The sequence below is a fragment of the Schistocerca nitens genome, unplaced genomic scaffold, assembly GCF_023898315.1.
Source record: "Schistocerca nitens isolate TAMUIC-IGC-003100 unplaced genomic scaffold, iqSchNite1.1 HiC_scaffold_327, whole genome shotgun sequence".
Taxonomy (NCBI): domain Eukaryota; kingdom Metazoa; phylum Arthropoda; class Insecta; order Orthoptera; family Acrididae; genus Schistocerca; species Schistocerca nitens.
In genome coordinates, this window is record NW_026045861.1 from 75,916 (window position 1) to 220,094 (window position 144,179).

Here is a 144,179-nt window from a genome sequence, read left to right on the forward strand (position 1 = left end):
TGGTGGACAATGCTTATGTATTCCTCAGCAATAGCGAGGACGAAGTGTACAGTGGGACTAACTGGTGTCGCAAGATCTGTGTGGAGCACATGACATGTGGATCCAGATATTTAACACATTTTTCAAATTACTAGTCAATTAGGTACAGTCCTTCATCAATGGTACAAAATCTTCATATGTTACTCTTTCATCTACAGCATATTGCTGGGTGCTTTCATATAACGGGGAGGCTTCAACATGTATGTGAAAGCATTTTACATGGAAGTTACTGACCGCTTGTTAGCAGTACTCAGCTAATCAGTGAACAGCAGCTAGCCGGAGCACAAGTAGCCACAGGGAAGTAACAGATTCTGCGATATTTTACGAGTTCCTAACCAGGAGCGAACTGTATGGTTCCATCTGTGTGCTACGGTAATTTAGGTTCTTGAGTTTTTGCGCCTTAATAGACACAGTTCTTGCGTATTCCTTTGCGTCGGAATGCAAGCAGATTTTGTGTCGCATCAAAAGTTCCTAATTAGGACCGAATTACTTAGACTCACCTGCGTGCTTTCGTAGTTTAGTTTTTGAATCTTTGCGTGTTAATCTAATTCATTGAACACAATTCTTGAATTTTCCTCCATCTCCACAGTAGAGTTCTGTAGCGTGTGTAGACAGGCCACGTTTGACTGCATAGTGCAGTTTCCTATGGCCTTTAGTTGTACAGATAGGGACTATGACAGCTGTGTGCGGATGTGAGCAGAGTTGGTGACACTTAGCTCTCAGCTCCAGGTTGTGATGGCTTCGGTTACACAGCTTGAAGCTACAGTGGGTGGGCACCACTGTTGTGAGCGAGCTGTGCAGATCAAACGGACATTCACCCTGTCTGATCACTTCGATCGGTCCTCACAGGTGGCCAGCCCAGTTACTGCTCTCACTGGGATTGACAACTTACCTGAAGTCGAGTGGGAGTTCACTTCGGGGCGTGGCAGGTGGTGAAAGTCTTCCCAGGCCTGGTTAGTCTGATAAATAGATTCCAGGTGCTGTCTGTTGCTGATAATGTCCCTCAGCCAGTTGCAGTGGCTTGTCCTGTTTCAGGAGGGACCTCTCAGCCTGAAAAATCCATGAAACTGCAGAGGGTGGGATTATTGGTAGTTGGGAGCTGCAATCATTGTGGAGCCCCTTAGGGACATGCCTGCCAAGTAGTGGAAGAAAACCAATTTGCACTCCACGTGGATACAGGGTAGTAATTCCAGACATAGAATGGGTTGTTGTGGATCCCATGAAGAGCAGAGGGTGCAGCCAGCTGCAGGTGGTGGCCCATGTCAGTACCACTGATGCCACTTTGGATTGGAAGAGATCCCCTCTGGTTTCGAGCGTCTATAAGTGGCAAAGTCTGCCAGTCTTGCTTGAGGGATAAAAGCAGAGATCATCTTTTGCAACATTGTCGACAGGAGCAGATTGCAGACACTCTGGTACAGAACCGAGTGGATGGTTCTGCGACCGTGTAGGCTGCATATTCCTCGACTTGCAGAATAGGGTGGTTGGTGAGCTGTAGTTGTCCGGCTCTTCGAAAAGCGCGCCAGGAGTGCTTTCGCTTCGCGTCCAGTGTTTGCGGTGGCGCTTTCGGTTTGGCGCCCTGTTTGGATCGCTACCGCCCTCTGGCGGGAGGTGGAGCAAGTGTAGGGTCGCTTGACGATCGGGGAGGAGGTACAGCCGGCCGCGATGGTCTAGCGGTTCTAGGCGCTCAGTCCGGAGCCGCGCGACCGCTACGGTCGCAGGTTCGAATCCTGCCTCGGGCATGGATGTGTGTGATGTCCTTAGGTTAGTTAGGTTTAAGTAGTTCTAAGTTCTAGGGGACTGATGACCACAGATGTTAAGTCCCATAGTGCTCAGAGCCATTTTTGAGGAGGTACAGGGCGGTGACCGAGAGAGGTGGTGGCGCAAGCGGGGCCCTGCTGGTGGGGGTCGCCACGTGCTTTGGCCGACCTCTCGGCTCTCGGGGGCCGAGTCTGCCTCACCCGCATGCACGTGGCTGGCTTATGAAGCTTAGAAGCCGTGGTGCAGGAAATCAGCACGTGGGACCGTATGTCTTCTTATCGGCCGCTGAAACCACTGGCAGCGGTTGGCTCTGACGAGCATAAGGAAGTGCGGCGTGTTCGCGGCGCTGTGGTGGAGTGTGAGAAGTTGAGTACTGTTTTTATGTAACAGAGTTTATTAAAGGCGTTTTTCAAGTTCAAGTGAAGTGTATGAGCTTCTTCACCAGTGGTTTTGTTGGGGTCTTCCCACCACAGTTTTCGTTTGCCTCTCCGCAGGAATGTGGTAATTGCTTCTTGGTCGGGCCGTTTTATTCACACCTTGATCGGGTGATATACGGTCGGTGTCGCGAGTCTCTGTGGTTCGGAGTCTGAGCAGGCACCGCCCTCGCCACATCTTCTGGTTTTGGGTAACTCGGGGAGGGGGTGGCTTGTAATGCAAGTTTTGGGGCTGATCTGCTGTGGCCCTGCAGACCACCAATAATTATTCCGACTACTGTGATTTGGGCCCCTTTACACGTGCTACTGCCTCACCGAGCCAAGGAAAATTTTTCTGGGAACTGCCATTAATGTGAAGGTTTGTGTGCTGGCTTATTCACATTTATCTTGTAACAAATGACAGGTGTAATCTTACTATTGGGAAGTTGTTAACGTCATACCTTGCAATATCCTTTGCATAGAGAAAATTTGCCAGCTATTTAAAAGTCTTTCTCGCATATCTCCTTTTCATAAAGAAAATTTGTCACCTATTCGAAATTGTTTTGAAATGTTTTTAAATGCCAGACTTAAAAATGTATTATTGAGAAAGTCTTTTAAAATAAAAAGATAACCTTAGCAGTGTGTGTTATTTCACGAGCAGCTCCTGGCCCCTACTTCCACGACAACGTTTTTGGAATAACACGTGTACCTGAGGTGTTGTTTGTGAACCGCCCCAATCGACAGTTCAGTTGGGTTTCGGGTTCAAGTGTCCACTACACGCAGGAGGCGGCTGCACGGGTGACAGGGGCTGTGCGGCGTGGACTGGGGGGTTTTCTTAGGTTAGAGGGTATCGGGAAAACACAAAAAGGGCTTCAGTCACAATGGGTGCAGGCCGAACACAGGAAGTACGTAGATACAGGAACCACCGGTATAACAGGTGTAAATTGTCGTAGCTGTGATGGGAAAGTACCAGAGCTCAAAGAGCTAATAGAGAACAATGATACTCAAATCGTCATAGGTACCGAAAGCCTGCTAAGACTGGCGATAAGTGCAGCCGAAATTTTTGCAAAGAACCTAACGGTCTTCCGAAACGATAGGCTGTGGAATGTTTGTGGGTGTATTTTGCAGCGAAATTGAAGCTCAAATTTACTGTGAGTTAATATGGGCAGAGATCATTCTTCGCAACTGAAATAAAGTAACTGTATCCTTTTACGGACCTCCCAACTCAGATGATACAATTGTCGAAAGGTTCATTGAAAACTGGAGTTTAATTTCAAACACGTACCTGACTCACGCAGTTATATTCGGTGGTGACTTTAATACACCCTCGATAAGTTGGCGAAAATATATCGTTAAATCCGGAGGTACGCATAAAAGATCATTCGAAATTGTGCTAAACGCATTCTCTGAAAATGATTTCGAGCAGTTAGTTCATGAGCCCGCTTGAATAGTAAACAGTTGTGAAAACACGCTTGACCTCATAGCAACAAACAATCCTGAGGCAATAAAGAGCATCGAAACGGATACAGGGATTAGTGAACACAAGATTTTCGTAGCGAGATTGAGTGTTGTAACCCCCCAAACCCGCCAAAAATAAACAAAAAATATACCTATTCAGAAAAAAAGAAAAAAAATTCACTTGACACCTTCCTTAGAGACAATCGCAGTTCCTTCCAAATTAACAATGTAAATGTAGACTAGATGTGGCTTGGATTCAAAGTAATAGTATCGACAGCAATTGAGAGATGTATACCAAATAAATTAACAAACGACGAAGCTGAACCCCTTGCGACATAAAACGCGTTGGAACAATGTTGCAGTAACCACGAAGAAAGCATGCCAAATTTAAACGAATTCAAAATCTCCAAGATTGGCCATCTTTTGCAGAAGCTCGATATTTAGCGCGGACATCGATGCGAGAGGCTCATAGTATTTGTCACAACGAAACTTTTCGAAACCTCGCAGAAAGTCCAAAGAGATTCTCCTCGTATATGAAGTATGCTATGGGCAAGACACAATCAATGCCTTCTCTCCGCGACAGAAGTGTAAATACTATGGACGAAGTGCTGCCAAAGCAGAGTTAATAAACACAGCCTTTCGAAATTGCTTTACCAAAAAAGACGAAGTAAATATTCCAGAATGCGAATCAAGAACAGCTGCCCACATGAACTTAGTAGATATCATCGGAGTAGTGAAGGAACTTAAATCACTTAATAAAAGCAAGTCTTCGGGTCCAGACAGTATAGCAATTATTCCTTTCAGAACATGCTGATGCAGTAGCTGCATATTTATCACATGCAATCGCTCGTTCAATGAAAGATCCGTACCCAGAGACTGGAAAGTTGCACAGGTCACACCAATATTCATGAAAGGTGGGAGCAATCCACTAAATTACAGGCCCATATCAACGACTATACGCAGCAGGATTTTGGAACATATTGTTCGAACATTATGCATTACCTCGAAGAGAAGGGTCAATTGACACACAGTCAACACGGATTTACAAAACGTCGTTCTTGTGAAACACAACTAGCTAACATGAAGTGTCGAGCGCTATTAGCAAGGTATGTCAAATTGATTCCGCATTTCTAAATTTCCGAAGTACTTTTCACACTGTACCACGCAAGAGGCTTCTGAAATTGCATGCTTACTGAAATTAGTGTGTTATGTGACTGGATTCGTGATTTTCTGTGAGAGGTCGCAGTTCGCAGTAATTGACGGAAAGTCAAACGGAAGCGATTTCTGGCGTTCCCCAACGTAGTGTTAAAGGTCTTCTGCTGTTCCTTATCTATGTAACCGATTTGGGAGACAATCTGAGCAGCCGTCTTAGGTTGTTTGCAGATTACGCTGTCGTTTATCGCCTAGTAAACTGATCAGAAGATCATAGCAAATTACAAAAAGATTTAGAGAAGATATGTATGATGCGAAAATTGGCAGTTGAGCCTAAATAATGAAAAGTGTGATCATCCAGACGAGTGCTAAAAGAAATCCGTTAAACTTCGGTTACACGATAAATTAGTATTATCTGATGGCTGTAAATTCGACAAAATACCCAGGAATTAAAATTACGAACAAATCAATTTGGAAAGAAACGACAGAAAATGTTGTGGGGGAAGGCAAACTAAAGACGGCGTTTAATTCGCAGAAGACTCAGAAAATGTAACAGACCTACTACGCTACGCTTGTCCGTCCTCTTTTGGAGTACTTCTGCGTAGTGTGGGATCCTCACCAGATCGGATTAACGCAATACGTCGACAAAGTTCAAAAAAGAGAAGCACGTTTCGTACTATAGAGAAATAGGAGAGTGTGTGTGTGTCACGGTTGGTAGGACATGTTCTGAGGGATCAGGGGATCACAAATGTAGCATTGGAGGGCAGTGTGGAGGGTAAAAATCGTAGAGTTGGGTTGGGTTGTTTTGGGGGAAGGAGACCAGACAGCAAGGTCATCGGTCTCATCGGATTAGGGAAGGACGGGGAAGGAAGTCGGCCGTGCCCCTTGAAAGGAACCATCCCGTCATTTGCCTGGAGCGATTTAGGGAAATCACGGAAAACCTAAATCAGGATGGCCGGACGCGGGATTGAACCGTCGTCCTCCCGAATGCGAGTCCAGTGTCTAACCACTGCGCCACCTCGCTCGGTTCCGGCCGCGGTGGTCTCGCGGTTCTAGGCGCGCAGTCCGGAACCGCGCGACTGCAACGGTCGCAGGTTCGAATCCTGCCTCGGGCATGGATGTGTGTGATGCCCTTAGGTTAGTTAGGTTTAATTAGTTCTAAGTTCTAGGGGACTGATGACCACAGCTGTTAAGTCCCATAGTGCTCGGAGCCATTTGAACCATTTGAGCCTCGCTCGGTCTAAAAATCGTAGACCAAGAGATGAATACAGTAAGCAGATTCAGAAGGATGTAGGTTGCAGTAGGTACTGGGAGATGAAGCTTGCACAGTATAGAGTAGCACGGAGAGCTGCATCAAACCAGTCTCTGGACTGAAGACAACAACAACATGAATCGTTGATACATTCGTATTAGGAAAGCCTATGCAGTCATTACAAGTGACGTCGGGTCAACACCAACCGATATTTAACACTTCAAGTACTCCAGCATTTAAGCACAGACGGTGGTCGGTGAGAAGGATCAATGGCGTACAGGACGCGGATTCTCGATTCCCTGGCACGGTAGTAACGCTGGGTATAAGCCTGTTGTTGCTCCCCTGCTCCTACTCACCACCGCCAACAGCCGCAGGAGGGATGCCTCCCTCTGTGTACGCACCAGTCACGGTGCCGCTGACGGCTTACAAGGCATGTGGGGAGGGCCGGGCGTCTCCCGTGTCGCCAGCGCTGCTGACACCTCAGCAGAGCCACGGGTCCCGCCTGCACGGCAGGCCAGGGTCGGCGCACCTCTCGACCACACGACGACCGACATCGCGCTTCAGAGAGCAGAGACGAGCCACAGTTGCGGGAGGGGATCGGGGACCTCGTGGGCCCGCGTGTGTCAGCCACGTACGCACGCGCAGCCCCCGCTTCCTGAGTAGCTGCCGGGCGCTCGCGTCGCAGCCGGGTGAGCAGCAGCAGAGGAGTGCCGTACCATCGCTAAAAGAGAGAAGTACTGGCGGAGATAAATGTCACTCCACTCTTACTGCGCCCACCTGCGTACACAGGTCACTACCACCTCCTCTTCCCTGAGGAAATGGCAAGTGGCGAACTGGGACAGTGCCTCCTAACACACCGTCCATCTGCCACACCTCCCAGCAGCCGCGCGGGATTAGCCGAGCGGTGTAGGGCGCTGCAGTCAGGGACTGTGCGGCTGGTCCCGGCGGAGGTTCGAGTCCTCCCCCGGGCATGGGTGTGTGTGTTTATCTTTAGGATGATTTAGGTTAAGTAGTGTGTAATCTTAGGGACTGATGACCTTAGCAGTTAAGTCCCATAATGTTTCACACACATTTGAACACCTCCCAACAGTCGCCACCTGCATTATGATGAATTCTTCAACCGTCAGTCAAAATAATTTACACAATAGTTTTGCAATTAGCTTTCACAGTAGATAAGCCTTAACCATTGCAAATTACAACGAAATTTTTGTTAACAAGATTCTTTACAAGGGAAAGCTGTTACAGTCGTAGGTTCGAATCCTGCCTCGGGCATGGATGTGTGTGATGTCCTTTGGTTAGTTAGGTTTAAGCAGTTCTGAGTTCTAGGGCACTGATGACCTGAGAAGTTAAGTCCCATAGTGCTCAGAGCCATTTGAACCATTTGCAAAACTGTATATGTTACAAATAGCAAACATTCGTGCTGTGGTAAAAATTGCTGTTTTGAAGAGCGCGCCGCAGCGCGTAGTGTGAACCAGTCGCCCTCCGTATCTGGCGGTGGCGCCGCTGTGGCAATCGCAGCTTTGGTGTCTCCCTCTGGTGGGAAAGGGGAAAGGTTGGCTGTTCACGTGCATTTAAGGGACGCTATGAGCTCGCCAGTCGGTCAGTCTGGGTCAGTCTCTCGTCCCCTGCTTGCTAGTCTGCCTCTCGTTCACATTTGTTAGGCAGTTAGTGTCTGTCTGTCGTTCGGAGTGCTAGTATGTCTGTCGTTCGGATCAACCTTTAAAGCCGGCAAAATGAGAGTCTTCCCACTCCTCCAGTAAGAGAACTCAGCGAGTGGTCGCCCGGTCGGGGCTGAGTTCCTGCGTCTGAGTCTGCGCGTTAGGCCGCCAGTCTGCTCGAGTTTGCTCGGGCTACGGTCGTTGGCGGTTGGATCCATCGGGTGGTCGGTCGCGCACTGAGACACGAGATCACTTGTCCGCCTTGAGCGTCGGCGCGTGTGAGGTCGCCACGCGAGTCCAGTGGGCCGCGCCGTATAGCGAGGGGTAGTGGCTTCGCGGCCGACACGAGAGCAACAGGAGTCAAACCACGAGATCGGTCTGGCCGGTGCGAGCTGCGACGCCGTGAGACGGGAGATCGGCGCACCTTCCTGCGTCCGCTGGAGCGGCTGGCAGCGGACGGTTCGGGAGAGCGATTTGGGGGTGCTGCGCCACGTCTCACGGAGTTTATTAGAAGTTAAGTGATTGGTGATATGTTGTTTGATTTACTGTTGTTAAATTCTACTTGTTTTCTTGGTGAGGTCACCAGCCGTTTTGCTTCGGGGTCGTCCCACCATTCTTCTCCGTTTGCCCACCCGTGGGAAGGTGGTTGTTTATAACTTGGGTGATCCATTTTTCCCTTGTGGAGTAGGGGCGGGTTAGAACAACCTGCAGTCGGGGTTGTTCGGTAATCTCCCTATCGATCTACCGTACGTTAGTAACTGCCTCTGTCATGTTTGTCGGATTTGGTGTGGTAACAAATTTATTGCTTGGACTGTAACGGCCTAATGCCTGAAATACGTTTTGATCTTGTCTATCATCTTGAGAGGCGGTATCTATGTACTATAGAGCATCTTAACTTGTTTGGCCAACCTTGTAGAATTTTATGTAAAATTGCATTTCAGGGGCTTTTATTTAAATGATCATTTTAGTATTTAAAGTTGCCACCCTTTCACCCTAAGACTTTTCTTAGAAGTTAAAATCAAGTTGCACCTTCGGTGGCAAGGTTAATATTTTAATTGTTAGTGTTTTGTATCATTTCCATCCATCCTGCGGGGGGTGCGTAGTTTGTGTGCTTGTGTAAATTGTTAAAACTCTTAGTTTAAAGTAATCTGGTGTGTTGCAGATTTGCACCAGTGTAGTCTTTCAGAGGCTGTTGTGAGCGGTCGTAACTACGGCCGTGTCAAAAGGGAGCGGCTAGGTTCTCTGCCCGAAAGCTCATACACTCAAAACATGTTTCTTTCTGCCTCTGAATAAATCGTAACTTGATATTTAGAGGGTGCTTTCTGATTATAATTTCAAATCTGTTTCTTTTCATAAATGCTTTTAGGCACTATTAAAGTGAATAAAATTCCCATTTGTGTAAAGGAATTTGGTTATGATTTCATCAGTTACTCCCTGGCGACAACTTCCACGCTTACATAGTGTGTTAATGTTCTTGATGAATCACTAGTAAATAAAATAAATTCTTGAGAATATTGTTTGAAAATAAATCGCGGTTCATAGGCTAACGCTGAGCCGAAGCAGAAACAGGTTCAGTGACACCACAGTCTTGCAAATGAGTAAGTTCGGCAGCTGCGGCGTCATGGAGTGCGTGCAGTACCGCTCGTGTGCGAAGGGAAAACAGGTATGGCATTGTCTTTAACTACAACATGCGCTGCAAAGTCTGCGGCACAACCACATCGCGTAGTGCGGCAACACTGTCTGCATGGGTACTACCGCTGATGCAAAGTACATTGTCCCGAACTGCGAGGCCAAAAAGTTCAAATGCGTCCGTGCCAAAAATGTTCTTAGCATCACTAGAGCGGAGCACACGGAAGAACACTGTGCGGGTCGTTGCACCACACGTGCCTTGCAAACTACACACGCCGAGCACCGAGATTTCCTGTCCAGCAAATGCAGTCGGCGTGGAATGCGAACGACGAATTGGGGGCGACCCAAGCAAGTCATACATTGATTTGTTCAGCGAGGAAACTGACGCACCAGTGTCCAGCTGCAGGCAAACAGAACGTCCAAAAATGTTCAGAGTCACAAAAAGTTTCCTGAATGCGAGAGGAAGTGTCTGGCAAAACTTTATTCACACGACGAGCTGTAGAAGCACGTTAAGCAGAGGGCACTGTATCAATGGCATTAACGTCCATAGGCTGATGGGAGTCGTGATAACGGCGGTTGCCGCTGCGGTGACGCCCACGCGAACTGGAGACAAGTTGTGAATTAGAGTTTTTCTTACTACACGCAGCTCGCATCTGTCGCTTGTTATTACCAAAATGCCTGACGGGATGGGCGACTGTCCCGTGGGTGGGCACGAAAGCAGTTCGGACACGATTTCAGTTTCTGAGAGGCTGCCTGGTTTGAACCGTGTTTACGTGCGCGGGAGCGGCGCGGCGCGGCGTGGCTGGCTTGGAGGGCACGTGTAACAGCTCAGAGAGCCGGGGTCAGGTCGGACGCGGAAGCAGCCGTGTCCAGTGTATCTCGTCTGTCTAGCAGGTCCAGCACTTCCTGCCGAGACGGGCTTTTAAACCTGAGGGTTTGCTCGCGGATGCGGCGGTCCGCCACATTTCTGCGCAATAGCGTCTCTGATCATTATATCCGCATATGAGCAATTAAAGTCGCAGTCAGAAGTTAGTCCCTGAAGGTCCGCTAACCAAGATTTATTCGATTGAGTAGGGCCACGACGGACGGGAAAGAATTTGTAGCGTGCAGCCACCACATTCACACTGTCACGGAAGTGGGAGTTCAAAGCGTCAATCACTTCGTCGTAAGTTTCAGTTTCTGGGCGGGTGGTGGGAAACAATTTCACGAGCACACGGTACAACACGACGCGTTGGCAATGAAAAAGGCAAGCCGCTCTGTAGCTGGTACGTTGTAAGCTGCGAAGTGTGCCTCGAGGTGGGCGATGTATTCTGGCCAGCGTTCGACGTCAGCTTTGAAGGCACGAAATGGCGGCGCCGTCGGTACAGGCGGTGGCGTCGGAGGCGCCGAAGCAGCTGCAGTTGGTAGCGTGACCAGTCCACTTGTGGCAGCCAGCAGCTGCGTCATTTGCTCAGCCTGAAACCCGACAAGATCGGACAGCGAAGCCCGTTCCTGTGGCGAAGCGACGGGTTACACAAATGAGCGTCTTACACTGAGGCTAGCACGAAAAGAAAGCAGTAGCGAGCAACAAAGGAAAAGATGGGGGAAACCTCATCGCCAACTTTTGCATCCCGCCTGGAAAGGTGGCGCGTGAGCAGGAGCAGGAGAAGGCGAAAATCTGTCGGTACTGCAGTGTGAATTAAAATCACCTTCACTTTAGAAACAACAGTAATACATAACTTTGCCGTGAGGTGCGCAGTTAAAGCGAAGTGTCCCGGCCGTCTGCCCTTCGTCAAATGGGCAGAAACCTGTAGCGGAGCTGGTAGACCTCTCCCACTCCGGCTAGAGTGCGCTCTCGTCGGTGTCTGCCGTAGTGCCAACTTTACAACTTGTATTTATGCCGTGGCACTGTTGCTATCGATACCACAGTTTTCTCGTGTGTACAATTAAGCTTTGTGTGAAATGCTACTCACACACAAAATGGAAGCGGTAAAGATATAGTGAAAACCATTCCCATGAAATTTAATGGCAAAATGTCCCTGCAAATAAAAAAAAAAATATTTCAAAAAGTTTGATGTCAGATATGGCTTTCAGGTTAACAACACCCTAAAACTGCGAATAAAACATAAACTGAAAGGGAAGTATGACAAATTTGGTGGCTCTGGAGTATACAGCATTGCCCACAGTAACTGTGACAAATATTATATCGGTCAAATAGGCTGCTCTTTTAAATTAAGGTATAATGAACACTCACAGCCATGTGACAAAACTGTTTCGAGACAGCATTTAACTCAAACTGGTCATTTCATAGGGAGTATTGAGAATTGTATGCGTATTTTCCACAGAGTCGAGAAAGGCCGTGCTCTTAATTTGTTAGAGGAGCTCGAAATTTGTAAATCAAAAAAGAAAGAACCAACAAAACCGCTTAACTGGCAGAGCAACTTTAGGCCCAATGCCTACTTTGCTTTGTCTGACAATGTTTCACCTTAATCACTGCAAGCCTCTCTTATGTATAGTTTGTTGATAGTTTCACTTACTATTGAGCGCCTCACATATTTACTCCATTTTTCGTATGTTTTACGCATGACTCTAGTATTTTCTTGTTCCTTCTCCGTTCATTTCGTATACTGCATCAACTAGATAGTGTTGGTCATGCACTGTTACGGAATTTTATCATTCTTCGCTTGCAACAGAGTGCCGCAGGGTAGGAGGGCTCCTCTGGCTGTCACTTTCCTCCAACTACAGAGGGGTTGCTGATTATGTGCAGCACTATGTTTTCTTTCATTGTGGCTTCTTTAGCGATTTGTTTTATAGTTTTTTTTATATTATTCCATGCACAATCAAACGTGTTTATTACTTATGTCATTATCTAGAATATTTACGCCAACTACTATCTCTTAACTGTTCCTCTTTTTAACAATCTGACTTTTGTCGTGTTCTATTTCATTGCTTTTATTACTGTATTGCCTCTTATACATTATAAGCTCGTTACAGACTTCAACTATTGTATCCCCCTTTATTTCACGCTGTTCAATTAATCATTGAAAACTAGTGTAGGCCTACATTAGCGACATCTGGTGAACTTACAACACAAACATCTGGAGGCTACTGTACGTACCTTGTTTTTAACAGTACAGCTACTGACAACATGACTCGTGCGTGTGATGTTATTTATATATATCAGACGATGCTGGTGCTGATTTTGCATTTAACATTTGACGATCCTACTATGGCTGCAGTACCTACATTAGGACTTTGTTTTTATGAAACAGGTATGCCTCTTCGTACTTAAAGTGCACAAACCCATATATATATATATATATATATATATATATATATATATGTCAGTGGTACTTTTCATTGTGGTCTATTTGTTGTTTTTAAGCTGCAGACAATCTGCGAGTGTATTCATGTTTCTTTCCCGTTTTTTGCTGCAGATCTGATGATGGTCATTATAAAGCGAAACCAGTAATCTCTTAACAAAAAGTTTGTTACCATAGACGGAAATTAAAGGAAACTTATTGTAAAAGAATAATTGCAAGTAAAAGGCCTAAATACATTAATCAGTTTTTATTCTAATTTAAAGTGTTGCTTAGTACTGAAGTAACTGACTAGAATGGTGGTGATTAGAAGTATTTATAGGTCATTACAGTCTAAAGGCCATCGCAACTATTATGTACTTTACAGGTTTGTAGTATTGCTCTTATTCTAATATTTCCATTTGTGCATGCATCTTTACTATGCCTGGTCAGAAGAGTTTGTGATAACCTCAGTTGACAGGCAGTACTGTTTCTGGAACCCACTTAATGTTGACCCGGTAGATCAACAATTAGTATAGTGAAAGTATTTATGAAGTGTAGTCGTCATTCTAAATATATTTGTGTTCTTGTAAACATAACTGGCTACAACTTGACAAGACTTTGACAGATTCAACATAATGCAAATACTTATATTTTCCACTCGAAAACATTTAGTAATCATACATGTTAGCACAACAATTTGATTATTTCTCTGTTACCATCTTGCAACTGTGAAGTGTTAGAGCCACCTCATGTCCAATTTAACTGTGATTTTCCCTTAGTAAGTAGCACCGTGTAATGAAAATTATCGTACAAACAATGGAAACTCCAGGTTGGAATATCAGCAATACAAGGAAAAGGATAGGTTGGTACTCACCGTGAGAATGACATGCTGAGTTGCAGATAGGCACAACAAAAACACTGTTATGATGTAGCTCTCAGCCAAAGCCTTCTTCAGAAAAGAAAACAACACACACACACACATTCATCGACACGAGCAAGCACACCTTGTCACACACACATGACTGCCATCCCCAGTAGCTCAGACTAGAATGTATTCTGGCCCAAGCTGTGAGAAATGGCACTTGTGTGTGTGTGAAGAGGTGTCCTTACTTGCCTTCAAAATTCATTGTGCCAACTTTTTGGTGAGTGGCAATCTATTTTTTTCCTTATATTGTTGAACATTATCTTTCTTTCTTTAGAACAGACAATGTGTGCTAATGAGAGATAGTATGTTGTCAAGACATTTTAGTTACGTTTTTTTTTTTGTTGCTCATGAATAATGGCTTATTTGTTTGGAAACTATTTTGATTGATGCAGCTACCGTTTCTTTTTACAGCTTGAATAACATTGGTTTGACCCCCATTGACTTAACTCCTGCCCCCCGGCCAAAACTTAATCTTTCAGGTAACGAAACAGTCCAATTCCTTCCCATTAATACATGCCACAGTCAAATTCTTAATTCCTTTCAAGGAAATAACATTAATAAGGATTTACTGGTGTGGTAATAACCAGTAGTTTTATAGTATCTCAGGACCATTGACCGCCTGGTCTCTCCATCTAAATTTTGGTCTGCCTAAAGGTCTTTGACCTCTGGGTTCCTTCTGTGATACTTACCCCACTTTTAACCCCCCCTCTCTTCTCCTTGTCTAAGGTTCTGCAGCAGTACGTGGTTCATTATATCCACCTCCTTGCCTGACTCCTGTTTTTATGTTGGCAGCCCTAAAATATTATTTCTTTTTCACTGTCCCTTTCGAGCCTTCGAGTGTATCTTCTACAAGACGTAATCTTCTTTGATATTTCAAATTTCTGCATTTGTTCCCACAGCTGCTCTCTATTCTTGCTATCACTGACTTTCCTAATATCAGCAAACAATATTGCCATTGTTCCTAATACTTTCACATGGATTCTTTCGCTATAAATACCCCATCAGCAGAGGGATTGCCTCTCTGTAAGTCCCACTTGTTTCTCGTGTGTTACCTCCTTTAAATATGGTTGCAGTCTTTTCTGGAGAATCTTGAGGGACACTTTTTAAGCTGTGGTTACTGATGAGATGCATCTATAAGGTGTTCATTCTTGTTTATTGCCCTTCTTGTGGACTGGTACTACGACCCCTTCTTTCAGCTGCGCCCGCACTCCTTCTTCGTTTCAAACATTGGTCACATGTTTGTGTATTTGTTTCACAAGTGGATCTCCTCCCTTGTAAAGCAGTAAACCTGGTATCTGACCTCTCTGTGGAGCTTTGTTGTTTCTAATATTTTCACTGCATCTGCTTTCTCTTCCATTGAAGCTGTGGATCCAAGGGATCTACATTCTGCTGTTTATGTTGTTGATCCATTCCTATAGTTCCAGCTTTGGCATTTAAAATGTCCTCAAAGTAGGACTACTTCTTCCAAAGTTCCATGTCTGTAGCACTTGGAAATACTGTACTGCCATTTTTATCTTTAATGCCATACATTCATGGTATATATCTATTTCTGCCCCCATGAACCTACCCTAGTGATACAGATAGTCATATCGTAGTTGCAACTGCAATTGGGGGGGGGGGGGGGGTATATGTTGAGCGGTCAGACAAATATGCGGTTCCTAAAGAGGGGCAGCAGCCTTTTCAGTTGTTGCAGGGGCAGCAGTCTGGATGATTGACTGATATGGCCTTGTAACATAAACAAAAACAGCCTTGCTGTGCTGGTACTGCAAATGGCTGAAAGCAAGGGGAAACTACAGCCATAATTTCTCCCTAGGGCATGCTGCTATACTGTATGGTTAAATGATGATGGCATCCTCTTCGGTAAAATGGCTTCGTCACTTGACAAACTTTCATCGAATTTGACTAGAGAACAGCTGAAAAACATCAGAAAATTCTTCCCAGGAGAACTGAGCAATCAGAAATTGTGTATATCCATACGATTACATGTACTCTTGGAAGAAATTTGAAGAGACACAATTACCACCAAAAGAAGAATTTTACAACAAATTGAACGACTGTGAAATAAGTGATGAAGATTACAAACATGCAGAAATGATCTGGGAAAAATTTGCCATCAAAGATCTTGGCAAGATCTTGGCGAATATCATGATCTGTATGTGAAAACTGATGTGCTGTTACTGGCTGATGTCTTGTAGAATTTCAGGAAAGCTTGTATGACAGCCTGTGATTTGGATCCATCTTCGTATTTTACAGCTCCTGGTGTGTCATGGGACGCTATGCTGGAAACGAGCCAGCAGCCGCTTGACTTGCTACATGACTATGACATGATTTTGATGGCCGAAAAGGGCATAAGAGGAGGAACATCACAGTGTTGCAAAAGATATGTCGAGGCGAACGACAAGTATATGAAGGACTTTGATGCTGACATCAAATTATCTGACATATTTGGATGCAAACAGTCTATATGGTTGGGCTATGAGTCAATATCTGCCTTATGGGGAATTCGAGTGGGATGATCCAGAAAACTTTGATTCTGCAAAATAAGCGAGATGTCAAACACTTCTCAAGAGGGAAACATATTCCAAGTAGATCTTGAATATCCGAGGGAGCTGCACGATTTACATAAAGATTTGCCACTCGCCCCTGAAAATAAAATTGTTCGTGGAACTAAAGAAAGCAAATTGTTGACTACACTGAATGACAAACAGAAATATGTGGTTCACTATAGAAATCTCAAACAGTGCCTCTCTCTGGGAATGAAATTCACAAAAATACGCAGAGTATGAAAATCTGAGCAGTCTGACTAGTTGAAGTAATATATAAATCTGAATACACAGATGAGGACCGAGGCTACAAACGACTCCGAGAAAGACTTCTGTAAGTTGATGAATAAATCGGTCTTTGCCAAGACGATGGAAAACATAAGAAACAGAGTATACATAAAATTAGTACCAGGTGGAGAAAAATGTGATAAACTTATAGCAAAGCCTATGTTGCAATGACCATACTCGATCTGTCTAAAGAACTGATGTATGACTTTCATTACAGTACAATGAAGCCAAAGTGTGGGGAAAATATTGAGCTGTGCAACCAAGACATGGACAGCTACCTATACAACATTCAGACTGGAGACTTGTACGAGGACATGAAATCGATGATTGACTACTTTGATACGAGTGATTATCCAGCAGATAATATTTATGGTATTCCACAAGTAAACAAAGTTTTAGTAAAAGTGAAGGATGAGTGCAATGGAAAAGTAATGGAAGAGTTCTGTGGCATAAGGGCGAAGATGTACGCTTATGAAGATGATTATAAAATAGAGAAAAAGTCTAAATGATTCAAGAAATGTGCAGTCAAAAATAGAATCAGCTTGGAAGAGAAGGATTAACATGATTCGAAGTGGAAGACACGAAATCTACTCAGTTGAAATGAACAAGAAGGCGCTGAGCCCACATGACAACAGAAGACATGTCCTGGAAAATGGAGCAGATACACTGACGTACGGACACTACACAGTCTGAGACTGGACGCATAACTGTCACCTTCTCCATAATCTGTATAGTCAACATATTCATTATCATCGAATTCATCTTCTGATCCAAAAAATGACCATAATTCAGGTCTGTTGCATATCATTTCTGCTAGCTCTTCAACAGTAAAAATATTGTCATCTTCATGATCGACCTCTTCTTCAGGTCTATTTGTAGCTCTTCAAAAGCCTCGTTGTTGTTGTTGTCTGAGTCCATTTATAGCATACAAAAATATTCTATATTGAAAAATTTTCTGCGTAAAATGGAGACTCTCATCAAGAAGCTCAACAACGCAGGCAGCACGAAAGAGATTAAAAAACTAAGTGAGCTACAGGTAGGCGTTCTGTATAACGTTATTGGATGTGAACGTTTTAAACAATAGGTACAGAGAACGACGTTGCATAGAGCTTAATAATGACTTTAAAATTATTTTGCCAGGCAGATATGCTAAATTAATTACCAAGTCGGATGTTCATTTTTTTGCAGCTGGACAGATGAAAATGAGATATAAGGGGATGAAGAGGCTGTCAATTTATCATCCGCAATGGGAAGCATTTTAACCTCAATGATTGCCGTCGTCGCCGTTAAGGCCGCCTCCATTTCACGTCTACCCTCCCACGTCTGGCGTGCTTTTTGGACGTCGTCACAATCTGGTGCACACTCCACATTATGCTATTGTGTTAGCTGATGTCAACTTAACACTATTAGAAGAGGAAGACCGTGCTTTATATGATACAGCTCAGCAATTGTCAAAATATGAAACCTTCTTAACGCAGACGAAGGAACATGAGTTTCTCCGATCTTTGTGGGAAGTGACTAGAATTATTTCAACCCTTCGAAGTCAGTTGAACAGTATTAGGGACGCAGTACCACGGCCTCGTTTCAGACGAGCCTGGTTGCCCGTTGGAGGTACATTATTAAAATCTGTCTTTGGGACTCCTGACGAAACAGACGCAAAACGCTGGGATTTGGACACACAGCAAGCGCTTTCGGAAACACAAGTCGATCACGAAGTGTTGGTACACCAACAGGTGCGCCTGACACACCTTGAGAATAACCTGTTAGCCGCAACTAGACAAATACAAGTTGTAGCCGACAGATTAACACGACACTATGGTACACTTGAACAATCCTTTAACCTAGAGTGGACTCATCTTTGCTCGGAATTACGTAATCTGACTGTCACACTGGACATTGTGAAGACCACGCAGATCCTTTTATTTAATATACACACAGCACAGTTACACGTGCACATGTTACACTCGGCCATTCAACTCGGACTGCAAGGAAAGCTCAGTCCACACCTGTTACCCTCAGAGCCCTTCTTGCACATCCTACACAATGCGTCGTCGCAAATTCTGGCCCCTAAACAAATGCTTTATGCCGTGCGGGAAAGCAACCTCCCCTTTCACTTTGCTGCGTTGGAGGTCCGACTTACCCGTAATTCGGACGGTATTCGGATGCGAATGAGGTTGCCAATCACGTGTGCAAATTGCGAACACGAGTGCTATCAGATACACACTTTTGCAGTCTCTTGGGTCACCCTTCACCACCATGTTGTTTGGCAGACTCAAGAATTTTTAATAGTCGGGATCGACAAACCCACGCCACTCTCTCTCGCGCTGAACTATCCAATTGCTTCCATACAACACATTACTTATGCTCCACACTAACACTACTCAGTGCGAGATGTCACTGTTTGTAGCTGAAACTACTACACCTCCATGTCCTCGTGTTCTAGTCTCACTTTGTCGAGCAATAATTCAGCCCGTTGGCAACAGTTTTCTGTTCGCTGTTCCACAGACTGTCACCGCCACCCTGGTGTGCCACCGTTCAATGTCAGAGACTAAATCGTACCGGGTAACACTGAATAATAGTGGCCTAGTGTATAATAGTTCAAGATGTGACGTATACGCTGCTTCTATGAGGATATCAGCTCAATTGCACTCCACCTTTAATGTCACCATTCCCACATTTACCTTATACCTCCCTGAACTCTCTTTTAAACTCCATCACCATGAGAAGCTAAAGAATTTACCGAATACCAATGATTCAGATCTACTCCAATCGACCAATCATCTCCTTACCCAGGAACACAACCAAGTTGCTCTTGACCGAGTGGCCTCACATTTCGCTGATTGGCAGCAAACCGAGCGATGAACCACCGTTGTATTACCCAGCGCTGGTTCGGTAATCATCATTGTAATGATTCTGATTGTAGTATCCTGGATACTCTGTAAAAGAGGGTTTCGCAAATGTTTCACTTCCTTCCGAGAAGTAGTACCACCCCCACAACCTGAAGGTGAGTATCACACCTGAAACTACCTGCCAACCTTGGTGGATGCGATCAGGTATGACCCCCCCCCCCCTTAGAATTAAGTTGTAGTCTAGGTGTCAGGTCAATGAACTAATTTTGTAATGGTTTTGTAATTCTATGTAAAGTCTATGGAATCACAATTTAACTGTCGAGTCTTAACCCTCACGTAAGTAATTTTGTTTTCTCTTTAAATTTTTGTCATTTTGTAATGTTCTCATTCACCCACTTGGGCAATTACCATTGTAATCCTAGATTTAAGAACTCTAGGTAATATTACGGGGAAAACCGCCACGACTCGCGGGAGACTTCAAACTGCCAACGTTCCGCGGCGCTATACTCTGTTCGTCATAAGAATAAACCTGACGTAAACATTACGCCACGTATTCTTCCGCGTTTGCTCGAATCTCATTGGATTTCGTTTTACGTGAAGCGGAAGCTAAGCTGTGTCCAGTACAGTCGAGTCCGATCACAAGGACACGTTTTATGCTGTGCTGCACACACACACATACAGACTGAGCTATGACGCGGTACAACAGCTTCACCGGCGCATTAAACTTGGACAGCAGTGGCCAGCTAGAGGTCCAACTAACCTGCACTGCTGAGACCAGCTGCAGTTGAGACGCAGAAAGAGACGGCCAAAGAAACAATATAGCTCCAAATGTCACTTAATTTTTAAAACGAATGAAATAATATTCGGCAAAAGTCCGCCACTGCCGCGCGCTTCTTAGGCGGCGAGACGCAAAGCATAAAATGCTCTCGTTCTTACCTTACGTAGGTTTCCGATTACAAACTAGTGTGATGAAAATTCCCAACTTATACACAGGGTAATTTTTCTGAGCGAGCTGTGTGTGACGCAAAAGCGTACTACAGAGATTTCACCGTAATGTTGAATACTGAAGCTAATGAAGGTATTGATTGCAGTCAGTCGTCAGGTAGACTCTTAGCTCCTTCCTCACCCGTATCCGAGAAATTCACTACTCTGACGACGAGTCGATCAACAACAGAATCCACGAAGCCAACCAGGCGCCGCATTTCTCCTCTTCTTTTCTGCCGTCCTGGATCCCTCCAGCGTTCGGCCCTGACATGTGAAAAAGCTGCGTTTGTTAGTTCCAGTACGTCTGGAAGACTAACAGTGTTTTGTTATTTCTCGGGACAAATCCCTTAACTTGGCTCCAAATCATCTCATACCGTAATGGCACAGTGGAAAATGTGAAAAGGCAGCATTTGTATGGTGTGCTCGATGCTGTGAAAATGATTGTTTTCCTTTTTCCTACGATACTCACCTACATTTGTGGCATAAAAGAATGCGAATAGTCCAAATAAAGAGTATTTGGCGTTTAATTTTTGCCTTAAAAATTACATTGTTATGATTTATTAACATTTATTAACAATGCTTCATAGAATATCGATAATTAATAATTTGTATTTGAAATGAAAACAGGAATTTCGTGTGTAATAATGTAATTAGAAAGAATAAGGCGTGCATTATTCACAAAAAAAATGACGATGAATTTTACAATTACCAGATGTAGGTATTTCAACTTGAACTAGCAAAATAAAAAGTGACTTGGACGAGGCCTCAACACGTGGACCATGATATACAGAGAATTATGAATCTGCTAGGTTAGCGATTATTTTTAATCTCATTTTGTTTGTTGTATTTGTTCGTGGCGGACGTTCCACGGCTCTTGTTCAAGTTCATCGTTTGTCCACTGACTCAGTTAATTTTATTACAGACGGCAGATACGACGCTGACCGAACACACTTTTTTTTAATCTCATTTTGTTCGTTGTATATGCTGGGGGCGTACGTCGCAAGACCGCCTTTTCAGTTCGTCGTTGATCCATTGACTCAGTTTTTTTATTACAGGGGGCAGCTAACCCTTTGACCGAACACGGCGAGTTACCGTGCCGGCAACACACTGAGCTACCATTCCGACATAGACGTCGACAAGGAGTGTGACTTTGAAACTGAACTGTATGTATCTAATAGAGACCCTTGGAAAGCTTAGAAGCCGATTGTTTCTGTAAATTCACGAAGATCATTGAGTACAGCCTATTTCTCGGCACTTTTTAACTGTGTCCCACACGCGTGTTTCACCACGGAACAGAAAGCAGCCTCAGCCATTAACAGCGCGGCAGTCAGGGCTCACCAGTACAGAGGCAGTGACTGTACACGGCTTGTGGAGTAAAAACTACGTAGCTAAAGCGTGAGTAACAAACACGTTGATGGCCGGTTAATACATCTGAATATCTTGAAAGTTTCATTTAACGTAACTTGGTAATAAGATACCTGATACATAAGTAGGAGCCACTTCCAAGAGCGTAACAACACCAGTGTATGCGTGCTGCGGCTTCTGACCAGTCATCGCGTTTGTGTTTGTTTACATCAGGTTTATTCTTATGATGGGGTACACCAGCAACAAAGCTCTGTGGGCTGCAGGAGAAGGAAAATTAACTGAAAGGAGTTCAGCTTCTACAACTATGTGCATATGTGGTCAACGTCTAAATGTCCTCAAAATTAGTACAGTGTAATTATGCGAGTATGACGCTGGTTTCGTGATTTTGAGTGTCGCGTGCTGGCGTTCCTGTGACGTGGCAGAATATAGTCGGCCGACCGGGTTGGGAGCCATTCACTCACATACAGGATGAGTCAGGAGCAAAGGTACCTGCTTTGAGGGGTCATAGTATTAGTGATACTGAATACTACTCCGAATGGTTTCCGAGGTAGAACACACTGTTATTTACTTTCTGTAATACCATACATTGTCACTGTTCACAATGTACCACAGTAGTGTGGAGCAAGCTGAGACGAACAGTTTGGTACGGGACACTTGTGGCCTGTCAAGTCGGGAAACGGCCTCAAATTCGTCTACAAAAACTACATAAACTACAGCTAGCTTAATTTTGTACTGCGACACGTTTTCGCTGGAGGGTGCGGTTTTCGCGTTATTCAGGAAAAACGTACAAAAGTGATATTATACGTGTTCTATCTCGGAAACCATTCGGAATAGAGAGAATTCAGAATCACTAATACTGTCACACCTCAAAGCATGAACCTTTCCTCCTGACTCACTCTGTCTGTGTAGCGTACGTAAAAAATGAGTAATTTAAGCACCGCTGGTTGAGCGAGGTTTGCAATCCAGCTTCGTTATACAGGTTGCGGAAAAGCAATTTAACCAATTTTTAAGTGTGCGGCGAAAAGGCAGCGTGAAACATAGGAATTTGAGTACAGCAACTAGGGGGTCGCAACTGCGTATTTTCGGCGCTACGGGGACGTAATTCAAATCTCACACACGGACGTCTTTGCTCTAAATGATTGGTAATTTACAGAAAATGTGTGCGTAAACAGGCTGTTTGGACTGACCAACCGTCACGATGACAACAATATAAACTTACGGCATTATTTACACGTGTATCGTACTAAGCTGACGTAACATGCAGCACTTCTTTAGAGACGAAGAGAATCAAATGTCCACGTTTCATGTTGGAACATGTCTTTGAAAGGTCAAAATGAGTGAAAAACGAGTCAACACTTAATTAACAAATGTTCAGTATGACCACCGTTCTCATGTTGGCATAGCGCCGTAAATATTCAGCCGCCACCTCAACTCGCAATGCCGAAACCCCTTTACTTGATGCTCTCTTTCTGCTCTCCACTTTTGGTCGAGTTCTTTTTCCTCGCCCTTTATCTACCACACGTGACACGACAGACTAATTGTCGAATTCTCAGAGGTGTAATACACTTCGTCTGTGGTAGAAAGTGTCAAAAACAGCAAAATGACAGAATGTGCTGGTAGAGATTTATAACGTTAAAGTTCAGTAGACGGTAACTATGTAAAAGGAAATGCGATACATTTAACCAAGCCGCCACGAAGTAAGTTGTAAAATACGTTTGTTGTTTACAAAAAGTCCTCTAGTAAAGAAGTGAGTGTCGTGCCAAGGGTGTGGGTCACGCTACGATGCGGCGACATCTGAGAGCCTCCAGCATCGGTGTTAATGAGAGGACAGACTGCGCGCCTTTGGTCAACTGTCTAAGCACTGAAAATGAAGCGAAACTTTAATTGGGTTGATCACATCGCTCCTATAATCCGGAGTAAATGTGAAATAATTTTATAGCGTCTGCGATGTGGAAGTGATGTCTGAGAGATTGATGACTAGGCTGATATTAGCTGCTCTTTGTATCTCGTCATATGCCTACGACACAGTAACCTATGGAACCAAGTAACCCTCATTCCTCTCTTGACCAGAACCAAACCATAGTCCACTTATTTACCTTTTGGCTGTAATGAAATAGTAACGCAAATTCCGGAAACCGTTTTTCTCTGAGTGACCTTGTTACATTAGTCGATTCCACTAGGGTCAACAGATGTCCCGATCTTCATGATTTTTACATGCATGGTCTCATTAAGCGACCAGGAGAACGTTCGTTGCGGAAAGAAGTGCTGGAAGCATATTTCACAGAAAAACTTTAGGAGTTTAGGGGTGGCGACCAACCTTCTCATCGAGTAAAGACACATTCCCACCTGAGTGCAGAATTGCCACTGGCAGATCGGTTTGCAGAGACTGCCCCCTGTAGTCACACTACTTGACCTTCACAGAAACTGACTGAGGACCAGATACGCTTCCCTACGTACGTGTATCACTGTAATCAGAAATTCGAATACTAGAGAACAATTGAATCATAGCAAATGTCTCGCAGACTTACACTGAGGAATGATTTCGAAACAGTATGTAGACACATTTATCGCGCCGAATTGTGGTACATCTTTGCGACGTAAAGCACACTTTATAAGATGAAATAGAAATGGTTACTATCGTTTTCCGTGGTCATCAAACAAATTGCGGGACTGTTTTAATATATAGCAAGAATGTGAAACACACTACTGTAGAATTTCGAGATGGAAGACGCTACAGAAATATTATTAGTATGTTGTCAAAAGAGGACACGTGACCCGTTTATAGAGGAGAAAACAAAGCCATAAAAATTCCAAGTTTCTCGTCTGATGCCCGGTCAGCTACACACGATCGGAGAGATATCGGCCATTTACACGTTTTCAAAGTGGATGAATAAGTATACTAGAAAAAAATGAGACGTATTAAATGGGAAAAATTCTTCTCTTCAGAGAAGCACGGATTTTTTAGGGTACTTATATTCTAGTAAGAAGAATGTAAGGCCAGGCTTTCTCGATTTGCGGCAGTGCAGAGCCGTTCGTGATGAATGAGATGCGAGTGTCGATGTTACGACGTCATCATAGTGTAGCAGCAAGAGACGCCTGCCGTGATCTTTAGTTAATCAGGAACTGTCGCAAAGAAACTGCAGACATTCTAAGGTCGTGATAATACGAGATAAAATAACAACTTTTTCATTTCCATTATCAGCACGACAATTATAACAACCTATTAATATGTGGACGGAATATGTAAAGGGTGACAGAACCACTTGGCAATGGAAGAAGCCGCAATAAGGAAAACATGCCAAGCAATCAGCTTGTAAAACACAAATAAAGCGACAAAAATTATATGTAAGCCGCAGAGTTGCAAACGGTTATATATACACCACCGAGATGTTTTCACAGTGTGTTGATGCTAGAGCCACACAAAAGTGCGCCCTTGAAATTCCTTAACTTCCTGAAATGACGAAACTTTTCGAGCGCTAAATCTATTTTCTTAGTGAGGCCAATAACAGACCAAGCTCTGTCGGTTCTAAAATATATGTAAACTTTCATAAGTAGCTTTCTACGTAAGCAAATTCGTCTCCGATGTTGGTTTGACGGCTATTGTCTTAGCGTTAACAGTGTACGGTCATTTCCAAGACTTGTTTACATTTCAAGCATGGTGGAAGCAGTGTCGCAGACGTCGACACCCTCTTTGGCAGCACGGCTGCAGTCAGCTGGTCCAGAAAGAGACGGCTGAGAGTTTCGTCCGAATCTTGATTCGTTATTCACGTTTAACGCGGCAAGAACGCCGAAAGCGTGCGTCACAAGAATGTCGCTGCGAAATATTCCTTTTGCAGTTGTAACGGAATTTTGCGGCACAGTGCTGTTTTCACGGCTTTTTATAAATTGCACGTCATATTAATTGTTCGTTTATGCATTGCTAAAGAACTGAAAACCCTTGAACTGAGGAAAAATGTAATTGCAATGAAGATCTGACGAAACATTTAACTTTGCAGAGAGAAAAATTATTATCCCTTACATCAGTAAGTATCATTTTCTAGTGACGAATAAGGCAGGTAGTTTCTGCTGGAATGAAGGACGACTTTTGCGATACGCTTTCCACGTCTGCATACGAGCTCTAGCCGCAGTTTCACAATAGTAAATCATTATCACGGCATGTGAACAAACCGCTGGTCGACGCTCACATAACACGTGTGAATGCCGGTGTGATAATTAAGAAGCGAGGAGATGACAAGTTTTTATATCCCGTCCACGACTACTGCGAAAATAGTGAACTGTTTTTATATGCCGACAGATTGCGCAATAGAGCACACAACTCTTTGCTGTAGGAAGGTGGGAGTGTTATGCAAACATGACGCCACAAGTGGTTAGTGGAAGTCAGTGTCGTTTTTCAGTAAAGAATACAATACGTAACCTCATTTGGGAAGAAAGATAACTTTTGCGAATTTGTCTGTGGAGCCATACCTCTAAATGTGACCTTACGCAGCGAAATTATAATTTTCTGTGCCCCACCGACGTAATTTATCGTTTACAAGTTTACATGCTTATTACCGTGCAATATGTAATGTCTCAATGGTGTTTGTACATATATTAACATTTTTTCACGTGTTCGTTTACTTCATAAAACGGCCATTGATCGCGAGGAAGTTAAACTGCCGACATTCCGGAGCGCTAGCAGCAACAGTCAGTCGCTTGAGGCAGCGACAAAGCTCTGTGGGCTGCAGGGCAAGGAGAATTCACGCAAAAATAAATTCGTCTTCTTCGTTACTGCGATCTGCTACTTCAGTTAAATGTGCTGGAATTCAAAACAATGTCATTACGTTTGTAAGTCGTTCAGTGACGTACCTGCAGCTTATATAACTTGAGCAGTGCTGGTTGAGCGAGGCTTTGTCATCGAGCACCGTTTACACATGCCAGACGTGACGTGACAAAGGTGCTGACCGCATTCTCAGGAGTTACATACTTAATCTCTGATAAAATGAATGTGCTTAAAACGGTAAAATGATGGAATGCCGTCGTATTGATTTTTACCTTAAAAACACAGTAGGGAATTCGGCATCGATAACCGCATTTCCAGAACCGATTTGATGCTGTTTACAGGACGATCCGGAAGGGGTTCTGGCAGATGGGTTTAAGAAGAGTGTGTTTATCAGCCGTATGTAGGACTGTTAAAAGTAGGTTTTATATTTTCTTTGGAGCAGTTAAAGTGAATATTAACATATCGTTCGTTTCCCACAACGGGATGACAGACAAAAAATATTTTTACACTTCACATTTCTTTTCTCTTCTATATTTGTAAGCTATCAGAAGTCCTATCGCCGTTATAATGTACTTCATCGTTGTGTGACACAATGGAGACGTATTACTCTGTTTATTCTTTTTAGCGTCTCACTGTTACAGAAATTCCAGAGCCAGTACTGCGTGAGCAGACCACAGCCCTGTGAGAGGCTGGCTGCAGTTGGTACCTGCCGCCCTCTCAGCAGTTGGCAGCACTGGCAGCGTGGCTGTCCCTGCGCCTTCTGTTGTCTGCCGCATTTGTAGCGAGCTGTTTCTAGTGTGAAGACGTGACTCCGCATTTTGTGCTGCAGCTTCCGAGTTGATATCTACTTCTCCGTTAATAAGGTAAAGGTGACCATTTCCATTCGTTCCCGCTGTTTTGAATTATTTACTTTTTAGTATTTGAAAGGCCGTGGTAATTGTGCGGTTTCTGTGTTCTCCGTCGAGGCTATTGCGTATAAAGCAAACTATGAAGGTTACTATGTTCTCAAAATGCTAGCGAATTACGTATTAAAAATCTTGGTATTTTTAAGCGGTATCGAAATTCCAGTTAAATCTGCTGTTTTACTGACTATAGGCAAGAATGAAAAGCACAGTCACGGACTAAATATTTTTGTCGTTTTCGCGCCATTTTGTTGAATTGTTTTCACGAAATATTGGGTTGTACTGGTTACTTCTGATGTATAAAAGAACTACCCTGCTTGTAGATGGGGAATAACGTAACGGAATGGAGCTTGTTTCTCCCTGTCCTGTATTTGCAAACAGCAAGTTGATATTTTTACTTTTGTGGAGCAATGTTTTCGGCGAGAATTCCGACTCTTGGGTAGTCAGTCAGATAAGGTTGTGCCCCATTTCGTCTTTATTGTATTTGTGTAATCGCAGAAATCAATGAATTCTTACGTTGACCTCAAAATGTTCGCCTTAATGGGTTTAGTACTGTATTCACGTAGATTAATAATCGTGTTTCTTCAGACACTGTGGTTTATACTTATCAAACAGCACTCCTTTTTCTAACAATGTAAGTATTTGAATGAGGAAAACAATACCGTACATTAAGCGCCTATATTGAAACATTTTTTTGCTAAAACCAGTCGTCCTCAATGTATTTTCTGGAAAGTCTTCATCATTGGTCAGAACGACATAGAAATACGTGGTGTGACGATTACAGATGTTACTGCAGTAAACTATCATCCATATTCGTGATGGAGCAGTGTACAGGTGAACTTTTGGTTCACAGTATGTCCGTTGGACTCACGTACTGGCATTCGCTCGTGGAGTGATCGACAACAAAAGGTTGTGAAGTGTCTCTTCGGGAGGAGATATTTATTTATTTATTTACATTTTTCTCATTTGTTCGGAGTCCTCAAATAGACGCGCGAGTGTAATTGTGTGGTCCAAGATGCAAAAATTGTTGAATGCATTATTAGCCTCGGCGTATTTGTACTTTTAAGAGCATGGACTCAAATATTGAAATCATTCTGGACCCACGCAACATGTTCAGGCTGTGGTAGTCTAATCCTGGCTCTCGGCGTAAGCTGGAAAGTAAAATCTCAAAACTAGTCTTGCTCTCGTCTGCAGGTGACCGCTGTGAAAAAATGTCTGTTAAATGTTAAAGCGGGCGATCTGAGCTTCCGCTATCATTTTGCATTATAGGGCGACGCGTAATGGCGTCTGTTGAAGCAGAGGCCGCGAAAATAGTGGAGCTGTAAGCGTCTTAAGAACATAATTCGAGGGAAGGAACATGAGGGCTCACTATACATCGAAATAACGCACATTTGGACTTTAACGTACAATATTAGCAACACCTAACTTACGTGGTACAGTATGTCTTCTACCTATTACAACAATAATCAAGGAGCTTTATTCTCCCGTATGAATTGCATAGAAGTTTACATTTAAGGAGTTTACTCCTTGATACGAAGATTAAATTTAATATTTAGTATAAAATTTTACGCCGTCTTTGCGGTCGGTGATAAACGAGGTTCCTGTACATTTACTTCGACGCGAGATACATTTCTCGTTCCAAGTTTTTTAAATGTCTTTACGACTCAATTGTCTCTTGATAGAAACTGATGATTCACATACATATATTCTTGTTAAACAAAGCCACAGGAGTTGTTAACACTTTATTAGCTTAAATAAAGGATTAATCAACTGCTAGTGCGGTTTTAACGAGAATACATTCTTATTGTTGTCGCCTACAATGTAAAGTGTATTGCTATTACGTAGAGCAAGCAATATAGTTTATATCACAGCAAGCGGATCTCTTGATACTAATACGCAAAGAGTAATTTCAACGTCTTTTGTGGAAGTAAACGAAAAAATAGGAATGCGAACAGTAGACAAACGTTCAGGATCAAGGTCTGATATAACCACCTCTCTACGTCCATGAAACCCTGGTTACGCTGATACACAGATCTGTAGCATAAGGAGTAGGTCTAGGTTAGGTTGGAATAAGACGGTATGGTTGGAGACGGGTAATCCATTGGATGTGAATGGGCAACGGATTGCTGTGCAGCAACGCCTGATGTCCACATTTGCACTGTAATTAAGGCACTTTGCCATATACAGGGCGAGTGAGGAGGAAAGGTACATGCTTTCAGATGCGATGGTATAAGTGATACTGAACAAACATGTGGACATATGCCATATTGCGAATGGTTTCCGAGATAGAATGTTTGTTACTTCTGTACGTTCTCCTTTAATAACTAGAAAACCGCATACTCCAACGAAAACGTCTTTTCGTACACAATTAAACTGAATTAAATTTGCTACAAAAAGGTCCTATTTATTTTTTGTCTAGGACTAACAGTTTGAGCGGAGACAACGCGAGAATATTGAAAATCTCGCGCGTGCGCTGTAGCTTTTTGTAGGCCAGTTTGAGGCAGTTTTCCTACCTGATAGACCGAAAGCGTCCTGTATCAAACTGCTCGTCCCAACTTCATCTGTGTAAATGTGGTACGTTGTAAAAACACAGTAATACAGAACGTAAATCGAAATGTACATTAAAAGTGTTGTATCTCGGAAACCATTAGGAATAGGCCACATATCCACATGAAGTTTTTTGTTCAGGATCACTAACGCCATCACCCGTCAAAACACGTACCTTTCCTCCTGACTCACCCTGTGTATCGCACATTCCAAATTAAAACCTAAAATGCAAGGTAACTTCAGCAAACGTTAGAACGATAAAGGAATTCTCCCATGAGTGCCCTGCCGATGTCAGATATTTACTTTGACCTGTGTCGTAATTTCACGGGACTTCCTGTGTGCACAGACAGAACACATTTATTTTCCTCCTACATTATTGCTTGAAAGGCACAGTGTGCTGATACTTTTAAGTACCTGAGACTGAAAGGGAAGCTTACTTGGCGAAGCATGTGAATGTCTTGTAAGGGGACTAAATTAGTTTTTGTTGCTATAGGCATTTCACGCATACTGCATTTCGGGAGTGACTTATCCGGCGTTTTGGTGATCGGTCAAACTAGATTGGTAGTGGTATTAACAAGTACCATATTTCTGAATTGCTAGTATCGACACACGCTGTAGAGTACTACTGGTACATTTTATTTCACGAAATTCGTGCATCAATAATCATGTGCAGTTTAATGTGTTTTCTGCTAAGCCGGAGAACAATATCTTTACTAGTCGTTCCGTTGGTGTTTCTGACCGTAGGATCTTCAGCTGTAAATGTGTAGTGTTATATGGAGGCCAGAATTCAGATGAGAACGTTCACTGATCAGTGTGTAAATGAATAGACGGTAATAAATTTGTCGTCGGGATGGAAGTTTCATTGTTACCCACATACCGCACAGGAAGCTGTACGGAGAATTTTCCCGTCATTAACAAATAGTGTGACGTCAGTGCCTCTTCTCATGGCAACAGTTGCCCTGTGCTGTGATTGGCGGAAAACAACAGTCGGAACTGAAGCCAGATTAGGCCTATATTCAGTTTTAGCGAAGTTTAGGTGGCTTGTTTCGGAGTCATTGCTTATTAAATTGTGATCCACGAAATCAAGTTCGTGGTACGTTTTAATGGACATAGATACTGGAAAACGGTAACCACCTTCGCTTCCATGCACTCCAGGCACGCGATACGAGCATAAGACAGGGTTTCCAGTACGTGGAGCTGGAACAACGGTTCTGCTCACGTGGTCCGCTGTGTTGTGCAGACAAAAATAGATAAATAAATAAATAAATGAAGGAAACCGCAGGAGAGAAGACTTGTTGTGACGTCAGGACTGTTTAATAGAACGACTCAGTGGCGAACCAACCATTCCTTTGGGGGGAGGGGGGTTCAAGCAAACCCATTTGCTGATTTCGTCTTTCAGCAAAACCGTTAAGAATACATAAATACCGACCGTCTGGGAAGGTGTTGGCTACGCTGCGCTCGTCTACAGAAACAACTCGTTAATAATAATATGGACCCAGGTTTAAGGTTCGTCCTCTGTAAAATTGTTCCGTTGCTTTAATTTTTAAAAAAACGTTGGTCCTACTTTCTTTTTAGACCATTTACGAAAAGGAATACCTATTTACTATAGACTGTGGATAACAATCGGGTAGAGAATCCTTTTATTATTGTTACTATTTGATAAATACTGTGCATCACATCATAATGGAAAAAGAAAAACGTAATTTGAAATGAAGGCATTTATTTATTTTTTATTGTCCGCAGCTCGTGGTCTTTCAGTAGCGTTCTCGCTTCCCGCGCATGGGACTAAAAAAATTTAGTTACAATTTCCAAATGTAGTTTTCCTTTCTACGCTTCGGTAAACAGAATTTTTCGTGACATCCACAAGATTAATTTTTCCAGTTGTTTCTTGATGAATATGGAAGAGGAGTAAAGGGGTGAGTCTCGATTGAGTCAGCGTTCATCTGAGGCAAGTTTTAAATCGTATCAAAGCGCCGAATGACCTCTGATGATGGTGACGGTCAGAACCAGGATGATGAGGCAGATAATTTTCTGGAGGAGTTCTTTAACGCTAACAGGTTCAGCGATAAGTTTTCTTCCAATACAGGGTACGTTACATGGTTGTATACCAGTCGTAAATGTTCACATCATTTCGAGCTGTGCATCAAGCCTGTCCAGGTTGAAGTCTGTTGTATTTTCTCAAAGCAATTCTTCCAAACGTCTTGTAGATGTAGGACATATTTGGGAGAACGTAATAACTTTCGCTTCAAGATGGGATAGTCTTTTTAAATCCTCTTGGTTGCCCTTCGATAATTTTTTCAGAATGAGATCAAGAATTTCGAACAAATCCTTTCTAAATTTTCGTTCTGAAGACAATTTTTTGGGAACAGATGGTGTTTGTGTTGCAATTTCACTGGAATTTTTCTTGGCTGTGAGATGTCTGTGTGTTTCATATTTAGGTTTTTAGAATAATTTTTGGATTTCGCTAAGAGCATGTCAAATGGTTCTGTAGTTGTAGAACCTCTAAAAATGTTTTTTGTACGTTAGCTTCAGTTGGTACGTACGTTAGCTTAAGTTGGTACGCTGCAATATACTGTATGAAGTAAACTGCACAAAGTGTGAAATAGAGTGGGGTCATTCACCATTGCAAATTCTTCAAATTACGTTCAGTGAGTGATGGTACTTCATTTATAAACATTGTAAAAACTGAGTGATAACTAAAAGGTAGCGACTTCACTGCCAAGCACGAATGTTCGGCTATAATATGTCAATTGTTTTATGAAATGACATCAGAAACGTCGTTTTGCAAAAAACCCCACGCAAATCCAAAAGCAGTAGTTCTTTAATTTTTGTGCGCATATAGTATAGCGTTTTACAACAAACTAATATCGGAAAAGGATGTAGCTTTGTCTCATTCATATAAAACAATGATCCATTGAACCGAAAATTCGGTTTGCGCCAGCGTTCTTACATGTTAAAGGGTGAAAAAATATTTTCTGCAAACAGTCCGCAACAATAATACCTCGTCTATGATCCAGGGATAACGAACTGATACTGAGGCTGGATAATTAATCAGTGCTTACTGGAACTCAGGATAAAGTTGCCTATAACGCCTTAATAAACTGAAGGCTGTTTTTTTGGCACAAGACGTTATCTAAGCAATAATTGCCACGACTGAGTACATTGCTTAACTACTATCGCAGGGTGACTGTGAGGAATGTGGCCGCTACACAAAGCAGCCTGTGTCAGATCGTGAGCGCATTACGTATTCGTGTGAGACATAATTGGGGATGTTTGTAACTAGGCAAAGTAATAAAATTTTCACACTGAAATGTGAATGCAGTGCGTGCCGTGAACCATGAACTTCATAACAACCTGGTGTATATTAACATTTCGGATCACACGTCTCACTTTTATGATCCTGCAACAGCAGTGGACTCTCTAGCCGTGGAATAAAAGGATGGTCCGTTCACACAGTCATGATGCCTAATTTCAGGACGAGAGAGATTTGTGTGCAATATTACACCTGGCTCAAACGCGTGCGTCCAAATGCTAGTTATCTTGCAACTTAGAAGAATTATTACATTGTAGTTCTCGATACTGTTACATGCATATAGTTTGACTTTCTTATATTGTTACATAGAGGTTATCGACATCTTTACCTCTGCTTGCTTCGTTGTAGTGGCAGGGAATGCTTATTCACCGACCGTTGTTAATTTTTTCTGGAACGTTTATTCGCTTTTTCCTGCTTGAATCCTTGGGCCTGACCTGTTTGCCGCTGATACGGATGGTCAAGAGGGTTCTGATTACCCCAGCGTAGTTCCAACCACGATTTCTCCCTTTTGGATTGAGATTTGGGCCCCCCCCTCCCATACAACTCAAGTATTTCCGCTGCATCGGAAATGACGCCTTTTTGTAAAAACTTTCGTGTACGTCGTAGCTCCACCCCCCCCCCCCCCTTCCCATAAAGGTCTCTTTGAGAAATTGGAGAATATAACTACAAAACATGGTCGCAGGTTCGAATCCTGCCTCGGGCATGGATGTGTGTGATGTCCTTAGGTTAGTTAGGTTTAAGTAGTTCTAAGTTCTAGGGGACTGATGACCTCAGATGTTAAGTCCCATAGTGCTCAGAGCCAGCTACAAAACATGGTTCAAATGGCTCTGAGCACTATGGGACTGAACATCTGAGGTGATCAGTCCCCTAGAACTTAGTACTACTTAAACCTAACTAACACATCCATGGCCGAGGCAGGATTCGAACCTGCGACCGTAGCAGCAGCGCGGTACCGGACTGAAGGGCCTAGAACCGCTCGGTCACAACGGCCGGCGCAGATTTCTTGACGCGGCTTATTTAATTCACTGGCTGTGTCCACATATGAAATGAGTCTTCCAGCGAATCCCCCCTCCCCTTAGTTGAAAGTGGGAGGGGGAGCGACTGCCCCTCTTTGCCGCTACCCCCCCCCCCCCCCACCGCCCTCCCCCTGTTGGTCGATACGTCACTGCATGTGCTATCGGTGCAGTGGTAAATGTAAAAATGCAACATTTGTATGGCATGCTCGATGCTGTGAAAATGGTTTCAGATGTTTCTAATACAGTTACCTGGTTCGTGAGAGACTACATCTGTATCATAAAGAATATTTGATTTTTATTTTTGTCTTAAAAATCAGCTTGTTTCCTTAATTTAAGCAGCCCTCATTAACGATCTTTATAATATCGACAGTTGAAAATATATATGTGAAATGAACACAGGACTTTTGCGTGGTGTGTGTAATTAGAAGCAAGGATACGTGCATTATTCATGAAAATGATTAATTTTAGAGTTATCAGATGTAGGTATTTCAAATTGGATGAAGAAGAGGATGAGCAATACGGGACTTGAACCAGCGATCCATGAGCTGCACTAAACTAACCATCCGATATACATTCAGTGTGTATTTGTATGTCAACTGCGTCAAATACAGTTCCTGGCAAAACTTAAAATCCGATTTTTTTTCTGGAAATAAACGAAAAACATTAAGAGCGACCTATTTCTCGGCACTTTTGTGACATCAGAGGACACCAGTACAGAGACCGTGGCTGTACACGATATCTGAAATAAAATCTACATAGCCCCCTAAGAAAAATGTCAATGGCTGGTAGTACGTTAGAATATCTTAGTTTCGTTCAACATAACTTAGTAATAAGATATGCAGTACGGAAGTAGGACCTACTTCAAAAAGCGTAAGAACACGTGTGCTACGTCTCTCGACCAGTCATCGCGTGTGTGTTTGCTTACATCAGGTCTGTTCTTACGATGAACAGAGCAGAGCAGTGGGGTCCCAACGCCAGCCGACCGCCAACGCTTCGACGCTATCGCCAGCTGACCGAACCCCAGCCGAGGCAAAACGCTTCGTCGCCTGCGATTTGCCGCCTACACACGATAACCAAGTTTCTGCCAACGAAGCAGGGGACACTATTGTTGTTGTGGTCTTCAGTCCAGAGACTGGTTTGATGCAGCTCTCCATGCTACTCTATCCTGTGCAAGCTTCTTCATCTCCCAGTACCTACTGCAGCCTACATCCTTCTGAATCTGCTTAGTGTATTCATCTCTTGGTCTCCCTCTACGATTTGTACCCTCCACGCTGTCCTCTTGTCTTGAATCTGGACACGAACTTGAAAGATCTGTTAGTAGTTCTGTTCACAACAACTGTTCTAGTCACAACTGTTTCAAGAAGGCAGGGATCATTTTTAATGACTGAGCTTCAGCGAATAACTATGGTGTCGCAGAAAACAACATCAAGCAATATGAGCATGAAGTTCTCAGTTTAGTAGAGGAATTTGGTGGAACTGACGGATACACCAATTAGTCGATGATGCCCTATTCACAGAAAGTACGTCATCTAGAGTAGGTGAACTCAAAAAAGAAGGGTGTCGGGACAATGTCGAGAATGGACAACAAAATGAAAGTGAAGATACCGTAATTTAACAGGACTTCACTCCACTTTCAAGTAAGCAGGCGGGAGAAGAGGTAAAATTAAACTGAAACACTGTTTTTAATGATAAGTGACGAAGAGAATTCAAGTTAAGGTTTTATGTTGAAACACACATGAAGACAATTAAAAATAACAGTCTGGCTCAGAAAGAAAGATGTGTTTATTTCCAACAGACGTTCCAGAATGCATGTAGGGAATACTAATACTGTATTGTACTGTAATCCGTCCATCATACGAATAAACCCGATGTAAACATTGCACTGTGTATTATTCCGCGTTTGCTGGAACCTCGTTGGATTTCCGTTTCACGTGGGACTGCAGCCAAGCTTTCTCGAGTACTGCCAACTACGATAATAAGGACACACGTTGTGCTGTGCGTTACGCGCACATCGACTGGCCGGTAATACGGGACAGCAGCTTTAGCGGCGCATTTAACTTGGACAGCGCTGGCCGGCCAGCTGGTACAGCTGCAGGTCACACGTAAAACAAGACGAGCAGAGGAGCAATACAGCTTCGTATGTCATTTGAATGTTAAGCAGGCTGAAACAATACACTGCAAATCTCCCACAACATGCTCCTTAGACGGCTAGACGAAAACTGCACAACGTTATCGTTTTGAGCTAACGTAATATTGTAATTGAAAACAAGAATGATGAAAGGTAATTTTCCTGCATAAGCTGTGTGTAACGTAAGAGTATTGAAGGGTTTCACCGTATAGTTAAATATTGAAGCCACTGAAGATATTATTTAGGCAGTCGTCTGGTAATCTCTTAGCTCCTTCCTTATCCGAATCCGAGAAATACATTTCAGTTCTGGAAGTGTCACCTGCTAAATTCATAAAGAGCCTATCGACAACAGAATCCACGAAGCCAACCATGCGCAGCATTTTCTCATTTTCTTTTATATCCCGCCAGCGTTCGGCAGTGACGTGTGAAGAAGCTGCGTGCGTTATTTCCAGTAAGTCTGGCAGCTTGACAGTCTTGTTACTTGTCGGGTCAAATCCCGCAGCTTGGCTCCAGATCGGTTCTGTTGGGTTCATTTCGTAATGGTACAGTAGCAAATGTAAAGATGCAGCGTGTGTGTGAAGTGCTCGATGCTGTGGAAATGATTGTTTTTCATGTTTCTACGATACTTGTCTACTTCTGTGGCATAAAACGATGGACATAGCCCAAATCAGGCAACCGACTGCAGTAATCGTTTGTGTGTCTGGTTATCAACTGACTATTATTGAACGCTGGGAAAACTCCAAAGCCGATTTTCTCCGTAAATTTACGAAGAACATTGACAGCCTATTTCTCGGCACTTTTAACTGTGCTCTACGCGCGCGTTTCACTACGGAACAGAAAGTAGCCTCAGCCATTTTCGTACTGCGCATTACCAAGGCGATAATCAGAGCACAACGCTGTGACTACACGACTTTTTAAGTGAAAACTACGTAGCTAAGGCGTGATAAAGAAAAACGTTGATGGCTGTTGATACATTTGAATATCCTTCAGTTCCGTTTAACGTAACTTAGTAATAAGATATCTAACACATAAGTAGGAGCTACTTCCAAGAGCGTAACACCGATGTAAGAGTGCTACGGCTTCTGACCAATCATAGCGTTTGTGTTTGTTTACATCAGGTTTATTCTTACGATGAGCGTATTGTAGTTGTACGGCTACCGCCCAGATCCGGACACCGTCTCAAGTATACTCAACGAATGTGATGAAAAGAGAGTAAGAAAAATTCAACGCCTAACTTGATTGCTACTTAACGCTCGACAAGAGTGTGAAAAGGGCACTTCTTTGGCGGGGCGGACACAAGAAAGAATGATAATATGGGGCACCGGAATATATACTTCCGTAAAATAGTTCTCTTGAGCACTAATTATTTAACAGCACGCGACTCGCCGCCTTGTTAATATAGGGTTGCGTGAGCCGCATTTTAGAATCCGTTAAAATATGTCCGCGTGGAGCGTTCATGGAGACAAAAACGGAAACGTAATCTCAGGGATTATATTTCGTGTCACCGCATTAAAATATCGCTGCAGGATACCTTTACCGTGGAGAAATTTAATTAAAGGAAACCTTTGAATTAAAGTGTTTCCATTTTTAGAGGAATAATCTTTGTTTTGCCGAGAAGCGGTCAATGTACTGAATTGAATGTTGTTTAGTTTTTCTTTAATATGAAATAAATTAATTTATGCGCTTTCTTGTCTTTACTAATTATGATGAGAGTACTGTAAAGCGTGCGTTGATGACGGCGATGAAGTTAACAATGAAATTATTTCTATGCAAGATGTGTACCAAGAATGGTCCATTATTTGACCGGTCTTGCTTATCCAGCGTACTGAAAACCCAACAAATAATATGTTTACTTCTGCACATGAAAGAAAAATGCTCAGTCAGCATAAATCACCATATATTATTTAAAATTCACAACTCGCAATGCGAGGCGGGCGCATTAGCGTGCGTTTCCTTTTTGGTTTCTTGGGGCAGCGAGTAAAAGAACAATTACGTTGCTACATACATTCTATAGGGTCTTTTGCTTCATTGTTATTTCGTTTCGTTACGAATTACCGATCACAGTTAATTAAACACGTATTTTGAGTGTGTTACACTTCTTATTTTACTTTGTTTTGTGTCCCACTTGTCGCACGAATTAATATTTTGTGCCCCGTATCGGTACAAGGGCCCCCTGCTATGAATGGGCCAAACACACCCGCGGTTAGCGAACAGTCATACCACCATCATAACAACACACGTAACTTCTCACACGTATGTTTTTATACACGTGTCACTTTACGTCTCTTTTGTTTTTTACACATGTAAATGCACGCATAAGCTGACAAAATGTTTTGATTAGTTCACAATCACTCCTCAGCCGTGTCACCTGGTTGTCGTTTGTGTATGTAGTTTGTTTTGAACGTCACTAGTGCAGCACTGCACAACATTTAGGATTACGCTTGTACTGTCTCACTCTTTAATAAAATGCAAAGCTCATAGCTTGTCAACACCTCCCGTCACACTGCATTCATACAGTCGTCGTGTTCCGTTAGGGTTTTCTGTTGTATGTTTGTCCACCTGTCACTTCCGTGTTTACACGTTACTCGCTGCTGTCTGACACTACATCCAACACTTTTATGCACGTGATATTTCAACAGCTTCGTACATTGCATACGTGAAACTTCACACTAATGCTTCGATATTTCTACAGGCTAGGGACTTTGGCCACAAATTGACGTGCTATTTACAGGTTCAGTCTTTTCCGTGTATCACAGTTGTTATTCCTTGCTGTGGCTGCCCACACCGCTGTTTGCACCTACACAGTTCGTGGATTTGTCGTTTGTTGAAAGGTTTTGGCCTTTTTACTGTCGATAATTTAGCGTCCAGATTGTTCGATACTTAAAATGCACATTCCGTACGCAGTTTGTATTTTGTACGTGCGAAGAGTCCATTATGTAGCACCTTAACTTTTACATTATGTAGCACACATGGTACATATTTTACAATAAGAGTCTTTATATTTCGGTGGGATTCATGTAGCCAGTGTCGCCTCATGCAGAAAGTTCAATCAATTGGTCACCGGGACTATTCAGTTCAGTATATTTAACCATCATAGTTGCTCTCAACACTGATTCATTCTCTAGTGTTTACTTTGCTTTCTGACAACAGGCTCTGAGCACATTACTGCCAAGTATCTAACGTGTGAAGGATTTATACCTTCCACTGTGATAATTTAATATCGAAACTTCTTTTTGAGAGTTCTGTCATTATGGTTATTCTAAAATTCTTTGATACTGGTATATGATTTAGAGGCGCACATTAGTCACCTAGGGACCATGCAAATTGCCCACATTTCCTTAGTCACACACACAGTGTAAATGTGAATATATTGAAAAATGTAATTCACTACTGTTTCTGTGTCAAAGGGAAGAAAGTGTGCACGTGTTTCAGCTTCACTGTGTACCACGTGGGATGCACGACCGATGCTTTCAAAGTTCGTCTTGAGAACACTGTCCAGTTGTTCCTGCCCTCTTGCGAGAACCAAAGTTGGTATTAGTTATATGTGCACAAAATGTGCCGATCTTGTCACCTATATTTTTCTTTTTAAAAATATCCAGACTACAGCTAACCAGTCTTCTAAAGACAGGTTATTTTGCACCGAACACCTTTTGCAGGAGTGAAACAACTAGCTAGAATCGCCACCAGCTTTAACCTTTCGTGATTTGATTTTGTCCTTGAACATGCGAATTTGTTCTGGAATAGGTTTCTGGTGAGAAGAGTCGTGCAGTTCATTGAATGGAAAGGAGGATTGTATGGAACCCAAACAGCACTTGTTCCGCGTTAGTCTTCGTCTGTTTGTAGTTCATTCGTTCTTACAGAGGAAGTGACGCAGCTACAAGTCCTCTCAGAAACTGCCAGCAGGTGCTTCATTTTCTTTGTGCTTCGTTGTATCGGTAAGTCCTCAACGTTCAGTGGAAAACACTGAATGACACAGCGTAGATACCACCTTCGTACTCGCGGTTTGCATCAGGTAAAGGAATCCTCTTTTCAAGAAACAAACTTTATTTTCCCCATATTAACGGGCAGGAATTACTTTCACACACAGCGGACTGAGGCAAGCTCGCCAAACCGAGTGTTGAAACTGCCGCCAACTTCTCACTGTTGTAACAGTGCGAAGACATCGTGTCCGTTGCATCCACTGCAAATTTGTCATTTAGCAGGGAATAGCTAATTTGTAAACACGAATACAACTTGATAGTCGTATAACGTTCTTTAACGAAAACTTGTTACATCCGCTCGTCATTTCTGCGGTAGCCGATAATCGATACGAATCGCGAAACTCACGCGTAGGTGACTGGCAGAAAACACGATGACGGAAAATGTTCTGTTCTCACCTCACCTCATCCCGTGATCAAAATAAACCTTGTTTATTCCATCTTTGCCTTCAAGACAAAGCAACACTCCAGAAAATGTTAAGAAACTGTCTATGACACTAAATTAAGGTAAAAGTAAATAAAACGAAAGTGAAGCATCAAAGATACGGTTACTTCTGATACGAAAAACGGGAACATTTGGCAACCCGTTGACTATTCTGCGGGACAACGGGACACGGAACGAAATAAAAGGAGTCCCTTTAAAGATAGGACTCCTGTACACGCTAGCATAGGCCCTAGTGTGAACGCCCTTTAAAATGGCTCCTGTTACTAGTTTACATGCTACACGTCTTCCGAAAGACGAAAACCGAATTTCGGAAACGGTTTTCCGCTGCCGTTTTTACATGTTAAGGTCTGAGGCAGACTCGCCATCCCAGTTAAATATGTCGCCTGGAAAACAGCTGTTGCAGTTTCTCATTTAGTCAGCACAGTAGCTATTCCCTTCAGTTAGACGAGGTATAAATAGCTCATGTCTAATATTTCTACTTGTCCTTCACTGTACAGAAAGCCACTCTGGCCACACTAGCCGAAAATTTTTGAAAAAGAGACTAAGCCTATCAGCCCAAGGATTTTTCAAAACCGGTTGCGTTTACGTGGGACTGAAAATTGATTGCGCAGTTCGGAAAATTGGCAACTGGACGTGGATTTCCAGAATAGATTTACATTACTACCTAGAAGCGGTACTCGGAAATGTGATTACGAAATCCTGTGTTGGGAGTCCCATGTAAACGGGAACGGGGTTTGTGTTGCCAGCTGTATACGGCAGTACGAGGCAAACCGGTGTGGGTGGAGGCAGGCGGTCCGGTCCGGCAGTGCGGACACCGACGTAGACGCCTCGCCGGCTCTGCCGCAGCCGCTCCCTCGCCTGCCGGGGGCCGACCTGGCAACGCCGCAGTCGTGTCAAGTTAGCACCCCTCTCACGAGAAATACACATTTCTTTCATAGTTCTCGATAGATGTGCCATAGTTCTAGAGTTCTTTGTACAAAATTTCAATAGTCCTGCAGAATTTAGCGAAGAAAACAAGAATACTCGAAAAACATTTCGTATCGAAAACATTCTTTGTCAATTTTAGCTAAATATATATTCGTACAACAGTTCTGAACAGAACACCAAGACCTCTATCGAAAATCCTAATAACATCTTTTTGTGGCGATGATAGTTTAAGATAATTGATTAATTGTGGGGCTCACCTACTCTACAAAAAATTGTCTATTCGTACGTTCTGATGACAGCTCTGGATAGCATTGTAAGAGTTCTGTCGAAAATACTAGTAACATATTCTGTGCAGATAATTGTTTACGTAGTAACGGCATTTATTAAGGTTCGCTTATGAGCATTTCCCGTGACGTTTGCACCCCATTTACGAGAAATATACATTTTTTCATAGTTTTTGATATGTATGCAATAGTTCTAGAGTTCCCTGCTCAAAACGCGAATAGTCCTGCAGAATTTCGGGAAGAAAACAATAACTCGGCAAAATTTTGGTATAGTAAAAAATTAGTCAATGTAGAAAAAAAATAAATTTGTGGAATAGTTCTGTTGGCAGTTCTGGATAGCACCGGAAGAGTTGTATTGAAAGTGAGAAGAACATTTTTGTGGCGATAATAGTTTATGCGATAATTGTTTTAATCTGATACTCACTTTCTCTACGAAAACATAATTCGTAGAATAGTTCTGATGACAGTTCTGAATAGCAACCACAGAGCTCTACTGAAAACTATACCATTTTTTGTGACGATGACATTATATGAGATAATTAATATGGGACTCACTTTTGTCACGTGAAAGTAATAAATTCGTACAAAAGGTGTGATGGCATTTCTTAATAGGACCCTAAGAGTTCTCCCGAAAACTGTAATAACATGTTTTGTGTGGATAACAGTTAATGAGATAATATCTTTTACGAGAGACCCATATATCATTTACGAGAGACCCACTTGGTCTACATTATAATAAATTGGCACAACCCTTTTTCTGACAGTTTTGGATAGCACCGAAAGAGTTCTTTTAAAAACCGTCACAACATTTTTGTGGTGCCAATAGATAATGAAATAGATAGTGTGTTCAGTCTGCAGTGGGTGTGCGCCGATGTGAAACTTGGTGGCAGATAAAAACTGTGTGCCGGACCGGGTCCCGAACCCCAGGCTGTGACGAAGCAATATCGTCACAATATCCTCTCTTCCAGGATTGGTACTCCTGCAATTTTCGTAGGATGTCTGCGAATTTTGGAACGCAGGAGATGAGGTAGTGCTGGAAGTACAGCTGTGAGGACGGATCGTAAATTCTCAATTTTATTTTGGAATTATGTGAGACATAAACAGTTTGCAGTGACTACAACGAATAAGGTCATCAGCGTAGGCGACAATTCCGTCTGACCTGTCATCCCCATCCAGAAGTTGTAGGAGGGGTTCGATTGTTATGTCCCAGAAGATGGGGCCGCAGATCGACCCTTGAGGAGAGCCTTCGGTAATTCTTTTAATTACTTTCCGGCTGTCCGTCTGCCATTCGACTGCTCGGTCTTTACAGTAGTCTGCAGTGATAGCGGTACCTCCAGATGTCTTAGCCTCTGAAACAGTGCGGGCCTCCAAAGATTATCAAATGCTCCGGCAATGACAATCATTATTGCCGTGGCGTATTTCTGTTTTGTGGTGTTAACTATGTGCAGGGCTGGTTGATGGCATCATCTATTGATCTGCCAGATCTGAAGCCGAACTGGTGTTGGCTCATACCCCTGGGAGCTCTGTGTGTTTGCAGGCGCTTACACGGTAGCTTCTCCTGAATCTCTGCTAGGGTGTTTGTTAGGCATATTGGTCTGTAAGTCTTTGGATTTCTTAATAGTGACTGCTTTGGAGGTTTTCCATACTGTAGGTACCCTGCCCAGCCGTAAGGCACCGTTCGGTACCGTTGTTAAGGTAGGTGGTGATCTGCGGTGCTAGTTTTTTCAGTGTTTCCGAGTGGATACCATCTGGTCCAGGTGCTTTTTTGTTTTTGAGCTCTGAGCTCTGAGATTGCTAGCGCAACCTCTTCTTGCACAAAAGGACGGGTGACCGTTGCAGCGTTGTATGGTGTGTGTAGGTTTTCTCTTAGTGTTTCATGGTATTGTGTCTGTATCGACAACGTCGTCAGGGAGCAGTTTATACAGCAGAAACTCCGCTGTATTCCTCCATCCCCTCGTCATCGTGCCGTCATCCTGCCTTAGCATTCCCAGAACTAGTGGCGTTTTATCTTCTGTCAGTGTTTTGTATGGCCCCCCCCCCCCCCCCATATATTTTGCTCTGTGTTGTTTCAAATAGCTCCCATTGTCAACGCGTGTTGTATAGTGTCTGTCTTGTGCATGCTTATATGCTTAGTCTTATTCGTCTGTCCCTATCTGCTATCGCTTTTTTACTAATTTTCGTTTGCGTCTTGCGTGAGTCTCGTGAGTTCTTTGGTCCATGGTACTGGTGAGCAATTTGTGTTGTTTGCTGTCGGTATTGAAGTGTTTTGTGCATGTTGTATCACCTGTGTTAACTTGTGTGCTCTATAATCGATACTTCCATTGATGTTTTCTAGATCGTGTCGTTGGATAATTTCCGTTAATTTGTTCCAGTCTGCTTTGTGCAACAAGTGTCTGGTGTGTGATTTGGTCACTATGTTCTTAGTGTGAGTTAGTGTGTATGTTATGACATTATGGTCTCTACTGGTTATGTTGTCGTGCACAGTCCAGTTTGTTACGTATGCCATTGCTGCATTATTTGCTAGCGTGAAGTCGATATTGCTGCTCGTACCATCGAACCCTGCATATGTTGGTATAGGTCCTCCCGTATTCATTACATGTAATTGTGTTTCTTGTATTAGATCAGTGATTATGCGTCCTCTGTCATCTGTTCTGAGTTCCAGAGGGTCGATCTGGAATTATGTCAGCACTTATCTCTAATTTTTTGCCTCTGGCATACATTACTGGTTCTCTGATGTAGTCTGCGTACGGCTTTATTTGATGGCTGTATTGGGCGTACATGGATGCAGTAACCCATGTGACGTTCCCGTTAGTTATCTCTATGGTAACCAACTGTTGATTGCATAACTGTTACCTTAATTATAAGTTCTATTTAGAATTACTATTGCAGCCTTACAGTCATTGCTGCATGTTATTCTGGTAGCATGTTTTGGTAGACATATCAGTTGCCCGTTTCTATTACAAGGTTCTTGTAAGCACATGATGTCTGTCTGCAAGTCTTGTGCTATTTTAGGGATTTCCGCGCTGACTGTCGTACTGTTTTTTTGTTTTATGTTGTAAGATATTCATTTTTTGTCTATGTCCACTCAACGCAACAACCTAAAGTGAGCGCAAAGCACTTTCAGTATCACGAAAATCTGTCATGTAAATATGGGCCAAAACTCGAAGGTAAAGCTGTTTGACTTGCGGTTTACCTCTTGAGAAGCATTTCCACCTCGAAATCATGACCATAAAATGGTTTAAATCTATTCTCGAACAACACGAGGGCAAAATTACTCTTTCATGCAAAACAATATGACTATAAAACCTTTTCAAATAATCTGTTAAGTCCGAGCAATTGGCTATTCCTTTAGAAATGGCAACCAACAAAGCCTTACCGAAATCAGTTACCATGATTTTTGGTTTGGGAGTTTCAGATCTAACGATTTCCATAAAGAAAAATGACAAGAATGATGCGTCATTCCTAGAGGATATCATCTGATAACTTGGGCAACTGATTGATGATATTTGGATCTTTACTAGTGACGTTTACTTCGCGGATGCGTATGTACTCGTACAGGTGTATGTACTTTGACTTAATTTCCACACAGTCAGCTCTGTTTGACAGATCCCCAAATCGTGAAATAACTCGAAATACGTCACCTGTAGCATCTACTGAATCGTATACACTGCTATTGATTTGATGACAATATTTGTGCAACTGACTTTGATCTTTCAGCCAATATATACAGAAGAATGGGTCCAATCCGATTGCGTGAATTTCATCGTGATGGGTTGTATGTTTTGCGGTTTGCAGGTTTTCAACAGGCTTACTAGTTGTTATACCAAATCGTTTGCCCCTTTACTCTTCTTTGGCCTTTCTCAAGACATCAGCATTGGGTAAATTTGGAGGAATCATGTCTCCGAAAGACATATTTTTCACTTAATCGTTTCGCCAAAGAGCTGCAGGAATCCTGTTATCAACTAATTTAGCAGCTACCTGTTGTCTTCTCGTGCCACGAAGTTGTCTTCTTTTCAGGTGAATACTATCGTCTGAAAGTCTTCAGTTTAGAATAATATCGTTGTCCTTTTTTCTCATCTTCAGAGCAATCCCTTCGAAAGTGGCTCCGCGTTCTGTACATCTTCCTTTAATCTTCAAGAAGTACTTTGAACTTCCACACACTTTCGCGTATTTGAAAGAAAAGGCACATGGAATTTTGTGATGTTCATAAATTTGATCAGCCATCAAATCGGTCCATGTCCCTATTTCCAGTCTTGAAAGCTTTCCAAGTTACCTCTTTGTTGGTTTTACGGTAGACCATTTTTTCTGCTGACAGTAGTAGGTCAAATTGCTTTGTCATGTCCTTGTTGCACGAAGAACCAAAAACATTCCACGACTCGTCTTTGCTGTCGTCGTCTTTTTCTTCAACGAAACATTCCAGCCTGAAGGTGTTTCTAACAAAAGTAAGCAGATCATGACGATCATCTTTAATTGTTGTGTAAATATGCTTTGAAGACATTTTCGGACAGTTTTTGGAAGACCGGATGAGACGGAGTGAATTGAATGCCTGTATCATCGACTACTTTAAATTCCTCCATGCTGAGAAGACGTTTCAATTCTGGTATATTGTATATTTTTATGGGTATTTCGGTTCATAAGTATCACACAACAGGCAGCGACTGCACGAGAGCTCTGACTGAACGAGCATAATGATTATTCGCATGAGTGTGAGTAGTTTTGTTACGTTTAGTCATTAGGGGCAGATCAAGGAGCGAAATGCAGCAGTGGCGGGCGCCTTCACACGACGCGGCGCGCGTTACCCAGAAAGTGCAGCTGTTGCTGTCATTAGCTCTGATGCTACCTCTATTGTAACTGCTACGCTGACGTCACTTGCCGATGGTTTAAAAGACGCAGTTCACGTGTTCATTGTTTCCAGATGTAGTGCCACGACGTTTGCATGGTTGCCGTGCTTTGTTTATTGGTTTTTGGTCTTGGGAGGTCTCAGGGACGTGTCATACTTTTTATTATCCTTCCATCGAGCGCAGCTGTTCAGATTGATACATGTCGAAATTTTCTGTAAATTACTTGTCAACAATTGGCAGCACTGGCGCCTTCTCGTTATAGCTTCCTTTCTCTGTACGCCTTTCATTGTTGTGTGATTCAGTATGGACGCTAATGCTCTCCTGATGATATGAGCCGATTGCTCGTTTTTATCCACTGTGCCATTTCGTATTTCATTTCAGCAATTAATTTATCAACGTAGTAAGTAGTACAAAGCTGACCCAGAATCTAAAATGCACTTAAATTCTGTCTGAACTGTCTAATGGTCAGTGTCCGCTGTGTGAACGTCAAATATCAAATTAATACACTGCGCCTGGTTGCGTTATTTTATAGGAATTTTATTATTTTAAGTTGGATGTAGTAGATCATGTTGAAGAAATGCAAAGCATATTGTTCGAAGAGGATAATATTATTCGAAATTTTCCTGGACCAATAGGCGCAGCCAAAGCAACCTTTGTGATGCTGCAATTGCCTCATAGATGGCGATATTTGTCTATTGTTTTGTATTCCAATCAGCAATTTGAGAGCGTTAAAGCTTCATTTCAGCGTGAGAGAGGCGTAAAATCAATAGATGTTATTGAATTGGAAGCCTTCATCAGTCTCATGTTTTTATTAATTTTTGTTGACAAAAGTAGCAGGTGAATCCTGGAAGATCTCTGTGGAGGTGATTGGGATGGCATTGAAAAATTTCACCTCGCAAATGAACATAAAAAGGTTTCAAATTTATTGTGGGGTGTCTCAGATTTTACAGTCGCGCTATTCGTGATGAAAGGAGACAATTGGAGAAGCTAACAGCAATTCGGGAAATATTTACTGTTTGTAGGCAACTACCAAAAATCTTATACAGAGAAAATGTTACAGTAGACAAGAAGCTGGAAGGATTCTGTGGAAGGTGCAGTTTTCACCAATATGTACCTATCAAAACAAACAAGTATGGATTTAAAATCTATGCTTTTGTGGATTCTTAAGTATTTTACCTGTAAAATTTGGAAATATACGCTGTGTTGCAACCAAAAGGATTTACCAACTGAGCAATAAACATTTTGATGTTGTTCTGTGACTGTGTAAACCTATATATGTCAGGTCGAAATGTGAAAGCGGACAACTGGTTTACTAGTATTGGAATGATGATAGAGCTATGAAGGGAGAATTTTTCTTTTGTTGGCACGATGAAGAAAAACAAGCGTGAGATTTCTCTAGAGTTTCCTGTCAGTAAAAGGACTGTCAAGAGTTCCTGTTTTGGCTTCCACAAGACTGAACTCTGGTTTCCTCCGTCCCTAAAAAGGGGAAGCGTGTGATCCTGGAATCACGTTTGCGTGAAGATAATTCGATAGATGCTGACTCTGTAGTTGAACGGAAGCCATCCATCGTAAATTTTACAATAGCGTCAAGTATGGTTTCATTTCACAGCGCATAAGCTGAATACTTTGCGCAACGCCGCAAGAAATGTGCGTCGTGGGTCAATGGTTATATTTTTGTAATGATCAATACGGTTGGAATCTATGCACAAGTGATTTATGGTGGCAACAGTTAGAATTGTATCATAAGGAAAGGGTCCTGAATCAGCTATGTTATACGTTGTTTTCGTGGCTATATTCTGCAGAAGTATTGAAATTTTGTACAACGAACTCTGGAACTATGGCATATCTATCAAGAACTCTGAAAAAAAATGCATTTCTGAAGAAAAGGGTGCCAACTTCACAGTAAGTGAAAAGATTTTCTCCTTAAATTGCAATTATCTCGCAAACTATTACCTGGACAAAAAAGTAGTACTAGGATTTTAGATTGAACTCTTGGAGTTCTGTTCACAACTATCATAAGAACTGTCGTACGAATATATTTATATTTTCTGTAGAAAGTGTGTCCCACATTAAATAAATTTCTCATATACTATTATCACCATAGAAAAATGTTATTGGGATTTTCGATAGAGCTCTTGGGGTTCTGTTCAGAACAGTCTTCAGAACTGTTGTAAGAGTTAAATTTTTGCGAAAATTGACAACGAATGTTTTCGATACGAAAATGTTTTTCAGTATTGTTGCTTTCTTCGTTACATTCTGCAGAACTATTGAAATTTTGTGCATAGAACTCTAGAACTATGGCACATCTAACAAGAAGCGTGAAAAAGATGTACATTTCTCGAAAAGAAGAAGGTTCGCTAACTTCCCACGACTCAACGCGGTGCGCCCCGGCGGTTTGCGCGGGTCAGCCGTGGAGTGGGGTGGGGGGGGGGGGGGCAGGCGGCCAGTGTCAGCAGCTCCTCAGGGGGAGGCGGGCAGCTGGCCCCGACTGCAGTTTGCGGGAGCCGCGGCTGTTCCCTTGTTTTGGTCGCTTTTGAGTCGTCCGTCGCGTTAGCTCACGACAGAGCAACGTCAGAAAACTTCTCCTCTCTAATACATTGTCTTACGAATGAGGAATAGTGTGTTCAATTACTGAGTCGAGTGTTTCATTGCTCGTTATTTATCGCCGTTCTAGTCATTGAAGCGCTGAAAACCTGAGAGGGAATAACGTTGAACGAGCGGAAAATAACGCCACATTCAGTCGGACATTGTTTCGATGTGCGAGTCGAGATTCCTTCAGAATTCTCTCACGACACATATTTAAAATGAATACAACACGTTATTTATTATGCCACTGCATGGAAATAACCTATCTCCATAGGACACAACTTTTCGAACGCCATCAACTCCAGCACTTTGGCCTAAATGAGTGTTGGAGCGACACGGCGTCTTCAGATTCCGTCAGCCGTAGTCATCTCCATTACGAAACCTCCAGCAGAAATGTTTCGCGTAAACTGACCGAATTTAAACATCCAAAATGCTTTGGTAATGCACTCGTAAAGTAGTGTAATCCTAGGGTACGGTTTTCAAGCAGTAAGAGAAGTATGTTTGAAGCTTAGCTTGTCTCGAGGAAACGGAACTGAAGGCGTTGAAATACCCGGACATTATTCAGATGGCTCCAAGCACCATGGGACTTGACATCTGAGGTCATCAGTCCCCTAGACCTAGGAATACTTAAACCTAACCAACCTGAGGATATCATACATCCATGCCCGAGGCAGGAGTCGAAGCTGCTACCTTATCAGCAGCGCGGTTCCGGACTGAAGCGCCTAGAACCGCTCGGCCACAGCGGCCGGCGGACATTATTCACCCAGTAATTGAGAATGAGGCAGCTTAGCCATTTGCGGTACTCAACTTGCTTTCAGAGACTCAGATATTTTTCTCGCTAACGTCTTTCCCCCAATCCTAAAAACAATCCACAACGTCAACTACCACACTTTCGCGGCTCACCGTGTCAACTTCGGCATCAGACGTGGAGTTTTATTTCTTCACAGTACCGACACTATTCGCAACACAGTTTGCAGGCAGTACGCACACGCACGATTGCAAGTACCGGCCAAGTTATATCATCGTAGGGCACACGCGTCAGGCGATATGACGTCATAAACATGGAGACGCTCTAGAAACGTGGCTTTGTTGAAAACGGAGTGCAAATTAACCAGACTGTACTCCAGTGCTTCATGGAAGTTGTTGCAATCGTGCTTGCGCATCAGTCGTATTTGTTGTTGCGAAAGAACGTTACCGGTTCTATCACTTACCGACTTCTTCACTTGACGTTCAAATGACGCGATGAAAGCGAAGTGCAAATTTTTATGTGCAGCCTACGACGGTAGAATTGAAATTTGCCACTTGCAGTGCAGTAATTGTGAGAATCGAGGCAGGTTTGTCATCATCGCGGCTGTGACAAAGTACGCGGAACGTTGCCACAGCGCGGTTAAAGTGAAACGTTAAAAGCGGGCTTCTTCAAGTGTGCGCTGATATAAAGTGAACACTGTACGTAAAGTTCGAAGCTCAATTTCTGGCGCTGTTCACGTATTGCATAAAGTGTAGAGCCCTGTAATACAACACAGAAATAATACGTAACGTGGCGGATTCGTTTACTGCAGTACAAGATAGTCTTATCTGAGGGAAGTATATACGCTGATCGAGTTTTATGTGAGATCTGGAAAACTGCCAGAGTTTCGGTGGGGGAGTGACGGACCATCACGTTTCTGCAAGCCTTCAGTTAGTCGTGTATGCCGTTCGTTTGGCACGCACGATTCCAGTGGATGGTGGGTTGTGTTAACCTTGTAACAGATTTAAACTCATTTCTAATCTATTGACGTATTTCTTGTTTGGATATCCAGATTGTGCGAGACCGAATTAATAGTATTGATGTGCGGAATACGAAGTTGCGGTAAGTTCTCGATAAGTTTCCTGCCGTGAGGAACACATCTGTCGCTTCCGTGTATTGCCTTTCACTTAGATGTAATCTACAGATTCTGTCAGATTGAGGCAACAATACTGAAACTTTCCGATATACTTTATCTGCCTGCCTGCTTTGACTCTTTCTTTTCTTTACTTTTACGATTTAATATCGTAACGAGCCAACGATTTTAAATGCGTCGTGAATGAGGCAGATGGCGACTCAAAATAAGTTTCGCATGTAGCAAAACTTCAGCACGGTAGTAATTGGACATGGCAGAGATTTATCAGTGTTAGCTCACATAAACGCCTACTGAACTAACGTCAGCTCTTTGAAAACAAAACGCATCTGTTACTGGAATACGATCGTGTAGTGCGTACAAGCACGAGAAGGCCTGATGCAGGCGTATCTGTGCTTTCACTGGAAGAATACCTCTCGGCAAGTTGAGCAGCGGGCTTCGTCGCCTGCAGTCGTGACTTCGGCACAGAGTAAGAACAGATACTCTAACAAAGGATATTACTGTATCCCGCTAGTGCAGAATAATACTTCAACAATAAAACATAAACGACAGAAGAAAACAAAAATAACTTAAATTGCAAAGGAAATGTGCCATCTACAACGACGACACACAGTGCTCATGCAAGCGTCTGCCAATTGAAAATGTGTCAAAGGCTTTAGGAAGACTATGCAGTGCTTCATAACAACAAATTGCCTCCAATGAGCGTGAAGTCGCAACTGTTTACATTCGATTTGTTCTAGCAGTTACGCGCGGGCTCATGCGCATGCGCAGTTTGAGTAGTAGATTCTCCCGCTTCTGGCTACAGGAATGTGGCTGTTGGCTGTGTAGGCAGTCGCAGCAAGCAGCTAGATGCTACCGGGAAAAGGGGGCGCCAAATTCATACTCTTCACCAAGAAAAACTTTTCACAAGACGCCTATCATCCAGCTCCCGTTGGTCTCTAAGATTATTCATATGATTTTGAAACGCGTCCCTGTTGTTCTTTGAACATTTTTGAACACATTTTAAATTAATTTCTGAATGAGTCGTAAGTTGATTTTTGAATGTGTGCATAGTGTACGTGATGTGTCTGCCAGGAGAATCCTCGTCGCATCTAGAAATAAACTTTCCGCAGACAACAGGCGATGGGGCTGTACGAGCTGAACGGAGTAAAGCCGAACGGATGGATGCCAATCTCTGTCTGATTATGTGGTTGATTGGCTTTGCGAAAGATCAGCGTTGTCACAATTACTAGCGAAATCCTTAGATTCAGAGTACCAGAATGGAAATAAACGACTGACAGGAATAACAGATGAGAAATATTACGTATTATCTTCTCGGTGTATCCAAGAAAACGAAATTTTGACAGATCGCTACACTAGTAAGGACCAGTAGTACAGTCCCCGGCTAGCAGCCGCCTAAGTTCTATTCTCGAAGTAACGCGGAAAAAGTGTTGTTCGAAACGTAATAACGTCTAACCGGAAAATAATCGCTGGATAAATAAACCTGTGATTCTGGCAGGGTTGGTGAAGTTAATCGGCGAACAAATTTTGACAGTGGCAGGAATAGCTACAGAATTGGTGATGACAAGATTGTTTTTTAGAACGAGGAAGGAGAAGATACGGGGACACCACACAAATTATGGAAGTATAAGACGATTCCAAATTTATATAAAAATTTCGTAATACTACTTTTCGATCTCATGCTTGAGAAGCTGGTGCGTATGAATGAAATGTGAAACTATTTCCTAATATAAGGCTTTTTGCTTGTAGTAGGCCTAATAGGCATTTGATATTGTTACTTATTGGATTATATTCTGTCGTGTTATAAAAATGGCCATTTGTTCCAAAAGTGTCTCCTATACTTGGTGCATTGCAAAATTGCTACCATATTAGAAAGGCTTATTTTGTTTTATCCAGCAGACAGTGACAAACTAGATGTAATCAGATCGAGAAACCACACCAGCCTTGGGTATTGTTTGTATTAACAACTTTTTTAGTATTGGATAACGACATTTCGATTTTTCATGTAGCAAAACGTTTGACGAACTTTGAGGTAATAGACTATTTCGCAGAAAGGAAAGCACGCCATGTAAAGCTGTAGAAAGATTAGAGAGAAAATTCTAGGAGCTAAGGTTTGAAGAAATGTGTAATTTCTTGCTTATCTCTTGTCAGTATTGGCATTACATATCCTATATTTAATTTTGTCATACAAAACAAAATTATAAGCTATTAGGCAATAAAGAGTTCAGATTTTCTGAAGAGTCCGTGTTCTATCGATTACAAACAAGCCCATCCGCTATTAATCGTGAGATTTTTTTTTTAAGGAGGGGCAGGCTGTCAAACCGGCCGACTGGGAGCAGAAGAGGCACCAGAGGACATTTAAATTTCCACTCTTCGGGGTAGTTTGGACGCCCGGTAGAAAAAGGCTTTCTGAAGAGGCGCAGCACTGCACTTTGGCATACTTATGACCAAATAATATGTCTTACATTTCCTCGAATACATATGTTTTATGTTTCAGACTTTTCAGAAAGATGTGCGCTACAAGATGAACATATTTTGAAAATTCGATTTTTTTGAAATATTGACCCGGTTCGCAAGTATCGTAGATCCGGGGCTGATGCGCAGAGCGGTCTGAGCTACAGTGGGTAGTCTCCACGTGACCCGTGTTTACATTCAGTGGTTCTGCTGTTTCCCCTTCGTTTACTCTCACGTCAGATGAAAACAAAACGGATATCTGTGACCGGGAGCTGTCAAGTGAATTAAAACACATTCACATAATTACGGGAGGCCGAAATATGTCATTAGTTTCAGATTTTATTTTATCTCCACCTTTCTGACAGTCAAGCATTAATCGCCTTGCGGAACAATGAAGTTATTTTTGTCTGTTTGCTAAAGAAATTGGGCTTTTGTTAAGTTTTCCCGCAGAGGCAGTCAATGTATTTGAAACGAAATGTTTAATTCCACACTACTGGCTCGTTTCAACTGTTCGCTGCATTTCAAGTGCACGTTTTCATTTTCTAGCACGGATGCCATTATGCCATAATAAAGACCCAAGCATGATACAATACAGTACTGGTGCTCCAAGAAAATTTACACTCCGAAAACCACACTGAAAAGCTTAAATCAGGTCGAGGTCTATTTCATTGGGAATCTGGACACACGAATGTGCCCTTTAAGTATGCACTTTAAATGTGCACATTTTAATATGGTTCACGAAATTCCGATGCTCTTGGAGTATCCTCTGATGTCTTGTTTCTTTGATGACATAATGTATGATCCTTCAGTGTTTTACACGTACGTACATACAGGGGCTTCCTACGTCATGGTAGCTAGGCAAGCGCGGTATCGCCTGTTATCTGCGCTCTCTGTCAGCTGCTGAAACGAACCTATTTCTAACAGGTCGCGGGAAAATATTGCGAATGGTGGTTTGAAAAGCGTTACTTTCAAAGTAAATATCCTTTTACGTAATTTGAGCTTTGTGCAGGAATGTACCATGAATTTATCAAATCACGGAGCATTTGACTCTGATTTAAAAATCAACTCTTTGATGACGAGCCAGACAGAAGAATTTCGAACCTTGAGGATCGGACATTTATGTCATTATTAAAAATATTACTGGCACATTTGTGTGATACATCGTAAAGTCTAACACGCGCAAAAAAGATCAACAGTATGTGCGAAAGCTTAGCCTCTCTTGCAGCTTGAGACCAATATTATATGTGAAAGCTTTTCTTTTCTTGTAGCAACACTATGTATATTAAACTGTTAACTTTCCCTGTCTGTGTTCGTGCTACTTAACTGTGGTGTTGCTGTTGGCTGACTACATCACCCGTCCTATGGTCTGAATATCTGCTGTCATCGGCTGGCGAGATCACGTGACATGAGCTATGACTGGCTTTCAATAGCGCATCGCAATCTCGATTTCAATGATTCGGAAAGTAACATGCGGTGTTTGGTGGAATTCCAATGTGTGCTGTCGTAATACGAAAATAAGCAGCGTACATGTTGCTGCACATCAAAGATGTTTCCAAATCGTGTCGTTTTCCATGAGTTTCGATTTCTAAAGTGCCTGGAAATTGTATGCCCATGTATAAAACTATAACCATTCAAACGATTGATAAGGGAAAATATACTGTCACCTGGGAGAAAGTTTATTTTTAACCGGGAAATCCGGGAATTTTTTTCCTTGTCCATGTATACACACTGATTAAATTCGTTTTGAAGACAAATAAAGTTTAGTGCGTAGCCTCGCCTTGAAATGAAACGTACTTTCTTTAAAAGGGATAAAAAGTAGCACGATGGTCGGGTTAGGAACTACAGAGCGGTCACACACACCCACACCAGCGGGTGGGTGCAGGTTGCCTCCCTAGTCTACATGTGTGTATTGTGTGCGATGGTGGCTTGATGCGCTTAGTGTTCAATTAATGTGCTTCAAAACTTTGAACACGACGAAAAATTTGAGATGACTACATTGCAATACATTCCTGGCAAAAGACTGAAGAAAATATTCATGATGCAGGAGCAGAGAAATAAACGTCTCAATAATTTTCCCAGCTTTTTCGCTGCGATAATACAGTACTGTTTTGAGGAGAAAATCTGGAGTTAGGTCGAGTTCCCCTACCGCCTTTCAGCTTGCAAAGTGTTGGGCAGTTTCATCGATTCTCGCGTTACGCTGGCAGTGTGGAGACTCGGCCACAGCCGGGGGACTTGGCACACGCACGGTGTGACGTTTCCGTGATTGATTTCCTAGGCAAATTAGCCTCGTAGACTTGTGTGTGCTCCGATGTAAATCTCCACGAGTGTGCAATGTGTCGATGTTTACACTTACTCGCTGCTCTTTTGCTCTACGGAGAGGACGAAATCCGCCCACACAAGCTCACTGGCAGGCTTCAACTCCGAATCAGCATTACTCGAAAACAAATGGTACCTGGCGTCCATCCTGTAGCGGAAAGCAGGACAAGTAATATTCTCTGACATTCTGTGTTTTTCTTCTTCTTTCGATTTCGGCCATCTTTGGACCACGTTCAACAATTCACTTGCCCGGCTTTTTGATCTTTTTTCTCTCTTCCCAATATTTCCTCATCATTTTCGAATGGTTCCTCCTCCGCTCTTCCGACCATTTCCTGTTATTATTCTTTAGTTTCGTTTCTTCTGGAAAACACTTAATTTCGTTCACTATTTGTCTAAACTTTTTCCTGTCCCTGATTGACTCACGGGTGACATTAAAATAGGCCAAATCCTTTTTCACCATCTGTATCCATTTATTGTTGGTTTTTTCGTTCCTGTTACTATGTTCAAACACTTTTCTTGTTTGTCTGATTCCATCCATCCTCGACAGGTGACCATAAAACGTTAGTCTGCGTTTACGCATTGCATCACTCACTTTCTCAATAGTTTTGTATATTTCCTTATTACTCTTTAGCTTGTACTCTTCTCCAATCTTTCTCGGTCCTAATATTTTTCTCAAAATTTTCCTTTCTTTCCTTTCCATGTTTTCTATTTCCCCCTTTTTGTTAAGAGTTAGGCACTCCGATGCATACAGGCATTCTGGTCTAATGACAGTTTTATACTGTCTTAATTTAGCTTGAATCGAAATGTTTTTTTTGTTATATATGTCTTTGGTTTTTTGAAAAGCAAATTCCATTTTCCTTGCTCTCGCCTGGTTTGCACTCTTGTCTAAACCATTCACTTGAATTATTTCACCTAAATACTTAAATTTTTCTACTCTCTTAATATTGCCGTATTTAGTAATAAGATTTTTCTTGTTATTTCTATGATTAGACATATACACGGTTTTTTCAAATGAAATCTGCAGTCCAGCTCTGGCCAAAACTTCTTGTAGTTTCTCCAAGTAATTCTGAGCTATTTCTTCGTTTTCTGTAATTATTGCCAGATCGTCTGCAAAAGCTAAACAGTCCACTTCTATTTTTTTCTTTTTTTGTTCCAATTCTGATGTCATTCTTGGTGCCTTTGAGTTCTTCTTTCCATATTCTCAATATCTTTTCCAGTACGCAGTTGAAGAGGATTGGGGATAAACCATCACCTTGTCTAACACCTGTTTTAATTTCGAACTTCCTTGAAATTTCACCCATAAATTTAACTTTGGCCTTACTGTTTGTTAGTGTCTGTTTGATAATTTGAATTGTTTTCTTATCGACCCCAAATTCTTCCAATACTTTCAGTAATGTTTCTCTATCTACCGAGTCGTATGCTTTTTTGAAATCTACAAATACTATTGCAAATCTCTGGCCTCTTGAGATTCTGTAACGAATTAGTGTTTTCAGGTTAAATATTTGTTCAACACAGGATCTACCTTGTCTAAAACCTGCTTGATATTCACCTATTTTTTTTATCCAGAACTGGCTCCACGATTTGAAGTAATTTCCTTGACAAAATTTTGTATCCTACTGGTAGTAGCGAGATCCCTCTATAATTATTAACATTCATCTTATCCCCCTTTTTGTGTAGTGGGTGTATCAGGGCACACTGCCAGTCTTCAGGAATTCTTTCTTCGTCCCAGATCTTCTTAAACATATGTTCCAAAACTTGTGGGAGGTTGGTATCCATTATTTTTAGGATTTCTGGTACTATGGAGTCTTCACCTCGGGCTTTATTGTTTTTTAGACTGTGTATTATATGTTTTATTTCTTCAGCGTCTGGAGGTTTTGACTCGGTATTAGTATTTCGGTGGTTTTCAAAACTCATTTTATCTTTGGGGGGGTTCACAATTTAGTAGATTCTCGAAATATTTTGCTAATATTTCACAATTAGTCTTGTTTGTCAAACCTAGCTTGTTCTCTTCATCTTTAAAACATAAATTTGGGGATTGGTATTTGGTTAGCTGTTTTCTAAAAGTTTTGTAGAAATCTCTAGAATTATTTCTTTTAAAGTCTTCCTCAATCTGTTCTAGGTTATCCTGAAATTGTCTTCTTTTTTTTATTACGGAAAAGCTTAGCTGTTTCTCTTCTCTGGATTTTAAAATTGTCAAGATCTTGAGGATCTTTTGTGGAGTTCCATTTTTGCCACAATTTCTGTCTCTTCTCCAGGTTCTCATCACATTCATTGTCCCACCATGGATGTCTTCTTACTCTTTTCACGAGACAATTTTCTTTTGCTATTTCAACTATTTCGTTTTTGATCTCCTCCCATCCCGCTTCCTTATTTATTGTGGATATGCCATCGCTATCTTTGTGCAATGCTCTTTGAAACCGTTGTTTAATTTCTTCATTTTTTAAAGTTTGTGTTATATTTTGGAATTTTGTAAAAGGTTTTTTTCTCTTTTCGAAATGGGAGTGGTCTGAATTTAATCGTAGTCAAATAGTGGTCTGAATCAACATCAAGGCTTTTCAGCACTTTAGTGTTTTGAATTTCTTCTTGACAATGAAGTGAGATAGCCAAATGGTCAATTTGGAATTCTCCGAGAAGTGGATTTGGTGATCTCCATGTTTTAGTTTTTCGGCTCAGCTTTTTGAAATGTGTTGTCATTATTTTCAAGTTGAAATGCCTACATACCTCTATAAGCCTTTCTCCATTTTTTGAAGTTCTTTTGTGACCTGGGAAGAGGCCTACTGTTCCATGGTATTTTTTCTCCCTTCCTATTTGTGCGTTAAAATCGCCTACTAACATTTTGATGTTCTTCTTTGAGCACCTATCCAGTTCCATTTCAAGTATCTCCCAAAATTCGTCAACTTTCTCCGGGTTATTTTTGTTGTCCTGGTTTATGGGTGCATGGCAGTTGATTATAGAGTATCCTTTGTTTTTACATTTAATCTCAAGAATGGATAGTCTCTCAGAACTCGAGTAGAAGTTAGTAACTGAATCTAAAATTGAGTGATGTACCAGAAATGCTGTTCCCAGGTATGGCATTTGTTTCATTAAGATTTTACCTGGTTTTCCTTTAAATAAACGATAATTTTCAAAATCTAAAGCAGTTTCATCTAAAAACCTTGTTTCTTGCAATGCACATATTAAAATTTCTTTCTGGTTCAGCTTTTCAATCAATAATTTCAATTTTCCTACTTTAATTAGAGAGTTTACATTTAGGGTTGCAAACATAGTTGCTTTCTTAAATTTCAGTGTTGAGGGCTGCATACATGTTGGTTGGGGTCCTCCAAAATCATTTGACCCCTTTGCATTGTTTCTACGAACAACGGAGGATTTGCCATTCGGTCTACCTCTTGGAGTAGTGTCTATCTTTGACGACGTTCCCATCATGCTTTGCAGTAATTGTTGGATAATAAATTGGGGGATCGGGTTGCCCCGAATCCGAAATTAAAACCAAGGTAGTAAGCCCTGGAGTTAGCTCTTCCGCTCTCTCTGCCGTTGGGAAATTGTTCCTCTTCCGCCATTGAGACCGTTGGCTGGGTTTCACCTAGTAACCCTAGGCAGGGGCCCTATGACAGGGTGCTACCATCTGGAGCCGGACGGACCCTGGTTTTTTTTACGAGGTTGTTACTCCTCCCCCTCCACACTTCCCCATCCTCTTGTTTTTAGATGGGCCCGGGCTTGGGACCGGCTTGCGGCGGTGTTTTTATCTTTAACGTTTCAATAAAATGGTAACGAAATAGAAATTCGTCTCTCTACATTTCGTTCTAAAACAGCAGTTGACGTAAGGCTGTAATACTGCTAGGAAATAACAATGTTTCCTACCACCACCCCACCCCCCCCCACCCCCCTCCTCCCCACGATTTTTTTTTGTACGATAAAGTATTGCGAGATGTTGAATTTTACTGTCGCTTCTCAGTAATGTGGTAGCAGGGTGTATACGACCCGGGACAACCGGGAAATGCGGGAAAAACCCGGGAATTTTTTCATCCGGGAGAAAACCGGGAAAACCCGGGAACCTTTCGGAATTCCGGGAATTTTTCATTGTTTTAGCTTTCAGTTAAATTTTTGTAATTTTCACTGCAGAATTGATTCTCTAGCAAAGAATGTTGTTGTATCCTGCTACTGGAGAATGATACTGCAGTAAGAAAATATAAACGAGGGGAAAAAAATAAAACTTTAGTGGCAAAGGAAGTGTGCAATTTACAACAAAACAGCGTGCACGCACAAGCGTCTGCAAATAGCAGAAACATGTCGAAGGCCGCAGGGGGCAGCCTGTACTTCTTCGTAACAATAAACTGCTTGCTATGAGCATGACGTCACGACTGTTCACGTTAGGTTCGTTTGACCAGTTGCCGGCAGGCTAATGCGCATGCGCATTTGACTCTCGTATGACGCAGTACCTTCTCCCGCTACATGAAGTTTGGCTGTTAGCTGTACCGGCAGTAGCAGCAAGCAGCCAGATGCAAACGAGAAACATTTTTCTCCCGCGCCGCAGCTGCCAGATTCACGCTTGCACAGAGTTGTCTTGAGTTGTCGAGGGGAGGGGGTTAGTCTCCACGTGACGCGTGTTTACGTTAAGTGATTTCGCTGCTTCTCTTCGTGTACAGCTCCCACGTCAAATGAAAACAAAACGGATTTCTGTGGCCGGGAGCTATCAAGTGAATTAAAATACATTCACATAATTATGTGAGGGCAAAAATATATTATTAAATTCAGTTTTCTGATTTTATTTCCAAGTTTGTAGCAGTCAAGCGTTAATCGCCTTGCAGAACAGTGAAGTTAATTTCGCAAGTTTGCTAAAGAAGTTTGCCCGTATTAACCTTTCCGCTGAGGCAGCCATTTTATTTGAAACGAAGTGTTTCATTCTACAGTATTGCCTAGTTCCAACTGTTCGCTGAATTTCAAGTGCACGTTATCTTCTTCTGCCATATATGGCATTATGCCGTAATAAAGAACCAAAAATGAGATGGCAGAGTACTGGTACTCCAAGAAAATTTACATCCTAAAAACCACACTGAAAAGCTTAATATCAGATGGGACCTACTTCTTTGTGAATCTGGAAAAAACCAGTTTGCACTCTAGCCGAATTATGCATTTTAGTATGGTTTACGAAATTCCGATGCTCTTTGGAGTACCCCCTGATGCCCTGTTTCTTTTATGGTGTAATGTAAGCTCTTTTAGTGCTTTATACACACGAACATGCGGGCTTCCTACACCATTGCAGTTGCACACGCACAATAATGCCTGTTTTCCTGGCGCTCTCTGGCAACTGGTAAATCGAACCTGTTTCTAACAGTCTCCGGATAGTATTGCGAACGGTGGTTAGAAAACTGTTACTCTCAAAGTAAATTTCTTTTTACGCAAGATGAATTATGTTACGTGTGAGAAAGTGGGATGGATATCTAAATCACAGAGCGTTCGAAACTGAACAGTTTGAGGACCAGGCACTTACAGGAATTTCGAGCCGAGACATTTATGTCAGAATTTTAAATTTACTGGCACATTTGTGTGATGTATCTTAAAGTATAACACACTAAAAAAAATCAATATTACATGTGAAAGCCTAGCTTCTGTTGTAGCGTGTTAATCTTAGAGACTAACATTATATGTGAAAACTTAGTTTTTCTTGTAGATATACGGAACTGTGTACATTAATGTAAACCGTTAGCTTTTCCTCTTGCGTGTTCGCGCTATCTAACCAGTGACCTTGCTATTGGCTGACTATAACACGTGTCCTATGCTCTGAATAGCGGCTGCCATCGGCTGGCGAGATCTCGTGGCTTGAGACATGACTCGCTTACAAAAGGACATCGCAACCTCGGTTTCAACGCTCCGGAAACTAACGCGCTGTTTGGCGCAATTCGAATTTATACTTTCGTAATACGAAAATATGCAGCGTATATGTTGCTCCAAATCAAAGGTCTCTCCAAAACTTCTCTCCTTTTTTTTATTAAAAGCCTCCAAAAATTCTCTGCCCCGTCTTTTCTTTTTTTTTCCGGGAAGTTCTGCGCGATTGTATAAAACGTTAACCATTCAAAGGATTGATAAGTTTTGCAGTTCCGAGGGAAAATCTACGGAAAACCTATTGTCACTTAGCACAGAAAAAGTGTATTTCCGCCCGGGAAAAAGCATTTTTTAAACGGGATATCCGGGAGAAACCCGGGAATTTTTTTTCCTTGTCCCCGTATACACGCTGGGTAGTCTTGAAAAATAAATTCGCCGCGAAACGCGCCGTGCTGCTGGACTGCAGTGTTACGGTGTTGTTGCACATTAAAGCACTTTTCTGCACTAACTTTAACCTCACGCAGTTTACAAAATAATATTTTCCCATCAGTACTAAATAACTTCTCTCCAAATTCTCGAACACATCCTCACAACTTCACTGTCGGAGCACTTTGCTTTAGGCATGTTGAACAAGGCGAAGGCCGCAATGCAAACTGGTTACTGGGAACACCTGTGCGACTGCGATGATAATTACGGCAGAGGCCGCCTTTGTTGGCTCTGAGAGCGTGTTGTCGACTCTGCGCAACAATGTTTTATGTTCGGGAAACGACTGTTGTGGTAGACAGATTTTCTGCTACAGTCCTGAGAAATAAAGCTGTGTACTGATTTGTCTGTTTAGCTTTCATAATAGCACGTTAAATATAGTCTCGGGAGCAAGATACGAGAAAAACGGTATAGGCATTTTTGGCCAAAGGTGACGTAAATATGACCTAGTATATTAAAAGTTAGCCGCAAATTTGTTGAAATATGACTTTATGTGCACCATCAAAATAAATTTTTCGACACTAAAATGCCTAGATTTGTGTATAAATTGTTCTAAAATTCACCCTATAGTTCAGAAAAAATAGGACTTGCCATTAAAATCCGGGCCCTACTTATGAATATGCACTGCAATGCTGTGAAAGCAGACAGCATGTAAATACAGGTGTGTGTTTTGATTGTCAAGCCACCATACAAACAAAGAAACTTTGCACTCGATGGGTTGTGCTTGTGGTATATTCCGTTGTGCAGGGGCTGGTGTCCTTGAAGGAACAAGCTCCGCTAATCGACCACAACGTGGCCAACCGACATACGACTGATATTTGTGCTTCTGCAGAGGCAGAAGTGACGCAGGGCATTAGCACTGCGTCAGTGCTTTGTGTTTTCGAATCAGTTCACTCATTAACATGTACAACTGAAAACACTTGTCGCCGGCACGGTAGCTCAGCGTTTTCGGTCAGAAAGGCGGTGGCTCTCTGTAATAACGTAAAATAAAACACCGCCGAACAAAAATAAAGAAACGAAAAAAAGTGGTGAGCGTGACGGATTACCGCCCTACAGGCCCGGATTCGATTCCCTGCCCTGCCCTGCCTCATGACTCGTGTTTTTAGTTGCGTCCAGCAGAGACAGGTCTGTCTCTCTCTCTCTATCTCTCTATCTCTCTCTGTCTCTCTCTGTCTCTCTCTATCTCTGTCTCTCTCTATCTCTGTGTGTCTCTGTCTCTCTCTCTCTCTCTCTCTCTCTCTCTCTCTCTCTCTCTCTCTCTCTGTGTGTGTGTAACGCTAAACACTTCCAGCCCAAAGTTACACAGCCACATGATACCACAACTTCATTAATAGAAACAAAGATCTTAAAGCTTAGTAAAACTGAGCTTGCCACATAAAGGTCCACAGTGAACATGCTTTTAGTAAAAATGCAAAGTGGGCCAACCAAGGTTGCAAACTGGCACACAGGAACAATGAGTTGCACATACGCAAATGATTAACACAAGTGTTGAATGAGAATGGCTAGTAATAACTTGTAAGATGACTTACAGAAACGCTAATATTGACAAAGTGGCCTCACTCAACTTTAGAGAACTGCGTTAAGGCCCACAGCAGTATTTGGAAGCAATAGCGCTGCGGCAGGCAGGCAGTCCGAGCCTTCACTCCCCACGGCTTCTGCAAGGGCCCACTAGCAGGCGATATATATATATATATATATATATAACCCCACCGACGCCACGAAGCGAGCAGACTTAACAAATGGCCTGCAGCACAAATAGACTGCAACGAAAACAAGGTCAAATCACAGCCACACTCGAATATGTAGTAAGCGTGCCCCCAAGTTCTTGTGGAGCAATACTCTAAAGGACCCGTCTCCCACTAAATTAGCTGGAAACCTTGCCTTGTGGCACTTTCAACATCAAGTAAACATAGCAAATCCTGCTGTGACTAATGATTAAACTATTAAATGTACGGCTGCCGGGCGCCTACACAACGGCATCCAGTCCCCAAGTGGCCAGTATGTCCCTAAACAGCCGGCCAGGGTGGCCGAGCGGTTCTAGGCGCTTCAGTGTGGAACCGCTACGGTCGCAGGTTCGAATCCTGCCTCGGGCATGGATGTGTGTGATGTCCTTATGTTAGTTAGGTTAAAGTAGTTCTGTTCTAGGGGACTGATGAACTCAGATGTTAAGTCCCATAGTGCTCAGAGCCATTTGAACCATTTGTCCTAAAACAGATTAAAACTTGCATGACAACCACTGAAGACACACTCCACAGACGATGAGAAGCGAAATGAGGAACATCAGCCTCCTTAAAACAGCCACTGTGGAACCAAGTTGAGAACCATCTCCGGCAGCTACCCATGCCACAGTAAGTTTCAACAACCGTCCCAGTTAAAGACAGAATAACTTGGAGCTTGCAGGTTACGAGCTGGGAAGCTGTTCGGCGTGAGACGACGAATCCACAAAAAATCCGCACGCCGAGGCGCCCACTGGTCGCCACCGTACATCCGGCGCGACAAAAGACGAGCGCGGCGAGGTCCGTGCACCACGGTTAATCCGTCCGCACACGGAGCGTGCTGTCGAACGTGAACGTTGAGCGTGCCGAGTTCAACGCGCTGCTGAACGCTCAGGAACGATGCGACTTGTGCACACGGTACGTGGGCCCCAACGTGGTGTACGCGAACGCAACGCACTCCAGCGGAAGTCGAGGGATGTTTCTAGTTCGTAAATCACACTGTTTACTCAGTGGGCGCGCGTAAAATTCCCACGTTAGCTCTATTAAAACGCACGTTTCCTCCATGGTCCACGAAAAGGGAAGTACCGTGTCCAATCAATAAGGACACAGGCTTACGAAAGTTGCATTACAAACAGTGCGGTACAAATTTGGGATCCTTCTCCGCATAAGATAAACATTCCCACATTTTAGTACAACCGCAAGGTCGGTCTTACTTAATCACCGTTCCTACCCGGTAGCAGAATCTTTCCAACATGTGAATGACGAAGCGTAAAAGAAAAAGGAGCAAAATAGCTTTACACAAGTAGCGCAAGCTGTCTTGTAGATTAAGCCAATTGAACAGTCACCCCTCAGAAAAAGGTGAACTTATATTTACATAACATCACATATTATAGTATATACTTACATGAAACTAATAATAAAATATCAGAAGCTAATAAAAACGCGAATGTTAGGAAATAAAATTTAGAAATGTCAAGACGCGGCCCAACCAACAAACAATACTAGACAATGACGCTGCTCGTTGCGCTAGACCAACAACAGATCCATAGTAGGCAATGATAGTATGTTACCCCTTGCAGAAAACCTTATCGTAGATATGTTACTAATTAAAATTTAATTATAACAAATTTAACCAAGAATAATGCGTTCTGGGTGGATCTTGAGTGTGTCGCTGCCTTCAAATAGTCTACTCTCATAAGACGCAAGTTACAACAGTTCTTTTGCCACGAATATGTTTCTCATTATTTTATTGCAACGAACCACACAGTCAACAACGGGTTTTCCAGTGATTCTCAATTTGCTGGTGCTCAGAAACGGCATATATACATATAAGCTTGAAATGAATGCCAATATGGCGCCTCACAACTCTCTAATGAATGGACACGGCGTGCGTGAGACGTAGGTGGCGTTGTGACATCTCATTGGTCAACGCTCAGAATATCTGACATGCCAGATACTGCTCTGCACGTTCGGAAAGACTCCAGAACGTGCTATTCCACGCTATGACGTCAGAAACTCGGCACGCCCAACGTTGGGATGCACGGTCCGTGTGCCGACGGCTTTAGGGACGCCGGCTGGCTTTCAACGCGAGCTGGCTCGACCAGCGCCGACCGGAGACTCTTCCGTCACACGGGATATCGATATCGGCGATGCAAGACCACCACGGCTCACAAACAGTAGATGGGTAGGATTGACAGCAGCGACATGAGGCGTGAAGTGCAGCAGTCTCTGGGAAACGTTCTGCAGATGGCCTCAGACTCCAACGGACTCACCGTGTGTCGTCGTCGTTTCTGTTCCCCTAGCGCTGTGATTTGATCGGGATCGCCACAAAATTGTCGTTTGTCGCCCTGTTGATTTTTCTTGTCGATTGTGATTACGTGAATTGAATCGTTGTGATTACGATGTTGCTTCACAACGAATTGAAAAATCTTGTACAGAAAACTAGTGCAATATTTTTTAATGAAATATACCAAACATTTGCAATTAATGAAAAATGATTTCGTCTTTCGAAAGGAAATGAAAGAACCAGCCCACTCCCTGCGTGAATACTACCTGTCCCATAATACGAAAACATAAGGCTAATAAAAGTTGAATTTATTTTTTTATTAAAAATTACGTAATTTCTTGTTTAAAATAAATTCTGGATTGATTGTTTTATCACAAATACTCTGTGTTAACGATGAATAAAAACAAAATCTGCAAACTCTTTTCAGGGAACCGTTGGATAACTCAGTGAACAAAATCGTGTGAGAAACTCGGATAAATTCGAATGAATACCTACTTACTTACCAACTGAAGATGAAGTGGCACCTCGGTAAAGCTAACAAAATTCACTTCTGAGTCTCGCGTGCAGTAAGTTACGCGAAGCATGTTCTGCTGTAGGAATACACCTATAAATAGTATAATTCGCTTCATTCCGTAAAAAATACTAAAACAATTTATTAAATAGTAATGTAAAGTATAGCAGCGTACATCATTTTTCACAAGAAAGGTGTTTGTCCTTCCCTACTTTCAAACATGAGGTCTGAACACTGAAGACGGCTTGTTGACTGGAACTGCTATCTGAAGATTCGTCGAATTCGTGTCAGTTAATGACGACGAATCTAAAATGAAATTCATAAATTGCGACGTAAAGGCTTGAGTGTGCGACGTGAGGAGAGTCGGCGAGGCCCTGGAGTCCAGCAGGAGGAGGGAGGGAGGGACTCGTCCTGCGGGCCACCCTCTGTGTACGGGGGGCGTCTCACGAGTCTGCTAAACTCCGACGAGAGAGCGCAACACTTTTTGTGGCGCTTTCGGAAGTGTGATTATTCCAAAGGTGGCGTGAAGAATTTCAACGGTGCACATCGTACAGTTGACAGAATTGGTCAGTGTACCGAATGCGACTGAAAATGGAGAGAAAGTTTCGTGCTGTTGTTAAACTTTTTCTTTCATTAGGAGGGTTGGGCTGCCGCAAAAATCAAAACAGAATTGGATCGAGTTCCCGCGGAGTGTGCAGCATCACTGAACACACGGTAATGCAGGGGCGCCGAATAAAAGTTGGACTGCCGAGACGGTATGCATTTCAAGTGTGCGTGTGCGTGCTCGCGCGCATAATGTCCTACACGGGTAATGGGGTATTTTAACGTTTTCGGGAATTTGTATTGAATGATGGTCATTTTACGCGCTTAACATGCTTCTTTTCCTCTTTAGTATCAGCATTGTTCTATAGAAATGGAAATAAAATTTGAACAATCTGAAAGTCCTACTGTCGTAATGCTAATTGACCTCTTGTTTTGGAGTTTCCGGTTTGGAAAATGGGTTACAAATGATGTAGTACCATACTGTACAAATACATCTATAAAAACTCCTGAAAAGTTGTTTACGAGTGTTCCAGAGAATGAGAAGATGAGTAAAATGGACTTTTCACTGTACCGGCAAATTGCCACCACATTGACGCACGAGTTCCCTAATTTAATGAAAAACGTTTTGCACTGTAAAGTTAACATCGATATACCGCAGAGATAAACTTTACCACTTTTGCGAGCAAGAACAGCGTCATTCCACGAAATTAAACTCCTAGAGAAAATTGTCGTTTTTCCGACTACACCTCAGTTAGTTGGTAGCTCAGATCTTAGACCGGTAGACCATCAAATTTTACGAGTTGTATACCATAGGTCGCCGGTTCGAATTTAACCCGAAAGAATATTTTAACTTAGGTGTGAAACGATTCGACAGGCCTCTCGCATGGCGGCCAAATCACGATTAGGAAACTTCACCACACCGATCAGACACAGAATGTGGTTGCTTTCTCCTTGCTGTTTACATGTGCCTTCAGTTGCAATCTCTCTTCACACACATACGTCACGTACAAAAAGATACTTTGCAGATTGTGGCCACACGCTTTTCACTTCATTAGAAAGAATGCTTTTATCTTGGTACTGTCTAGCTATGATCCTTACTGTTTAAGCGTTTGAGGTTTCATCATCTTATATGAAAGATGAAGTAAGTTTGCTTCAGACACTGACGTTACCTTACACTCACAAACATCACACCCCAAACGTTTGTGTTACCTGCATCTTGTACACGCTTCATATCTCTCCGTATGACCTCATCGCCGTACGCCTCTTTGTACTGTGGGCGTATGGTGATTTCTTAACTACTAGCAGTTAATTCCAAAAACCTGAGTTCTGGGTTCGCGAAGTAAATGCATTTAGCCTTTGTTGTCCGTTTCTCAAACTAAGCTGTAAATAATACATCTCACCACCCAAGCAACTACTGCAATCAGTTCGTGCTAGCGGTATTTTCGTGTTTGGTGTAAAACTTTCAGGAGTACGTGACCGTTACAGGGTTCGAAGCTGCGACCTCTTTGCCGTCTGTCCGTTGCCCACCGAGCGCGTGCTGGCTGCGGTCTCTGGCGAGTGCCTTCAGTGAAGGAAATCAGCTCAGGGGTTTGCCGAGAACAGTTCTATTGTGCTTCGGGGGTCGTGGCTCGTGACTTGTAGTCGACAACCTGGTTGCTACATACCGACCCGTTTGGCAAACTCACACATTTTCTTAGTTTCGAGCGATATTAATGAAGCTACAAACTGGAGAGAGAAGAATATCGGTCGTTGCACATACCGCCGCTCTAAATGGGTGGAACATAAACGCATCAACTTGGGCAAGGTTTCCACTTAAGTGTCCACACAACTCCTTTCTATTGTTACTTAGAAGTTGTAATAGCGGTTCGCATCACTACGTAGCGGAAGTAGTCCGTAAAAACGTCTTAACTTGGGCCAACACACACCCTGTAACACACTGGAACCTTCGTGTTCGTCCTAGTCTGTGATGTCAGGAGAGCTTTAGACTTTCAGCCAATAACGGAGTGTTTTCGGTCATAATCTTGACATTTAATGATCTTTAAGCTTTAATTACGTAAAAGTAACTTTCTGCTAGGGTATTGAACGTGAATGCCATTTGAATGTTACAAGAAATGGGAATAGCAATAACCCAAACGATACTTTCAGCATGGATCCGGCCTACGTGTTGGCCATGAATCTTTGCCGACAGTTCGGTCCTCAGTGAAGACATCATGGACTCGTTCCAGCGATACCTTAGACGTGTGCCATGTTGCCCCATCGTGCTATAAGCAGCAGTATTGTCTTCCATGTTCGGTGAGCTGAGCACAGAATGTATCAAAAGTTTGTTGAGGGTCGTGTCAAACAGTCCAGTAATGCGCGTTCCTGTTACACAGCGCCAAGTGCAGACGTTTCCGTCGTGGAGTGGTTGCTGACAAACTGTATTGGGGTTCTCTGTTGCCCAGTACCTCGTGTTCTGTGAATTCACTTGGCCAGAAAGATGAAACCATGCTTACAGTCACTCGCGATATAATGGAAAGGGTCTAACAAACCCTCGTCGATGTTACTGAAAAGCCGCCTTCAGTAACGTAAACGTTTGACTAACATTCTCCACTAATTGTTGCACAACCCACACATGACACGGCTTCAGATTAAAGCTCTTCAATATCTGGCAGGAACTCCTACTCAAGTGCACCTTTTGGAACAGTTTACGTGTAGACCTCTTTGGGCTCTGAACAATTATTCACCAAGTGTCTGCGGTAACTTCTGGGTGTGCCAACTGAAGGAATTCTCCGTCGTTTCACGTTTTGCACAGAGCCGTAGGTGCGCCTGTTTTTATACAGGCTCTCTGTCTGCTGGTAGTCGTCTGTCCAGGTACTTGACTCGAAAATTTCGCCAATTGCTTAACCGAACCTGTCTTCACATATGATTCCACAATGTATTTCTTCTATAGAGTGTCATTTTGCAGACCAAAATGCTCGTCCAACTTCACTGATGAAATAAACTGAAATGCTGACAGAAGAATTCTAGCAATTGATGATTTGATTATAACAGATGTAAACATTACACTAGTTATTCTTCCACCTTTTCCGTTACATCATTTCTTTCCCGCGTACTGTAAGCCGTACCACCAAGAGCAGTCAGTAACAATAGTGGTACATTCTGTGAATGTATGCTAATGAACTGTTTTTGCAAATTAACAGTGTAACAGCAATCTGATGAATAATGTCTGTCTTTCCTTTATATTATTTAAAATCATCCTTGACGCTTACCACAATTTCACTGTTATTAACAGCTTTTAGTCATAGGTTGATATTGGCGACACCTGTTACTGGTGTGGCTTTGCCAGGTAAATGTAAGCAAGGGTTATAGGTGCTAAACTGCGAAAAAAATATAATTATTTTCATGAGAAGGCTGTACCTGTTTATTTATAAATAATTTGTCAAATTGTGGTTTTGTTTTTGAGATAAAGTAACCAACTCGTTTCCTAGTGGAAGCCTATTTCTGGTCTTAGTTTATGTTCACCATTGAAGAGTGCCAATTTGTGTAACTAGGAAATAGTAAATGGCACTAAGAATTCTAAAGCTTCGCTCTCCAGCTGTGGATATTCGTCTTTGCTCTTCATGCAGAACACGTGAATCTTCTACGAATTAAATTTTGTTGTAAGCATGATGTCCAAAGCAAAGACTGTTTGTCATCTTCGTGTTCAGATCGCTCAGTTGTACTGACATAGCTGCGAAAGGATTTCGCATCCATCTATGCCCACTGTTAGCTTGAGAGCTCAGTACTGGAAAGTAAATTAATAGTTTTTCTCCAAAGTTAGTCAAGCTGTGCTTCGTGCAAGGAATGTGAGAACTCACACCACCAACTGGCCCACTTCTGACAGCCTTCTGAAAGTCAGGGACAGACTGAAACACTGCCTTCTGTAAAGACGTTGACCACAAACGAATTTTTGCCAGGACTGCTTAGATTTTATCCTTCTTCTCTCCCTTGGAGGCTTGATTCTGTAATATGTAGGTGATTAAAATGATCTGCGAGAAATACTAACTTCACTAGTGAAACAGGATCACAGAAATAATTCAAATAAAAAGATTTGGAATCTTGTTTTAATGGTCTTAAAATTCAGCTTCTAGTTCCAGAATTCGTCAATACTTCTCCTTTGGGAAGCTACCAAATCTGAGGAGATTCTGATGGTTCTAAACAGTCGTTTGCAACACTTTAATTGACTTCAGAGCTTTGATCACTTTCTTTAAGCACGTCTTTCAGATCAGGAGGTAAAACTGTGGCTGCCAGATCCTGTTGGTGGAGAAAGCACTGTGTCCACGATACATTTGGCCTTACTGATTTAACTTCACAACGAACCCGCTTCTCCTGTCAGTGACGGCTTTACCACTTTCAGTACAAATGGCGATACATTTTGTCCAATCTCACAGTTGCATGTCATACAAACACCAGCCAGTAGTGCTGGCAGGAAGTGTGTTACAAAATATTATCTCCTGTGATTCTTTAATCTGCTTCAAACGGCACAAATTGCACAAACTGTGCACGATCTGAAACATCAGTAGATTCATCAAACTGCAAAACAATGTGTGGGCTACTCGTTAAGTTTTCGACTAATTGTTCTCGAATGTCAGCGGTCACAGTATACGTTTTAGCACATTTGCCTCTTGCTTGCCTAACACAGTTTCAAACCTATCCGGGGCTGCTAGCAAAATATGATTCTCAGAATCTGTGTAAATCTTTCTGTCAGAATGCAGGTCGGTAAGAAATACATCAGTGAGAAAGTGTGAAATACTGAGATATCATGCCTGAAGTTAATAAGTGAGTAGTGAGACACCTTTTGCATAGTTTAATGTATTAGCATATACAGTGATATAGTGACTCAATTCAATGTGAGTGGGAGAAAAGTAAGAATTTGTGGTGTTAAAGTAATTGGAATAAATAATGCCCAATTATTTGCCCCCTAGTTTAAACGACTACCGTTAACACCCAAAGTAGAAATTACAAACATGAAATGTGGACTATAAGTGACAGTTTGATCTGTGGAATCAGAACTTGTAATTGAGAAATAATAGAAATGAAAACCTGTTGGTGTTAAGAGAACAGTTTCCTGTATTGTGGCTGTCTGACATAAGTGACAAAATGATAGCACGTCTCAGCTAACTGGAAGAGACAATTCTCTACGAATTGCTAAGAGTTCACCAGTTCACGGTTCGGTGTTGTCTTGTTGGAATCTGTCCGACATGTGGGAGGATTCAGTCTGGGTGCCACAACTACCCCGTAGCAGTGTTTGCCATTAAGTCACCCCCAACTCTTGTAGCAGATTGTCTGTCCACTGTGTGAGGCAGCTTCTACAAGACTTGCAGAAATAGCTGTAAAAAGCAGAACAATACACATATGAAGTGTAAAGTCATTCTTTCTGTAAATAACTAGAGAGATTGGGACAATTACTATTTCCATTTCAAAAGACATCGTGATTGAGCAACCCTACTTCGTAGAAAGAAGTTGGGGAATGAGGTCTGCACCCCTTCTGAAGACATGTTGTCCAAAATCAGGGTGCTGCAACAATATGGGAAATCTCGAAAGCTGTGCTGTTGGAAGAGTTTTACGCAGACAGGATATTGTGACATTGGTAATGGATGACTGGTGGACAACATTTACCAACTGTTGTACAGGTCTGCACGTGCGTCGTACGATTGTCGAGGGTGCCGTGTAAGTTGGGCTCGGTGGCGCCGTGTTTCAGGACCTTCCGCCATGTCGGCAGCTGCTGAGGTTCAGAGGACGGCGGCCGTGGACCTGGGCGCCCTGCTAGACGCGGGCGACGGCGCGGTCGTGACGCTGGTGGCGGGAGAGACGCGGCTGGCGGCGCACCGCGCGGTCCTGGCCGCCAGGAGCCCCGTGTTCCGGGCCATGTTCCAGCACGACACGCTGGAGGCCAGCTGCGGCGAGGTCAGAATGGCGGACGTGGGGGGCCCCGTCCTCAGGCAGCTGCTGTCTTACATGTACACCCTGCAGGCACCCCAGCTGACAGACACGGCCCCGGAGCTGCTGGCTGCAGCAGACAGATACGGCCTGTCAGCCCTGAAGGCTGCCTGCGAACAGCGGGTGGCGGCGCAGCTGGAGGTGGAGACGGCGGCGGCTGCAGCTGTGCTGGCGGTGAGGCACTCGTGCCCCAGCCTAACTGCGGCCGCCGTCCACTTCATAAGGGCCAGCGACTATAAAGTAATGGCTACGCAGGGCTGGGCAGATGCTATGCGTAGCTGCCCTGAGCATCTGACTGAAGTCAGTCGGCTGCTCAGTGAACCACCAGCAGAAGCCAGGTGAGCCCAGGGCAAGACGTTGTTCTGTGTTTACCAATAATGTGTGTGTGTGTGTGTGTGTGTGTGTGTGTGTGTGTGTGTGTGTGTGTGTGTGTGTTTCTAACAGTACAATATTTGTGACTGTCTCTCCTTATAGCTCACAATGCTGTCATTGTCCTGTCATGACTGGTTTATCAAAGCTCCATATTCAGCCCTTTTTGTTAGCAGTATGTTAAGTAAACAAATCATAGAGGGGATAATTTCAGTGTTGAATAAATCCGTCCTCATTTGATTAGTTCTCTTATAAAGCATGCGTAGAGCCCATTCATCTAAATTTTGGCTTCAAGCCTTTGAACAAGAGATCCTTTCATAGTGTACCTAGCAAGTGAGAGTACTGCTGTGGGCACAAAACGGACACAGTGACGGGTGCAGTTTGTAGCCGACCAGATGAATGCTCGTGCTGTGATGTGGGGCAGCTTCACTAAAAGTAGCCATCAGTTGTTCGGTAACACTGCTGCAGTTGACAGTATGATAGCTCCAACTGGCATCATGCTGCATAATGAGAAGTTGAAGACTATTTATTATGTATGTTGCTGAGCACCAGCACCAGAATCATTTTAGTATGCTGCGACACGTCGAGGAGGACAGCAACGTATTACAGCAACGTATTCAGTTTCGCATTTATCTTGTACCCGTGTGGCAGATACTGACCTGCCCTACCTTCTAGGCTTAGTAAACATACTACTGTCGCAACACTAGTGCCACACTGACGCCTCACAGTGTGCATTCAGTGGCCGAGGCGGCTCTGACAGCCAGACCTGGGCACAGGTTGATTGTGAAAGCTGCGACTGCCAGCTGCTGCACGAACATCCCGTGAGGTGCTGACTTAGGTGACCGCCTTGGAGCAGTACTGGTGATCGCGTTAAAGGTCTGTCCCACAAGCACAGAATGGCTACTCAGAAGTGCGATGTGTCAGTCGGGGTAATCGAGATCTGGTGTCACCGTCACAGTGCCACAGCGTGCGTCAGACACGGTATAGGACAGTACGGCAGTAATTGGCTTCCATTTCCTCAGTATATGTCTGCAATAGGCCAGCAACTTCAGTACAAAACTTATTTTGCTACCCCCAAACAGTACAGTGGTGGTATAACTTAAAAGGCACACCACATGAAATATGCCAGGCTCCAGAGAGTAGCATATGGTTGTGTGTGCAGTAAACAACATGGTCTAAGCACAGGGGCTCCCCAGACACACCGTGACCAAACAACAGGCCTGCCACTGTGGCAGAGATATTCCAGGCACTTCAGTCCAGAACTGCGCTGCTGCTGCGGTCACAGGTTGGAATCTTGCCTCGGGCGTGGATGTGTGTGATGTCCTTCGGTTAGTTAGGTTCAAGTAGTTCTAAGTCTAGGGGACTGATGACCTCAGATGTTCAGTCCCACAGTGCTGAGAGCCACTTGAGCCAAAGAACAAAATAATGCAGTCAACAAGACATGGTCGCAGACAGCCACATTTCCTTCTCCCCTCCAGCCAACCCCTGGAATATGTGCTGCACGTTCCCCCTTACAAACATGCAGGAATGGTGTGTACTTTTAACTCTTTGCAGTGCATGCTGCAGGAGTGAGTGCCAAATGTATGTCCTTCTGTCTTGCTTGAAATCGTCTATGGCATTACCAGAGGCCACTCACTGAATCCCACCACTTTTTCCTCTACTAGGGTACAGCAGATTTCATTTCATATCCCATCTGTTGGAGTCTGGTATATCTCCCACAACGTCAATATTGATACGATATTTTTGCTACTGATCCGCATTAACTTACATTTCTCTACATTCGTAGCAAGCTGCTGTTCATCTCTCTTTTTTTTTTCATGAGTCTTCTGACCGTAGCACCCGCAGCCTACGTGCTCAGTTATTTTCTGGCTGTTTTTCAATCTGTGTCTTCCTCTACAGTGTTTGCTCTGTTTAGCTCTCTAGCACAACAGAAGTTCTAATAGATGTCCGATCATCCTATCCCTTGCTCTTATCAATGTTTTCCATATATTCCTTTCCTTGCTAATTCTGTGGAGGGATCATCTCATTTATTACCTTACCAGTCCACCTAATTTTCAACGTTATTTGTAGCACTACAACTCAAATGCTTCCATTGTTCTCTTTCCAAGTTTTCCCACAGTTCATGTCTCACTACTTTAAAATGTTGTCTCACTACTTTAAAATGTTGTGCTCCAAACGTACAATCCCACAAATTTCTTCTTCACATTGGTTCAATGGCTCTGAGCACTATGCGACTTAACTTCTGAGGTCATCAGTCGCCTAGAACTTAGAACTAATTAAACCTAACTAACCTAAGGACATCACACACATCCATGCCCGAGGCAGGATTCGAACCTGCGACCGTAGCAGTCGCGCGGTTCCGGACTGCGCGCCTAGAACCGCTAGACTACCGCGGCCGGCCTTCTTCACATTAACGCCCGTGTTTGATACTAGTAGACTTCTCTCGGCCAGAAATGCCATTTTACCTGTGGTACTGTTCCTTGATGCACTCCTTACTCCCTCTGTAAGCGGTTATTTTGCTGCGTAGGTAGCAGGACTTCTTAACTACATTTACTCTGTGCTCATCAATCCTGATAAGTTCATCGCTGTTCTCATTTTTGCTACTTCTCATTAAGTTTTCCTCCTTTCATTTAATCTCAATTCATATTCCGTATTCATTAGCCTGTTCATTCCATTCAGCGTGCCCTGTAATTCTTCCTAACTTTAACTAAGGATGGCTATGTCATCAGTGGATCTTATCATTGATATCGTTTCATCTTGAATTTTAATTCCACTCTTGAACCTTCCCTTTATTTCTGTCATTGCTTCTTTGGTGTAGAGATTGAACAGTAGGGGAAAATGACTACGTCCCTGTCTTCCACACTTTTTAATCCGAGCACTCTGTTCTTGGTCTTCCAGTCTCATTGTTCCCTCTTGTACATTTTGAATGTTGTGTGTTCTTACAGCTTACCCTTAATTTTCTGACAGTTTCGTACATCTTCACAAGTTAACATTGTCGAACACATTTTCCAGATTGACAGATGCTATGAACGTGCTTTGATTTTTCTTCAGTTGTGCTTCCATTATCAACAGCGACATCAGAACTGCCTCTAGTGCTTTTACCTTTCCTAAAGTCAAATCAATTGACACTTAACACGACTTCAATTTTCTTTTCCATTCTTTTGTATATTATTCTTGTCAGCAACTTGGATGCATAAGCTGTTAAGCCGATGATGTGATAATTATCGCACTTGTCAACTGTTGCAATCTTTAGAATTGTGTGGATAATCTTTTTCTGAAAGTCAGTTGGTATATTGGCAGACTCATATTCTACACACTAATGTGAATAGTTACTTTGTTACCACTTCTCCCAATGATTTTAGAAAATCTTATCGAATGTTGTATCTCCCTTTTGCCTTATTTGATATTAAATTTTCTGAAGCTCTGATTCTGATTCTAATACTAGACCACATATCTTCTCCTGTTTCTCCTTCTATTACGACATTAGCCAAGTCTTCCCCATCATACAGGCATTTCCTACTAACTGCTCTCTCCTGTGCATTTATCAGTAGAATTACAGCCGCAGTCTTAATGTTACCATCTGTGCTTTTAATTTCACCAAAGTTTGTTTGGCTTTTCTATATGTTGAGTGCTCCCAACAACTGTTATTTCCACATTTCTTCTCCTTTTTGTGGCCGTGTTGCCTTAGCTTCTCTGCACTTCCTATTCATCTCATTTTTAAGTGACTTGTACGTCTGTATTTCTTAATTTCCGTGAGCATTTGTGTACTTTCTTCATTCATCAACTGAAGTATTTCTTCTGTTGCCCACAGTTTCTTTGCAATTAGCTTCTTCGTATCTCTCCAGCCTCTGTGATTATTTTAAGAGATATCCATTCCTCTTCAACTATGCTACCTCCTGAGCTGTTCATTATGGTAGTATCTATAGCCACACAGACTCTTCATCCCTTAGTACTACTATATCCCACTTCTTTGCACACCGATTCTTCCTGATTAAGTCTCTTAAGCTTCAGCCTACTCATCACTACTAAATTGTGATCAGCATCCGTATCTGCTTCTGCGTACACCTAACAGTCAATTATCTGAAGATGCTATGTAACTGAAATCTTCGCATATCTCGCATCCTTTTCCAAATGTACCTCCTCTTCTTGTGAGCCTTGAACAGAGTATTCACTATTGCTAGCATGAAATTTTTCATGCATCTTAACTAGTCTTTCTTCTCTCTCATTCCTAGTACCAAGTCCATCTTCTCCTGTAACCCTTTCTTTTATTCTTTCCCCTGCAACTGCTTTTTTGCCCCCCCCCCCCTCCCGACCATTAGATTTTCGACTCCCTTTACATACTGGATTAAGTGTTCAATACCCTCGTATAGTTTTCTCTACATCTTCATTGTCAACTTGTGATGTCGGCATGTATACCTGAACTCTCGTTGTCTGTGCTGGTGTTGGTTTCCTGTCGATTCTGTTCAGATGAACCCTCCCTGTCACCGAACTGTTCACAGTAGCTCACTGTCTGCCCTACCCTCCTACTCATAATGAATCCTACTCCTGTTCCGCCATTTTCTGCTGCTGTGGATATTACCCTGTTCTCTTCTGGCCAGAAGTCCTTGCCTTCTTTCCCTTTCACTTCAGTGACCACCACCGTATCCAGATTGAGCCTTAGCATTTCCCTTTCGTTATTATCTGGCTTTCCTACCGCATTAAAACTCCTTACGTTCCACGTCTCGACTCGTATAATATCATCCTTTCATTGGTCATTCAATCTTTTTCTCGTGGTCACGTCACTCGTGGCAATCTCCTCCCAGGTATCCAAATGGGCACTAGTCAGGAATCTCTTGCCAAGATAATCATGATATTTTGTCAATTACCGGCCACATGTCCTGTTGATGCACTTTGTGTCTAATGCAGTGGTGTCCATTGTCTTCTGCATCCTCATGCCTTTGATCATTGCTGATTCATCTGCCTTAAGTGGAAGCTTCCAACCCCAATGGCAAGACAGTGCCCTGAACCTGACTGCTCCTCCACCCACTTTTGACACAGCTGTTGACTGAGTAATGGTGACGTCTTACACCGGAAGTCTTCAGCTGCCAAAGCTGACGATTTTTATTCAAAATGTAAGTGGTGGCAGGGTTTGAACACAGCACCGAGGACGTTTTTGATTGCTAATTAAAGACGATACTCCTAGACCTTGAGCTCCAAAGACGAGGGTATGATTTCCAGTCAGGTACCCCCCCTCACTGGAGGGGGGGGGGGGCTCACGGTTCTTTCGTGAGTACATGCGTGGTGAGCACGGGACCCCGAGCTATTGCAGCCTTCCTCCTTTCCAGGTCTGCATTTCCTTGCCCTTCCCCTCCTTTCCTCTTCCTTGCTCCTTCCCCTTTGCCCTCTCCTTTCCCTCTCTTGGTGTCCCTGCTTATGTTTGCCCCGCTATCCTCCTGGTTATGTTGGTTTTGCAATTTGGTTTTGTTGCGTAATCACAGTCATTTTGGCGTTCCCTGATCACCCTCTGGGGATTGACCTCCATTACTAAATTTCTATGTTGTCGTGTGAGCCATTTGGGGAAGAGCACCTTACCTAGTGTCTCCGACGTGTGCCCTCCTAGTTCATTCCACCTGTTCTTTGGCGTCTTCGTCTGAAGCTAGCATGCATAGCCTTCACGGTAACCAGCCCGTGTGGTGGGGTCGCTATGTACCCTTTTGGTTGAGCCCCCTGAACACACAGGGATCACACTTCTGATATCTGTGCTGTGACCCCCTCAGGTAAGGCTAGCAGTTGTTGTCCTGGAGCATCGGAACTTCCGGCAATGGCCACTGTGCCAGACAGCACTCGCTGTGGCTGAGTGGCGCACGTGAGGAGAGCCCCTGATTGGAGTGGGTGGTGTTAGGGCGGACAGTATGCAAATGAAATCCATACGGGTCCTGAACTCAGGCCGTTCTTCTGCGGCCGTCTCTCCGCACGGAACTGATTCTTTTAGTGCTGCTTCTCCTGCCCCTTCGGCCTTCCCTTCCGTGGCTACACCCTGGGAGGAGGGTCAGGCCCGTCGGCTAGGGGCGAAACCTTTTCCCCGCTATCTGGTTTGCACCAGGACTGATGGGGATGCTTTCACCAATACCAAAACATTATTTTTTGTGGAACACACTGAAGGCAAGTACACCCTCCGGGCAAGATGCGGTCGGGTTCTTTGCCGAACAAAACTGTTTAAACTGCCCAGTCTGCGGCCCTTCGTGCCTGTAACCATCTTGGCACAATTCCTGTGTCCATTAGCTCCCACCAGTCTCTAAATATGGTACAAGGTGTGATTTTTCACAGGGACCTCATCCTTCAAACTGATGAGGAACTTCGGGACAATATCAGAAGGCAGGGTGTTCTCTTTGTTCGGCGTGTTCAGAAAGGTCCTAAGACAATCGTATTAATACTGGTGCCTTTATCCTGGCCTTTGAAGGGGATACGCCCTCTGAGAAAGTAAAGCTTATGATTTATTGATGTGGCGTGAAGCCGTACATCCCACCTCCTATGAGGTGTTCTAAGTGCTTGCGTTTTGGACACGTCTTCTTGCTGTTAGCAGGCCCCTCTCTGTGGTGACTGGACGTCCTCCGTGAGGGGAGTTCGTGCATTCCCTCTCCTGTGCGTGTTAATTGTCATGGCAATCATTCTCCATATTCACCAGATTGCGCAGTATATAAGAAGGAAAAGAAGACACAGGAGTATAAGTCCCTTGATCAATTAACCTACACTGAGGCTCGTAAGAAGTATGCGTGTCTTCACCCTGTGTCAATGACTAGTTCGCTTTAATTCCATCTTCACCCCTTCGTCCCCCCTTCCTTACCCCAGTCCCGAACCCCTGTCCTACCCCACTCCCCTGCGGCTCCCACACCCTCTCCTCCCCAGCCGGAGAAGTGTCCCACTTCTTCGCCGTCTGCCGGTCAAGGGCGCCCCTCCCGGGATATCCCTATCCGGCACCTTCCAGGCCAAAATTCTGCTGCCATGCGACGACCGCGAGAACCACGGTCTGTCGGTCCCCAGGATGCCCAATCTCTTTCTGTTCCCGATCTTGCTGCAGTTGGCTCCTTTATGTCACACAGCCCTCCTCAATCTCAAACAGAAAAGAAGAAGAAAATAAGTCCCGGGACAAGAAGCCTCTGGTGTCACCAGAGGTCCCATCTTTAGCTTCGCAACCCGATTCTGACTTGTTGTTCATGGATGTCGCCCGCTCCTTGTCGGTGACGGTTGGTGACTGGCTTTAGCATGTTCAACCCCCATTTGAATCATTGTTCTATGGTTATCCAATGGAATTGTAATGGGTATTACCACCACCTACCGGAGTTGAAATCCCTTATTTCGTCTTACTCTGCAGCTTGTTTGGTTCTACAGGAATATCATTTTACTGATGATCACTCACCGACTCCCTGTGGGTTACGTGTTTTCTGTCGAAATCGGGTCGGCTCTGTGTGGGCCGCTGGTGGAGTTTGTATGTTGGTCCGTACAGACGTTGCTAGCACGTGGATTCCTCTTCAGACTACATTGGAAGCGGTTGCTGTTAGGGTTGCCCTGGACTCGGAGGTCACGGTTTTCAATCTTTATCTCCCCTCTGACAGGACACTTACACCTGCTGGCCTAACAGCCCTTCTTCTGCAACTTGTTCCTCCCTTCCTCCTTCTCGGGGATTTTAATCTCATCATCCCTTTGGGGCAGTGCATTTCCATCTAGACGAGGTCTTCTCATAGACCAGTTTCTTGCAGACCACGACTTGTGCCTTCTTAATGATGGCTCCACTATTCATTTCAGTGCCAGTCATGGTACCTTTTCTGCCATCGATCTTTCTCTTTCTTCTCCCTCCCTCTTCCCTTCATTACACTGGTTGCCACACGACGACCTTTGTGATTGTGACCATTTCCCATTGATTCTTTCACTCCCTTCCCGCTCCCCGATGGGAAGGCTACCTCGTTGGTCTTTCCAACGCGCCGATTGGCATCGATACACTGCACAGGTTGTGTTTTCTCCCTCTTTGTCGAGTTGTATTGATGACGTCCTACGTGACGTGTCTGACACGATTGTTCGCACTGCTAGCCATTTGTTTGCAGTATTTTTCGAACTTCGCAAGGCTTATGACACGGCTTGACGCCATCACATCTTCCTTACAGTTCATCAGTGGGGTCCACTGTTGTTCCTGTTGTATTGGTCGTTCAGTGTTTGGGTTGGTACTGTTCTTAGTTCTCCACAGACCCAGGAGACTGGCATCCCACAGGGTTCTGTATTGAGTGTACTTCTTTTCCTCATTGCTATCAATGTACTTGTGGCCTCTGTCGGTCCTTTGGTCGCCCCTGCTCTGTATGTGTATGATTTCTGTATTTGGGTTAGTTCCTCTTCGATGGCCTCTGCAGAGCTGCAGCTCCAGGGAGCTATACGGCATGCCTCTGCATGGACCCTCTCACACGGGTTTCAATTCTCTCCTTTAAAATCGCGGGTGGTCCACTTCTGTCACCGTACTACGATCCACCCCATCCGGAGCTCTATCTCGATGCACAACGATTACCCGTGGTCCACAGTTTCGTTTTCCGGGTCGTCTTTTCGACAACAAGCTCACTTGGCTGCCTCGTATCAGACTTCTGAAGGTAGGATGTTTCCGTAAACTCAGTTCTTCGCTTCCTTGCCCACAATTCTTGGGGAGTGGAAAGCTCCATCCTTTTCCGCCTTTATCGTGCTTTAGTGCTGTCTCACTTGGACTATGTTGTCAAGTTTATGGTTCGGCTGCTCCTTCCACACTGTGCCTGCAGGATCCGGTCCACCATTGCAGTATCCTTTTGGCCATCGGTGCCTTCCCTACTAGCCCTGTTGATAGCCTCCTGTTTGAAGCTGGGATCCCCCCCCCCCCTCTCTTTCTGTTTGATGGTCCCAGCTTCTGGTTTCTTATGCGATCGCTGTCTGTTCCTCTCCCACTCATCCTTCCTTTTCTATCCTGTTCCCAGACCATGGATGTCGCCCATCTGATTCCCGTCCTCGTGCAGGTTTACCTGTTGGGATCCACCTTGCGTCTCTTCACCGTAATTTTCAGCTTCCTTCTTTGTCCTGTTGTCCATGCTCCCTTCCCACCACCCCCTCTTGGTTATTTCATTTGCCCTGAATTCGGATGAATCTCCGCTGAGGTCCAAAAGAGTCCATCCCCCCCATGGTGTTCCGTTGCTTTTTCCGCCAAATTTTATGAGAGTTTTGGGATTTTTTTTTACGCCGATGGCTCTAAATTTGTTGATTGTGTGGGATATGCCTTCATGTCCTCTGTTGGCACAGAAAATCATCTGCTGCCACCTACATGTGGGCTATTTACTGTGACATTGATGGCAATTTCCCAGGCCCTTACCTTTATCAAACAGTCCCAGCACAACCACATTTTGTTACGTACGGTCTCAATGAGTGGCCTTGTGGCTGTTGACCAGAGTTTTTCCCGCCATCCCTTGGTCTCGGCCATCCATGACCATCTCGCTGATCTTCACTGTGCTGCTTGTTCCGTTGACTTCCTTTGGGTCCGTGGTGATGTGGGTATCCCAGGTAGTGAGCTTGCTGGTCGTTTGGCTGGCGGAGCAGTCACTCCCCCCCCCCCCCCCCCCTTCCATTCTCTGTAACTCCTCCTGCAGCGGATTTACGGTTTCACATCAAATCCAACTTCGCACAATCATGGGCCAACTCTTGGGTGTCTACCTCCCTGTCTAATAAACTTCGTGCAATTAAGGTGACACGTGGCCTGTGGTGTTCTTCCCTCCGTCTCTCCTGAAAGGACTTAACCACACTGTGTTGTCTCTGCATCGGCCATACCAGACTGACCCACGGTTTTCTTTTGCGTCATGAGCCACCGTCACTTTGTGGTCGTGGAGCCTTCCACTGAGTAACCCACATTTTGGTGGAATGCCCCCTTCTTTTGGCTCTGCGTACTGATTTCCTCGTGCTTTACCTTTAATGTTGGCTGAGGATTTCTGGATAGTCGAACTGGTTCTCAGTTTCCTATGGGAAAGTGGTTTTTATTCTAAATTTTAAGGTTTTTAACCTCACTTTGGTGTTGGGGCATGGCAGTGAGGGTTGGGGTATCTCCCACTGTAAGCTGTGTTTGGAGATTCCCGACTCCCCTCCTTGGCCAAGATCCTCTTTTCTTCCCCTTTTTACTCTTTTTTTTTCACTTTTTAGAATTTGTTTGTCTCCTTTTGCCATATGCACTTCATTCTAGTGGTTGAACGCTTTCAAATAGCAGGTAGTCTTGCCCCTGCTGCTTCAGATGTGGGATATTTCCTGCCTCTAGCATAGCCATGGGGTCACTCTCTTGCTGACTGCACACATTTTGTTTTTACCATTGATGACACCACTTCTGTTTTACGTTTTTTAGCCTTTTCCCTTTTATCGTGCCGACCGGTGCATCAAAACTTGACAATTGGCTGTACAGTTGTCGGTCAGCATTGGAAGTGCGTCTGCAATGATCAGGACTCTCGGTTATTCAGATAGTGGTGCTCCCGATGGATTCGATTAACGCTCACAGCGCCCTACACGATGCAAAGAAGGGCCATTTCATCTGAACTATTAGAGCGTTTTGAGACAGACGGAGATGCCTTTCTCTCACGGATTGTTACAGCGGACGAAAGCTGGGAGCTCCACTTTCTGGCAGAAACAAAAAGGCAGTCTATGCAGTGGCGCCGCCCTCATTCGTGAGAAAAGAAGAAATTAGAGACGACCCCCTCTGCTGGAAAAGTCACGGTGACGGTCTTCTGGGACTGTGATGGCGTCATTTCTGTGGGTGTGATGGCAAGAGGGTCAACCATCAATTCAGGGCCATATGAGAAGACTCACACGAGAACCGTTTCCGACGTGTTTAATTGGACAAGAATCCAGCAGAAATCTTGCTCTATTACGATAATGCACGCCCACACACAAGTCCGAGAGCCCGGGAACGCATTGCCTCGTCCACGCTACAGTCCGGACCTGGCACCCTCGGACTTCCATCTCTTTGGGCCGCTTCTTAAAGATTTTCTACGGGGAACACAACTTTGAAGAGGACGAGTGTGTCAGTCTTACAGTGGACACGAGCAAGACGTGTTGATGTATGTCACCAAATTCTGACTCTTAACAATAAATACATTATGAGGAAAAAAAGTGGGGCATTACTTAATGAACGACCCTCGTAAATTGATAACTGAATTTGGCCGATTGTCTCCCCTATGTCCCACCTCCCCCCTGTTAGTGATACTCAGCTTCCATACATTATGTTCCAAATAACCTCAGAAGCAAGTCACAGCTAGCTGACTTGAACTGCCTCCAAAACTCTGCCCGGCAGTCGTGCTGTCAGTGCAGCACAGTCGCTGTCCCCTACGTTCGGGCTGTGGTTTGCGCCCCACTCTGAACAGCCGCCCCCTGTTTGCAGCGCGGGCCGTGGCTCCAGCAGTCCCAGCACCACCACTCGGCCACTCGACGACCCCGGACGCTCTCCTGCCGCGGCTGCCCGCCACACTCCGCCGCCACCAGACGACGCGGCCGTCTCTCGCCTGCGGTGAGTGCTGCCGGCCTGAACACTCAGTGCCGCGTCAACCAAATGTTACACTAAAAAAATCTAATTTAAGCATTTTTGAAATTTTCGATAAAGCTTAGCTTACAGTTGTCAGGAAAAATTATTTCTTCGTTTTATATGTGTATTTAATGTACCTGCTGCTCTTGATGGTGTTTACGTATCTTAGAAATTAGTTCTGAAGGAAGTGGGTTCGGAGCCATGGTGTCAGTGCATTGCTATTCAACGAAACCTACATGTCACGTGAATGAGTATACAACTGTGTGGAAGTTCTCACAGGGAACCTCTTGAGTGCGAGATCTCACATTCAGTCTTCAGTGAGGCTCATCAGATAGTATGAACAGTTGTGATGGGGAAAATTATTAGCTGCTAATGTTTCACCATCTTCATGAGGAGGGCTACAGAAAGTGAGTGTCAAAGAGGTACAGATATAAACCTCCTATGAGACACACGTATTACACATAACAAAATAGACATCGCCGACATCAGAGAAATGTTCAGGACAGATAATTAACTTGAACAACAAGCACCAAATGAAAAACAGCGCGTCCCGGTGGTCGCAAAGGTTCACACCATCGAGATCGAAGGTGAACACTGTCGTGGACCTTAAACCGTGAAACTGGTCTTCCTTCGAGGTGCACGTGCAGATAATGCGATAATACGTTTTATAGGCACGGAGCAAACAAAACATCTAGAGGCTGAATCTTCCAATGGTACAAATCACAATGTCGCACTCCTTTCAGGAGGGATAGTTTGCTCTGAGGGAGTATGATTTTTTATACGCAGACCAAGAACGACCAAAAGAAACTTGCTTTAACCAGCCATTGGTGAGAAGCAGTGCTCATGCTACAACTGTGGTTCTCTTACGCCTATTTCCCTGCTCTCGTTTGCTTTGAGGTAACTACTGCCTACTGCCCTTTGAACATGGCGCACACGAGAAAGAATCGTAGGGGGCAGAGCACCTCCAACTTGTCGCAGCACAATAAATAGATTTCCAACCAATTTACGGACCAGATTAACACTCGACATAATTGCGTACTGCTGCGTTAAGGCATTGATATTACCAGAGTGAGATTTTCACTCTGCAGAGGAGTGTGGTGAATTTGGAAGGTAGGAGACGAGGTACTGGCGGAAGTAAAGCTGTGAGGACGGGGTGCGAGTCGTGTTTGGGTAGCTCGTGGTAGAGCACTTCTCCGTGAAAGGAAAAGATCCCAAACTAGTCTTGGCCCGACACGCAGTTTTAATCTGCACTGGTAGTAGTTAACCTTGATATACATCTTGTGGAACTTACAATTCCCTCTTAACCCCTCTTTTATCCACTTTATCTTCAGATCGCGGATGGTTGATGTTAAAAACAAATTCCTTGCTGAATGATCGACGAGTTTCTCACCTACAAACCTGCAGTTCACTGTGCATTGTCGAGTCAATGCTTTATTTGAAATTTCGTTGCCTGATTTCTTTCAGTTTTATAGCACTGTTTCAAACTATGCCAGTAGTATAGGCGTTGGTATGGGACACCACATGTTTTTGACTTGAAAATATTTCGTTTTTGACTAGAAAATATTTCGACGTGTTTTTGACTAGAAAATATTTCGACGTGTTTTTGACTAGAAAATATTTCGACGTGTTTTTGACTAGAAAATATTTCGACGTGTTTTTGACTAGAAAATATTTCGACGTGTTTTTGACTAGAAAATATTTTGACGTGTTTTTGACTAGAAAATGTTTCGACGTGTTTTTGACTAGAAAATGTTTCGACGTGTTTTTGACTAGAAAATGTTTCGACGTGTTTTTGACTAGAAAATGTTTCGACGTGTTTTTGACTAGAAAATGTTTCGACGTGTTTTTGACTAGAAAATGTTTCGACGTGTTTTTGACTAGAAAATGTTTCGACGTGTTTTTGACTAGAAAATGTTTCGACGTGTTTTTGACTAGAAAATGTTTCGACGTGTTTTTGACTAGAAAATGTTTCGACGTGTTTTTGACTAGAAAATGTTTCGACGTGTTTTTGACTAGAAAATGTTTCGACGTGTTTTTGACTAGAAAATGTTTCGACGTGTTTTTGACTAGAAAATGTTTCGACGTGTTTTTGACTAGAAAATGTTTCGACGTGTTTTTGACTAGAAAATGTTTCGACGTGTTTTTGACTAGAAAATGTTTCGACGTGTTTTTGACTAGAAAATGTTTTGACGTGTTTTTGACTAGAAAATATTTCGACGTGTTTTTGACTAGAAAATATTTCGACGTGTTTTTGACTAGAAAATATTTCGACGTGTTTTTGACTAGAAAATATTTCGACGTGTTTTTGACTAGAAAATATTTCGACGTGTTTTTTTCTGAATATACGTTTCCACATATTTTTTTGTAAAAATATTTTTGTGTTATAAAATTTCCACTTTAATTTTCTGTTAAATATTTCCAATTCCCTTTTTAAAAATTCGCTGTTTGTCTTAAAGAAAACTGTATCGAAAAGACTATTTTCATCAATTCCACATGTTTTCCACGTAAAAATATTAACATAAGTTTCCGCATAAAAATTTTCCGCATCTTATCACTGCAGATTTTAAAACATTTTGCGTAAAAGTGGTCGCCTCTTTGAACTCACACCTTTGTGCGCAAAAGATGTCAGCCACTTCTTAGCAGTCATTTTTTTTGCGAAATCGTGGCGATTTTAAGTAAGGCAGCGGTATGGCACGAACCCGCATGTTTTAGACGAAAAGACGGCAGCCACCTTTCTGCAACGACATTTTGCGTCCACTTTTTTGTGGCCACTTTCTTGAGATTTCCAAGCAGCGCTCAGTCGTCGCTCGGCAGGCACTTTTTCGTGGTCGCTGTTTAGCTACCACTTTCTTGCGAGCGCATTTTTGCTATGACTTTCTGCAACGACACGCGAAAATTTTAGAGGGTGTCCACCCTTTAAAATCGGACAGTTGTGATGTGCTTACAAGTCACCTCAATTATTTACTGGTTGATAGGTGTCTCTTCAGTTCTCTATTTTATTATCCAGCAACAATCCGTACCAACAATCAGTATCATCAATGCATTCTGTAATCTCGCGGAAAGCATAGCTGTATTCTATTTATACATGTAGATTTTATTTCATTATTAATTGATAACACCCAGGGAAGTGTATCGATCATTTTGTATTCTCTTCTAAAGTTATAAGCTTATCGTAGTTACAGTTACATTCCTTACCTATAGCTGTACTTACAAAGTTCTTTTGTTTTCTTGTGTATGGTTATTATATCATTGGTTATTATGACTTTGTCTTGTGATCCATGTACCAGCTCGACCATTGTTTCCATATTCAAAACCTTTAGCACTGCAGTAGTTAAGAGTGAAGCCTTTTGATTTTGGTAGTCTGTTTACCTCTGTACATTTTGTATGCACAACTATTTGGTCCTGTTCCTGTCCATTCAATACCGTAATCATCTTTAGCAAACTCGTCAGTCGATTCACAAAGTGTGCAACCTGTTTCTACAGTATTTGTACCATCGTCAATATAAACAGGAGTGTTGTAGGACACAATTTTATCACCTAATCTATCGAGCATATCGTACGGCCTCGTTCTAGTGTTGGAAGTGGTGAATGTGGACACAAATAGGTTGGTACTTGTACAATCTTAGACATCATACTGATATATAACTTGGATTACACAGGTCTGAGACATAAAAATCGTTCCAAATTTATCAAGTGGTTTTCATAGTGTTTTCAACACTGATTTCGGGAAGATTAGTGAAAAAATTCCATCACGTACAGTTATTTCAGAAACTGCTCCTCTAGTTTTAGCTTTTGTCGATATTTCAGCACCCTAGTGAGTTTGAATTTTGGTTTTTAGGGTCTCCGTAAACTGTCATTTAGCCATTTTTATACGTAATATATGCAAAATAGGGAGTAATCAGGAGAAACCAGCAGTATTTTCATGTCAGTGCCTGTCTGCCACGCTGCCCCTTCCCCCGCCATCACCGAGCAGTTAGCTTCTGCTGTTGTCCTCCAGTTCACAGTACCTCTTCACTCTGTGCTGTTCATGTGATGTTGTTGTTGTTGCTTTAAACTAGTGACTGTTTCCTTGTGCTGTGAAGTTGTTCTATGGACAGTGGCTACCAGAGGATGTATAAATTCGCCATGTTGCTTGTGCTACATTTGCGGTAACTATACCGTTAAATAGCAACAAAGGAACATTTCCGATTTTGTTGAAAAGGTATATTTTGCCTATTTTGGTATAAAGTTAGGTGATCTAGATAAGCCTCGGGCCCCACACAAAGTTCGTTCAGTGTGTGTTGATGAACATAGGCAATGGTTTCAACGTAAAAAGCAGTCCGTACATTTTGGAATACCAATGGTTTCGAAAAGCCCAAAAATCATAGTGATGGCTGCTATTTTTGTTCTTGCACTGCAAGAAGACAGATAGCTAAGATTCTGGCACAACTGATCCCGTTCCATTCTCACAAACTGAACTGAACGATTTAGACCTAGGCCTTTCTACAGAATCGGCAGAGGTTTTAGGATCTAGATTAAAAGATAAACATATATTGGCTCCGGGTAAATCCTTTTCTTGGTATTGATTGAGGGAAAAGGAGTTTGTATCTTTCTTCCCTCACGAAGGTGACATGGTGTTTTGCGGTGATGTTCCCCCCTGGAGTTATGGCCCTTTTCAAAATAGAATATGCTCCTGATGAGTGGAGACTTTTTATTGATTCTTCAAAACAAAAAAGCCTTAAAGCAGTACTTCCCCCAACGACAATAAGTACGCTTCTATACCAGTTGGACACTCGGTTTACTCAAAAGAATGTTACCCAGGCCTTGAACTGGCTTTAAGCAAACACTGCTATTCAGACTACAAATGGACATTACGTGCTGATTTAAAAGTGATTTCAATGCCGTTTGGTCAACAAAGGGCTATAGAAAGCAACACTCCATCAAAAAAGGTTGGCCCTTCAGAAAAACCTTACAGGTAAGGGTTAAGAACGCTGATAGGAAAAGCCTTGTGGATCCCAAAAAGGTGTTACTTCCACCACTTCACATTAAGTTGGGGCTGATGAAACAATTTAAGGCATTACCAAAAGAAGGGGAATGTTTCAGATAGTTTTGTGGACAGTTTCCTGCTTTATCAGAGGCAAAGCTAAAGGAAGCAATCTCTGACCGACCAGACATTAGGAAACTAATTACAGATCCCAAGTTTGTGGACAAAATGGAAACATAAGAAAAGACAGCATGGACATCTTTTAAATTAGGTGTTACAGGTTTCCTAGGAGACACGAGAGATCCAAACTGAAAGACAATTGTCGCAGACATGCTCGACAACTTTAAGAAGCTGGGCTGTAACGTGAGCATTAAAGTTCATTTCCTCCACTCGTGTCTTGACTACTTCCCTGAAAACCTTGGTGATGTAAGTGAAGAGTGGGGCGAAAGATTCCACAAAGACATCCAAGAAATGGAAAGAATATATCAAGGAAGATTGAACGTCAACATGATAGCGGACTACTGCTGGGTGATAAAAAGTGGTGATCCTCAACGAGCCCACAGCTGGAGAAGCAATATTAGTCGCTTCCTTAGAAAGCGAAAGCATTATTATAATGACTTGTGAGATTAAAGAGAAGTGGAAGCGTGCGGGAAATGTAGTTTAGAACTTATAAATAAAATAAAATTTTATTGTTACTATACCTTTAAATACTCCTTTTTTGTGAGAAAACCTGACGTGACAGAGAAAAATTGGATTGCATTTTTGAAATTGTTGTTGAAAAGTACATCAGTCAGTTATCAAATTTCAAGCAACTTCCAAAAAATATTTTTTTTCAGACCTGTGTTATTTCTTCGTTGATCGGTATGATGTTAGTTGTCTCTCTTTTATTTCGAGTAAGAGCTCGTACCATTGCTCAATGTTGTCTATAAATTCTGTTTGTGACAAGTTCTGTCACTGGCCGAATTTTCCCCAGAGGGAATTGCATATTTTGGACACAGCCCGCTTGCCAGCATTCGGTTCAGTATTCTTAATGTCGTGCGTAATGTCTTGCTTTCCCTCGATAATTCGACCGTATTCTTCTTTAGACTTCTAATTACCTTGCCAAGGACTAGTTTGACCTTCATGAAGGTTTTAACGTAGTTTGTGAAAAGTCAATTACTTTCCCATTCAAAGTGCCACACCTCGTAAATTTCCTGTATTGTGCAGCCTTCTCGATGGCTTTGTTGAGCTCTATAGTTGTCAAAGTTCATACAAATGCTTGCTCATCGTCACTATGGTTGCAACTACCATCAGGCTTTTCTTCTACACTTTTCGAATGTAGAGCAAACAAAAGCATTTCCTGCTCAACTGGAAGCACAGAGTGGAACAAGCCGTGAAGCACAAGCACTTTGCATTTAACAAAATGAAATCATTCGCCGTCATATTTTTATGGCCTCAGTATCTGTACGGGATGACCAACAGATAATCGTCGTAAAACATCACTGTCGGATATAGCCTGCCCACGTCTATATATCGCAGCTTCTTGCCTGAAACCTTGAATTTAGCAGCGTTTGTTCTTGCGCCGAAAAAGACATCTCTAGGATTCAGGGGTTCTATGACATTTACGTTCTCTTTAGAATTTTTCCACTTACAGCTCCATATTTCGACAGTTACAACCGGCGTTCCTCAACTCTTCTGTGAGGTCTAAGAGATCCATGGTTTCATTGTTGACCGTTGTCGATAGTATCGGGCGAATAACACACTGGACAGCCATGCCACAAGCAATTGTGATACTGGTAAACTGTTTTTGCGTTCTAGCTGTCAACTTTTGCGCCACATATTCTAACTTCTCCACCCTTCAATGGATTTTGTACATTCGGAAACGAATTTAACCACACAATTTACTCTTTGCTGAACATTTCCTTCTTTTGATGATGTTTGACTACAGCAGTTAGGTTCAATGTTTCCCTTATGAGACAATTCCTCTCTTTTTTTATTGTAAGCTACGGTAGCGCGCACAAAAGCAAGCCATGCCGCAAGCAGGGACAGGTTGTAAACACTCATTCTCACTATGCGACAAACAGTGCATGACACAGTACAATAATGCATTTTCAGCTTAGAGTGACTTAAACACCTATAACAAAGAGAACAGCACTCATCAGATCAAAGCAAAATAAGCAATTGATTTAAACCAGACGAAGCACGTGAAAAAGGAATGGTATCCGTATAATGCCTGACACACAGCAATGAATGTTTAGACAACATCGTTGCGTGGAGACAGCAGCAATTGCTTGTACGTGATTACCTACTGATATTATAACTTTACAGTGTAAATTGCCCTGAAGATGACCACATCGTGGGTTGAAACCGGTTGGCGACAAAATAATGTGACTGTCACTTTGATTAATTGACATAGCCATGGCTAATTGGTAAAGCTTAACTGTTAAGCTTACAACTGGGACCAAACTACTGTAGCTGTATCTTCATCCATTCGGCCTCAATTGTGTCTCACACTAGGGTGGTCTAAAACTTTTCTCTCGCCTTGAATTTAGAACCTCAAATTTCAGGTGCAGCTTAGATTCAGAAAATTTTTTTCCTTGATTTCGAGTCTCATTTTTCGAGTAGATGCGGTTAGAGTGCAGCGTAGAGTAGAGTGAACACGGTAAGGTTTGTGCTGTCAGTTATTCTGAGCCTTAGGGAAGGTGATTTTAACACTATAATCTTCGTTCCTTGGTAAATGGTTTTGATCTTAATTCCGTTATTTACACAATACTGTAAAATAAAGTACGTATCATAAGTCTTTGTATTGTGTGCTATACACGTATAGCCCCTGTTACTCTGTGACAGCAACCATTCGCAAAATTCATTGTTGCTAAATTCGTATTTGTTTCCTTTGAAGTCGTGCACAGCCACAAAGTTTGGCGTGTGTATGCCTGTATCTTGTTCTGCTTCGAAGTCAGAAAAGTAGTACCTTTCTTTTAACTGCATTTTTTAAATTTTTTAGTGCCACTCCCATTGCAAGTACATTTATTATTGCAGTAACCACCACGTCTTTTTCTCCTTTGCATGTAGCATTTGTTTTCACTTACCTTCACATGCTCATCGCCGCAATTTTGGCAATCAGAGAAGCCAGAGTTGTCTGCCGAGGCTTCTTCCGCGTTATTTTTTTACACTTTTCGCACTCGAAAATCTTTTCATACGCTGACTTGTGATTACCCATGCATTCTTCACCAAAACAATACAGTAGAGTCTCGATAGTATGAGTTTCCAATAATTTGAGCCTCTTTAATAAAAAAGAAAAAAAATAGAGGTGTCAATGATCTACTTTCTTTTTTTACTGACATGATAAATAATCAAAGGGAGAGTACAGCTCAGTGATAAAGCAGACGACAATTCAGTCAACACCGACGGTTAGCTCGCTGCCCTGTTGCACGAACATCTGTCGTCAGTATCGCACGAAATACCCCGACTGCTGCCGGCTGCTGTCGATCAAAACTGGGGAGTTCATACACTGCTGTAGTTCCCAGCACCTGTACTGTACAGTGCTGTGTGTCGTTTTGTTTGTTGACTGTGTGTTCCGTTGTACGCCTTACAAAGATGAGTGCTGTAACTAATTTGTGCCTTTGCATCTAAAATTAGAAGCACTAAGGAGAAACAATAAAAAAAACTTGCTCTCGAATATGGTGTAGGTGAAGTTAACGGTTGCTGACTGGCGAAGAAAGCGACTTAAATTGGAACAGTTTTCTTCACAGAAGTGCTCACATGAATCTCTCAGTCGAAGTTTAAAGATGTCACTGCAAAAAAACAAGTGCGGCATTGTTCATGAGGTTTACGCAACAGAGACAGAAGGGACATCTGATTTCTGGCCCAATCTTGCAAGAAAAAGGTTTGTTGTTCAGAAACCAGCTGCAGGAATCAGATGATAATTTCGCCGCTAATGTGGGCTGGCTCGACAAGTGGAAGAAGAGGTGTGGAGTGCGTCAACTAGATGTATGTGGAGGAAAAACTCTCTGGTGACGCTCGGGCCGTTTCAAAATTTATCGTAGAGTTTAAAAAAATCATAACTTAGGAAACTGGGATACATTTTAAAATGTGACGGAGGGGGAACACTTGTTTCTTGTGAAAAAAAATTGCTCCTGGGCACAAAAAGGAAAGAGCGGCTCACAGTTATGGCAGCTTCAAATGCAACTGGAAACCACAAACTAAAACTAGTAGTGATTGGGAAGTTTGCCAAGCCAAGAGCATTCAAGAATGTATCCGTCTCAGCTCTTCCAGTTGTCTATACACATCAGAATAATGCCTGGATGAATCAGGAAATCTTCAAGAACTGGTTTTTTAACTCATTTGTACCTGACTGCAAGAATTTTTTAAAAGGAAGGGAACTGCCATGCAAAGCAATTTTGCTCACGGATAATGCGTCCTCATATCCGAGTGCAGGAGAACTGCATTGCGACTATATCCGCGCCTTGTTTTTCCCACCAAACGTCTCCTGTCTCATTCAGCCCACGGATCAGGGCGTTCTGGAATGTGTAAAAAAAGTGTCGACGGCGATTGCTACACTCAATGCCGCATTCTGAAGACAACGAAAGCATTGTAGGAGCTTTGAAGAAAGTGACTTTGAAGGACGTCATGTACTGGATTAGCAAATCTTAGAGCGAAATAGTCAAACAATTTCTTAGTCGTGGAGGAAAATTCTATAGGAAAGTATGCCGCACACAGAAACTGAAAATTCAGCAGATGAGGACGATCAGCCACTGTGTAATTTAATCAGTGGATTGCCAGGGTGGGAAGAGGTGGAAGGAGGCGAGTGGTTAAATTCGTGCCAACGGTTGCAAGTGACAGACTCTTCTGTAATTGACACGGCTAACATTCCACGGCAGTGTGAGGGTGACGAGGCAGCGGCTGCACCGGTGACGAGTAACACGGATGGCTGCGCTGCCCTCGAGGCCGCCATGTGCTCCGTGGAACAGCAGCCTGAGGCGACACTGCCGCGAGCAAACGTCGCACACACTTCACTATTACTCGGCTAAATAAATAATTCTGCCAATGAAAATGCATGTGTAAATACTTTTATTTTAATAAAGTTCAAATTTTGACCTGTATTACTTACAATATCATAATATTTCTTTTTCCCATTTAAATTTCGATCGTCCGAGTTTTTGACAGTTCGAGGTGGTTCCGGTCCCGTTTACCTCGAACTATCGAGACTCTACTGTGTGTTTGCACTTTCTCCATTAAATCCTTGGCTGTTTACCTTCATGCTTTGGTCTTAAACGCAAGTTGCACACATTTCCTTTTTGCAAAGTATTTATCCTTGTGATTGCAGTATTCATCACACATCTTGCAATAGACATTCTGCCTAAAAGAAACTCTTCATATTGTTGAAGCCATTGTGGTGGTCATTATTTAAGTACAAATAGTGTTGTTCCCTTTTCGCCGCCAGAGGAATGGATTACCCTGTTAAAATTAACAGCGGAAACAACTTTAATCTGAACTTTCAAAAGAAGCTGCTGCATCGTCGATATCGTCCAGACTGAAACCTCCTTCACAGTTCTTCGAGGCTCGCTCACAACTCTTTCGCTAATTCTTCCTGCAGAGCTCTCCCTTTCCTAGTGTAGAGAATGTCATTATCTGTCAGTTCCTCGCACAAGTATGTTTCTAGTGATCATTGCTCGAGGACCGCACAGGCTATCGTTGTTAGTTAGTTTGTTTATACTTCTCTTGCCAATTATATCTATAGCAATATCTACTATTTTTGTTTCTCTTTGTACCTTCACCTCTAGGTATTTCCTAGACCTCAAAGTAAAATTTGGTGGTGTTTGTGTTTACATTTTCATTGTATCATTGGATGTTACTATTCTTTCAACCTGATCAAGTAGGTGTGAATCGTTGAATTTAAATTCCTTTTCGATGAAACTGCATGATTAAAATCATTTTCAGCGACTGTTTTCATTTTGTCGCTTTACTTGTAATTGGGCAATTTTCTTACTGCATTTGTAGCTGCTTGTATAGTCTTTCTGACAGCTTTCATTTGGTACAAGCGATTACCTTTCTTCGAGTCTTTGATTGTAATGATATTAGCTGTCCGCCAAACGTTATTTCTTTAACAATACTGTACAATCACAGAATTGAATCTCGAGCGGCAGCTTCTTTTCTTTCACTGAAGTGAACAGTTTTTTTTTAGCAGCAAGATTTGGCCTAGTTTTCGTATTTTCGTGGAGCCGCGCCGTTGTTTTTCTTCGAAAACCTCTGTAGAGAATTGAATGTGCCGAATTGTTTCCAAACGTTCCTTTTCTGAATTTACCAAGTCCAGTAGGCCTTTCTTTGTATGTACTACAGAGTAACCTTTGACCTTACATTCCCTCACTATTTTTTTCAGTTTGCGAGTAGCTTTCTGAGACAAGTCTCCATAGTTAAACAAACCACTATCATTTGCTGCTGAGTAAATTCATTCTATTGCTTCAACAAGTGCTGCTTTCTTCATTTTGTACAAACCTTTGATTCTGAGGTCTTATGCAAGGGCTCTTCATTCCGTAAGTTTTATTTTCTATAACCTTCAAGTTTTTCTCTTCGTTTGGGTCATCTAAGGACCACGCACCAATTTCAATGCCTCCTTCTTTGTTGTTCTTTCTTTTTCCTCTAGTATTTTCATCTTTTCACTATGTATCCTTTTTCTCTCCTGGGACCATATTGACCCTGTCTTTTTCTCCCTCTTGCCTTGAAATCCTTCAATTTTTAACGCTGTCCTCTTGAAAATCTCTTTCTGTTGCATCTTTCTCACTCATGTTGTTTATTTCCATATCTTTCTCAACTTCTTGGATCCAGCCTATTGTTGACGCCTTGTCCCAAAGATATCTAAAAATCTAGTTTGGTTAACCTGTTGCTGTTCATTCTGTATAAGTGTCCAAAAAATAAGCAGTCGCCTATTTTGTAGTGTTCCATTTATGTTTTCAATGTTGCGATAAACTTCTTCATTGCTTCTTAATTTCCATACCTCTTTATTTTGTGGTGGCCTAAATATTTTTCCAATTTCTTTCTAGGACTTAAGTGTTGTACAATTTGTTGTTTGGTATTAAACATTCACTTCCATAAAAACATGCTGGTTTTACTAGTGTGTTGTAGTGGTGTATCTTCAAATTTTTAGACAGGCATCTTTTGTTGCAGATATTCCTTGTTATTTCACAAGTGCTCTCCATTTTATGTACTCCCTTCTAAAACAAATTTTTCTAAGCCATTTTCTTGGATAATTTCTCGCAAATATTTAAATTTATTTACCATCTTTATCTGGCAAATATCTGTTGCTCGAGATTCCAGAGCATTTTTTATATTTGTCATAAATTTTATTTTTCTACAGATATTCAACCTGCTTTGTTGGCTATTTCTTCTAAAAGACTGATTTGTATTCCAGCATTTGTTAGATTTTCAGAAAGAATGGCAAAATGATTCGCAAATGCTAAACAGTGAATTTCAGTACCTTTGTTTTTAGTTCCTAGTATGATTGGCGATAGCTTCTTCTCTTTCAGTTTTTGTTTCCACTCTCTTACTATTTTAAAAGGAGTGGAGACAAGCCATTACCTTGCCTTCCACCTGTTTTTACGCCGAATGCCTTCGATATAGCACCCTGAAAATTTACTTTTGATGTGGTGTTGGCGACCGTTTCAACGAATAAGGTTTGCTGATTTAGATTTGATGCCAAATTCTCTGTTCATTTATCAAGTGTTTCGCTATAAACAGAGTCAAATGCATTTTTAAAATATAGAAATGTTACAACTATATCTTTGGACTTTGTATATCTGTGACGAATTACGGACTGTAGGTTGAAAATCTGTTCTGAGCAAAATCTGCACTTTCTAAAACCAGTCATACTCTCCCAAATGGTTACAAAGTGTTGCTCCTTCGATGTTTAATAGTATTGTTGTAAATTTTCTTACACAACATATATTTTTTTAATCCGTGTTTCTGCTAATTCAGTTTTCGTGACGCTGTTTGTGCGCACGAACCGCTGCGAAGCATTCCCTGTTGTAATCTGTGGCACACTAAGAGAAGCAGGATGTGGCGGCGTTGTCTGCAGCTGGTCTCTTCCGTCAACAGATGTCGCCCAGGTTTGCGCCGTGTAAATTACTGCAGTACGTGTTTTGCTTTACTCGTTATGGAAATGCAGATGGGACGGTCATGCCAGCAGAAAATTAGAGAGAAGTGAAGTTTTTTGCGTTTCGTCTCTTCAAACGAGCTGGAACTATCTGGCAAAAACCTTACATTTCGTGCGTGAAATAAGGTGACTGTAGGTGCTTTCAGAAAGTACTTCATTGCCGCACCAACCGTATGTACAAGTTGCAAATGCCTGACCTCGCTCCCTGGTCTGCCTCAGGCTGGCGAGTCGCCACTGTTCCTGTGTTCTGCCCCCCTCAGTTAAAGACGGGCGACAGATGGAAGAAGCAGCAGCTCCCATCACGTCGCCGGTCATCGAGAGAGAAAGAAAACCCTGGAAGGTGGAAGATGAGAGAGGACTTGAACAAAAAATCCCTCCCGGGTTTCCTTCAGGTGGCACCGAAGGTTTTGCACTTTTTGCATCGACAATTTTAACTGATCTCAACCCATTATAAAATTATGCTAACAACTTAGCCTCACGGAGATATTTGATATCGTTAACCAGTTCGTCTCGGGTGTAGTCATAATCCTCGATATTGAAATAGTTCACGTGGTAGTCGATGATCAAGTTTTCCTTCATTCTTTGGTTGAGATTTATCGAATTTGGATTGTACTCGAGCCTCGGCATTTCTTCACTATTTGGGTGTCTGACCGTGATGCTTTTGCAAATTTCTTCTCTGCACTCTGATGACACGGTAAGTGTAATCGCAGTCATTGTCAGATAATTTCGAGAGTATGAACATGTTTCAAAATTTCATTTTTAGGGACAAGATGAGGTAGTAATTGATGTAAATTCTGAATGTGCTCTTCACTAATACTGTTCAAACTTTCGAAGTGAATGATGTGGCCTCGATACATCTCTTTAATTCTGTATTCACCGTGTTTTCTAAGGGCAGGTGTACACGGAAGACTTACTGTCGCGCAACCATTCCGTCTTTGTTGCTTTATTGTTGCTTCTGCTTTTGAGAGCTCGCACAGGATGAGCGACTGTTTCCTGACAGCGGACCCGTTTTCAAGGGTTTCTGTAGTGCAGTCGAGCAGTGCTCAGGGAGGGATTGTTTTGGGACTGCAGTGGTTTGTGCTGATATCATTCGACAAAGGACAAAACGGGAAAGGAAGTACTGGATTCGCCAACTTACGTGTGAAAGACGAAATATTAAAGTGAATGCAGGTATAAAGTTTAAACACTGTTGCGTTTAGTGACATCGTTCATAGTTTCTGATCTATGTGGAGGCACAGAAAAATTTGTCGGGTATGAGTTTACACTGTCTCAATCATGGTTTAGGAGCTGTTTCCGGCAGTAGGTTAATTGTCAGACGTAGATGTTCCAGTAAACACTCGTGCAGGGGTGGAGAAGCTAGAACACCGAACGCCACGACTGAAACTACCACATGTGTCATTTGGTACACACGTGTTCTGTAAAAGTCTCATTAGCTGAAGAACCTCAATTTGTGCATCAATCATTTGGTGTGTGGGTATTGGTTTCAGCGTAGCTACGAGAGACAATGCAAATTGTGTTGCAGGGTCATCCATTGATGAAGTATAGCGAGTAAAGTTCCTTTGTAAATTTTCTTCTCTGGATTGTAGGAGGTATGTAGAGATACAACAATGGGTGGCCTTTGAAGGTTCGTGGGCTTTGAAGGTTCTGTTTCCTCAGGTTCCTCATTGCTTATTACTGTTTCAGCATTTCCACTTGCATCATGTACTTCCACGGTTGGTAGAAGAAATAAGTTGATCGTAAAATTTGTACTTTCACGCTTTCCGCGGCTGGTTGTCCCAACTTGGCCAATTTTTGCTCACGCAATTCTCTTGCAGAGCATGTCCTTCGATTTTTCCGTCTTTGTTGTACCAGTGCTCCTAGGAAACAAACAATAAATTGAAATGCTTGACATTGTTGTAGATGTTAATTTATTTTCGTGAAATAAAAATGAAAACTGTTATTACTTAGTTACATAACTTTTCAGGTATCCAGCGACTGGATCAAATTTAAATGATATTCCATACAACTACTTCATTTGCGCTAGCACAGTCTGCAAAATAGTGAAAGCGACATGCACTGAAATATGGAATGTTTTGCAATGTATGGTTATGCCAAAGAATGTGAGGAAGAGTTGTTGGCAGAACAGTTCTATAAAAACACCTATTTCTGCAACACGATACAGATGGAAAACATATTCGAATAATACAACTTCAAAGTTCTGGCTCAGAAGTTTTTACTTATAAAACAATCTTTCCTGTGGTGTTGATGGCATGGGTCGATGCTGAAAACCTATTTCTCTTCATAGATGTCGGTGCAAATGGAGCAGCAGGTGATTCCGCAGTTTTTAATAATTCTAACATGGGCGAAAAGCTATGACGTAACTTTCTGAACATACCGAACAACCGAACATTGCCTAACGATCCAGAAGGCAAACCAATGCATGTTTGTTTGTTTGCTCAAGCTTTTGGTTTATTGAGGCACATTTTGCGCCCTTTTGCTATTAAAATTGAACTAAAGTTGAAGAAAATTTTCAACTGTAGGCATACAACTACTCGTCATACGGTTGAATGCACATTTGGCATACTGGTGAACAAATGGCACATTTTCCGTAGACCTTACGATGTTACCGCCGATTTCTGCCGTACAATAATTAAAGCATGTTGTGTGCTCCACAATTTTGTACACAGAAGACATGAAACAGACTTTACAGATATTGCTTACGAATGTCCACAGCAACATGTAGACCATGCTGGAGTTATATCTGCTGTCAATATACGCAGCTATTTTAAAACCTATTATATGTCCCCTGGAGGATCTGTTCCATGGCAGTACAATGGACTCGGATTTCACTACAATTCAACAATACTGAAAAACTTACTTGTTCTATCCACAAAACATTATTAAGAAGTGTAAGATAATAATGTTGAAAGTATGTCAATAAAAGCAACTCTGTAAAATAAAAACTTGTCTGCTTGGCGTTCTTTTGTGGAGGATGTCCCCAGATTGTACTACACACATTTACACACAGTTCTTCCCACACTTTGCTTTTCAAATTAGCGTCAGAATAATCTTTCAAAGTTCTATATTGAGCAGTGCAGGCCTGTTTTCTACTTCATTTACGATCAATTGACTATCGATGTCTTCGTCCCTCACAACAGGCAGTGTACGAACTCGCAAGTTTCCAACAGCAGGCAGCAGAGATGGTGACTGCATTGTCGGCCATACACACGCACTCGTGTATCGTGGCGGGGGGGGGGGGGGCAGTTGGTTCGCCCTTCTGTCGGCGGCCGGAGCAACTGAAAAGTTGTCGCTGGGGAGTCGCTGCGTGTGTGTGTGTGTGTGTGTGTGTGTGTGTGTGTGTGTGTGTGTGTGTGTGCGCTCTTACATATGATGGTACAGACTCTGTGCAAAAGGCGAGGCAGTTGCACGACAAAAGTTCTCCCTTGTGCGTCCGCCCTAATGGAAGGCAAAAGACTTCGTCAAACACCCAATCACTACATTCACTAAATTTATGAGTGATAGGCATTGTTGGCTTTAGCACTAACATGTAGAGTCCGGTTTCATTGACAAAATTTGCCGCTTACAGCTACACTACAATTTTTTTATTGTGAGGTTTCTTTTTCTCTAACATTATCTTTCAAGGCTTGTCTAGAATTTGCATACTAGAGAACGTCACATACATCTTTGGCCTCGAACGAGAGATTATTCTGTTCATCTAATTCTATAATGTCTCCAGTGGGTCATAAGACTTGCCGACTAAGGAGGACATTTGTTCAAAATTACAAATGCTAGCACGTAAATACAATAAATGGATATAAAACATATCTAGAGCTCGATTGCGAGTGTAAGATTCTTTCAGCTGATAGATACAACAATGTTCTGAATTACGAGGATTATGAAACGCTGAAAGGGACACTTAAGATACATAAAGGTTACAAGAATGTCAATGGCTGTGACGTTCACAATATCGAATTCCGTTAAAGATGCGGCCCGCCACGAATTCCTTTCCTGTGCTAACCTCTTCATCTCAGAGTAGCACTTGCAACCTACGTCCTCAATTATTTGCTTGATGTATTCCAATCTCTGTCTTCCTCTACAGTTTTTGCCCTCTACAGCTCCCTCTAGTACCGTGGAAGTCATTCCCTCATGTCTTAGCAGATGTCCTATCATCCTGTCCCTTCTCCTTATCAGTGTTTACCACATATTCCTTTCCTCTCCGATTCTGCATAGTACCTCCTCATTCCTTACCTTATCAGTCCACCTAATTTTCAACATTCGTCTATAGCACCACATCTCAAATGCTTAGATTCTCTTCTGTTCCGGTTTTCCCACAGTCCATGTTTCACTACCATACAATGCTGTACTCCAGACGTACATCCTCAGAAATTTCTTCCTCAAATTAAGGCCGGTATTTGGTATTAGTAGACTTCCCTTGCCCAGAAATGCCTTTTTTGCCATAGCGAGTCTGCTTTTGATGTCCTCCTTGCTCCGTCCGTCATTGGTTATTTTACTGCCTAGGTTGCAGAATTAAATTCTTCTTCACTTTCACTCAGGATAGCAATGTCATCAGCGAATCGTATCGTTGATATCCTTTCACCTTGTATTTTAATTCCACTCCTGAACCTTTCTTTTATTTCCATTATTGCTTCCTCGATGTACAGATTGAAGAGTAGGGGCGAAAGGCTACAGCCTTGTCTTACACCCTTCTTAATACGAGCACTTCGTTCTTGATCGTCCACTCTTATTATTCCCTCTTGGTTGTTATAAATATTGTATATGACCCGTCTCTCCCTAAAGCTTACCCCTACTTTTTTCAGAATCTCGAGCAACTTGCACCATTTTATATTGTCAAACGCTTTTTCCAGGTCGACAAATCCTATGAAAGTGTCTTGATTTTTCTTAAGCCTTGCTTCCATTATTAGCCGTAACGTCAGAATTGACTCTCTCGTCCCTTTACTTTTCGTAAAGCCAAACTGATCGTCACCTAGCGCATTCTGAATTTTTTTTCCATTCTTCTGTATATTATTCTTGTAAGCAGTTTCGATGCATGAGCTGCTAAGCTGATTGTGCGATAATTCTCGCACTTGTCAGCTCTTGCCGTCTTCGGAATTGTGTGGATGATGCTTTTCCGAAAGTCAGATTGTATGTCGCCAGACTCATATATTCTACACACCAACGTGAATAGTCGTTTTGTTGCCACTTCCCCCAATGATTGTAGAAATTCTGATGGAATGTTATCTATCCCTTCTGCCTTATTTGACCGTAAGTCCTCCAAAGCTCTTTTAAATTCCGATTCTAATACTGGATCCCCCTATCTCTTCTAAATCCACTCATGTTTCTTCTTCTATCACATGAGACAAATCTTCACCCTCATAGAGGCTTTCAATGTATTCTTTCCACCTATCTGCTCTCTCCTCTGCATTTAACAGTGGAATTCCCGTTGCACTCTTAATGTTACCACCGTTGCTTTTAATGTCACCAAAGGTTGTTTTGGCTTTCCCGTATGCTGAGTCTGTCCTTCTGACAATCATATCTTTTTCGATGTCTTCACATTTTTCCTGCAGCTATTTCGTCTTAGCTTCCCTGCATTTCCTATTTATTTCATTCCTCAGCGACTTGTATTTCTATATTCCTGATTTTCCCTGAACATGTTTGTACTTCCTCTACTTTCTCTATCTGTTCATCTTCAGCTTGCGACGTCGGCATGTATACCTGAACTATCGTTGTCGGTGCGGGTCTGCTGTCGATTCTGATTAGAACAACCCGGTCACTGAACTGTTCACAGTAACACACCCTCTGCCCTACCTTCCTATTCATAACGAATCCTACACCTATTATACCATTTTCTGCTGCTGTTGATATTACCCGATACTCATCTGACCAGAAATCCTTGTCTTCCTTCCACTTCACTTCACTTCACTGACCCCTACTATATCTAGATTGAGCCTTTGCATTGCCCTTTTTCAGATTTTCTAGTTTCCCTACCACGTTCAAGCTTCTGACATTCCACACCCCGACTCGTAGAACGTTATCCTTTCGTTGATTATTCAGTCTTTTTCTCGTGGTAACCTCCCCGTTGGCAGTCCCCTCCCGGAGATCCGAATGGGGGACTATTCCGGAATCTTTTGCCAATGGAGAGATCATCATGACACTTCTTCACAGGCCACATGTGCTGTGGATACACGTTACGTGTCTTTAATGCAGTGGTTTCCATTGCCTTCTGCATCTTCATGTCGTTGATCATTGCTGATTCTTCCTCCTTTAGGGGCAATTTCCCACCCCTAGGACAAGAGTGCCCTGAACCTCTATCCGCTCCTCCGCCCTCTTTTGACAAGGCCGTTGGCAGAATGAGGCTGACTTCTTATGCCGGAAGTCTTCGGTCGCCAATTTATCAAAATTTAGGCAGTGGCGGGGATCGAACCGGGGACCGAAGACGTTTTGATTATGAATCAAAGACACTACCCCCCCCTTTTAATTTACCATTTTGTTCGTTTGGTCGTTGCGGACGTCGCAAGACACTCTGTTCAAGTTCGGTGGTTGATCGTTCCACTCAGTTTTTTATTACAGAGGCCAACCGGCTCTCTGACCCCACACGCTGAGCTACCTGTCCCCTAGACAACGGGTGCATACGAAAGAAGTTACTGGTGCTATAACGAAAAATGGAGAGGTTGAAAGAGCTAGTTCCTTAGGAAGGGAATTATGACAATGTGTGTCCCATTCCGCCTACAACTGAGGAATAACCTTTTGAAAGAGGTTTGTCGATGATGATTCGATCTCGCCAAAGACACGTAAGAGGCTTGAGCCCTCGTTGTAGCAAATTGAGGAAGAAGACCGGGAGAAGATGAAGGCTGTTAGAAACTAAACAACACCTTATCTTGGGCTAAAAGTATCAAAATGCTTGGGCGGTCTCGTCGTACAGTATTTGGCTTAAGATTTTACTGTCGAAAGCACTACATGGGTGGTTCCGAACTAACGTTTAACAATGACACTATTTCTGTCGAAGGTAGCAGCTTTCAGTGCCAGCAATGAATTCATGAAACTGCTAACCCGAAAAACGTAGCATTCGAATACTACACGCCTGATGACCGTGAAGCATATACAACTATGCTGAAGGAAACTAATGCAATATTTCACCACTATGATCCAAATACGAATAAACCCAAGTCAAACCGCAGTGAAAAGTACATCATTATTCCGATATAGCAGTCGTTCGTCTTGTGTAGTAATTCTACATCAGTGGCCAGTCACCAGTCAATAGCAAAAGAGGAATTGGCTTGAACCTGTTCAGTATATAGAATTCATTCTAGAAACATCCCCCATGCTGTTTATAAGCCATGTCTCCGCAATATCCTTTCTTCCAGGAGTGCTAGTTCTGCAAGGTTCGCAGGAGAGCTTCTGTGAAGTTTGGAAGGTAGGAGGCGAGGTACTGGCGGAATTAAAGCTGTGAGGACGGGTCGTGAGTCGTGCTTGGGTAGCTCAGTCGCAAGAGCACTTGCCCGCGAAAGGCATAGGTCCCGAGTTCGAGTCTCGGTCCGGCACACAATTTTAATCTGCCAGGAAGTTTCTGTTGAGTATGTTTGGATGAATGACCTCAGATCTAATCGACTGGTGGTTCACGGTGAAGAGAATGCAGCTGGTAGGTCGCTGGGGTTTGCAGAAGTGGAAGAACAGGGAAGCCAGCACGAAGTGTTGCGGACAAACCCGATGTGTGACTAAAGCGGACGATGGACCGATGAGGTGCCTTTCATTGTGCCAACTGCGTGCAGGTAGCATTTTTAGCGAAGTATTTATCGGTTTGCCTGAACGTCCATCGTTTTACTTTAAACTGTCGCTGTAAAGGGGATAGGCAGGCTGCTAGCTCAGGGTGTATACGACCCAGGAGATCCGGGAAAAACCCGGGAATTGTTTACAATTGCGGGAGCTTTTCACTGTTTCAGTTTTGAGTTAAATCTTTGTGACTTCGGTTGGTGAGAACCAATACTATAACAAAGGATATTACTGTACCCTACCACTGCAGAATAATACTTCAGCAACAAAACATGAACGACAGAAAAGAAACGAAAATAAAACTTTAGTTGCGAAGGAAATGCGCCACATACAACAACAAAACACAGTGCTCATACAAGTGTCTGCCAACAGCAAAGTATGTCGAAGGCTTTAGGAAGACTGTGCAGTGATCGATTACAACAAATTGCTTCCGATGGGCGTCACGTGACGACTGTTTGAATTGGATTCGTCTGAACAGGTGCCGGCTGCCTCTCGCGCATGCGCAGTTGAGTGGCGTGTGAGCAGTCCCTCCTCCCTGTTGTGGTTACAGAAGTGTGGCTGGGAGCCGCCGTCTGACGTCGCCGCCTTTGGGAAATGCGGTGGACCCGGGGCTGGTGTAGAGCAGCCCCAGCTGTGGTGGGCGGGTGGGTCGCCCCCACGTGGCCTGTGTGTACGTTCAGCGGTTTTACTGTCTCCTCCTCGTTTATTGCTCTCACGTTAAATTAAAACAAAACGGATTTTTGTCACCGGGAGCTATCAAATGAATTAAAATACGTTCGCATAATTACGGAGGGCTGAAGTATGTTACTAGTTTCATATTTTATTTCCACCTTTTTGACAGTCAAGGAGTAATCGCTTTGCAGAAGAATCAAGTTATTTTTCAAGGTTCGCTAAAGAGATTTGGCTTTTAATAATCTTTTCCGCTCAGGCAGTCAGTTTATTTGAAACGAAGTGTTTAATTTCACACTATTGCCTAGTTTCAACTGTTCGCTGCGCATCGAGTGCACTTCTGGCATTATACCGTAATAAACAACTAAACATGATGTAATGCAGTAGTGGTGCTGCAAGAAAATTAACATCGGAGTCTCGACTTAGGAATGTGCACTTTAAGCCGGATTGTGCATTTTAGTGTGGTGCACGAAATACGGGTGCTCTTGAAGTAATCCTCTGCTGTCTTGTTTCTTTTATGGGATAATGTAAGATCTTTCAGAGTTTTTTACACGTAGGAACATGAGGGCCTCCTGCGTCATCGTAGCTGCGCAAGCGCGGTGACTCCTTCCACCTGGCGCTCTCTGTCAACTGCTGAAACGAACCTCATATTTCTAACAGGTCGCGGGAAAATAATGAGAATAGTGGTTTCAAAAGGTACAGCGTAAAGTTCCTTTTACGCAAGATGAACTATGTGCGAGAATGTACGATGAATTTATTAAATCATAGAACGTTTGACTCTTATTTAAAAATGAACTCCTTGGTGACGGGCCATTTAGAGGAATTTCGAGCCCAGAAGATGAGAAGGTCGTTACTAAAAGTTTTACAATCACGTTAGTGTGACGTGTCTTAAAGTGTAAAACGCGCACAGATCTTCAACATTACATGTGCAGCCTTAGCTTCTCTTACAGCTTACTAATCTTTGAGACCAATATTATATGTGAACGATGTGTATATTAATTTAAACAATGAGCTTTTATTATTTGTGTGTTGGCCTTAATTAAGAGTGATGTTGCTATTGGCTGACTACATCGCGTGCCATGTGCTGTCAGCAGCTGGCGAGATCACGTGACATGAGCTATGGCTGGCTTACAAAAGGTCAGGGGGAATCCGAATTTATACCTTCATAATAGGAACATATGCACGACATCAAAGGTCTTTCATAAGGTTTTTTCCCCGCTGAGTTCCTTTTTCTAAAGGGCCGGGAAATACTACGTCGGTATAACAGAGAATTGATGAGTTTTACAGTGCCAAGGAAGATTATAGTGCCACTTAACACGGAAAAAGTGTATTTTGACCCGGGAGAAAGTCTATTTTTAACCTAGAAGTCGAGGAAAAATGCGGGAATTTTTTTCCTTGTCCACGTAGACGCCCTGTTAGCTTGTTGGTGTACAGAATATGTAATAATAAGTCGATACTTCTACAACTCTAAAACCAGCAGTCTATTTTCAATGTGCAGCTGCTATTTTTATACGCAGGAGTGTCCCGATATTTTGTCCGCCGATACACACTTTTTCAACATATCGAGAGTCGGTATCGATATTTTAATAAATATCGATGTATTGTATACTCAATACTTTTAAAAATATCCTGGTGTAGCGCCGACTGTCGTTCCACAGCCGAAGTCTGTCAATTGCGGCCGTGCGGCCATCAGAGAAGACGGCGGCAGCCCTTGCAGGCGAGTCAGCCGAGTAGAGGGGGCAGCCCGGCCGACGCTCGGCCCTTCCTGCAGCTCGCGTGCGCCACGCCGCAGCCGCCTGCGTCTGCAGACACGGCTGTCGGCTCAGCCTAACATTCGACCTGGTCTCTGCCTGAAGGCACGCGGTTCCTTCCTGATTGTGAAACACATGGTCTCAGGTCGAAATTAGAAACTACTCGCAATTGTACGTAGACGGAATACACTTTATTTAAATACTTTGAGCACATACTGAAATGTGTCGGACAGTCGCTGACAGGCGGTAGGGGGCGTCGCTTGTGAGGGTCGCCTGCCCTGGCCGCCCTCTGCCCTGGACGCGGTACAGTGTGTCCGTCAAGTCGTGCGCCCTCTCCGCTCCACAGTGCTGTCCCGGCGACCCAGTCTGGCCACACAGCCTGGCGCCGCTCACTCCCAGCTCAGCGACTGCCCTGTCCAGAAAAACACGACATTACGGAGTACATTGCACTAACACGGGAACAGCAATCAAATGTCAGCGTTCCCGTATGTCTTAGAAATATAAAAGCGGGTGCCTGTTCGTGTGAATGCGTGTTCGTGTACAACTCCATCCACAATTGGCGCATACATTCCGTCCTATAAGGTTTTTAAACAACACATAGTGCAGCTGTACTGGACAATTTGAGCCTTTCCTTTGATGCAGTCCGCTTAAACGCGACAACTCTTGCGACACGAGTAGTGCTCAAAAGTAACAGGGAAATCGCCATTTTGCGTTTTTTATAACTGAGATTCGCAAGACTTTTTTGTCGTTGTGTAGGTAAACATGTCTGAAAAGTATGTCTCCACCAAGTAAATGGGATATTTAGTCTGTGTTCACCTCTTGGAAACGTTATTGGTGTGTTAGTAGAATTGGCGATTATTTGTTTAACGTAAAAGCGGATTATCGCGTTTCTATTACATTTGGCTATGGGAACGGAGTGAGATTCATCAACCTTTTAGACACATTAGATTTTGCTTTTGTCGAATCTACTATCAGTACGGGAAGTGTTTACGACTGCTGTAAATATTTCTTCGATTTCAACAGTTTGGTGCACCACGAATTCCTGTCTCAAGGTGAAACGGTCAGCAAGCAGTAAAACCTACAAGCTCAACGTGAGCGGCATGACGGAATCCGAAAAAAAAAAAAAAAACCTTCAGATTTGTAGCGGAACAGTTGATGATTTCTGCACTGCGATAGCGCATCTGCTTAGAATTCGTTGCGTGCTCGTGATTGTTGGCTACAAACCATACTGTGGTGACGCGCATGGCTGCACCATCACCCGATGTGAAATTTTGTTCCTAAAAATTACGACGAACCGTAAAGGGCTGTCTCTTTCATAGACAGATGAGATTTAAAATGCATCGCTGAGAGAACCAAAGGGTATCACAACAAAAGTTCAAGAATCGTTTGAGGAAGCGGAACAAACACTGGAATAAATGTATTCACATGTAGTGGAAAATATATTGATGAAGACAACATTGGTATAGAGTAATACATAAACCCAGGAATAAATCCAATATTCACCGCTCTCGCTTTCAATAATATTGCCCGTGTTGCGACCTACGTTTTGTTAACAGACGAGGAAGTTGTATTTCTGTACTTAGAGATCTGATTAGTTACCTATGTTTTCTTCCCGAGTGTCGGAAGGGATTGCTCCACACACAAGTAACCGTTAGAGGTGTGTTTCTCTGAAGCTCAAAGATCCTTTACCAACAGGATGATGAGGTCACAGGAGGTGACTCCTCGGAGTGAATTAGGAGAAAAAGTTGAAACAGCTTGTAATGAGATGCAGTGCACCAATTTTTAATGGGAAGTGGCTGCAGATTTCAATTATGGGATACTGGTATGTATGTTCTGTGATACGCAGGTTGATCTGTATCGTACAGGGGAGATTTCTAGATTTGTAACTCGTGTCTGGGGAGAAGTGTATTCAGGACTGCTCGCAGTGTGGCGTGTGTGACGGTTTCTTTCATTCGGTGTGTGTGTGTGTGTGTGTGTGTGTGTGTGTGTGTGTGTGTGTGTGTGTGTGTGTGTGTGTGTAGTAGAGTGAGAGTGTGGATGTTTTGTGCAGGAGCCTCTCTCAACAGGAGAGAGGGAGGAGGCTGATACAGGCGGCCAAGCAGGGGGCGGCGGAGCAGCTGCGCGAGTTGCTGGCGGCGGGGGCGGACGTGGCGGCGAGGGAGGAGGGGTTGGGGAGCAGCTGGACCGCCCTGCACTGGGCAGCATATAAGGGTCACGTGGCGGCGGCCAGCTGCCTCGTCGGCGCCGGCGCGGAGGTCGACGCCAGGGAGAGCCTGTATCAGGGCACGCCCCTGCACTGGGCTGCACGGAGTGGCCACGCTGGTGTGGTGCGGCTGCTGGTCGGCTCCTCTGCTGACCTCAACGCCAGGGATCGGTGGGGGCAGACGCCGCTGCACTGGGCGGCAAAGTGGGGCCAGGCAGAGGCGGCGGCTGAGCTCCTCGTGGCGGGGGCGGACGGGGGGGCCCGGGATGGCAAAGGCAGGACCCCCCTGGACCTCGCCAGGCAGAACAGAAAGCAGCAGCTGGTGGATATGCTGACACAACGCTGACATACGGCATTCAGGAAGCACAATGAGTTACATCACATCTGTTGGTCTTTCAAATAAAGAATACAAAATATCAATGCTTTGTTCATTTATTTGTACATACCATTTTGTGCTGCGTATGACAACTCCGGTAACACCGTGACAACGACGAGAGATACCTGTAAACTAACGTGAGGAGCCCTTATTTTGACGATTTAGTCTGTAAAATACTTCACGATCTGTTTTTGCAAAAGCTCAACAACTCGAAAACACTCCAGTATTAATAAACACCACATGTCTCTTTCAAGATTGTCTTCCTCATGGTGTAAAACATATGCAAGCAACTTACAAGAACACAGCCGACATCTATCACGACCGCCTGCATTTCAAAACTTCACCAATCAAACTCTTTTAAAGACACGAATGGCGCAATATTGTTGGTTGTCTACCACATCATGCATCTGCATTAACGTTCCTTGTTTGAACCAGTCTACTACATTACCCCATTACTGGAAACTATATGCTGCTAGCATGCGTGGTGCTATGTTACACCAGCATATACTCCACCACACCCAAATTACTGGCACACAAGTCGTTCAGTCAGAATGTATCTTCTGTTGCTTTCTCATGCCGAGTATTCTTATGTATCTGCAGTACGCAAATACTTGCCGCCTTTAATTGCAACCTCACATTAGTAGCAAATGTAGATGTGACTGTCGATGTAAATTACACACTTTCCCATACTGTCGCCATCTGTATATGAGTGTGTCGTTATTTCGTAACTTTCGTCACCTGAGTCTACGACGTTTAATAAAAATGACGGAACGAGCAGCGGGGATGTCGAAAACGAAACGCACTGCGACAACTAAGTTTCAAAAGACGTTTCCTGTGACAGCAGTGCTACACTGAAGCGAATACGTGGTGGTTACACATAGGGAAGAGATACATGTCCAGTGTGCACAGAGGGGGTTCTTATAAAGTGTCAAGCGATGTGAAAGACTCGTAAAATGTTGACGTCGAAAGTGAACTGGCCGGATTGAGTGTGTGAGGTTCCTTTCCCTATCGACAGCAACTTACTTTCCAGATTTTAGGTTTCAATGTGACGCTGCAGCTAAGGGAACAGTGCAGAATACAGCAGCAGCGGCGGCGGGGAGCGGGAAGGCGTTCCCCGCGCATGCGCCGGCAGCGGATTCGCCACGCGGCGTGACGGTGAGTGGCTGGGGTGAGGGCTCGCGAGCCAGCCGTGGGGCCGCCAGAGAGACTCGCGCCCGCCAGCCTCCAGTACTCGGCTGCGAGGCGGACCTGCAACTTCCCCTCAGTCAGCATCGGCCGCCAGGACCCACCTGTGGCGAAGCAGGCGGTCACGTGTGGAACCGCTACACGGCGAAACAACTTACACCCACACATTCACACCAGGTTGTGATCGGAAACAGAAAACACGCTAAATTTTCTTAATCTCGCAGTACAAAAAAGGAACAACACCCATGGCTTCACAATATTCGGGAAACCGACAGCCGCGAAGCATCGCCGTTCACAAACTGCCGAATCACCCGGTGGCGCACGAGCTTCAGATTCGGACTCCACAGATTGAACAGAACATCCGTAAGCACACACCATTACACAAAGCAGCTACACACAATAAAACATATACCAGAGGAAAATAGTGGCAAGTCCCATATGATCCGGAAATTAAAGCAGCAAATTAGTAGAGATAAAAGGAACACACACACACACACAGAGAGAGAGAGAGAGAGAGAGAGAGAGAGAGAGAGTGTAAACAAAATTCAAATTCGTCGCCACATACTCTCGACAACAAATGAACGCAAACGGCGTTAGCAAACACAACAATGGGTTTGTGTGTGTGTGTCTGTGTGTGCAGTGCCCTCAAAACGCAAAAGAAGAATGTCGCAACAAAACCTGACTAATAACAAATATGTGAGCAAAATATTTTGACACGCCAAAATCATGTCGTTTAATAATCAAGAGATGTGTTAGCTTGCTGATAAATTTCACATTTCCAGCGTTTGCAGATGACAAGCAATCATTGCAGGACACCATACAGATAGTCTTGCAAAACTGTGTAACGTGAAAATTTCGGTAAGGAGAAAAACGAACAAAAACTTTCTTTACGCCTCACTTTGTTAGATCAATTAAAACATAAAATATGTTCACTTTCTACAGCTTGCAATAACCAGATCCCACTCAGGATGCCACAGAGGTGCCGAAACTTGTTTAGTTAACAAGAGAAATTAGTCTTTCTGCATAAAAGGGAACCTGTTTTCAATGATATATGTATATATTCGCCATTTACTGTAAGAGTTATTTTCACAACTGCAATGTCGCCTTTGGGCTCTGATAAAGATTTCATCTCGGCATATGGCAGACTTTAAAACTCCTCCGACACACACACACGTCCCGATTTTTGTAACTTCATATGGTGAACCGTTTCGCCTATTTAAATGCTGACTGTTTTACTGGATGCTTTAACAAATGTACTGTGATGGCGCCTTGGAATTTATTTCAAATGGGTTAACTAACCTCACCACCAAATTACACACACAGACCGCCTGCTTGCATCTAAATAGCTATCCGTTCTGCTGCAAGAACTGCCCAAGTGGCCATATCAGCGAGAGACGTACGAAGAACAAGCAGGAGGGAGTGCGGTGCGTCGGCTCATTAACATCGTACAGGAAATAGTTAAGTGTAGCAGTCTCGGGTGGGAAGTTACGGGGTGTTTATTGCTTTCTTCGGAGTCGTGACTACATTTAGAAACATGTACGGAGGTTTGGTACCAAATGGGGGTCTTGTGCGTAAAAGTTAGAAGAAAAGTAAGGACTAAATATTTGTACAAAGAACGGATGTTGAAAAATTACAGGGTGTATACGACCCAGGACAACCGCATATCTTGGAAAAACCCGGGAATTTTTTCGTGGTGTTAGTTTTCAGATATATTTTTATAATTTTGGCTGGTAGGAACTGATTCTCTGGCAAAGAATGCTACTGTATTCCGCTACTGGAGAATAACACTGCAGCAATGAAACATAAACGGGAGGGAAAAAAATAAATCTGCAGTTGCAAAGGAAATGCGCCATATACAACAAGAAAACACAGCTAAAAATATGTCAAAGGCCTTAGGGCGAAGACGATGTGATACTTCGTAACAATAAACTCCTTTCTATGAGCGTGACGTCACAGTTGCTTACGTCAGATTCATCTGACAAGGGAACCTCCCCATCGCACCCACCTCAGATTTAGTGGATAGGCCTTGATAAACTGAACACAGATCAACTGAGAAAACAGGAAGAAGTTGTGTGGAACTGTGAAAAATGAGCAAAATATACAAACTGAGTAGTCCATGGGCCACATAGGAGCGCCGTGGTCCCGTGGTGGCGTGAGCAGCTGCGGAACGAGAGGTCCTTGGTTCAAGTCTTCCCTCGAGTGAAAATTTTACTTTCTTTATTTTTGCATAGTTATCTGTCCGTTCGTTCATTGACGTCTCTGTTCACCGTATAAGTTTAGTGTCTGTGTTTTGCGACCGCATCGCAAAACCGTGCGATTAGTAGACGAAAGGACGTGCCTATCCAATGGGAACCGAAAACATTTGATCGCCAGGTGATAGGTCAACCGATTCCTCCACAGGAAAACACGTCTGATATATTCTATACGACACTGGTGACGGCATGTGCGTCACATGACAGGAATATGTTGTCGACCCACCTAGCTTGTACACTTGGCGAATGGGTAAAAAGATTCTTCTACCTTGCCCGATTTAGGTTTTCTTGTGGATCTGATAATCACTCCCAAAAAAGTGATGAAAACATAAGTTTGTCACATAAACTGAAAATAAAAAATTACACTTTTTACTCGATGGAAGATTTGAACCAAGGACCTTTCGCTTCGCAGCTGCTGACGCTACCACGAGACCACGGCGCTCCTGCGTTCCCAATCTCCTTGATGTTGCTTATCGGGTCATGAACTATTCAGTTTGTATATTTTGCTTATTTTTTCACAGTTCCACACAACTTCTTCCTGTTTTCTCAATTGATCTGTGTTCAGTTTTTCAAGGCCTATCCACTGTGCCAACTTATAACTAAATCTGAGGGGGTTGCGGTGGGGAGGTTCCCTTGTGAGCAGTCGCCAGCGGGCTGATGCGCATGCGCAGTTGACTCGCCTGCGAGCAGTACCTTCCCCCGCCCCCCGCTGCTCGGACTGCTCCGGCCGTTAGCTGTACCGCGCGCCCTGGCTGCCGCATTCGCGCATGCGCAGTTATCCGAGTTGTAGAGAAAGGGGGGGGGGGTAGTGCCCACGTGACCCGTGTTTGCGTTCAGTGATTTCGCTGCTTCCTCTTCATATACAGTTCCCACGTCAAATGAACACACAACGTATTTCTGTGGCCAGGAGCTACCAAGCAAATTAAAATACATTAACATATTTATTGAAGGCAAAAATATATTATTAGTTTCAGTTTTCTTTATTTTATTTCAAAGTTTTTGGCAGTCAAGGGTTAATTGCTTTGCAGAACTGTGAAGTTATTGTTGTCAGTTTGCTAAAGAAATTTGGCGTTACTATTCTCGCTGAGGAAGTCAATTTATTTGAAACGAAGTGTTTCATTCCACAGCTGTTCGTCGAATGTAAAGTGCACGTTTTCATGTTCTGCGATGTATGGCATGATGTCATAAAGAAGAAAAAACATGAGATGCTACAGTACTGCTACTCAAAGAAAACTTACGTCCCAAAAACCACACCGAAAAACTTAATGTCAGGTGGGACCTACTTAACTGTGAATCTGGACAGTGTGCACTTCAGACCGAAGTATTCACGTTAGTATAGTTTACGAAATTCCGATGTCCTCGGAGTATCCTCTGACGTCCTGTTTCTTTTATGGCATAATGTAACACCTCTTTGTGCTTTATACACACACACATGCGGCCTTCCTACGTCACTGCAGCCGCGCACGCGCATTAATGCTTGTTTTCTGGCGCTCTCTGGCTACTGCTAAGCCGAACATATTTGTGACAGTTTCGGGATAGTTTTGCGAATGGTGGTTTGAAAAGTGTTACTTTCAAAGTAAATATGCTTCTACGCAGGATGAATTATATTACGTGTGAGAACTTGGGATGAATTTCTTAAATCACAGACCATTTGACTCTCGTTTAAAACGGAACACTTTCAGGACCAACCACGTAGAAGAATTTCGACGCAGAAGACCAGACATTTATGCTATTATTTTAAATATACTGGCACATTTGTGTGAAGTATCTTAAAGTATAACACACACACAATAAACATCGATATTATATGTGAAAACTTAGCTTCCCTTGTAGCTTATTAATGTTAGAGACCAATATTGTATGTAAAAGCTTGGCTTTTCTTGTTGGTACACTACGTATATTAAAGTAAACCCTTAACTTTTCCTATTTTTGTGTACACCCTACGTAAGTGATTGCTATTGGCTTAATACAGCACGTGTCCTATTCTCTGAATGTCTGCTGTCATTGGCTGGCCAAGTCACGTGTCATGACATCGCAATCTCGATTTCAAAGCTCCGGAAACTAGGGTGCCGTGTTTGGTGCAATTCAAATTTATAGTTTCGTAATACGAAAATATGCAGCGTAGGCCTATATGTTGCTGCAAATGAAAGGCCGTTCAAAAACTTCTCTGCCCGTTCCATTTTTTCCAGGAAGTTCCACGCTAGTGTATAAACCGTAAACCATTCAAAGGATTGATAAGTTTTACAGTTCCGAGGGAAAATTTACTGGAAACCTACCGTCACTTAGCACGGAAAAAGTGTATTTTCACCCGGGGAAAAGTATATTTTTACACCCTGAATTACCAGTAAAAGAATCAACCAAAAAAGAGGTGAGAATCCTGGAGGCCAAAGAAAATGCGTGACCTTTAAGAAGCAGCAAATACACTATCCCGCGACGTAAGTAAGACATCGGGTAAAAATTATTCTGTGTATCAGGAACCTGACTTCGGTGCACTCTGCCCCTAAAATCTCGGGTAAATTACTCTAAAAGCTGACTGATGTCGTGTTGGTTCCACTAGCGATGGGAACTACAGGAATTACCGAGAATAAGTACCATTCATTTCGTTTACCACTATTATTCATCTCCAACAGGTGTATTTACCGGTTTCCGCTACTTGCAGAAGACTCCAAAGCTTGGAAGGCTTCGCCGTAAAACACGTAACGTGGTAATTGATGTACTCGATGTCCCCGGTCTGCGACTCGTATTTGTTACATTAGAGGCTGCTGTGGCGTGGCTGGAGGATGCGACGTCTTTCATTTCGATAACTGTGCTCAGATGCCTGCAGACGAACCCGTTAAATACTTCGGAGCAGACTGCGAATAACGTAAACAATAAACATAGGTGACTGGACGATTAGTCGGAAAACAGACTGCGTGCTCCTAAACAGAAAGGTGGCAGCTGAAGGGCGTGTTGCACGATGCCACGGAAGTAGCAACAGGCGCGTGGTAACATTCTTTCTGAGAGTGTGGCTCATTTCCAGTGTAGGAGGGGCCGTGCAGATCCTGATCCGCTCACTCGAAATATACATCTACATGATTACTCTTCGATTCACACTTAGGTGCCTGGCGGAGGGTTGATCGAACCACCTTTAAGCTACTCTTCTACCGTTCCACTCTCGAACAGTCGCGGGAGAAACAAACACATCTCCCCGTGAGAGCTCTGACTTGTCTTGTTTCATTATGAAGATCATTTCTACCTGTGTAGGTGGGCGCCAAAAAAATATTATCGTACTCTGAGGAGAAAGCTGGCGATTGAAATTGCATGGGAAGGTCCTGCCGTAGCAAGAAACGGCTTCGCTTTGACGGCTGCCATGTTAATTGCTGTAGCGCTGTCTCACCCATTTCGCGGTAATACAAGACGACCTGCCCTTCTTTGAACTTTTTCGATCGCTTCCGTGAATCCTGTCTGAGGCGGGTCCCACACTGCACAGCAGTACTCGAGAAGGGGGCGTACAAGTGTAGTGTAGGCGGTCTCTTTAGTGTACCTGTCACGATTTCTACTTCTTCTGTCAGTAAATCGTAGTCCCTAGCTTGCTTTCTGCACAATGTTATCCATGTCATGGTTGCAATTTAAGGTATTAACAACTTTAATCCCTAAGTATTTAGCTGAATTTATATCCCTCAGATTTTTGTGATTTATCGTCTTAGTGGATTCTTTGTCTTGCTCATGTGGACGACTTCACACTTTCCATGATTTATAGTCAATTGCCACTCCTTGCACCATTCTGATATCTTGTCTAAATCATTTTGCAATTCGTTTTGGTCATCTGATGACATTACATGACGGTAAGTGGCAGCACCAGCTAGACACTATCTAAGAGCACTGCTCAGATTGTCTCGTAAGTGGTGTACGAAGATCAGCAACAGCAGCGGACCTCTTAAACACTTACTTTGGGCAACACCAGGCGTTACTTCTGTTTTACTCGATGACTTTCCGTCAGTTACTACCAACTGTGACTTCTCTAACGAGAAATCACGAATCCAGTCAGACAACTCCACAGGTGCGCAATTTAACTAGAAGGGACGGTGTCAAAAGCGATATGGAAACCTAAAAACTACGTAATCAAATTGACGTCCCTTGTCAATAGCACTCATTAGTTCGTGGTAATAAAGAGCTAGTTCTGTTTCACAAGAGCTTTATTTTCTAAATGCCTGCTGGCTGTTTCTAAATAAATCTTATTCTTCGAGGCGGTTCATGCTGTTGGAGCGCAGTATATGTTCCAAAACACTACTGCAAACCGAGTTTAGTGATGTGGGTCTGTTATTCAGTGGATTACTCTCATCCCGTTCCTTGGCTATTGGTGTGACTTGCGCAACTTCGCATTCTCTGGGTACGGAGCTTTCTGCCAGCGAGCGGTTGTATATGGTTGCTAAGTGTGGAGCTATTGTATCAGCATACTGTGAGAGTAACAGACTGGTATACAATCTGGGCCGCAGGCTTTGCCTTCCTTGTGGATTAAGCTGTTTTCCTACACGAGGAATATTCGCTTCTGAATTACTCATATTGGCAGTTGTTCTCGATTCGAATTCTTGCGTGTTTGCTTTGACTTCCCCTGTAAAGGAAGATCGGGAAACTGTCTGGTAACTCTTGTCTCCGTGGCGCTGTCATCAAAAGCATCACCGCTGTTATCGAGCAGTGAAGGTATCTATTGCGTCTTCAGGGTGTATACCATCCGGGAAAAACCCGGCAATTTTCGCATCCGGTAGAAAACCAGGAAATACCTGGGAATTTTTCAGAAATCCTCGATTTTTTCATTGTTTTAGTCTTGAGTCAAACTCTCGTAATTTTGACTCGAAAGAAGTGATAAACAGCAAAGTGTGTCAAAGGCTTTAGGACGAAGACTGTGGAATCCTTCATACCAATAAACTGCTGCCGAAGAGAGTGACGTCACACCTGTTTGCATTAAGTTCAAAAAATGGCTGTGAGCAGTATGGGACTTGACATCTGAGGTCATCAGTCCCGTAGAACTTAGAACTACTTAAACCTAACTAACCTAAGGACATCACACACGAGTGGCCGAGGCAGGATTCGAACCTGCGACCGTAGCAGTCGCGTGGTTCCGGACTGGAGCGCCTAGAACCGCTCGGCCACAACGGCCGGCTAAATATCACACCGACGCATCCTTTTAAGCGCAAAACAGCTTAGGCTCTGAAAAGATAAACTGTTTCACGCGTCCCTTGTCTTCCTGGTATTTGCTATTCACGAAATCAAATGCCTCACCAATGCAACTTTTTCACACCTCATTCGCCTTCCTACCGTCTTCTCCAGATGCCTTAAATTTGCTACTTGGTAGTCAGATACCGCATCAGTGTGGCTTTTTATGCACAAAACAGATAGGTGTGAGGCGGTGAGGTTGTAACGCTTCGTTTCATTACACCAGTTTCCGCTGTCGGTTTGGTAGCATGCTAGAGTGCTTTCCAACCTCCTTGTTCACTTACCTGTTGCGGAAATTTTTCTTTTTCCCCTCAGATCAGAAAATAAGTTTTGTTTGAGGAGCCCACCGGCCGGCGGTTAAAGGCGCTGCAGTCTGGAACCGCAAGACCGCTGCGGTCGCAGGTTCGAATCCTTCCTCGGGCATGGATGTTTGTGATATCCTTAGGTTAGTTAGGTTTAACTAGTTCTAAGTTGTAGGGGACTGATGACCTCAGCAGTTGAGTCCCATAGTGCTCAGAGCCATTTTTGAAGGAGCCCGCCTTCTGTGTTGTGCGCTTCTGATGCGTTCTTCTCGTCGTCATTTCGCTACACGGGACCAGCCGTAGTGCTTCTGGAATCTCGACACGCCGTTTCAGACCGCTGTGTAGTTTACCTCCCATCTTTTGCGATCCTGCTGACATATTCTTGTGTAACCGCGAGGCAGGGAGATTGTAAACGTTGTAATAACCATCTCCAGACTGTATCGAGCAACAACTGGTCATTGTCAGAGTTCTTCTTCACTATCGCGAAATTAGTGGGGGGAGTGTCGCGGATACGATACCGCAGATGGGGTGGCAGGGATTAAAACAATGGCGCTTTTCCGTGCGACGAGATGTTATACGAAATTTCGGTCACCGGCTTTCTGATCGCAATACGAAAATGTTTTGCTGCCGTGCAACGCGTAGGCAAGAATCTTTTCAAAGCCTTAGTGAGTATTTGTGCAGGTTTCTTTGCGACGTTGTACCAGTAAGTACGGATAGCGGAAGTGGTCTCTCCACGACAGACTTTGGTGACGTCACAACATGGACAGCCGCGAAGAATTTATCGCGAGCGATTTCGCAGCGTGACGTATACCCTAGTGAGCTTGTCCTCCTGTTCTTCTCTCCTATATGATACATTTAGTACCCTGAAAGATTCACCCTTTTATGACGAAACAAAGAGTTTTGGATTCTATTGTGTCTACCTTTTGTTATAATATAGTTGCGCTACACCTTGAAGACACACAATTGACGGGCATCTGTCAGACCGTTTCTTACGCTGCGGGTTAGAAGCGCCAAACGAGTACCTGTTTCCCGCTCTATTCCTGCCTCTACAAGCCGGTCACGTGACCTGTGCTGGCTGCAGGTCACCACTGCTGTAACGTCTTCCGTCTCCAAATTCTGCTGCAGTCTGCTCCGTGTTCAGGGCGTATATACAAACTATGACTTACAACGGAACAGTCCAGTAAGACATGTCGAAATCTACTCTGAAATTTTTTACAGAGGAAGAAAACATCGAAAGAAATGGATTGCCAAACTTTTAGCTGCTAAGGAGCACTGCAAGTATTTTGTAAAAAAATGTTGACGTTACGGTGCACCCTTTTTTGCCGCGCCGAGAGCGGCTTACGACAGCGGTTTGTACAGCCCTGCCCGGCTAGCGCGCGACTCGCAGAATCAGACACGCAGACAGCAATTCTCAGCACCTGAAGCCTAGCCGGTTCGCTAGACATAAACAGTCAAACAACTCGTACGAATCAATTTCATTGCGAAACAGAATTACGATTACTCAACTTTGATACGTGTCGCAGGCAACGGGCGGGATACAGAATAGTCAGTCTGCATCGTAAGAGACGAACAAGTCTGTGCTACGCAGGGGCAGCCGCCGCCGAAGCTGCGGTCCGCCTCCAGTCGGGGGCGGTGCCGACGCCGCCTCCACGCGGGGGCCGCTGGTGGCGCGTTGTCGTCCTGGAGGGAGGCCGTTGTCTCGTGTGCGGCTGGAACCGTCTGTACGGAGGAGAACTGCCTGTGAACGCTCTCTTACTGGTTTCTACTCTCTGGAGCTAATACTCGCCACACAGGATACAGCTCTGTCCTGCTACAGCCACAGTGCGAAACTTTGGTGTTCAGTGAGGATTATTTTGCGTGTCAAGCGCACTGTTCTTGACGGAGCATCCAAAATGGCGCAGGGAAGCGAGAATTTAAGTGTCTCAACTTCTACGGAAGCGTGACATGCGCGGAGATCGTGCACTTTGCACTGGAATTGCATCTCCATCTCTCGTTACCACTGGTCCAAAGTTTTCCTCGTATGTCGGCTGCCGTCTTTCCCTGGCTTCTCACTACCACTGAGGGGGAATTTGTAAACAGACCGCCAGTTACCGACTTCGAGCATCATCTGAAGAGCGGGCGACACAGCTAGCGTTTCCACTAGGTTTGTAACGTCTAATGGTCACATTCCTTTTTGTTCCTTTTTTTTCTCTAAAAGATCTATGATGTAGTGGCAAAGCGCCCGCTTCGTGATCCAGAGAGAGCGGGATCAAATCCCGTTCAGACCACAACTGCTTCCACTGTGATTTTTAACCGAGCAGTCACTTCCTCAGACGTTGGAGTGGCCACGAAAGACACGTGGTTGGGATTCCACGTCAAACTGCAGGTGTCCACTTTGCGATCAGGTGACAGGGGAGGACCAGGGAAGCGCCAGCAGCTGCAGTGCGGCCACCAGAGAGACCTGCAAGAGGCCTGCCGGGCGGCTTCTCTGCCGCTCGTGCTCGTCAGCCCGTCTGCCGCTCTGGAAACCTGCCTTGAACTGTGCAGACAACTGTCTGAATAACTTCATACCGACTGCTCCACTCTTGCACGTGTATCAGTGGCTAGCAGAGAGAGTAAAATCATGGCAGTGTCTGATGTGGCAGACGACTTCCATCAATGAGGACTTGTTGATCTGAAATATGTCTTGCAGTACCACATTTTATAACATTTTGTGGCCATTCCTTGCAATGATGATCGAATGTTGTACGTTTGACTGTCAGTGAAACAGTTGTTTGTTTATTCTCTGTAGTCGTCACAAAAATGCAAAGTGTCACTTGAATGTCAAAAACAAACCGGACAAAGGAAACGTTGATGCAGCGACCGCTAGTTTTATTTAGACAGAACTGGGATGGAGTCACAAGTGGTCCCGGCCATTGTTCTGCATATTGCGCTTCATTCCAGGCGTGACTGATGTAATTCGTAAAGTGTGGCCAAGACAACTGGCGATGTACGAATGACGGTAGCTGAAGAATACTCTTCCGCTGATAAACCAGAAACGAGAGAGAGGTATCGGAAATGATGTTGTCTGGTAATATGCTGATAAAATGCTTTCCACTGTCCAAAACATCCTTTATCGAGAGGTCGAATCGCACTAGTGATTCCAGGCGGAATCCACATCACATCCACAGATTTTTCGTCGCCCTCCACAGAAACAGAGGCGTCGTTATGTCCAGAACATGAGTCCAACAGAAGCAATGAATTGGCTTCTGCAGCTGGTAGGAATACTTCTCGAACGAAATGTTGAAAATTATTCTTTCTCATTTTTACAGATTTTGATGCATTGACCACAAGATCTTTGCACTAGACAGTCCATTTTCTATTTTTGGTCCCTACTTTGTCTTGCGGTTCTCGCAGACAGATGTACCGCTGCGGAAACAGTAAACCGACCGTACTTACCACCGACATTACCGTACAAGAATGTGTCACTGCATTCACTGAGTGGGCAGCCGCCTCCGTCTCTTTTCCACCCCGACACGATAGAGAGCGGGCCGCACGCAGTTCTCTCACCAAACCCGACTGATCGGCGCTGTAAACGCCAGTTGAGGGGACGGCGGCAGGTTTCGCCTTCGAGTCAGCCGCGAATTCCCGTGCAGCACTGCCCGCCACCGGCAGCTGCTCCACACGGTCACGTGACGTAAACCCGGTGGTTCTGCGGCCTCCTGCTCTGTGCGACTCCTGGAAGCTGCGCAGCCGGCCGGACAGAGGCCGAGAGCCGGCAGCGGCCACGCCGGCTGCAGCCCCGCACACCTCCGCCGCTGACGGCGCACAGCCTCTCCATCCAGCCAGTCCCCCATCTTCCCCCGACAGTTTCTCCACTCAGGGGGGTTTCGGGTATCCGTTTGCCACACATTCCTTACTTCCCGTAATTCCTTCTTCCACTTCTACAGTTCACGCTCCGATTGTACGAAACGGAAACGCCTTCGCACACTGCGTAGCTTCGAGCGTTTTTCCGTCCTCCGTCTGACCGATACTTGGCTGCCTTCTCTTTGTCGCTGAGAGCTGTTGCAGTACGTGTGTTGTTTCCAGACTTGGCAGGTATTCTCCCTCACAACTGTTACTGGCACAGCAGACGTCGTCCCAACCTCAGTTCACGGAATCGTCACCGTTATTTCGTACTTCTTCTGACGTATCCACAGTTTCAAACGAAATGTCGACATCATTCGAATGAATGTCAAGGAAATCAACTAACAAATGACAAATATGCACATCCTCAGGAGAAGTAGGTGATTTCGGCTGGAAGCCACGTTGTTCATATTTCATCATTGCTAAATTGAGAACATTAACTGAATTCTACATCACTCTCAAACTGGAGGAAGAAAAAAACTTTTCTTAGCAGGCATCTCTTACGAAATCGCACTAAACATCAATTCAACTTTATCTGTATTGTCAGTAGCTCCCATTACTGCAAAATACAAGTGATAATTTGTGAAGGATGTTTGTTGACTGCCTAATTCGAAGCAATAGTAACACTGTACTATAGTGGCCGAGAAACTATCAAGGAACGGTAACCTGAAACGTCCTTTACAAATTACAATCGGATTGTATCGTGTTTGCTGTTTTTTGAAACACGACGAGCGCAGACGCGCCGCACCGCCTGGCCCAGTAAGCGTAGTTTGCTTTGATATAGGACCGTTTGGCGACGTAAAAAAATACTAGTTTCCACAGTGGAATGAAAGGACAGTAACGGAAAGTGTTTAATATGTAATTACATGTGACGAAAAAGTAGCTTTTGCGCGAGTTTGTGTAATCCGTTTTTCTTTTCGGTTTGTATTTGCGTCTTTGAGTGCGTTTTTCTCTGGGACAGTGAGGTCGTATCGGGCTGAAATTTTTATGACGTACTGAGGACGGTGGTCGCTTGGCGGTGTCAAAGTTTTAAGACTGTAGGTGAAGGCATCGAGGAGTTACGGACGTTTATGCAGCGTTTTTTGAAACACGACGAGCGCAGACGCGCCGCACCGCCTGGCCCAGTAAGCGTAGTTTGCTTTGATATAGGACCGTTTGGCGACGTAAAAAAATACTAGTTTCCACAGTGGAATGAAAGGAGAGTAACGGAAAGTGTTTAATATGTAATTACATGTGACGAAAAAGTAGCTTTTGCGCGAGTTTGTGTAATCCGTTTTTCTTTTCGGTTTGTATTTGCGTCTTTGAGTGCGTTTTTCTCTGGGACAGTGAGGTCGTATCGGGCTGAAATTTTTATGACGTACTGAGGACGGTGGTCGCTTGGCGGTGTCAAAGTTTTAAGACTGTAGGTGAAGGCATCGAGGAGTTACGGACGTTTATGCAGCGTTTTTTGAAACACGACGAGCGCAGACGCGCCGCACCGCCTGGCCCAGTAAGCGTAGTTTGCTTTGATATAGGACCGTTTGGCGACGTAAAAAAATACTAGTTTCCACAGTGGAATGAAAGGAGAGTAACGGAAAGTGTTTAATTTATAACTACATGTGACGAAAAAGTAGCTTTTGCGCGAGTTTGTGTAATCCGTTTTTCTTTTCGGTTTGTATTTGCGTCTTTGAGTGCGTTTTTCTCTGGGACAGTGAGGTCGTATCGGGCTGAAATTTTTATGACGTACTGAGGACGGTGGTCGCTTGGCGGTGTCAAAGTTTTAAGACTGTAGGTGAAGGCATCGAGGAGTTACGGACGTTTATGCAGCGTTTTTTGAAACACGACGAGCGCAGACGCGCCGCACCGCCTGGCCCAGTAAGCGTAGTTTGCTTTGATATAGGACCGTTTGGCGACGTAAAAAATACTAGTTTCCACAGTGGAATGAAAGGAGAGTAACGGAAAGTGTTTAATTTATAACTACATGTGACGAAAAAGTAGCTTTTGCGTGAGTTTGTGTAACCCGTTTTTCTTTTCGGTTTGTATTTGCGTCTTTGAGTGCGTTTTTCTCTGGGACAGTGAGGTCGTATCGGGCTGAAATTTTTATGACGTACTGAGGACGGTGGTCGCTTGGCGGTGTCAAAGTTTTAAGACTGTAGGTGAAGGCATCGAGGAGTTACGGACGTTTATGCAGCGTTTTTTGAAACACGACGAGCGCAGACGCGCCGCACCGCCTGGCCCAGTAAGCGTAGTTTGCTTTGATATAGGACCGTTTGGCGACGTAAAAAATACTAGTTTCCACAGTGGAATGAAAGGAGAGTAACGGAAAGTGTTTAATTTATAACTACATGTGACGAAAAAGTAGCTTTTGCGTGAGTTTGTGTAATCCGTTTTTCTTTTCGGTTTGTATTTGCGTCTTTGAGTGCGTTTTTCTCTGGGACAGTGAGGTCGTATCGGGCTGAAATTTTTATGACGTACTGAGGACGGTGGTCGCTTGGCGGTGTCAAAGTTTTAAGACTGTAGGTGAAGGCATCGAGGAGTTACGGACGTTTATGCAGCGTTTTTTGAAACACGACGAGCGCAGACGCGCCGCACCGCCTGGCCCAGTAAGCGTAGTTTGCTTTGATATAGGACCGTTTGGCGACGTAAAAAATACTAGTTTCCACAGTGGAATGAAAGGAGAGTAACGGAAAGTGTTTAATTTATAACTACATGTGACGAAAAAGTAGCTTTTGCGCGAGTTTGTGTAATCCGTTTTTCTTTTCGGTTTGTATTTGCGTCTTTGAGTGCGTTTTTCTCTGGGACAGTGAGGTCGTATCGGGCTGAAATTTTTATGACGTACTGAGGACGGTGGTCGCTTGGCGGTGTCAAAGTTTTAAGACTGTAGGTGAAGGCATCGAGGAGTTACGGACGTTTATGCAGCGTTTTTTGAAACACGACGAGCGCAGACGCGCCGCACCGCCTGGCCCAGTAAGCGTAGTTTGCTTTGATATAGGACCGTTTGGCGACGTAAAAAATACTAGTTTCCACAGTGGAATGAAAGGAGAGTAACGGAAAGTGTTTAATTAATAACTACATGTGACGAAAAAGTAGCTTTTGCGTGAGTTTGTGTAATCCGTTTTTCTTTTCGGTTTGTATTTGCGTCTTTGAGTGCGTTTTTCTCTGGGACAGTGAGGTCGTATCGGGCTGAAATTTTTATGACGTACTGAGGACGGTGGTCGCTTGGCGGTGTCAAAGTTTTAAGACTGTAGGTGAAGGCATCGAGGAGTTACGGACGTTTATGCAGCGTTTTTTGAAACACGACGAGCGCAGACGCGCCGCACCGCCTGGCCCAGTAAGCGTAGTTTGCTTTGATATAGGACCGTTTGGCGACGTAAAAAATACTAGTTTCCACAGTGGAATGAAAGGAGAGTAACGGAAAGTGTTTAATTTATAACTACATGTGACGAAAAAGTAGCTTTTGCGCGAGTTTGTGTAATCCGTTTTTCTTTTCGGTTTGTATTTGCGTCTTTGAGTGCGTTTTTCTCTGGGACAGTGAGGTCGTATCGGGCTGAAATTTTTATGACGTACTGAGGACGGTGGTCGCTTGGCGGTGTCAAAGTTTTAAGACTGTAGGTGAAGGCATCGAGGAGTTACGGACGTTTATGCAGCGTTTTTTGAAACACGACGAGCGCAGACGCGCCGCACCGCCTGGCCCAGTAAGCGTAGTTTGCTTTGATATAGGACCGTTTGGCGACGTAAAAAATACTAGTTTCCACAGTGGAATGAAAGGAGAGTAACGGAAAGTGTTTAATTTATAACTACATGTGACGAAAAAGTAGCTTTTGCGCGAGTTTGTGTAATCCGTTTTTCTTTTCGGTTTGTATTTGCGTCTTTGAGTGCGTTTTTCTCTGGGACAGTGAGGTCGTATCGGGCTGAAATTTTTATGACGTACTGAGGACGGTGGTCGCTTGGCGGTGTCAAAGTTTTAAGACTGTAGGTGAAGGCATCGAGGAGTTACGGACGTTTATGCAGCGTTTTTTGAAACACGACGAGCGCAGACGCGCCGCACCGCCTGGCCCAGTAAGCGTAGTTTGCTTTGATATAGGACCGTTTGGCGACGTAAAAAATACTAGTTTCCACAGTGGAATGAAAGGAGAGTAACGGAAAGTGTTTAATTTATAACTACATGTGACGAAAAAGTAGCTTTTGCGCGAGTTTGTGTAATCCGTTTTTCTTTTCGGTTTGTATTTGCGTCTTTGAGTGCGTTTTTCTCTGGGACAGTGAGGTCGTATCGGGCTGAAATTTTTATGACGTACTGAGGACGGTGGTCGCTTGGCGGTGTCAAAGTTTTAAGACTGTAGGTGAAGGCATCGAGGAGTTACGGACGTTTATGCAGCGTTTTTTGAAACACGACGAGCGCAGACGCGCCGCACCGCCTGGCCCAGTAAGCGTAGTTTGCTTTGATATAGGACCGTTTGGCGACGTAAAAAATACTAGTTTCCACAGTGGAATGAAAGGAGAGTAACGGAAAGTGTTTAATTAATAACTACATGTGACGAAAAAGTAGCTTTTGCGTGAGTTTGTGTAATCCGTTTTTCTTTTCGGTTTGTATTTGCGTCTTTGAGTGCGTTTTTCTCTGGGACAGTGAGGTCGTATCGGGCTGAAATTTTTATGACGTACTGAGGACGGTGGTCGCTTGGCGGTGTCAAAGTTTTAAGACTGTAGGTGAAGGCATCGAGGAGTTACGGACGTTTATGCAGCGTTTTTTGAAACACGACGAGCGCAGACGCGCCGCACCGCCTGGCCCAGTAAGCGTAGTTTGCTTTGATATAGGACCGTTTGGCGACGTAAAAAATACTAGTTTCCACAGTGGAATGAAAGGAGAGTAACGGAAAGTGTTTAATTTATAACTACATGTGACGAAAAAGTAGCTTTTGCGCGAGTTTGTGTAATCCGTTTTTCTTTTCGGTTTGTATTTGCGTCTTTGAGTGCGTTTTTCTCTGGGACAGTGAGGTCGTATCGGGCTGAAATTTTTATGACGTACTGAGGACGGTGGTCGCTTGGCGGTGTCAAAGTTTTAAGACTGTAGGTGAAGGCATCGAGGAGTTACGGACGTTTATGCAGCGTTTTTTGAAACACGACGAGCGCAGACGCGCCGCACCGCCTGGCCCAGTAAGCGTAGTTTGCTTTGATATAGGACCGTTTGGCGACGTAAAAAATACTAGTTTCCACAGTGGAATGAAAGGAGAGTAACGGAAAGTGTTTAATTTATAACTACATGTGACGAAAAAGTAGCTTTTGCGTGAGTTTGTGTAATCCGTTTTTCTTTTCGGTTTGTATTTGCGTCTTTGAGTGCGTTTTTCTCTGGGACAGTGAGGTCGTATCGGGCTGAAATTTTTATGACGTACTGAGGACGGTGGTCGCTTGGCGGTGTCAAAGTTTTAAGACTGTAGGTGAAGGCATCGAGGAGTTACGGACGTTTATGCAGCGTTTTTTGAAACACGACGAGCGCAGACGCGCCGCACCGCCTGGCCCAGTAAGCGTAGTTTGCTTTGATATAGGACCGTTTGGCGACGTAAAAAATACTAGTTTCCACAGTGGAATGAAAGGAGAGTAACGGAAAGTGTTTAATTTATAACTACATGTGACGAAAAAGTAGCTTTTGCGCGAGTTTGTGTAATCCGTTTTTCTTTTCGGTTTGTATTTGCGTCTTTGAGTGCGTTTTTCTCTGGGACAGTGAGGTCGTATCGGGCTGAAATTTTTATGACGTACTGAGGACGGTGGTCGCTTGGCGGTGTCAAAGTTTTAAGACTGTAGGTGAAGGCATCGAGGAGTTACGGACGTTTATGCAGCGTTTTTTGAAACACGACGAGCGCAGACGCGCCGCACCGCCTGGCCCAGTAAGCGTAGTTTGCTTTGATATAGGACCGTTTGGCGACGTAAAAAAATACTAGTTTCCACAGTAGAATGAAAGGAGAGTAACGGAAAGTGTTTAATTTATAACTACATGTGACGAAAAAGTAGCTTTTGCGTGAGTTTGTGTAACCCGTTTTTCTTTTCGGTTTGTATTTGCGTCTTTGAGTGCGTTTTTCTCTGGGACAGTGAGGTCGTATCGGGCTGAAATTTTTATGACGTACTGAGGACGGTGGTCGCTTGGCGGTGTCAAAGTTTTAAGACTGTAGGTGAAGGCATCGAGGAGTTACGGACGTTTATGCAGCGTTTTTTGAAACACGACGAGCGCAGACGCGCCGCACCGCCTGGCCCAGTAAGCGTAGTTTGCTTTGATATAGGACCGTTTGGCGACGTAAAAAAATACTAGTTTCCACAGTGGAATGAAAGGAGAGTAACGGAAAGTGTTTAATTTATAACTACATGTGACGAAAAAGTAGCTTTTGCGCGAGTTTGTGTAATCCGTTTTTCTTTTCGGTTTGTATTTGCGTCTTTGAGTGCGTTTTTCTCTGGGACAGTGAGGTCGTATCGGGCTGAAATTTTTATGACGTACTGAGGACGGTGGTCGCTTGGCGGTGTCAAAGTTTTAAGACTGTAGGTGAAGGCATCGAGGAGTTACGGACGTTTATGCAGCGTTTTTTGAAACACGACGAGCGCAGACGCGCCGCACCGCCTGGCCCAGTAAGCGTAGTTTGCTTTGATATAGGGCCGTTTGGCGACGTAAAAAATACTAGTTTCCACAGTAGAATGAAAGGAGAGTAACTGAAAGTGTTTAATTTATAACTACATGTGACGAAAAAGTAGCTTTTGCGCGAGTTTGTGTAATCCGTTTTTCTTTTCGGTTTGTATTTGCGTCTTTGAGTGCGTTTTTCTCTGGGACAGTGAGGTCGTATCGGGCTGAAATTTTTATGACGTACTGAGGACGGTGGTCGCTTGGCGGTGTCAAAGTTTTAAGACTGTAGGTGAAGGCATCGAGGAGTTACGGACGTTTATGCAGCGTTTTTTGAAACACGACGAGCGCAGACGCGCCGCACCGCCTGGCCCAGTAAGCGTAGTTTGCTTTGATATAGGACCGTTTGGCGACGTAAAAAAATACTAGTTTCCACAGTGGAATGAAAGGAGAGTAACGGAAAGTGTTTAATATGTAATTACATGTGACGAAAAAGTAGCTTTTGCGCGAGTTTGTGTAATCCGTTTTTCTTTTCGGTTTGTATTTGCGTCTTTGAGTGCGTTTTTCTCTGGGACAGTGAGGTCGTATCGGGCTGAAATTTTTATGACGTACTGAGGACGGTGGTCGCTTGGCGGTGTCAAAGTTTTAAGACTGTAGGTGAAGGCATCGAGGAGTTACGGACGTTTATGCAGCGTTTTTTGAAACACGACGAGCGCAGACGCGCCGCACCGCCTGGCCCAGTAAGCGTAGTTTGCTTTGATATAGGACCGTTTGGCGACGTAAAAAATACTAGTTTCCACAGTGGAATGAAAGGAGAGTAACGGAAAGTGTTTAATATGTAATTACATGTGACGAAAAAGTAGCTTTTGCGTGAGTTTGTGTAACCCGTTTTTCTTTTCGGTTTGTATTTGCGTCTTTGAGTGCGTTTTTCTCTGGGACAGTGAGGTCGTATCGGGCTGAAATTTTTATGACGTACTGAGGACGGTGGTCGCTTGGCGGTGTCAAAGTTTTAAGACTGTAGGTGAAGGCATCGAGGAGTTACGGACGTTTATGCAGCGTTTTTTGAAACACGACGAGCGCAGACGCGCCGCACCGCCTGGCCCAGTAAGCGTAGTTTGCTTTGATATAGGACCGTTTGGCGACGTAAAAAATACTAGTTTCCACAGTGGAATGAAAGGAGAGTAACGGAAAGTGTTTAATATGTAATTACATGTGACGAAAAAGTAGCTTTTGCGTGAGTTTGTGTAATCCGTTTTTCTTTTCGGTTTGTATTTGCGTCTTTGAGTGCGTTTTTCTCTGGGACAGTGAGGTCGTATCGGGCTGAAATTTTTATGACGTACTGAGGACGGTGGTCGCTTGGCGGTGTCAAAGTTTTAAGACTGTAGGTGAAGGCATCGAGGAGTTACGGACGTTTATGCAGCGTTTTTTGAAACACGACGAGCGCAGACGCGCCGCACCGCCTGGCCCAGTAAGCGTAGTTTGCTTTGATATAGGACCGTTTGGCGACGTAAAAAATACTAGTTTCCACAGTGGAATGAAAGGAGAGTAACGGAAAGTGATTAATATGTAATTACATGTGACGAAAAAGTAGCTTTTGCGTGAGTTTGTGTAACCCGTTTTTCTTTTCGGTTTGTATTTGCGTCTTTGAGTGCGTTTTTCTCTGGGACAGTGAGGTCGTATCGGGCTGAAATTTTTATGACGTACTGAGGACGGTGGTCGCTTGGCGGTGTCAAAGTTTTAAGACTGTAGGTGAAGGCATCGAGGAGTTACGGACGTTTATGCAGCGTTTTTTGAAACACGACGAGCGCAGACGCGCCGCACCGCCTGGCCCAGTAAGCGTAGTTTGCTTTGATATAGGACCGTTTGGCGACGTAAAAAATACTAGTTTCCACAGTGGAATGAAAGGAGAGTAACGGAAAGTGTTTAATATGTAATTACATGTGACGAAAAAGTAGCTTTTGCGTGAGTTTGTGTAATCCGTTTTTCTTTTCGGTTTGTATTTGCGTCTTTGAGTGCGTTTTTCTCTGGGACAGTGAGGTCGTATCGGGCTGAAATTTTTATGACGTACTGAGGACGGTGGTCGCTTGGCGGTGTCAAAGTTTTAAGACTGTAGGTGAAGGCATCGAGGAGTTACGGACGTTTATGCAGCGTTTTTTGAAACACGACGAGCGCAGACGCGCCGCACCGCCTGGCCCAGTAAGCGTAGTTTGCTTTGATATAGGACCGTTTGGCGACGTAAAAAAATACTAGTTTCCACAGTGGAATGAAAGGAGAGTAACGGAAAGTGTTTAATATGTAATTACATGTGACGAAAAAGTAGCTTTTGCGTGAGTTTGTGTAACCCGTTTTTCTTTTCGGTTTGTATTTGCGTCTTTGAGTGCGTTTTTCTCTGGGACAGTGAGGTCGTATCGGGCTGAAATTTTTATGACGTACTGAGGACGGTGGTCGCTTGGCGGTGTCAAAGTTTTAAGACTGTAGGTGAAGGCATCGAGGAGTTACGGACGTTTATGCAGCGTTTTTTGAAACACGACGAGCGCAGACGCGCCGCACCGCCTGGCCCAGTAAGCGTAGTTTGCTTTGATATAGGACCGTTTGGCGACGTAAAAAATACTAGTTTCCACAGTGGAATGAAAGGAGAGTAACGGAAAGTGATTAATATGTAATTACATGTGACGAAAAAGTAGCTTTTGCGTGAGTTTGTGTAACCCGTTTTTCTTTTCGGTTTGTATTTGCGTCTTTGAGTGCGTTTTTCTCTGGGACAGTGAGGTCGTATCGGGCTGAAATTTTTATGACGTACTGAGGACGGTGGTCGCTTGGCGGTGTCAAAGTTTTAAGACTGTAGGTGAAGGCATCGAGGAGTTACGGACGTTTATGCAGCGTTTTTTGAAACACGACGAGCGCAGACGCGCCGCACCGCCTGGCCCAGTAAGCGTAGTTTGCTTTGATATAGGACCGTTTGGCGACGTAAAAAATACTAGTTTCCACAGTGGAATGAAAGGAGAGTAACGGAAAGTGTTTAATATGTAATTACATGTGACGAAAAAGTAGCTTTTGCGTGAGTTTGTGTAACCCGTTTTTCTTTTCGGTTTGTATTTGCGTCTTTGAGTGCGTTTTTCTCTGGGACAGTGAGGTCGTATCGGGCTGAAATTTTTATGACGTACTGAGGACGGTGGTCGCTTGGCGGTGTCAAAGTTTTAAGACTGTAGGTGAAGGCATCGAGGAGTTACGGACGTTTATGCAGCGTTTTTTGAAACACGACGAGCGCAGACGCGCCGCACCGCCTGGCCCAGTAAGCGTAGTTTGCTTTGATATAGGACCGTTTGGCGACGTAAAAAATACTAGTTTCCACAGTGGAATGAAAGGAGAGTAACGGAAAGTGTTTAATATGTAATTACATGTGACGAAAAAGTAGCTTTTGCGTGAGTTTGTGTAATCCGTTTTTCTTTTCGGTTTGTATTTGCGTCTTTGAGTGCGTTTTTCTCTGGGACAGTGAGGTCGTATCGGGCTGAAATTTTTATGACGTACTGAGGACGGTGGTCGCTTGGCGGTGTCAAAGTTTTAAGACTGTAGGTGAAGGCATCGAGGAGTTACGGACGTTTATGCAGCGTTTTTTGAAACACGACGAGCGCAGACGCGCCGCACCGCCTGGCCCAGTAAGCGTAGTTTGCTTTGATATAGGACCGTTTGGCGACGTAAAAAAATACTAGTTTCCACAGTGGAATGAAAGGAGAGTAACGGAAAGTGTTTAATATGTAATTACATGTGACGAAAAAGTAGCTTTTGCGTGAGTTTGTGTAACCCGTTTTTCTTTTCGGTTTGTATTTGCGTCTTTGAGTGCGTTTTTCTCTGGGACAGTGAGGTCGTATCGGGCTGAAATTTTTATGACGTACTGAGGACGGTGGTCGCTTGGCGGTGTCAAAGTTTTAAGACTGTAGGTGAAGGCATCGAGGAGTTACGGACGTTTATGCAGCGTTTTTTGAAACACGACGAGCGCAGACGCGCCGCACCGCCTGGCCCAGTAAGCGTAGTTTGCTTTGATATAGGACCGTTTGGCGACGTAAAAAAATACTAGTTTCCACAGTGGAATGAAAGGAGAGTAACGGAAAGTGTTTAATTTATAACTACATGTGACGAAAAAGTAGCTTTTGCGTGAGTTTGTGTAACCCGTTTTTCTTTTCGGTTTGTATTTGCGTCTTTGCGTTTTTCTCTGGGACAGTGAGGTCGTATCGGGCTGAAATTTTTATGACGTACTGAGGACGGTGGTCGCTTGGCGGTGTCAAAGTTTTAAGACTGTAGGTGAAGGCATCGAGGAGTTACGGACGTTTATGCAGCGTTTTTTGAAACACGACGAGCGCAGACGCGCCGCACCGCCTGGCCCAGTAAGCGTAGTTTGCTTTGATATAGGACCGTTTGGCGACGTAAAAAAATACTAGTTTCCACAGTGGAATGAAAGGAGAGTAACGGAAAGTGTTTAATATGTAATTACATGTGACGAAAAAGTAGCTTTTGCGTGAGTTTGTGTAACCCGTTTTTCTTTTCGGTTTGTATTTGCGTCTTTGAGTGCGTTTTTCTCTGGGACAGTGAGGTCGTATCGGGCTGAAATTTTTATGACGTACTGAGGACGGTGGTCGCTTGGCGGTGTCAAAGTTTTAAGACTGTAGGTGAAGGCATCGAGGAGTTACGGACGTTTATGCAGCGTTTTTTGAAACACGACGAGCGCAGACGCGCCGCACCGCCTGGCCCAGTAAGCGTAGTTTGCTTTGATATAGGACCGTTTGGCGACGTAAAAAATACTAGTTTCCACAGTGGAATGAAAGGAGAGTAACGGAAAGTGTTTAATTTATAACTACATGTGACGAAAAAGTAGCTTTAGCGCGAGTTTGTGTAATCCGTTTTTCTTTTCGGTTTGTATTTGCGTCTTTGAGTGCGTTTTTCTCTGGGACAGTGAGGTCGTATCGGGCTGAAATTTTTATGACGTACTGAGGACGGTGGTCGCTTGGCGGTGTCAAAGTTTTAAGACTGTAGGTGAAGGCATCGAGGAGTTACGGACGTTTATGCAGCGTTTTTTGAAACACGACGAGCGCAGACGCGCCGCACCGCCTGGCCCAGTAAGCGTAGTTTGCTTTGATATAGGACCGTTTGGCGACGTAAAAAAATACTAGTTTCCACAGTGGAATGAAAGGAGAGTAACGGAAAGTGTTTAATATGTAATTACATGTGACGAAAAAGTAGCTTTTGCGTGAGTTTGTGTAACCCGTTTTTCTTTTCGGTTTGTATTTGCGTCTTTGAGTGCGTTTTTCTCTGGGACAGTGAGGTCGTATCGGGCTGAAATTTTTATGACGTACTGAGGACGGTGGTCGCTTGGCGGTGTCAAAGTTTTAAGAGTGTAGGTGAAGGCATCGAGGAGTTACGGACGTTTATGCAGCGTTTTTTGAAACACGACGAGCGCAGACGCGCCGCACCGCCTGGCCCAGTAAGCGTAGTTTGCTTTGATATAGGACCGTTTGGCGACGTAAAAAAATACTAGTTTCCACAGTGGAATGAAAGGAGAGTAACGGAAAGTGTTTAATATGTAATTACATGTGACGAAAAAGTAGCTTTAGCGCGAGTTTGTGTAATCCGTTTTTCTTTTCGGTTTGTATTTGCGTCTTTGAGTGCGTTTTTCTCTGGGACAGTGAGGTCGTATCGGGCTGAAATTTTTATGACGTACTGAGGACGGTGGTCGCTTGGCGGTGTCAAAGTTTTAAGACTGTAGGTGAAGGCATCGAGGAGTTACGGACGTTTATGCAGCGTTTTTTGAAACACGACGAGCGCAGACGCGCCGCACCGCCTGGCCCAGTAAGCGTAGTTTGCTTTGATATAGGACCGTTTGGCGACGTAAAAAATACTAGTTTCCACAGTGGAATGAAAGGAGAGTAACGGAAAGTGTTTAATTTATAACTACATGTGACGAAAAAGTAGCTTTTGCGTGAGTTTGTGTAATCCGTTTTTCTTTTCGGTTTGTATTTGCGTCTTTGAGTGCGTTTTTCTCTGGGACAGTGAGGTCGTATCGGGCTGAAATTTTTATGACGTACTGAGGACGGTGGTCGCTTGGCGGTGTCAAAGTTTTAAGACTGTAGGTGAAGGCATCGAGGAGTTACGGACGTTTATGCAGCGTTTTTTGAAACACGACGAGCGCAGACGCGCCGCACCGCCTGGCCCAGTAAGCGTAGTTTGCTTTGATATAGGACCGTTTGGCGACGTAAAAAAATACTAGTTTCCACAGTAGAATGAAAGGAGAGTAACGGAAAGTGTTTAATTTATAACTACATGTGACGAAAAAGTAGCTTTTGCGTGAGTTTGTGTAACCCGTTTTTCTTTTCGGTTTGTATTTGCGTCTTTGAGTGCGTTTTTCTCTGGGACAGTGAGGTCGTATCGGGCTGAAATTTTTATGACGTACTGAGGACGGTGGTCGCTTGGCGGTGTCAAAGTTTTAAGACTGTAGGTGAAGGCATCGAGGAGTTACGGACGTTTATGCAGCGTTTTTTGAAACACGACGAGCGCAGACGCGCCGCACCGCCTGGCCCAGTAAGCGTAGTTTGCTTTGATATAGGACCGTTTGGCGACGTAAAAAAATACTAGTTTCCACAGTGGAATGAAAGGAGAGTAACGGAAAGTGTTTAATTTATAACTACATGTGACGAAAAAGTAGCTTTTGCGCGAGTTTGTGTAATCCGTTTTTCTTTTCGGTTTGTATTTGCGTCTTTGAGTGCGTTTTTCTCTGGGACAGTGAGGTCGTATCGGGCTGAAATTTTTATGACGTACTGAGGACGGTGGTCGCTTGGCGGTGTCAAAGTTTTAAGACTGTAGGTGAAGGCATCGAGGAGTTACGGACGTTTATGCAGCGTTTTTTGAAACACGACGAGCGCAGACGCGCCGCACCGCCTGGCCCAGTAAGCGTAGTTTGCTTTGATATAGGGCCGTTTGGCGACGTAAAAAATACTAGTTTCCACAGTAGAATGAAAGGAGAGTAACTGAAAGTGTTTAATTTATAACTACATGTGACGAAAAAGTAGCTTTTGCGCGAGTTTGTGTAATCCGTTTTTCTTTTCGGTTTGTATTTGCGTCTTTGAGTGCGTTTTTCTCTGGGACAGTGAGGTCGTATCGGGCTGAAATTTTTATGACGTACTGAGGACGGTGGTCGCTTGGCGGTGTCAAAGTTTTAAGACTGTAGGTGAAGGCATCGAGGAGTTACGGACGTTTATGCAGCGTTTTTTGAAACACGACGAGCGCAGACGCGCCGCACCGCCTGGCCCAGTAAGCGTAGTTTGCTTTGATATAGGACCGTTTGGCGACGTAAAAAAATACTAGTTTCCACAGTGGAATGAAAGGAGAGTAACGGAAAGTGTTTAATATGTAATTACATGTGACGAAAAAGTAGCTTTTGCGCGAGTTTGTGTAATCCGTTTTTCTTTTCGGTTTGTATTTGCGTCTTTGAGTGCGTTTTTCTCTGGGACAGTGAGGTCGTATCGGGCTGTAATTTTTATGACGTACTGAGGACGGTGGTCGCTTGGCGGTGTCAAAGTTTTAAGACTGTAGGTGAAGGCATCGAGGAGTTACGGACGTTTATGCAGCGTTTTTTGAAACACGACGAGCGCAGACGCGCCGCACCGCCTGGCCCAGTAAGCGTAGTTTGCTTTGATATAGGACCGTTTGGCGACGTAAAAAATACTAGTTTCCACAGTGGAATGAAAGGAGAGTAACGGAAAGTGTTTAATATGTAATTACATGTGACGAAAAAGTAGCTTTTGCGTGAGTTTGTGTAACCCGTTTTTCTTTTCGGTTTGTATTTGCGTCTTTGAGTGCGTTTTTCTCTGGGACAGTGAGGTCGTATCGGGCTGAAATTTTTATGACGTACTGAGGACGGTGGTCGCTTGGCGGTGTCAAAGTTTTAAGACTGTAGGTGAAGGCATCGAGGAGTTACGGACGTTTATGCAGCGTTTTTTGAAACACGACGAGCGCAGACGCGCCGCACCGCCTGGCCCAGTAAGCGTAGTTTGCTTTGATATAGGACCGTTTGGCGACGTAAAAAATACTAGTTTCCACAGTGGAATGAAAGGAGAGTAACGGAAAGTGTTTAATATGTAATTACATGTGACGAAAAAGTAGCTTTTGCGTGAGTTTGTGTAATCCGTTTTTCTTTTCGGTTTGTATTTGCGTCTTTGTGTGCGTTTTTCTCTGGGACAGTGAGGTCGTATCGGGCTGAAATTTTTATGACGTACTGAGGACGGTGGTCGCTTGGCGGTGTCAAAGTTTTAAGACTGTAGGTGAAGGCATCGAGGAGTTACGGACGTTTATGCAGCGTTTTTTGAAACACGACGAGCGCAGACGCGCCGCACCGCCTGGCCCAGTAAGCGTAGTTTGCTTTGATATAGGACCGTTTGGCGACGTAAAAAATACTAGTTTCCACAGTGGAATGAAAGGAGAGTAACGGAAAGTGTTTAATATGTAATTACATGTGACGAAAAAGTAGCTTTTGCGTGAGTTTGTGTAACCCGTTTTTCTTTTCGGTTTGTATTTGCGTCTTTGAGTGCGTTTTTCTCTGGGACAGTGAGGTCGTATCGGGCTGAAATTTTTATGACGTACTGAGGACGGTGGTCGCTTGGCGGTGTCAAAGTTTTAAGACTGTAGGTGAAGGCATCGAGGAGTTACGGACGTTTATGCAGCGTTTTTTGAAACACGACGAGCGCAGACGCGCCGCACCGCCTGGCCCAGTAAGCGTAGTTTGCTTTGATATAGGACCGTTTGGCGACGTAAAAAATACTAGTTTCCACAGTGGAATGAAAGGAGAGTAACGGAAAGTGTTTAATATGTAATTACATGTGACGAAAAAGTAGCTTTTGCGTGAGTTTGTGTAATCCGTTTTTCTTTTTGGTTTGTATTTGCGTCTTTGAGTGCGTTTTTCTCTGGGACAGTGAGGTCGTATCGGGCTGAAATTTTTATGACGTACTGAGGACGGTGGTCGCTTGGCGGTGTCAAAGTTTTAAGACTGTAGGTGAAGGCATCGAGGAGTTACGGACGTTTATGCAGCGTTTTTTGAAACACGACGAGCGCAGACGCGCCGCACCGCCTGGCCCAGTAAGCGTAGTTTGCTTTGATATAGGACCGTTTGGCGACGTAAAAAAATACTAGTTTCCACAGTGGAATGAAAGGAGAGTAACGGAAAGTGTTTAATATGTAATTACATGTGACGAAAAAGTAGCTTTTGCGCGAGTTTGTGTAATCCGTTTTTCTTTTCGGTTTGTATTTGCGTCTTTGAGTGCGTTTTTCTCTGGGACAGTGAGGTCGTATCGGGCTGTAATTTTTATGACGTACTGAGGACGGTGGTCGCTTGGCGGTGTCAAAGTTTTAAGACTGTAGGTGAAGGCATCGAGGAGTTACGGACGTTTATGCAGCGTTTTTTGAAACACGACGAGCGCAGACGCGCCGCACCGCCTGGCCCAGTAAGCGTAGTTTGCTTTGATATAGGACCGTTTGGCGACGTAAAAAATACTAGTTTCCACAGTGGAATGAAAGGAGAGTAACGGAAAGTGTTTAATATGTAATTACATGTGACGAAAAAGTAGCTTTTGCGTGAGTTTGTGTAACCCGTTTTTCTTTTCGGTTTGTATTTGCGTCTTTGAGTGCGTTTTTCTCTGGGACAGTGAGGTCGTATCGGGCTGAAATTTTTATGACGTACTGAGGACGGTGGTCGCTTGGCGGTGTCAAAGTTTTAAGACTGTAGGTGAAGGCATCGAGGAGTTACGGACGTTTATGCAGCGTTTTTTGAAACACGACGAGCGCAGACGCGCCGCACCGCCTGGCCCAGTAAGCGTAGTTTGCTTTGATATAGGACCGTTTGGCGACGTAAAAAATACTAGTTTCCACAGTGGAATGAAAGGAGAGTAACGGAAAGTGTTTAATATGTAATTACATGTGACGAAAAAGTAGCTTTTGCGTGAGTTTGTGTAATCCGTTTTTCTTTTCGGTTTGTATTTGCGTCTTTGAGTGCGTTTTTCTCTGGGACAGTGAGGTCGTATCGGGCTGAAATTTTTATGACGTACTGAGGACGGTGGTCGCTTGGCGGTGTCAAAGTTTTAAGACTGTAGGTGAAGGCATCGAGGAGTTACGGACGTTTATGCAGCGTTTTTTGAAACACGACGAGCGCAGACGCGCCGCACCGCCTGGCCCAGTAAGCGTAGTTTGCTTTGATATAGGACCGTTTGGCGACGTAAAAAAATACTAGTTTCCACAGTGGAATGAAAGGAGAGTAACGGAAAGTGTTTAATATGTAATTACATGTGACGAAAAAGTAGCTTTTGCGTGAGTTTGTGTAACCCGTTTTTCTTTTCGGTTTGTATTTGCGTCTTTGAGTGCGTTTTTCTCTGGGACAGTGAGGTCGTATCGGGCTGAAATTTTTATGACGTACTGAGGACGGTGGTCGCTTGGCGGTGTCAAAGTTTTAAGACTGTAGGTGAAGGCATCGAGGAGTTACGGACGTTTATGCAGCGTTTTTTGAAACACGACGAGCGCAGACGCGCCGCACCGCCTGGCCCAGTAAGCGTAGTTTGCTTTGATATAGGACCGTTTGGCGACGTAAAAAATACTAGTTTCCACAGTGGAATGAAAGGAGAGTAACGGAAAGTGTTTAATATGTAATTACATGTGACGAAAAAGTAGCTTTTGCGTGAGTTTGTGTAACCCGTTTTTCTTTTCGGTTTGTATTTGCGTCTTTGAGTGCGTTTTTCTCTGGGACAGTGAGGTCGTATCGGGCTGAAATTTTTATGACGTACTGAGGACGGTGGTCGCTTGGCGGTGTCAAAGTTTTAAGACTGTAGGTGAAGGCATCGAGGAGTTACGGACGTTTATGCAGCGTTTTTTGAAACACGACGAGCGCAGACGCGCCGCACCGCCTGGCCCAGTAAGCGTAGTTTGCTTTGATATAGGACCGTTTGGCGACGTAAAAAATACTAGTTTCCACAGTGGAATGAAAGGAGAGTAACGGAAAGTGTTTAATATGTAATTACATGTGACGAAAAAGTAGCTTTTGCGTGAGTTTGTGTAATCCGTTTTTCTTTTCGGTTTGTATTTGCGTCTTTGAGTGCGTTTTTCTCTGGGACAGTGAGGTCGTATCGGGCTGAAATTTTTATGACGTACTGAGGACGGTGGTCGCTTGGCGGTGTCAAAGTTTTAAGACTGTAGGTGAAGGCATCGAGGAGTTACGGACGTTTATGCAGCGTTTTTTGAAACACGACGAGCGCAGACGCGCCGCACCGCCTGGCCCAGTAAGCGTAGTTTGCTTTGATATAGGACCGTTTGGCGACGTAAAAAATACTAGTTTCCACAGTGGAATGAAAGGAGAGTAACGGAAAGTGTTTAATATGTAATTACATGTGACGAAAAAGTAGCTTTTGCGTGAGTTTGTGTAACCCGTTTTTCTTTTCGGTTTGTATTTGCGTCTTTGAGTGCGTTTTTCTCTGGGACAGTGAGGTCGTATCGGGCTGAAATTTTTATGACGTACTGAGGACGGTGGTCGCTTGGCGGTGTCAAAGTTTTAAGACTGTAGGTGAAGGCATCAAGGAGTTACGGACGTTTATGCAGCGTTTTTTGAAACACGACGAGCGCAGACGCGCCGCACCGCCTGGCCCAGTAAGCGTAGTTTGCTTTGATATAGGACCGTTTGGCGACGTAAAAAATACTAGTTTCCACAGTGGAATGAAAGGAGAGTAACGGAAAGTGTTTAATATGTAATTACATGTGACGAAAAAGTAGCTTTTGCGTGAGTTTGTGTAACCCGTTTTTCTTTTCGGTTTGTATTTGCGTCTTTGAGTGCGTTTTTCTCTGGGACAGTGAGGTCGTATCGGGCTGAAATTTTTATGACGTACTGAGGACGGTGGTCGCTTGGCGGTGTCAAAGTTTTAAGACTGTAGGTGAAGGCATCGAGGAGTTACGGACGTTTATGCAGCGTTTTTTGAAACACGACGAGCGCAGACGCGCCGCACCGCCTGGCCCAGTAAGCGTAGTTTGCTTTGATATAGGACCGTTTGGCGACGTAAAAAAATACTAGTTTCCACAGTGGAATGAAAGGAGAGTAACGGAAAGTGTTTAATATGTAATTACATGTGACGAAAAAGTAGCTTTTGCGCGAGTTTGTGTAATCCGTTTTTCTTTTCGGTTTGTATTTGCGTCTTTGAGTGCGTTTTTCTCTGGGACAGTGAGGTCGTATCGGGCTGTAATTTTTATGACGTACTGAGGACGGTGGTCGCTTGGCGGTGTCAAAGTTTTAAGACTGTAGGTGAAGGCATCGAGGAGTTACGGACGTTTATGCAGCGTTTTTTGAAACACGACGAGCGCAGACGCGCCGCACCGCCTGGCCCAGTAAGCGTAGTTTGCTTTGATATAGGACCGTTTGGCGACGTAAAAAATACTAGTTTCCACAGTAGAATGAAAGGAGAGTAACTGAAAGTGTTTAATTTATAACTACATGTGACGAAAAAGTAGCTTTTGCGTGAGTTTGTGTAACCCGTTTTTCTTTTCGGTTTGTATTTACGTCTTTGAGTGCGTTTTTCTCTGGGACAGTGAGGTCGTATCGGGCTGAAATTTTTATGACGTACTGAGGACGGTGGTCGCTTGGCGGTGTCAAAGTTTTAAGACTGTAGGTGAAGGCATCGAGGAGTTACGGACGTTTATGCAGCGTTTTTTGAAACACGACGAGCGCAGACGCGCCGCACCGCCTGGCCCAGTAAGCGTAGTTTGCTTTGATATAGGGCCGTTTGGCGACGTAAAAAATACTAGTTTCCACAGTAGAATGAAAGGAGAGTAACTGAAAGTGTTTAATTTATAACTACATGTGACGAAAAAGTAGCTTTTGCGTGAGTTTGTGTAACCCGTTTTTCTTTTCGGTTTGTATTTACGTCTTTGAGTGCGTTTTTCTCTGGGACAGTGAGGTCGTATCGGGCTGAAATTTTTATGACGTACTGAGGACGGTGGTCGCTTGGCGGTGTCAAAGTTTTAAGACTGTAGGTGAAGGCATCGAGGAGTTACGGACGTTTATGCAGCGTTTTTTGAAACACGACGAGCGCAGACGCGCCGCACCGCCTGGCCCAGTAAGCGTAGTTTGCTTTGATATAGGACCGTTTGGCGACGTAAAAAATACTAGTTTCCACAGTAGAATGAAAGGAGAGTAACTGAAAGTGTTTAATTTATAACTACATGTGACGAAAAAGTAGCTTTTGCGTGAGTTTGTGTAACCCGTTTTTCTTTTCGGTTTGTATTTGCGTCTTTGAGTGCGTTTTTCTCTGGGACAGTGAGGTCGTATCGGGCTGAAATTTTTATGACGTACTGAGGACGGTGGTCGCTTGGCGGTGTCAAAGTTTTAAGACTGTAGGTGAAGGCATCGAGGAGTTACGGACGTTTATGCAGCGTTTTTTGAAACACGACGAGCGCAGACGCGCCGCACCGCCTGGCCCAGTAAGCGTAGTTTGCTTTGATATAGGACCGTTTGGCGACGTAAAAAAATACTAGTTTCCACAGTGGAATGAAAGGAGAGTAACGGAAAGTGTTTAATATGTAATTACATGTGACGAAAAAGTAGCTTTTGCGCGAGTTTGTGTAATCCGTTTTTCTTTTCGGTTTGTATTTGCGTCTTTGAGTGCGTTTTTCTCTGGGACAGTGAGGTCGTATCGGGCTGAAATTTTTATGACGTACTGAGGACGGTGGTCGCTTGGCGGTGTCAAAGTTTTAAGACTGTAGGTGAAGGCATCG

At 43.6% G+C, this 144,179-nt stretch overlaps 1 protein-coding gene across 2 annotated transcripts; it reads left to right on the plus strand.

The window, feature by feature from the left end:
- Positions 1-27,114: 27,114 nt before the first annotated feature.
- Positions 27,115-111,047, plus strand: LOC126226586 (poly [ADP-ribose] polymerase tankyrase-1-like). 2 transcript variants are annotated; one of them, XM_049942227.1, is made up of 4 exons: positions 27,115-27,216; positions 73,045-73,621; positions 85,048-85,173; positions 110,496-111,047. In XM_049942227.1, exons 2-4 carry the CDS (start codon positions 73,056-73,058, stop codon positions 110,992-110,994), a joined length of 1,191 nt encoding a protein of 396 aa, XP_049798184.1. In that variant the 5' UTR covers positions 27,115-27,216; positions 73,045-73,055; the 3' UTR covers positions 110,995-111,047. The 2 variants fall into 2 exon arrangements, with proteins under 2 accessions (XP_049798184.1, XP_049798185.1); XM_049942228.1 differs by lacking the exon at positions 27,115-27,216 and having other exon boundaries at positions 73,044-73,621.
- Positions 111,048-144,179: the final 33,132 nt, after the last annotated feature.

Coding starts and splice junctions, on each gene's coding strand:
- LOC126226586 (XM_049942227.1), top strand. CDS start 73,056: ATGTCGGCAGCTGCTGAGGTTCAGAGGACGGCGGCCGTGGACCTGGGC. Junction 73,622..85,047: donor GAACCACCAGCAGAAGCCAG/GTGAGCCCAGGG, acceptor CCCTGTTTGCAG/CGCGGGCCGTGGCTCCAGCA. Junction 85,174..110,495: donor GCGGCCGTCTCTCGCCTGCG/GTGAGTGCTGCC, acceptor TGTTTTGTGCAG/GAGCCTCTCTCAACAGGAGA.